The following is a 144,179-nucleotide window of genomic DNA, read 5'->3' as shown; positions in this document are numbered from 1 at the left end:
TCAGCCACTTTTTAGTAGTGTGAATTTTCACAAGTTGCTGAGTCTCCCCGAGACTTGAATGTTTTCGTCTATATAATGGGGTAAATGATATTTAATGTAGAGGTAGGGTGTCCAGCACATCCTGGTTTGCTCTGAATGTTTGCAGGTTTTATACCTGAAGTTCCACCTTCAGAAAACTACTCAGTCCAGACAAACTGCGACCAGTGGTTACTTTATTATAGGGTTGTTAAGATCTCACACATGCTTAGAATAGGATCTTAAAACATAAGTATTCAATAAATATTTTCCATTATTTGTATACTTTTTGCAGTCAGTCTTCAAAACCTAGTGTGTATCTTACACTTACAGCATGTAATTTACATCCACCATGTTTTAAGGGCTCAGGAGCCACGGATGGCTAATGGCTACCATGTTGGACAAACAACTTCACACTAACGCTAGAATGAGTTGAAGAAGATAGGTACTTCCTCCAGGATTGCGCTCTTTTCTTTCTACCCAGAGCATGATGATAGTTTCTCATCTACCTTATTTCACATACTCAGAATTTCCAAATCTATAAATTCTTTTGTGACATCAGATATTGTAGTTAGATGATGAAATGAAAGGATGTTAGTTTATCTCTGATTCGGGATTATTCGCAGCATTGATAAATGACATGATACATTTGAAAGATTTTATTCAACTACATTCTGAGAGGAACCAGGCCAAAATGCCTTAAGCTAGGAAAATCTGTGGCTTATTATATTTCACTTATTTCTACATGGTTTAAACTTAGCCACGTTATTCTGGGCTAGAGAGCAGCTTGAATATTTGGGGGTTTTTTGGTCTGAAAATAACTTTTTCCTAAGAAATTATTAATCAAAATAAGAAATACAATACAGTGGTAGCTAAAGTTTAATGCTTCCAAATTTTTGTATCAGTTGTCTACACCCCAGACAACTATGAACAGGTCATAAGAGATATTTGTTTTGTTATCCTAATGGATTTCAGAAACTTTTAAGGCTTTTCTCAGGCACTGCTAAATTTTAGATGCTCTGCATTAGTCTTATGGACCCCACATAGATTATACAGTCAACAATATCATAATTTAAAAATTATGAAGGCAATTATGAAGGCAATTCGATTTTATCTTCCTCTGATACTGAGTCCTGGTTAAAAATGAAAATAAAATAGCAATAGCCTTTAAAAAGATTTCTTACTGCTACTGCTACTGTTAAGTCACTTCAGTCGTGTCCGGCTCAGTGCGACCCCATAGACGGCAGCCCGCCAGGCTCCCCCGTCCCTGGGATTGGCCAGGCAAGAACACTGGAGTGGGTTGCCATTTCCTTCTCCAATGCATGAAAGTGAAGAGTGAAAGTGAAGTCGCTCAGTTGTGTCCGACTCTTAGTGACCCCATGGACTGCAGCCTACCAGGCTCCTCCATCCATGGGATTTTCCAGGCAAGAGTGCTGGAGTGGGGTGCCATTGCCTTCTCTGAAAAAGATTTCTTAATGTCCTCTAATTATACCTATTAAATGCAACTAGGAAAAGTAGCTCAAGCTAGACTCAGCCTTTTCTACATATTTCTGGACTTGAGTAGTAAAATCCAATCCAAAATCTATTCTCTGGTTATTTCAGAAAAAATCTAGAAGGGAGATGTTGAGACTATCTGGCCCAGGGTGGCAAGCTCCATCTCAGATGCCAACCCTAATTGACTATTAGTGGCTGTATGTAAGGCTGTGCTAAGAACTGTGAGATCTGCTACAGCTCTCTGTAAAAGATGGCTAAAGTGAGGGGACATATGGACATCCTTACCTTTCATTAACAGCAATCTTCACAGAAAGGGAGCTTCTTGCCCAGTAGGGGAAAGGTGAGAGAGGTGCAATCATTATCTCAGCAGACTGTCTGGAGCTGCAGGCAGTATTGTGTGAAAAACTGGGTCAGCCAGCTGCTATGTCTAAAGGAGAATTTTGCTATTGGAATTCTACAAAAAGGGGTAGAATCCTGGTGCAAATGCCATTATTAAGAGTAGCTGTTTGCCCAAGCTGCTGTATGTCCCAAAATGTTTGTTTACTGGACACCAGTGGGCATTAGCAGAGTGTGGAGTGATAATAACAAAAGATAAATTTTAAGAAGTGGAAATCTCTTAAAATACGCATGGAAAAGGCAAAGCAAAATATTCTAAAAATCATTTTTACCTGCATTTTACTGGAGAGTAGTTTATATTTGGATCTTCTTACAAAGAGATATTTTTTAATGGGTAATTATAGACTGTAAGAACTAGAAGTAATTTTGCTAAATTCAACCTCATTGTTTAACAAATACATAAATGGTCCAAGGAAGATGAGCAAGCTCTGAGGTCCAAGAGTTTATGTGTATTAGAACTGTGTCCAGAAGGGCTATTTGATTTTAGTAAGGGCTCAGGATCTGAGCATCAGAGACCTGCTGTGCCGTGCTTAGTTGCTCAGTTGTATCTGACTTTTTGTGACGCCATGGACTGTAGCCCACCAGGCTCCTCTGTCCATGGGGATTCTCCAGGCAAGAATACTGGAGTGGGTAGCCATGCCTTCCTCCAGGGGATCTTCACAACCCAGGATTGAACCAGAGTCTCTTGCATTGCAGGCAGACTCTTTATTACCCGAGCTATCCAGGAAGCTTAGAGACCTACTAGGATCCCTTAAAGGTTATTTGTTTCATTTTACTTCTCATGGATAGAGGTTTCCTAAAATTGTTTTGAACAGGTAGCTTTTTATTGTCTTTAAAGAGACAATATAAATTGGGCAATATAAGAGACAATTGTTATATTTTGTTATTTTTTTATTTTCAACATCTAAATATAAAAGGGAAATAATTTTTTAATCTTTCCCATCTTTCACTTCACTCCTTTCCTTGAACCACTTTTTTAAGAGAAGATAATCTAGTAATATCTTTCTCTATTACCTCATCTTTTTAAACATATAAACAATTTCAGTAAAGTCATATTTTAGGTAAAGAAAATCCATAGCTAATAAAAATTATCTGTGAAATATAGTTTAGAGCTCTCTTTAGTCTACTGCACTTAATGTCTAGTGACTGGATGACTCAGTGAGGGGAAAAAACCAACATTAGTTATAATTATATGTACAATTTAGTTTGGGGAGTGTTATAAAATGTCTTGCTGTTAGTGAAAAGATAATATGTTTATTTATTCGCTAAATATTTTGTTCTAGGTACTGGGTATAGTGAAAAGTTGAACACCAAATGCCCATAAGATCCTCCTATTTCAAGGGTAGAAATGCACGATTAAAATGTAAAAATAGCATAATTTTATAAACAGTGTAGATAAAATGCTACTGAATATAGAAAATATAGTCCAGGAAGACCTCATGGATGAAATGACATTTGAGGTTTTTGAGAACTTCCAGGGCAGACAAGACAGGGCATCAGTAAAAGCGGAGACATAATGCTATGTTCCACTTGTAAGGAACCGTGAGTAGCCCAGAATGACTAAAGTTCAGGGTGTATGGGATGAGGTGACAGATGATTCTAGAAAAGTGTATTGTATATTGGAAATATATCCTTAAGACATGGAGAGTGGTCAGTTTTTTAAACCTGGGAAGTGGTATAATGAGATCTGTATTTACAAAGACAGCACTCGTGGCTGCACGCAGGGTAGATTGGAAAGGAGAGACTGGAGGGAACGGAAGGGAACTGATGCCGGGAGATTTAAGGAACAAGGTGTTACTCAGGAGAGCGGCCTCATGGTCTCTCATATAAGCTTCCTTCTCTCTTGTTCTCCTTCTACTGATTCACTTTACATATGTATCATTTTGATTCCTTGAGACAGACTACAAGACTTGTCATAATCTGGCCCTTGTCTGCCTTTCAAGTCTTGACCCACCTTGCTCTTCCCATTTCTCAGCAAACTCCAATGAGCTGTGTGTCCTTCCATTTCACTCATGTTACAAACTCCTTCCAATCTCAAAGCTCTTATACACCTAGTGACTCCTGCTTAAACTGTTTACTCTCCCCCTTGACCAGGCCAACTAATGTTTTTAATTGAGTATATAATTGCATTACAACGTTGTGTTAGTTTCTGCTGTTCAATGAAGTGAATGAGTTGTATGTATACATGTGTGCCCTCCCTCTTGGGGCTCCCACCCCCATCTCCCATCCCATCTATGCCACCACAGATCGCCAGACTGAGCTCCCTGTTAGGCTATTTTTTATGTTGCAGCTTGGAGTTACTTCCTTGAAGGATTCCTCTTCTATATTCCTTTCTCTTAAAATACACAAGCACTTGTGCACAAACATATATGCCCTAGTCCTTGTATGTTCCTCCTTGTCCTCTCCTTCAGAGTGAGGTTGGATAAAAAGAAAGCCTAGCCTAGACTTGGAAAATAATTACTCATGCAATTGTGTGCTCATTGTCTATCTCCTTCACCCGAAAAGGTCTTAGATTGTGCTTATGTTTTTAGTGCCTATATGCTCAGTAAATATTTTTGAATAATTGAACATGGTAATTTATCTATGGACTACACAACATTATTGCTCAGCACCAAAGTCTTGGTGTCTATGAAACAGAGTAAGAGGGAGAGAGAAGATAAAGGTTCTGATTGACTTAGTCATCCTTCCATCAGCTCTTTTTAACCTGAGGTTGAAGGTGGCAAGATTATTCAGTGTGTGCTGCTCACTCAGCAGGGGCTGTGAGCATTGGCAGATTTCATAACACTGGGCATGACATGGCAGACACCCCAAAGTATATTTAATATGTTAGTAGCCAGATAAGAGGAGGTGAGAAATTTATATATGGATATACAGAGGACATTTAAGAACAGAAAGTAAACTATACAGATGGACAATGACTGACCAGGCAAAAAAGTAGGCTCAAAATTATTTGGATTCTATTCAGTGACTAGCTGTGAATCAATAGTATAATGCCGTCATTTGAAATATTTTAATAAGAGGGTATTATGTAACTAACTCCCACACCAGTCATTTATCATAATGCATCTGTTCTAAGCGTCTCTCCTTTACCTGCGAATGGTAGAAGAGAAGACTAGTGTGATGGTGAATAACAGAAATTAATACTGTGAAAACTGGACTTATTAGAATAACCCAGAGAGAATATTGAGGAAATATTGTTTTGATTTAGAAAATGTTCTTGGCCATAAAATATCAATCTAACTATTAATTACTGCTTAGGAACAAGAAGGAATAAGGTTGTTGTTCAGTCGTTAAGTTGTGTCTGACTCTTTGTGACCCCATGAATCGCAGCACACCAGACTTCTCTGTCCATCACTATCTCCCTGAGTTTCTTCAAACTGATATCCATTGAGTCAGTGATACCATCCAACCATCTCATCCTCTGTTGCCCCCTTTTCCTCTTGCCCTCAATTTTTCCTAGCATCAGGGTCTTTTACAATAAGTCAGTTCTTTGCATGAGGTGGCCAAAGTATTAGAGCTAAAGCTTCAGTATCAGTCCTTCCAACAAGTATTCAGGGTTGATTTCCTTTAGGATTGACTGGTTAGATCTCTTTGCATTCCAAGGGACTCTCAAGAGTCTTCTCCAACACCACAGTTCAAAAGCATCAATTCTTCAGTGCTCAGCCTTCTTTATGGTCCAACTTTCATATCCATACATGACTACTGAAAAAACCATAGCTTTGACTATGTGGACCTTTTAAAACACTGTCTAGGTTTGACATAGCTATTCTTACAAGGAGCAAGTATCTTTCAATTTTGTGGCTGCAGCCACTGTCTGCATTGATTCTGGAACCCAAGAAAATGAAATCTGACATTTTCTACATTTTCCCCACCTGTTTGCCTTGAAGTGATGGGACCGGATGCCCTGATCTTAGTTTTTTGATTGTTGAATTTGAAGCCAGTTTTCTTACTGTCCTCTTTCACCTTCATCAAGAAGCACTTTGGTTCTTCTTCACTTTCTGCCATTAAAGTGGTATCACGTATCTGAGGTTGTTGATATTTCTCCCAGCAATCTTGATTCCGGCTTGTGATTCATCTAGCCAGGCATTTTGCTAATAAGGTTAAATCAATACAATTACTAACAAGGTCATAATCATTTGGAAGGCCTTCCTTAATGGCTCAGTGGGTAAAGAAACCTCCTAAAATGCAAGAGATATAGGAGATGTGGGTGTGATCCCTGCATCAGGAAGATACCCTGGAGGAGGAAATGACAACCTACTCCATAATTCTTGCCTGAAAAATCCCATGAACAAAGGAGCCTGGCAGGCTATATAGTCCATGGGGTCAGAAAGAGCCAGACAGGACTGAGCAACTAAGCCCGTAGCACAAGGTGCCTATTGTGCTCTCGCTGTTATTGCCTCAGTGCCTAACATGTGCGTGCATGCACGCTCAGTCACTTCAGTCATGTCTGACTCTTTCCAAGAATCATTGCAGTTACTGATCGTCTCTTACCTCTTCTGCACTGGCAGGCAGGCACCTGGGAAGCCCAATGCCCAACATAGTTTATGGCAAATAGGGAATTCTGAATTATAAGTTGAGTGAATGAGTGAAGGTGTTAGTTATTTAGTGCTCATATGTTTACCCTTCTACGGAAATAATATCAAACAAATTTGTTGACATCTGAATATTTATAATATAAGGAACTGTCCTAGGATATTTATGTGTATAAACACATGAATATGTATAAAATTTATTTGAAATGTAGGTTTTAGAATTATGTATGGTGTGGCCAGCAGATCAGGGGTGACTATCATTGACAACATAGATTGTTACTCACAGTTCCCAAGAGGAGGGCGTTCATCTTACCACTCAAGACCATAGGGACAGTGCCAGGGTCAATCAGGGGGCAAACAGGTTAAGGAGAAAGGAAGTGCAAAAGGCTTTATTGTGATTTTCACCAGAAGGAATGGACGAGGCAGGATAAACAAACTAAGAAGGTTTAGAATTGGGTAGTTTGAATAATTTCAGTAGCAAGCTTGGGGCTATACGGGTGGTTTCTAGTTGTTCAGCGCTCAATCCTTCAGTGATTTAGGGCAGACAGTGTTCTCAATTATGCGTGTGTGTTCAGTCATGTCCAACTCATTGCACCCCCACGGAGCCTGCCAGGCTTCTCCATCCTTGGGATTTCCCAGGCAAGGATACCGGAGTGGATTGCCATTTCCTACTCTAGGGGATCAAACCCACATCTCTTGCATTGGCAGGCAGATTCTTTACCACTGAGCCACCTGGGAAGCCTCCTTGACTACGGGAGCCTGATAAAAGAAGCTGGATGCAAGTGTGTACTTGGGTGGGTATGGACTATGATATGCATATCAGAGTTGCGCTCACAGGTAAGTTGTTTGCTATCTTTAAAAATTAGCTAACCCTGGGAGACTCAGTCCTCACTTGGGTCCACAAAGTCCCCAAATGTCAAACTATCATAAAATAACAGGAAAAAAAAAAACAAAACCCACGATTAAGTCACAACCTCCTGAGGTAAAAATTGTTATGCAAAATTTCAGATGAACATGGAGGCATGGAGAGGTTAACTAACTTTCTCAAGGGAACACAACTAGTAAATAGTCAAGCTAGATTCAAACCAGATGGTATAGGTTCAGAGATTCAGTTTTTTAATATCGTATCAATACTATACCTCACATGTACATAGTCAGCAATTATCAAGTGAGACAAAAAAGAAAGTGTAATAGAAGTACCCACAGAACCAAACAGACAAAAGCTGAGCTAATAAAATCATGAGTATAAATGCGCTTAGTCAGTGATTAAAATTTTGGTGAGAGGTGGATAGGTCATTAGTTCAGGGAGAACTTTTATTCATACTTTTTTCTTACAAGAAAGACTTCACAGATGATAGGGTTTTTGTTTGCTTTTAAAATGAGAAAAAAAGGGACACAATTTAAAGGCTACATTTCTATATTCTATATTATTTACTCTATTGAATGGTGATTTTTTAAAATGAGTTTCTTTGTTACACATTGGCCATGTACGGCAGAGACTTATTAGTATCTTCCAAATACCTGCCATTTTCATTGTGCCAGAATGTGTTAAATATGGAAACTCTCGTGGCAGAATAGTTGCATGGAGAGATAGGTGATGACATAATGATAAATGCGTATGATAGATAGGTACAAAGTACAGGACTTTTGAAGACAATGGCCTGCCCTGAGTTGCTCTGAACCGCATGTTCCAAACTTAAATTTCTTCCTTATTATAGCTCAGAAAGTACTATTGACATGAAATAGCCACTTTAGAGAGGTTGAGACTAGCTCCTGATTGTACTTGCGTTTTTTAGCAACCCAGCGTACTCCCCAGATCATTGTTCCCATGGCCTTCATTCATTAGTTATACAACTGGGATCTAAAGGTTAGAGTGGCCCAGCTGTGCTGAAGCCAAACTGGAGGAGCTCAGAGAGATCATGATGGGAGACAGTTAAATATTTAAAGGTAATAAGAGGGATAAGGATTAGTGTTGCAATAAAATGCCATTAAACTTTAAAAAAAAAAAAATCCAATCAGCATATTTCTCTGTAGGGTTGATGGTTCATTTTACATCCCTTGATCTGTAGGATGAGATTTGTTTCTCCTGGGAGAACACTTCACCAAGCATACCAGAGTTAATTGCATCTAGCTATTTTAGATTGTGAAATGAATGCACATTGAATATTAGACTGTTCATATCACCGTCTTTTGCAGAAAGTGAAAAGCAAAAGGGCATATTCCCACATGTTTGTTTAAATTTTAATTGCACTTTGAAAAAATCCAGAAGCTTGTAGCCAAGATTTGCAGATATGAGAATCTAGGTTGTCATAGTAGTGCACAAACTGTATCTCTGAGATTATACAACAGTGTTTACCAAAAAAAAAGATTTAAATAGATTTTCCCTTTTGCTCACCAAGTCAATAAAATATTTCAGAGAATTATTATGCTAGATTGAGTGGTTAATCCTGTTCATCACATTCCATGGATGATTTCTTTTTGGTGCTTGTTTTGGTTCAAATCAGTTCAGTTCCGTTCAGTCGCTCAGTCGTGTACGACTCTTTGCGACCCCATGAATTGCAGCACACCAGGCCTCCCTGTCCATCACCAACTCCCGGAGTTCACTCAGATTCACGTCCATCGAGTCAGTGATGCCATCCAGCCATCTCATCCTCTGTCGGCCCCTTCTCCTCCTGCCCCCAATCTCTCCCAGCATCAGAGTCTTTTCCAATGAGTCAACTCTTCGCATGAGGTGGCCAAAGTACTGGAGTTTCAGCTTTAACATCATTCCTTCCAAAGAAATTCCAGGGTTGATCTCCTTCAGAATGGACTGGCTGGATCTCCTTGCAGTCCAAGGGACTCTCAAGAGTCTTCTCCAACACCACAGTTCAAAAGCATCAATTCTCCGGCACTCAGCCTTCTTCAAAGTCGAACTCTCACATCCATACGTGACCACTGGAAAAACCATAGCTTTGACTAGATGGACCTTTGTTGGCAAAGTAATGTCTGTGCTTTTCAATATGCTGTCTAGGTTGGTCATAACTTTTCTTCCAAGGACTAAGCGAATTTCATGACTTCAGTCACCATCTGCAGTGATTTTGGAGCCCCCCAAAATAAAGTCTGACACTGTCTCCACTGTTTCCCCATCTATTTCCCATGGAGTCATAGGACCGGATGCCATGATCTTCGTTTTCTGAATGTTGAGCTTTAAGCCAACTTTGTCACTCCACTTTCACTTTCATCAAGAGGCTTTTTAGTTCCTCTTCACTTTCTGCCATAAGGGTGGTGTCATCTGCATATCTGAGGTTATTGATATTTCTCCTGGCAATCTTGATTCCAGCTTGTGCTTCTTCCAGCCCAGCGTTTCTCATGATGTACTCTGCATATAAGTTAAATAAGCAGGGTGACAATATACAGCCTTGAGGTACTCCTTTTCCTATTTGGAACCAGTCTGTTGTTCCATGTCCAGTTCTAACTGTTGCTTCCTGACCTGCATGTAGGTTTTCAAGAGGCAGATCAGGTGGTCTGGTTTTCCCATCTCTTTCAGAATTTTCCACAGTTTATTGTGATCCACACAGTCAAAGGCTTTGGCATAGTCAATAAAGCAGAAATTGATGTTTTCCTGGAACTCTGTTGCTTTGTCCATGATCCAGCGGATGTTGGCAATTTGATCTCTGTTTCCTCTGCCTTTTCTAAAACCAGCTTGAACATCTGGAAGTTCACGGTTCATGTACTGCTGAAGCCTGGTTTGGAGAATTTTTAGCATTACTTTACTAGCATGTGAGATGAGTGCAATTGTGCGGTAGTTTGAGCATTCTTTGGCATTGCCTTTCTTTTGGATTGGAATGAAAACTGACCTTTTCCAGTCGTGTGGCCACTGCTGAGTTTTCCAAATTTGCTGGCATATGGAGTGCAGCACTTTCACAGCATCATCTTTCAGGATTTGAAACAGCTCCACTGGAATCCCATCACCTCCACTAGCTTTGTTCATAGTGATGCTCTCTAAGGCCCCCTTGACTGTACATTCCAGGATGTCTGGCTCTAAGTGTGGAGAAGGCAATGGCACCCCACTCCAGTACTCTTGCCTGGAAAATCCCGTGGACAGAGGAGTGTGCAAAGTGCGACCCCATGGACTGCACACTTCTCCGTCCACAGGAGTGCTGCATTCAATATGCCAGCAAATTTGGAAAACTCAGCAGTGGCCACAAGTGCTCTTTTTTGTACAGTTCTTCGGTGTATTCTTGCCACCTCTTCTTAATATCTTCTGCTTCTGTTTTGGTTCAGGAGGTTTTAAAAGCAGGTTTCATGAATAATTGCTAGAGCTATTAATTTACAGTGTAGACTTTGGACTCATTTCCCTTATATTGCGGAAGACAACAGCTTCCTGCTTTGTATCAAGCAATCCCAATTTGACTGATCATCATTTTTCTTTTATAAATATCTACAGCGCAAGAAGAGAACAAAATGAAAGAAAGTTGTTTTCATTTGTGATCCATATTAGAACAAACTAGACATGGCCTATTATTTTTATTATTTATTATTTTTAAATATTTATCTGCTTGCTTTTATTTATTAGCAGTGGCTGGAGGGCATGAATTTATGTGAGTCCTCTGTTTACTGAAGAAACCTTTTTAGAAAGTTGCACTGTTGTTTATATTATTTGAACTTTCATACTTTAGAGAGAGAGTTTCAGTAAGATGTAGGGCATAATAAAGTAGCTAACTAAGTGTATTTTAAAGGGATTATTGAAAAATCATTTAAATTTATACAAGTAACTCGATTCAGAAATAATTTATTGAACACCTACTATGTGACAGCCATGTGCCAAACTAGGATTACTAACATGAATAACACATATTCCAAGGAAAGATTAACTGAATTATTATTTTTATTTTCTGTTATTGAATTTTATAAATGTGAAATATGAGCTCAATAAAAACTAATGATTATCAAAGTTTGAAAATTTCACTTGAGCCACATTCCTTAGATCTTATATTGGGATGTTTATGTTTAGCCAATCCTCTTGTTTCTAGAAAATATAGAATTCCTTAAAAAGTTGATATTAATATATTCTTACTATTCTATTTTTTTTATTGCTTCTGCTTTATGCTTTGGTGTTTTGGATGAGAGTCATATGGGATCTTAGCTTCCGACCAGAGAAAGAACCCACAGTCCCTGCATTGGAAGGCAAAGTCTTAACCACCAGACAGCCAAGGAGGTCTCTATTCTGGATACACAAGAAGCAAAATCTTCAATGAATTAAAATGTAACTTACCTGTAACTAGAGAGCCATCAACCAATGCCATATTAGCACTTCAATAGCGTCTGCTCTTTGCCAGTGTTCTTTCTGAGAGAGCCTTGGACTAACTGCCTGATGAAGGCAAAGGAGAGTTTGTATTGCTATAGATACAAACACTGCAAAGTCCTGGTGGAGGGATTAGGCTCTTGAGAAAGGCTTAGAGAAAGACGATTTACCTGAGACTAAAGTGGGACCCATGAAGAAAAAACCGAAAAAACCCTCAAACCAACAGTTTACAAGTGAAAAATATTAACAGAATATTCTTGATGGATAGTAAACTTTTGGCCACTTTTTGAAATTGTTTATGTGATACTGAGTGTTCTTAAACTACATGTTATTTTTACTTTGTGGTGTGATATTTGTAGAGCTGTAAAGGCATTCTGAAATGTCATATGTCATATTAACCAAATATATTTACATTAAATCTGTCTTTCTTTTACCTCTGGTCTCTTCTTACATTTACCATCTTACTCCACCTCTCTCAAAGTCATTACCCCAGTGAATCAAGAGCTATGTTATTTTTCTAATTTTTTATAAAGTTTAATTTAAAATTTTGCCAATTTACATTAAAATTAATATTTTTTAATGAAGAAAGTTACTCTTTGGGGTTTTATTATTTCAGATTTTCCTTTTTTAGGTAATATGAGCCATGCCACTGTGGAGTTGTTTAACATTGTGTGTGCTCAGTACATCACAACAAACTGTGGAAAATTTTTAAAGAGATGTGAATACCAGACCACCTGACTTGCCTCCTGAGAAATCTGTATGCAAATCAAGAAGCAACAGTTAGAACTGGACATGGAACAACAGACTGGTTCCAAATCGGGAACCTGCTTATTTAACTTATATGCAGAGCACATCATGAGAAATGCTGGACTGGATGTAGCACAAGCTGGAATCAAGATTGCCAGGAGAAATATCAATAGCCTCAGATATGCAGATGACACCACCCTTATGGCAGAAAGAGAAGAACTAAAGAGCCTCTTGATGAAAGTGAAAGAGGAGAGTGAAAAAGTTGGCTTGAAGCTCAACATTCAGAAAACGAAGATCATGGCATCTGGTCTCATCACTTCATGGCAAATAGATGAGGAAACAGTGACAGACTATTTTTTTGGGCTCTAAAATCACCGCAGATGGTGACTGCAGCCATGAAATTAAAAGATGCTTACTCCTTGGAAGGAAATTTATGACCAAACTAGACAGCATATTAAAAAGCAGAGACATTACTTTGCCAGCAAAGGTCCATTTAGTCAAAGCTATGGTTTTCCAGTAGTCATGTGTGGATGTGAGAGTTGGATTATAAAGAAAGCTGAGTGCCAAAGAATTGATGCTTTTGAACTGTGGTGTTGGAGGAGACTCTTGAGAGTCCCTTGGACTGCAAGGAGATCCAACCAGTCAATCCTAAAGGAAATCAGTCCTGAATATTCATTGGAATGAATGATGCTGAAGCTGAAGCTCCAATACTTTGGCCACCTGATGTGAAGAACTGACTCATTTGAAAACACCCTGATGCTGAGAAAGATTGAAGGCGGGAGAAGAAGGGGGCGACAGAGGATGAGGTGGTTGGATGGCATGACCGACTCAATGGCCATGAGTTTGAGTAAACTCTGGGAGTTGGTGATGGACAGGGAAGCCTGGCATGCTGCAGTCCATGGAGTCGCAAAGAGTCGGACACAACTGAGCGACTGGACTGAACTGAACTGTGCTCAGTTCAACTCTGTGTGACCCCATGGTGTGTAGCCCATCAGGCTCCTCTGTTTGTGAAAATTTCCAGGCAAGAATAGGAGTGGGTTGCCCTTCCTTCCTCCAGGACATCTTCCCGACCCAGGGGTCAAAATTTCACCTCCTATGTCTCCTGCACTTGCAGGTGGATTTACCACGGCACTGCCTGGGAAGCCCATTTAGAACCAAATTTAGTTTCTAACGTCTGTGTATATATGTGAATGAGTAGATGTGAGGAAAGGAGGGGCTTATACTTACAGTGAGCTCAGAGAAACATTAAGGTTATAATAATAATGTTTTTGTAATTAATATACAATTCTTTTTGAGCACAAATCTAGTCAGTACTTTCTCATAAGTATCATTCTCATATTTATGGGCAAAAAGGGAAATCATTTTTAAAATTATTATCGCCTTTGGCCTGAAGCTGTGGATTCTTTAAGTAAGTACACATTTGAAACAGAATTGGTGATATAGTCATGACAGTTTTTTACATAAATTATTTAATGATATGTCATCTCCCATATCTGTGAAAGTGCCGTTTGTGAGATAGTTGCCAGAAGGAGTTGGAAAAACATATATTTAAAATATTGTTATTTTATCTTTTTTTTGGAAGCCAGTTGACACTCTTCAGCCAGCCAGAAAGGAAAAAAATAAAAGATTTGACAGCATTTCCTGTAAGGCCCTCAGAAAAGGAAGACATCACTCCAGTAGCATTGAATTAGTATGCATGTGTGCATTTATACTCATATAACTGAGTATACACTTGAAGTGTTAATTCTATTCCCCCTGATTCACACAGAACCAGAGACTGTATCTGTTTGCCATGGCAACGCTATCCTGATGAAACGCTTTGGGCCCTTTATCGAAATGAGTCATGCTCTGGTAGTGACAACATGAGTCTCTTTCCCGAGCACTGCAGCAACTGATTCTTGTGTAAGGAGAAGAGGGAATGTTTCATGTTTCATGGGTGTGTGGGCTGTAAACAGAACAAAGAGGTTATCTGTAATTCAGACTATAAATAAATTTCAGAGTTAGCAACAGTATTCTCACCAAGGGCCCTATTCCAGAAAAGCCTTAAATGAAAAATTTTTGTTTGAAATTTTCCTAAAGAGAATCCAGGCATAATGCAGAATTGCACATTTTTAAATATCTTTCTCTAATTACTTTGGTTTTTTTTTCTTCATACAGCCTATTCCTGGTAGACTATTCCTGCCACTCGTATAATAATAAGATTGCAAAAATGTCCTCAAGATGGTCCAGAGCATTAAGTGTCTGAACCCAGGGAATAGTAAAACAACTTCCATCCACAGTGCTAACTGTGATTTTCTTTTTAGAAGACATGTTAATCCAAGAATGATATTGCTATAAATACTTTCTTGCTTTAGTGATAATAAAACAACAAGAGATAAAATATCTATGTTAACATCTGGTAACAACTCTATGACATAATACTATATGTTTCTGTGTATGAATTGTGAAGCCTTTGTGTATAATTAGCATAAAGAGCTTGTCACCCTTAAATAGCATTGTTAAATGCAATAAATAAAAAGCGCTACTACAGATGTGTTTCTAATATGTGACATCAGACCATTTGTCATCGACTACACTTCTAATTTCACTTTTGATGCATATGTGGGTGGTTTTTGATAGACATGTTCTTATTCTGGCCTACTTCTTCTCTGCCTGAACCATATAATCTCTAACTTCATGATAAATGTATAATCAGATCAATGCTTCTGTGTGTGGTATGTGTAGCAATGTTTTATTTTAGAGGAGTGACTTTCAAAGTTTTGATCTTGGGATTCCCTTAAATGAAAAATTATTGAGGACTCCAATGAGTTTTTGGTTATGTGAGTTATATGTATTACTATTTACCATATTAGAAATTAAAACTAAGCAATTAAAAATATATACTAATTTATTTTAAAATAACAAAATTATTACTGGTAACATAAATAACATATTTGTGTGTGTATGTATGTGGAAAAAAAAACTCTGTTTTCCAAAGCAGAAGACATTTAGTGAGAAGAGTGACACTGTTTTAAACTCATACAAATCTCTTTAATGCCTGATTTAATAGAAGATAGCTAGATTCTTACACCTGTTTCCATGTTTAATCTATAACAATACATTGTTCTGGATGAAGTGTATGAACATAATGTGGCCTCACTTAGGTATGTAATTGGAAAATAAAGAAGCATTTTAATAACTTTTCAAATATGTTTGGATATGTTTTTGAAATTGTTCTTTGACAACTACAGTAAAACTTAACAAGTGGGTATTTCTTAAAAATTAGTTGCAATGTGCCATCTAAAATCGAATCAGTAAACATTGGATACTCTGTGACATTTAAAATCTATTACTCTGTCTTGCACATGGAATGGATATTCACTCCTATGTGATTTTTTTTTTAACCATCATAGATTGGTCAGTTGGAAAATAAGGCTTCACTGAGTTATGCTGATCTTCCCACCATTAACACATTTCATTATACAGCACAAAAAAATACATTGGTTAATACCATTACTGAACTCATCAGAAAAGTTTCCAAGTATTGGGATGCTGTCAGGTTTGCCACAGCAGATACAATTTTTCAAATTTTATTTTCGCTTGAAAGTTCAGATTTCACCACTGGCAAAATAGTGTCAGTTGCTTTCCTTGAAGTGACAGGATTATTTTGTTCACTTCCCAAAAAGTGCCTGTCAAATACCGAAGTCTGAATAACCATAGCTTGTCTGTCAGTTGCTCTTTCAAGTAAAAGTGCTGTTCCATGAACAATGCAGTTGGTTTATCTCCAAACTCAATCACCTATTTCTTTTCCTCAAAATGGCAGATATAAAGCAGAAGGATTTTTTTTCTGTGTAGTTCCATTTTGTTACACAATACTCAAAATATATGTATACAGTGGTCATTGTTTCATAAAATTAATATTTTTTACTGTTTCATCTAGCACATTTTTAAGTAAAATTGGATTTTTTAAAATATAATGCCTACTCATACCATTTGGTGTCCCTGCCTTGACTCAGACTAAGACATCTCCAGTCTTATCTACCTGTCTTTGCACCATCAATGCAAATGTCAACATAGGGAAGAAGGCAGATACCATCTTGTATTATGGGTGTCTTGGTATTAGAATGAAAACAGTAGACCCTCGAAGAGGTTTTGTATACTACTGTCTAGACCCTGGCTCTACCACTTAATAACACATTCTCCTTACCTATTGCCAGGCAAGAAACCACCTAAAAAATTATTGGCTTGAAACAACAATTTATTTCCTATCATAATTCTGTGAATTAGTTAACTTCATAAGGGTGACTTTTACTTAAGGTTTCTAATGCAGTTGAGGTCAATGGCTAGGGCAGAATCATCCAAAGCCTTCCTCCCTGTATTCATCAGGGTTAATCAGAGAAATCATTATAATATGTACAGTTAAATATAAATATATAAAGGAGAAAATTAGTGGCTGCCATGGTTATGGGGGCTGAAAATTCCCATAATTTATCATTTGCAAACTGGAGAACCAGGAAAATCAGTGTTATAACTCAGTCAAAATCTGTGAAAATTAGAGGGAAGGGATATGTATGTAGGGTGGTGGGGATGATGGTCTACGTTCCAGTCCTAGCAAAAAGGCTGAGAATTAGAAGCACCAAAGCCTGAGGGCAGGAGAAGATGCTTGTCTGAGCTCAGACAGAGCAAATTCATCTTAACTTCACCTTTTCACCCTATTCAAGCCCTGAATGGATTGGATGATGCCCACCTGAATGGGTGAGGGAATCTTCACTACTAGGTCTACTAATTCCAATGTTATTCTTTTCCAGATACACTCTCACAAATAGATTGAGAAATAACATTCACCCGCTACTTGGGCATTCCTCAACCCAACCAAGTTGATACATAAAATTAACCATCACACTCCCTCACATGTTTGTTTGTGAAGATAGGGCTGGAATAACTGAGGGATGACTGAGCATCTCACTCTCAATGTGGCCTTTCCACTTGGCCAGCTTGGGCTTCACAGCATTATGGTCCTGGGGTAGTTGGTTTTCTCACATGCTGGCTGGTTTCTCTCAGAGAGAGTTTTCTAAGAGATAAGAATAAGACAGCCAGTTCAGAAATTGGCATCATGTCATTTCTGCTGAAATCTAGTGGTCAAAGCAGTCACAGAACCCATCCAAATCTAAAGGTGGGGAACATAGACCCACTTCTCTATGGGAAAAATGAAAGGAATTTGTCACTATCTTTTATTTATTTATTTTTTAATTTTTATTTTCACTTTATTTTGCTTTACAATACTGTATTGGTTTTGCCATACATTGACATGAATCAGCCATGGGTGTACATGAGTTCCCAATCCTGAACCCCCCTCCCACCTCCCACCCCATATCATCTCTCTGGATCATCCCCGTGCACCAGCCCCAAGAATCCTGTATCCTGTATCGAACATAGACTGGCGATTCATTTCTTACCTGATAGTATACATGTTTCAATGCCATTCTCCCAAATTATCCCACCCTCTCCCTCTCCCACAGAGTCCAAAAGTCCGTTCTATACATCTGTGTCTCTTTTGCTGTCTCACATAGAGGGTTATCATTACCATCTTTCTAAATTCCATATATATGTGTTAGTATGGTGTATTGGTGTTTTTCTTTCAGGCTTACTTCACTCTGTATATTAGGCTCCACTTTCATCCACCTCATTAGAACGGATTCAAATGTATTCTTTTTAATGGCTGAGTAATACTCCACTGTGTATATGTACCACTGCTTTCTTATCCATTCATCTGCTGATGGACATCTAGGTTGTTTCCATGTCCTGGCTATTATAAACAGTGCTGCGATGAACATTGGGGTGCATGTGTCTCTTTCAATTCTGGTTTCCTCGGTGTCACTATCTTTAAAAAAAATTTAATTTATTTATGGCTGTGCTGGGTCTTTGTTTCTGCACAGGCTTTTCTTGAGTTGTGGCGAGCAGAGGCTACTCTCTAGTTGCTGTGCGTGGACTTCTCACTGCGGTGGCTTTTCTTCCCTGGAGCACGTGCTCTAGGGCATGGGAGCTTCATGTGGCTCCTGAGCTCTAGAGCACAGGCTCAATAGTTGTGGCACTTGGGCTTAGTTGCTCTGCAGCAAGTGGGGTCTTCCTGGATCAGGATCAAACCCACATCTCCTGTATTGACAAGTGGGTTCTTTACCACTGGGCCACCAGGGAAGCCCCTGTCACCATATTTAATCCGCCACAAACAGTGTGATCTTGGAGAAGTCATATTCTTAGACTTCTCCAAATCTCCTTTTTCTTATCTATAAAAAGGAAATCACAATAGAGCCTGTGTTACATCATCTTACATTTGGTTGACCTAATTGTGCAGCCCTTAAAATGGTGCCTCTCAAACAGTGGAGTTCACTATTAGTATACTCATTTTGACTTTTATTTTATACTGTTATTTCATAGTTAGGCAAAAATTAACCAGTATTCCCTATGGTTTCAATTCAGCTGATCCTTTTAGAATTTTACCAGTTTGAACTTCTGGGAAATAACCCTTTTCTTCCTTTGCTTGCTTATCATCAGCATTCTGTAGGAGTTATTCCAGTGAAGACAGAGAGTGCTGCAGTGTCAGAGAACAGGCTTCGCTCCAGGCTGTGCTTCACTGTTGATGAGCCTGCATAAACATTTAATAGCAAGTGGGTCCCCATCCAAAAACTGCTCAGAGTTGGATGTAATGTCCAGGTCAGATCCCAGATCATAAACTCTGTAATATATTGGTAGACTAGATGGCTGGAGCTTGTAAGTGATGCCTCTTACTCTTCTGGGATAACCCTCCGAAGAATGCTCTTATCGTTTCATCCTAAATTTTGCTTTACTCATTAGCATGCCATTTCACCATGTGATGCTAACAAGCCACAAATCAGCAGTCCCTTTCTGCTTTTTAACTTTAACAGAATTCCAAAATCAAATGAGAAGAAAATCTTGTACCACCTGTGAATAAGTCAGATGTGCTAAAATGGATTTCCCAAACTGACAGAACATAAGAAATAACCCATTTAAACCTTCTCTGCTAGATAAGTCACTTGTTACTTTACCTGGTAAACTTGAGTACTTCATTTCTAAATATAGTAAGTTTGTAACTTTTCTTTCATTAAGAGACAGAAGAGAGATATAAAGGCTGAAATTTATAAAATCCAATTAAGATTTTATAAATTTACAAAATAACAATTAAGAACATATGTTGAATAAAAGTATATATCCACCTTTAAAAAAATATGCTTCAGTGTATCATCATCCACCTTGGTCTAAATGATAGAGATGAGTGTGGTTTAGCAAGCATCATCCTCTCTAGGTCTTGTTTAATACTTACTTCTGGTAAGTATTAAATATTTTAATAAGTAAGTACTTTCATACTTACTTCTGAGGCTAAAATTTTAGCTTTTTGCCAACTGGCAAGGAAGTACTCAGCTTCTACTGCAAAATTTTCTTTCCCAGAATAGAATTTTAATGAGAATGTCATTTGTATGTATTAGTATTAATAGTAGTTCTAATTTTTAAATGTGCATCTATTTGAGTAGTGAAAGATAATGGAAATTGTTAAAAAAAAAAAAAACCCAAACAACACTTCCCATCAGTTAAAGTGCCTTTAAAAAATATTTTTCCCATGGTGGATTCATATTGATGTGTGGCAAAACCAATACAATATTGTAAAGTAAAAAAATAAAATAAAATCTAAAAAAAGTTTTTTTTCCAGACTGTATAATCTTAGGTTCCTTTTAAAGTCTTACCTTCTCAAGTCTAAGTTATAATACTGTCTCTTACTATTTGAAAAGTAGCTAATAAATCTTTTCCTATTTAGATGCCAACCTTTTGACAGTCACAATTAGCCAGAAACCATCTGTAGGCGTGTATCCCATTTCTGTTGCCATCTCACACTCTGGGGCATTTAAGTATTACCAGGAGATCCCTCATACTTGGCAAATTGTTAATTAGGATAATGGGGGTAATGAACTTGAAATGAAAGCATTCTTTTAGAAGATTGGTTCTAGTTCTTAGTAAACTATCTTCTCAACTATCTTCTAAGAATATGGTTTGGTCTCTATTTAATATGTAATAGACCTCAGATGACTTCATATTTCTAAGACTTGGTACTTGAAAACAACCAAGGAAAAAAGTCTTGTTTTGTTGGCATAGTAACCTCATATACATACTAACAGACAGGGCAACTTTGGTTGAATCAAGTTGATGTAATCAGAATTTTAGTCTGTTTTAAAATACTAAATTATGTCTTATTTTCCCTTTAAAATCACATTTAATTAGCATCCGTTTTGCTGTGCAGCACGGCATGTGGGGTCTTAGGTCCCCATCCAAGGATTGAATCTGTGACCCCTGCAGTGGGAGTAACTGCTGGATAACTAGGGAATTCCCTAATTAGCATCATTTTAATGTACATTCATTAAGATGCAGAGGGAAAAGCAGAGGTTATCTTAGAAGGCATAAACTATGTACTTCCAAGCATAGTCTTTTATACTTTATATATGTGAAATAAATTTTATAGCATTGTGGGAAAGTCAAAGATAAAGTTTAGCCTGGTGATTAAAACCATGGCTCAGCACTATGGTGAACAGTGTGGAGATTCCTTAAAAAATTGGAAATAGAGCTGACATACAATCCAGCAGGCCCACTGCTGGCCATACACACTGAGGAAACGAAAGTGGAAAGACGCATGTACCCCAGTGTTCATTGCAGCACTGTTTACAATAGCTAGAACATGGAAGCAACCTAGATGTCCATCGGCAGACGAATGGATAAGGAAGTTGTGGTACATATACACAATGGAATATTACTCAGCTATTAAAAAAAATATTTGAGTCAGTTCTAGTGAGGTGGATGAAATTGCTGCACATTATATAGAGTGAAGTAAGCCAGAAAGAGAAACACTGATACAGTACATTAATGCATATATATGGAATTTAGAAAGATGGTAACGATGACCCTATACGAAAGACAGCAAAAGAGACACAGATGTAAAGAATAGACCTTTGGACTATGTGGGAGAAGGCAAGGGTGGGACAATATGAGAGAATAGCATTGAAACATGTATTTTCCCGTATGTAAAACAGAAGATCAGCGCAGATTTGATGCATGAAGCAGGGCACCCAAAGCTGGTGCTCTGGGACAACCCATAGGGAAGGGGTGGGGAGGAAGGTGGGAGAGGGGCTCAGGATGGTCACATGTACACCCATGACTGATTCATGTTGATGTATGGCAAAAAACCACCACAATATTGTAAAGGTTTTTTTGCAATATTGTAAAATTAGCCTCCAATTAAAATAAATAAATAAAATTTAAAAAGGAAACAAAAAACCATGGCTCAGAAGTCACCTTGGTTTAAATACCTACCTTCTAGTGGCTGTGTGACCTTGGTTCCATTTCTAAACCTAAGCCTCAGTCTCCGCATCAGTGAACTGGGGCTAAAAATGGTGGCCTCTTTCACAGGGTTGTTGGGAAAATTACCTGACAAGATTCTTTCAAGTACCAAGTATATGAATTTAAGGCCTATAAATGTTATGTATTTATCTTACAAAAATTAGAACACTCAATTATTTTGAAGTTAAAGGTGGAAGACATCCAATTCTATACATTTATAAGGAATGTTTTTTTTCTTTCTTGTAAAACAATCAATTACAATAATTATCATGAGAACAAGATACATTTAAATTACTTAACTATAGCCCTAAACTTCAGTGCTCTGAGTATGTTTCTTCCTTAGCAAATTGTGCACAGTGATTTATCAAATTAAGGATGCATATTTGAATATATATTCTGTGTGTGTTTCTTGAGGAGTCTTATTACAGGCATTAAAAAAAATCAGAAACATGAAATAAACATGAATAAGTAAAGAAATAACCTGTTATCCTGTTGACACTAATATTACCAATCTCTTTTAAATGTCTACCCATAAATAAATTCACATGCTAGTGTGTTCATGCTTATGCATATGTTTGTATAATTCAAAGGCTTAAATTATTTGTGCACTTATTTTCTAGACACTGATCATACATTAATATTATTTTATGCCCTGCCTTTTCTTATTTAACAGTATCTGCAGCCAAGAGTTTACCCTACAGATATCCTGCAAAAGAACAACATTACATATGCACAAAATTAAATCATTGTGTTACTGTTTGTAATAGGAGAAAAGTAGCTAATTATTTTGAATTTAAAATATCAAAAGTAGAGTTAAAAAATAGTCTTTTTTTTTATAGCCTCTCCTTATACATAAGCTCTTAACAGTGGTTTATCCTTCCTTCCTGGGCTTTCCAGGTGGTGCTACTGGCAAGGAACCTGCCTGCCAGTGCAGGAGACATAAGAGATGTAATTTCAGTCCCTGGGTGGGAAATATCCCCTGGAAGAGGGTGTGGCAACCCACTGCAATATTCTTGCCTGGACAGGAGAGCCTGGTAGGCTACAGTCTGTAGCGTTACACAGTGTCAGACACAACTGAAACATCTTAGCATGCATGCATCCTTCCTTCCTTGGTTGAATTCAAGATTATCTTCCTCTTCATTCATTCATTTGGTCAGTTTGGTAAGTCACAAAATGTTTATTGTCTTCTCTTTGTTGGGAATCTGCCAGGCCCAGTGATATCACATAATTTGTTCCTTCAAGTGACATATAGCCTTGCCACTAGCCAGTAGTTTCCCACTGGCTCTGGCTAGGAGGTGGGTGCCAGTAGCTTTGTGACTCTAGATAACCTCAAATTTCAAAAAATGAAGATCATATCATCCGGTCCCATCATGTCATGGCAAATAGATTGGGGAAACAATGGAAAGAGTGGCAGACTTTATTTTCTTGGGCTGCAAAATCACTGCAGGTGGTGACTGCAGCCATGAAATTAAAAGATGCTTACTCCTTGGAAGAAAAGCTATGACCAACCTAGATAGCATATTAAAAAGCAGAGACATTACTTTGCCAACAAAGGTCTGTCTAATCAAAGCTATGGATTTTACAGTAGTCACATATGGACGTGAGAATTTGACCATAAAGAAAGCTGAGTGTCGAAGAACTGATGCTTTTGAACTGTGGTTTTGGAGAAGACTCTTGAGAGTCCCTTGGACTGCAAGGAGATCAGACCAGTCCATCCTAAAGGAAATCAGTCCTGAATATTCACTGGAAGGACCGATGCTGAAGATGAAGTTCCAATACTTTGGTCACCTGATGTGAAGAACCGACTCATTTGAAAAGACCTTGATGCTATGAAAGATTGAAGGCAGGAGGAGAAGGGGATGACAGAGGATGAGATGGTTGGATGGCATCGGCTGGCATCACCAACTTGATGGACATGAGTTTGAGCAAGCCCTGGGAGTTTGTGATGGACAGGGAAGCCTGGCGTGCTGCAATTTATGGGGTCGTAAGGAGTCGGACACGACTGAGGGACTGAACTGGAACTGAATTGAACTTGGTTAATTCCTTTTCATCCCTCAGATTCATTCATTTCATACAGGAAACTAGTGAAGACTGGTTTAAGTGCCCACATTTCTGTTCCTCTAGCAGCCTGCATATCCTCCTTTTCTTAGCCTTATTGCACAGCATTGCCATTGTTTGTATGCTTCTCTGTGCCCCATAGTAGTAGATTAACTTCGTGGCAGCTGCTGCTAAGCTGCTCCAGTCGTGGTCGACTCTGTGCGACCCCATAGACGGCAGCCTACCAGGCTCTTCCATCCCTGAGATTCTCCAGGCAAGAACACTGGAATGAGTGGGTTGCCATTTCCTTCTCCAATGCATGAAAGTGAAAAGTGAAAGTGAAGTCACTCAGTTGTGTCTGACTCTTCGCGACCCCCATGGACTGCAGCCTACCAGGCTCCTCCGTCCATGGGATTTTCCAGGCAAGAGTACTGGAGTGGGGTGCCGTTGCCTTCTTCATGGAGTAGATTGTATACTCTTAGCTGAGATTGTCTACTCAGCAGTTAGCACAGTGCCAGGGACAGTGGGTTATCAGCAAATATATTAGCTGAATTAATGTTCATTTTGCCTGAATTTTGTTTTGACTTCTCCATTGTCCCTGTTTATATGCTTTGTTTCAGTTTTTAGTTCTTGTGTTTAATTATTTCTTCCCTGTGTGTGCGTCAGAGCCGCCTGACCCTAATTGGGTAAGACATTGTCTATTTAATCAATCTTTTTCCATGTCCAGAACAGAACAGTTCATGTGATCAAGGCTTTAGACTCAGAACAACTTGTCCTAAAACTAAATTATTTTAAGCTTAAGGGCAGGATCCAGAGTTTTCTATTTTCTCACACCTTCTGGTTCTGTACATCAAAGAATATTCAATAAATATTAAGTAATGTAAAAGTGATTTCAGAGAAAATACTGACTAAATATTGAAGTCGAATAGCTAACATGTCTGATAGTTTTAAAGAGGCAAATCCTAAATAGGACTTGAATTTGGCAGGTTTGGCACCAGCCAGATCTGGTTTTGAGCATTGGTTCTGCCACTGACTTTACAGTCTTGAGCCTCAGTTTTTCTATTTAAAAAATATTAGTAAAACTTATCTCACTGGAGTCTTATGAAGGATAAATAAATTAAAATTTTTATAAATGCCAGGAAGATAGTACAGTGCTCTATAGAAGTTTTTTCTTTGATCCTTTATAGACTTTATTAATATGAAATAGAAGATTCTTAATATATTATTATATATACATTATAAATATATACATTTATATATCATGTCTGCATTTTTGTTGGCTATTTTCCTTTACAAAGAGACCATTTTTATTTATTTATTGCAAATTTATTTATTTATTTATTTTTGGCTGTGCTAGATCTTCATTCGGAGAAGGCACTGTTAACCCACTCCAGTACTCTTGCCTGGAAAATCCCCATGGATGGAGGAGCCTGGAAGGCTGCAGTCCATGGGGTCACTGTGGGTCGGACATGACTGAGCAGCTTCACTTTCACTTTTCACTTTCATGCATTGGAGAAGGAAATGGCAACCCACTCCAGTGTTTTTGCCTGGAGAATCCCCGGGACGGGGGAGCCTAGTGGGCTGCCATCTATGGGGTTGCACAGAATCAGACACGCCTGAAGCGACTTAGCAGCAGCAGCAGCAGCAGCAGATCTTCATTGCCACCCAGGTTTTTCTCTAGTTGCAGAGAACAGGGGCTACACTCCAGTTGTGGAGCAAGGACTTCTCATTGCGGTGGCTTCTCTTGTTGCAGAGCACTTGCTCTAGGGCTGGCGGGCTCAGTAGCTGCAGCTCCCAGGTTCTAAAGCGCAATAGTTGTGGTGCAGGGGCTTAATTGCTCTGCAGCATGTGGGATCTATTCTGATCAGGGATCAAACCTGTGTCTCCTGCATTGGCAGGCAGATTCTTTACCACTGAGTCACCAGGAAGGCCCCCAAAGACATATTTTTAAATGAATGTAAAGCCTTTGCATCTTTATAATTCTGGGTATAAGAGTGCATGCAGTAAACAAATAAATTTTATGTTGCCCCTTCCAGAGATGGAGAAATCTGGATACTGCACCAGAGTGTCAAGAGGACACGATTCTGCATATACCGTCCTTTTAATCCGGTGGTCACTAAAAATTTCCAGTTCCAAAATGAGTTGTAGAAAGTACTTATCTAAGTTAAGGAGAGTTGGCCACTTTAAAGTGGAATGCAGGATATATCATTTTTATTTTAAGGTAAATGATTGCTGCTATGATATGATAGTACACTACACTCATCCGCTGGACCATCGAGAAAGCAAGAGAGTTCCAGAAAAACATCTATTTCTGCTTTATTGACTATGCCAAAGTCTTTGACTCTGTGGGTCACAATAAACTGTGGAAAATTCTTCAAGAGATGGGAATACCAGACCACCTGACCTGCCCCTGAGAAACCTATATGCAGGTCAGGAAGCAACAGTTAGAACTGGACAGGGAACAACAGACTGGTTCCAAATAGGAAAAGGAGTACCTCAAGGCTGTATATTGTCATCCTGCTTATTAAACTTATATGCACAGTACATCATGAGAAACACTGGGCTGGAAGAAGCACAAGCTGCAATCAAGATTGCCGGGAGAAATATCAAGAACCTCAGATATGCTGATGACACCACCCTTATGGCAGAAAGTGAAGAGGAACTAAAAAGCCTCTTGATGAAAGTGAAAGAGGAGAGTGAAAAAGCTGGCTTAAAGGTCAACATTCAGAAAATGAAGATCATGGCATCTGGTCCATCACTTCATGGGAAATAGATGGGGAAACAGTGGAAACAGTGTCAGACTTTATTTTTTTGGGCTCCAAAATGACTGCAGATGGTGACTGCAGCCATGAAATTAAAAGACGCTTACTCCTTGGATGAAAAGTTATGACCAACCTAAAGAGCATATTGAAAAGCAGAGACATTACTTTGCCGACAAAGGTCCATCTAGTCAAGGCTATGGTTTTTCCAGTGGTCATGTATGGAGGTGAGAGTTGGACTGTGAAGAAGGCTGAGCGCCGAAGAATTGATGCTTTTGAACTGTGGCGTTGGAATAGACTCTTAAGAGTCCCTTGGACTGCAAGGAGATCCAACCAGTCCATTCTGAAGGAGATCAGTCCTGGGATTTCTTTGGAAGGAATGATGCTAAAGCTGAAACTCCAGTACTTTGGCCACCTCATGCGAAGAGTTGACTCATTGGAAAAGACCCTGATGCTGGGAGGGATTGGGGGCAGGAGGAGAAGAGGCCGACAGAAGATGAGATGGCTGGATGGCATCACTGACTTAATGGATGTGAGTCTGAGTGAACTCCAGGAGTTGGTGATGGACCCGGAGGCCTGGCGTGCTGCGATTCATGGGGTCGCAAAGAGCTGGACATGACTGAGGGACTGAATTGAACCGAACTGAACTGATGATATGATATGCTTTTCCAAGCACAGGATTAAAGTTGAAAAGAAATATTTCAATTATGCATTTTTATTTTTTTAAGCAGTATTGAAGACATCGTGTTATTTGGAATACAGACTGGAATTGGGATTGAGTTGTCTTAAAATCTGGTTCTTGAACTCTGTCATTACATCAGTATGCAAATGAGGGAATTATAACTAAAAATAATTTTATACATAGTACATGCAAAAAATGTAGCTTAATTCTAGCATTCAAATTTCTATGGCATCCCCTGTTTCAGAATTACTTAAAATAATTCTGGGAGAGTTGATTAAGTTCTGCTGTTCTGTCTTCTGCATAACACAAACTGAGAAATCATTATATATTTAAGTTGAGTTAACATCTTGAAATAAAACTTGAAAAGGGAAAATTACACACACAGGGACACACACATATATGTATATATTTAAGATTTTGGGGAGGCCAAATTTATTCTCCTCAATCACAGACACAGCTGCACAATCTGAGGTCTATACTGGAGCAGAGCCAGCCCACAAGGGTTACTGCCACTCACAGCAAATCTGAATGTCTCCCTGCAGGCAGGAAGATCCATAAATCGAGCCTGGAAGCTGGAAGCCAAGTTTTCATGTTCTTTCTACTAAAACCCTTAATAAGAGACTTTACTCCTTCCCTGGGAGGAGTAAGGAGGTGAACAGAGCCTGGAAATATTCTTTTCTCACTTTTCCCTCTGGGAGAATGGGTTGGAGATTTCCCCTATGAAAACAGGATAATGTGTTTGTGTGTGTATGTATATATGCATATCTGTGTGTGTGTTATATTGATACTACTTACACATTTTAAATTTGCTCTTTCTCTATATGTATCTTTAGTGTTTATATAAATATGTATGTATACATAAATACACATACATACGATCTTTATGAGAGAGAGAGTAGGGTCGGGGCAGAGAGGAAAAGGAAAAAATAGAAGGAAATTTTTCAATAGTTTCAAGTTTCAAGGTAAAAAGCCAGATTACTCATAAAAGCCCAGGAACATCAGCTAATTTAAGATAAATTGCCATCATTATTTCTACTTATCTTTGATCTTTTATTGTTAACAGTTAACATTATTGTCATAATATGTAATATCACCAGAGTCAAGAAGAGCTTAATTATGATCATGACATCATTTTTCAGAATGTAAAACAAGTGTGAGTATTCCCTAATAATTTGCATTTTGCTTTTTTTCTTATAACATTTATGGTTTGTTTCCCACAATTTTTTCTGGAAGGATTGTGGTGGCATTATGTTATAAATTCCTATGTTTATATACTTGATTATGCTCTCATAAAGTCTTAACTACATAAATATCTATTTCCTTATTAAAGATCAAAAATTCTACCTATATTATCCACCAACTGAAATTTTTAAAAAATTGGTAACTTTAGTATTATATATTGTTTGTGAATCATATATGACAAAAGAAATCCACAACATTTTTATATAAGGACTTAAAATCCAAGAATATGATTGAGTCAATTTTCTTTTAGAGGTTTTTTCAAGAAAAGTAGCTTGCAGTAATTAAATAGTAAATTGTTTATATGTAAATTTATTGTTCATTTTATTATTTACTTTTTTCATTTCATACTGCTTTTTCAGGTTTGCATTCTCTGCCAAAGGATACAGGATGTCAACATAAATTGAAGATTAGACCATAGATTTTCTAGACAAAGAAGCTGTCTTTTTAAAAGAATTTAATAAGACTACAGAATAAATGAAGAAAGGTTATTTATGTTTGTGCAGACAGCTGAAGTATAAAGAATGCTATTAAATTTCACTTACTCCCATTTTCACTTTTAATTATGTTTTAATTTTAGTTGAATTATTTGTTTTATAGTATAAATAAGATATTTTATAAAATAGCAGAAGTTCTTTATAAGTAGTAAATAGATTTCAAATTCGATTCCTGTTTTAGTCATTTTTAATTTAAAAATATTTATTTGTTCTTATCTTTCTATACACATTGGTGGTATTTAATGAAATATTCCAGTAACTTAGTTGGTTAACTTAACTTTCTTGGAGAAACTGTACACTCTGGTTATAATATTATTTGTTTATGTTTATTAGGGCTTCCCTGTAGCTCAGCTGGTAAAGAATCCGCCTGCAGTGCAGAAGACCCTGGTTGGATTCCTGGTTTGGGAAGATCCTCTGGAGAAGGGATAGGCTGCTCACTCCAGTATTCTTGGGCTTCCCTGACGCCTCAGCTGGTAAAGAGTCTGCAATTCAATCCAGGTTCAATCCCTGGATTGGGAAGGTCCCATGCAGAAGCCAATGAACTTCTTTGTAAGGGCTTCCCTGTTGGCTCAGATGGTAGAGAATAAGCCAACAGTGCTGGAGGCCTGGGTTTGGTTCCTGGTCTGGGAAGATCCCCTGGAGGAGGGCAAAGCAACCCATTCCAGTATTCTTGTCTGGAGAATCCCCATGGACAGAGTAGCTGGCAGGCTGTTTGTGACTTAGAAGAAATAAATGGCTTTTCTAAAAATAGCTCTTTGATCTTTTTAAATGTTATTGAAGTAGATAGGTGATCAAAGAGTATTTTTATTGTCCCTAATATCATTGTATTGGTTTCCCCCCCTCCTTCTCTTTCAAAGTACTTGGTCATTGCTTGATGTCCACTGCAAGCAGCAAAAGTGTTCACCACTGTTTTCCCAAGCTTGTACCAACTAGGTCTGCTCTTTCTTCTCAGAGGACAGAGGAGGAGGCCTCTCCTGTCTCCATGACAACCATGTGTCCTTGGGGAAGCTGCTGGTAGTGAAAGACCTTCTGAGAGCTGGGGGGAGGGGTCGTTTCTAACGAAAATCTCACCTCATTTCCCCTCTTTCCAGCGCAATTTTCTAATTGTGTCTTTCTTTTTTTATGTCTCCACATAATGCTGTACCCCAAAGCCACACACTCCAAACCTGATTTCATAAACAAAGAGCCATATCACAAGGATCTTTCTGGCACTGGCACATAGTTTCACCTCCTCCTCCCCTGTTTTGCGTTAACTTTAACTTTGTCTCTAGTTCTCCAATTCCCTGAGATGATTTAAATATTAATGATCATTGGAAAGTCAAACAACTGTCTTAGCCTGGGAATATTGTTGCTATACATTATGAATATTTGAAAGGAAAAAATGTTTCTTTCTTTGCTTTTTGTTTAGATAGACTTACTATATAATTTTAAAATGTCACTCACAGGAAAAAAAATCACTTCATGGTTAGACAACAAAGATGTGTGCTATATATTATTCAAACCTAAATTTACCAGATTAATTCATTAGGGGATTTGACTTAATTTGCCACAAATTCTCAGCAATATTTAGCATATATACTTATTCCTTTAAATAAGCTCTGTTCCAAGAAGATAAGTTTAGATTTTTGCTCTGTGGCTCTATCTAGTAATGGTACTGGGCTGCTACAATAACCTCTCACTTTTCTACATTTTCTTTCAAGGCAGTCTCTTCCAGTTTGGCGGCTTAAACCAGATCCTGAATCAGATAAATTATCAATACTCTTGTGTTAAGAGTGTCTTGGGTCCTGCAGACTTAGTCTGGTGTGGAAACTTCAAATGGAACGAATTCAGATAAGGGGAACTACGTTTCCCAGAATTCCCTTTGCGGCCGGCTTCAGCTTAGCGAGGTCCACGCGCAGAACCTGAGCAGCCCACCTTGTTTGCACCGTGAGATGGAGCGTGGCCTCAAGCAATGGGCCCAGATTGTGCCTGGGGTTGCTTGCGTTGTAAGCCCCGGATAGCGCTTAGACCTGCGACTCCTCTAGCTCCCGCCTGGCCTCCTTCACCTTCTCTGGGTCCTGGACCAGGCTGGTGTTCGCCTTTGCGTGGCAGGAGCCAGCCTCTCTGGCAGGCCACTCATCCTTTGGGTGTTCTCTTTTGGCTTCTTTGAATCTTGGACCTGGTGCGTGCACAGTGAAATATGACCAGATTTAAGCGTGACAAATCCACAATTATATGGGCGATCTTAGCCTTCTTTTCTCCGTAACTAATAGAATAAGCAGACAAGAGGTCAATATAGAGATGCGTAAACACTATAAATCTCTGTACCTCACGATAGGAGAATAGACATTGTTTTCAAAGATGTGTGGAATATTTACTGAAAAAGACTATATGCCATCTCTTAAGTAAATCAGCAAGATTTTATCTTTTAAAATTTTATTTTATTATACACACACTTAAGATCTACCCTCAACACATTTTTAAAGTGTACAAAACATTATTGTTAACTGTAGCTACTATGTTGTACAGAAGATCTCTAGAGCATATTCATCTTGCTTAATTGAAACTTTATGCCTGTTTTAACTTCTCATTTCCCCCTCCTCCAACCCCTGGCCCAATCACCATTCCAGTCTCTGCATCTATGAATTTGCCTACTTTCGCTACCTCATATAAGTGGAATTATACAGTGTTTGTTTTTCTGTGAATGTTTTATTTCACTTCCTATCATGTTTTCAGGGTTCATCCATGTTGTCCCATATTGGAGAACTTTCCTAAATACTATTCCATTGTATATGCATACCATACTTTCTTTATCCACTCATCTGTCAATGCACATTTATTAATAGATTATTTCCATACCGTGAATACTTTGCATAGAGCTGCAGTGAAAATGGGAGTGTTGATATTTCTTTGAGATTGTGATTTCAATTCTTTTGGACAAATAGAAGTGGAATTGATGGATCGTATGGCAGTTTTATTTTTTCATTTTTTGAGGACTCTTCATTCTGCTTTCCCTTTGTAGCCGCACCATTTTGCATTCCCACCAGCATTGTGAAAGAGTTCCAGATTTTCCAACTGCTTGCCAATGTTTATTATTTTCTTGTGTATATTAATGCTTTCTTTAAGTTTGGAAAGTTTTCAGCCATTATTTCTTCAAATGTTTTCTCTCTTTCTCTCTCCTCTCCTTTCAATATGACCATTGCACATGTGTTGGTGTGCTTAATGGTGTCTCACATTTCTCTGAGGCTGTTTATTTTTCTTCATTTTTTCCTCCCTCTGTTTTTCAAGTGGTGTAATCTCTATCCACCTATCCTGAGGTTTGTTGACTTTTTTATTCTGCCAGATCCAATTCACTGTTGAACCCCTGTAATGAAATTTTCACTGTAGTTATTGTTTTTAATTCTGTAGTTTGCTGTGGTATGATTTGCTTGTTAGTTTTTTTTAACTTTAAATGTTTATTTGCTTAATGATTTGGCTGACTTAATTTTGTAAAGTCTATTTCCTTAGTGTAGCCTCTAATTTCTCTGCTTAGGTTGTTTTCCCTTATTTTTCTCTCTTAGCCTGGATAACTTGATATTACCCTGGGGTCAGCATCAGCACTAGCTACTTAATTGATCAAAGGTTCTGCTTGAGCCTCCTTGGCCAGTTAATTTTTTCTACTTCACCACTGGCTGTGTGTTTGGCTTGGAGGCTTGTTTTCCCAGACCAGGGACTTTGGCCCCACGTTTAGACAGGAACTAGTAGTTAGGAGTTTTTCTAACTGATTTCTGCTGAGGAAGTACAACCTTGAACATGCACACAGTCTTTCAGATGGCCAGGGATGAGTCTGAATTTTTTTAATCCTCCCCTCCTAGGAGTCACTTCTGGATGAAAATAAACTTCTAGGAGTTTATTTTTCAGTCAGTATTTGGTTGAAGGTCGCCCTTTAACCCTTCATGCAAGTGAGCCTTCCATCCTGTTTCGATGAGTTTGCCTGCAGTTCAGAGAGTACTTACATGTCTGCCCCATGTCCTGTTCTGATTTCTCCTGACTGGGTAAGGCCTGCTGCACAGATACAGCCTTCTTGACCCATAGACCTGGCTGTGGTCTCAATAGGGCTCTTTGGCCTTCTCATTACTTGGTTCACTCTATGAAACTAATGGCTGCTCACTGTTCTGCTTGTATCATGGAGGTACTGCTGCTGCTGCTAAGTCGCTTCAGTCATGTCCAACTCTGTGCGACCCTGTAGACAGCAGCCCACCAGGCTCCTCTGTCCATGGGATTCTCCAGGAAAGAATACTGGAGTGGGTTGCCATTGCCTTCTTCTTCATGGAGCTACTAGCTTCTTCTTGACTAAATGTTCCTCCTAGATAGCTCTTGTTTTTCCATAACACCCTTAGACATGGAGTTCAGTTCCAAGCAATGTTAATCTTCTCAGGAACTGTCATAGAGCTTTTTCTCCTATTGGCCTATCTGTCTGGACAGGACCCCCATACCACTGCCACTGAATTGAAGGTTGGGCCCTGCTTCTCTCTAGGTGACTTCCTTCTTTAGGAGTGGGCACTCGATGGTGAGTGGTAGCCCCTGGTCCAGACATGCCGCTCCTGGAGTGGAAACCCTGACGTCTGCATGAGCTATAGTGAGTGTAGCTGGGGCCCCAGGTGCTAGCTGTAGTGGCTGTAGTTGGGACTCCAGGTATTCCTCAAGTCTGTCATACCTGGGACAGCATTTGTGCAATGCAGATGGGGACTGGGTGAGAGAAGAGACACCTGGTCCTCTCAGGGAAGCCTCTCTGGAATAGAACTCCTGTCGTATTTGGCTGAGGCTAGGGACTGGGTTGAGGATGAGAAATGAAGGCAGCCCGTTTCTCCTGGGTCTGGACACTAGGGACAGAGGGAGTCCTGTTTCTTCAAGTGTTCCTGGAACATGGAACTGGGGAGGGGAAGAAGAGTGAGTTGTGGCTCAAACGCCACATCCCCACATATCTCGCTGATGTTAGTAGATTTTCTTGAAGGAATGTTTCTCTATTTCCTGTGTGCTATTAGGACAGTTTCCAGAGGCCTTAAACAATTGGTTTAATAATTTTGACCACGTAAATAGTTACTTAGCTGGTGAGTTTCTTACTCACTTATTCTAGAAGATTCACCTATTATATATATATATATTTCACTTATGTGAAGAGTAAAATTGGTCAGTAATTTTTCCTTGTGTTACTGTCCTTGTTTCGGTTTGGTATCAAGGTTTAGTTTAGCTTCTAGGATGGTTTGGAAATGTTTCTTCTTTTTCTGATCTGTGGGAAAGTTTTATATGCCTGTCTTTTCCTTGAAATTTGCTTGAAATTTGAAACCAAGTGTGTTTACTCTCTCTTTGTATGGGGATGTGTAATTTTAACCATTGATTGCATTTCTTTTTTAAAAAGCTACTGATTAAATTTCGTTTTTTATGGAAACAGTGTCAGACTTTATTTTTTTGGGCTCCAAAATCATTGCAGATGGTGATTGCAGCCATGAAATTAAAAGACGCTTACTCCTTGGAAGAAAAGTTATGATCAACCTAGATAGCATATTCAAAAGCAGAGACATTACTTTGCTGATTAAGGTCCATCTAGTCAAGGCTATGGTTTTCCCAGTGGTCATTATGGATGTGAGAGTTGGACTTGTGAAGAAAGCTGAGTGCCGAAGAATTAATGCTTTTGAACTGTGGCGTTGGAGAAGACTCTTGAGAGCCCCTTGGACTGCAAGGAGATCCAACCAATCCGTTCTGAAGGCGATCAGCCCTGGGATTTCTTTGGAAGGAATGATGCTAAAGCTGAAACTCCAGTACTTTGGCCACCTCATGCGAAGAGTTGACTCATTGGAAAAGACTCTGATGCTGGGAGGGATTGGGGGCAGGTGGACAAGGGGCTGACAGAGGATGAGATGGCTGGATGGCATCACTGACTTGATGGACATGAGTCTGAGTGAACTCCGGGAGTTGGTGATGGACAGGGAGGCCTGGCGTGCTGCAATTCATGGGGTCGCAAAGAGTTGGACACGACTGAGTGACTGAACTGAACTGAAATTTCTTAAAGGTTATAATTTTTCAAAAATTTTTATAATTCAACTATTTTAACAATTTGTGAAAATTACTTTATTGTCAGTGTTGGTGTGCTGTTTTTTTCAGAATGCATTCATTCTATTTTTCATAAATTAAAAAAAAAGCAGTTTGTTGTTTCCTCTATTATTATTTCAATCTTGGCAGTACCTGTAATTTTTGCTTATATTGTTTACTTTTTTGATCAGTCTTGTAAGAGACATTAAGTTTAAGACACAAATTTGTCTTTCTTTATTCTATCACTTTAAAAATATTTCATTAAGTTTTCTTCTCTATGTTCCTACTATTTACTTGTCTTCTTATTTTTGGCTTCCTTGGAATTATTCTCTTGTTTTTAAATTACTCCTGAACTCACTAAGTTTTAGCCATTTTATTTTCTAGTAAAAAGATTTCTGGCTGTAAATTTAAATTTATCTGCCTTTGACTACTACTTTAGCTTCATCTCACAGTTTCTACAGTGTGGTATTTTTATATTATCAAGCTATTTATAATTTTTATTTTTTTTAATTCTTAAGCTATAAATAAGTATATTTTTAGATTTGATGATTTTTATTGATCTCCAAGGTTCTTGACATTCTCCTCTATAATTTCTAATGTGCTGGATTAGATTTTTATGTTAGATAATTGTATTTTCAATAATCAGTTTTCTTTTGGTTAATTTTATTGGTTCTAATTTTCTTATATTTCCTATCTGTCCATTCATTATAAGTGTATATTCTGTTTTTAATCAATTAATTTATTTTAATTGGAGATAAGCATATGTTCTTTTACAGACCCTAATACAACTATATGACTGCTTCAGAATTTTTACCTGTTAAGTCCAACACCTGGGCTTCCGTTGTATGCCTTTTATTTTGAGTGTTGTGAAAGATACCTTGCAGATTCTCTGGCTTCTATTCTGTTCCTCTGAAGAGTATACGATGAGTTCAACTGCAGACTCTTATCTTCCCTGCAGTGGGCAACAACTGAAAACCCTGGATGTTTAAGACAACATGGCTGCTTTAAGTCTGTCACACATGGGCAAATTTAAGGGATCAGCCAGATTTATACGGTTCTGTCGTTTTCCAGCTGCTCTGGTTGTTTCAAACTCTGTGCTCTCAGCTTTTACGACTGTAAATTTCTATCTGAAATTCAGCTCCCTCTTTCACTATGTAGCTGTGTTTTCTCATTGTTTTGTTATTTCTCTAATGTGAGTTCATGTTCCTGGGACTTTGTGGGAAATCACTGAGGCCTGACCTGGGGTGTGGCCTTTTAGAAAAGATTTCAGTTAGTTTCTACCAGGATCTTGGGACCACCAGCAACTTGTGTCTGCTTTAAATTGAATATTTGCCTTGCCTTTTGTGCCCAGGCACTGGTATTAGTTTGGACCATAAATACAAGTGAATTCTGGGTCTATAACTGTGCATCGTTAGAGAGACTTTTTTCTGTAAACCAGAGTTAAGACCAGACAGAAACATCTCCTGGCTAAGGTTTTCTTTTGATCTGTGTTTGCAAGCTTGATCTTTACAAATGCTTTCATTAAGTGTGTAACTTTTTGTGGGTCTTGAATTTATTCAGGATCTCTAATCCACATTAGATCTAAATCATTGTTTTCTGTTCCCTGTACACAGGCATTTAAAACCAAGCTATAGGTCACTGGGATCAATAGAAGCCCACAGAAGAGCCGCTGACTTAAGTGCCAGCTTACCTTTACTATCACCTGTAAGGAATTTCCCTTGTTTTCTGGTAAAAATTTTATTACCCGTTTCTAGATATTTTGTGACAGAAGGGCTTTAGTGTAATTGTCCCATTGTGTGCTGGAAGTATAAGCAAAATCCTAGTTATCAGTGTATTATCAGAGTACTTATGAGTTATGCAGGTGAAGAACATGTACATGATTAAGGTAGTGAAATAAAACCTGACTACAATTTTATTCATGCAACATATTTCTAATTGAGAACCACTAAAGAAATCTATTCTTTCACTGACAGAATTAATGGAAATGAAGATTTTTGTTTGTTTGTTTGTTTCAATAGTTTTTGTTAGGCAATTGGCATTACTTGTAAATTATAGTTAAAAGGTATTTCTGAGATATTTGTATATCTTGTAATTAATTGTGACAGTGGTTTATCTGAATTTAGATGATGATAAATTTGAGAGTTATTCTCAATAAGGTTGAAAGAAAATTTACTAGTGTTATTGTTTGGCACTTAAGTTTTTTTGTATGTTCCTGTAAGAATCAATTCTAGTAATATATGTGAAAACTGATAGTCACATACCTTTCAGTTATTGCTGATAAAGGGTAAAAGGGTGAGAAAATTAATGAAATGTATCCCATACCTTGGATGTACTGCAGTCTATTAGAAAAGATACGTGCAAAGGAGGTAATATAGCACAGTATGGTTCATGCCTTCCTAGATGTACTTAAGGAAGTCTGAGGAGAAAGGTTTTAGGGCAGTCTGAGGAAGCTTCATAAAAGATGATGATATTTGAGCCAGTTTTTAGAAGATGCAGATGACACCACCCTTATGGCAGAAAGCAAAGAGGAACTGAAGAGCCTCTTGATGAAAGTGAAAGAGGAGAGTGAAAAAGCTGGCTTAAAACTCAACATTCAAAAAATGATGATCATGGCATCCAGTCCCATCCCTTCATTGCAAATAGATGGGAAAACAATGGAAACAGTGACAGACTTTATTTTCTTGAGCTCCAGAATCACTGCAGATGGTGACTGCAGCTATGAAATTAAAAGACTCTTGCTCCTTGGAAGAAAAGTCATGACCAACCTAGACAGCATATTAAAAAGCAGAGACATTACTGTACAGACTAAGGTCCATCTAGTCAAAGTCATGGTTTTTACAGTAGTCATGAATGGATGTGAGAGTTGGACCATAAAGAAAGCTGAGTGCTGAAGAATTGATGCTTTTGAACTGTGGTGTTGGAGAAGACCCTTGAGAGTCCCTTGGACTGCTAGGAGATCCAACCAGTCAATCCTAAAGGAAATCAACCCTGAATACTCATTGGAAGGACTGATGCTGAAGCTGAAGCTCCAATACTTTGACCAATTGACGTGAAGAACTGACCCATAGGAAAAGACCCTGATGCTGGGAAAGATTGAATACAGGAGGAGAAGGGACAACAGAGAATGAGATGGTTGGATGGCATCACTGGCTCAATGGACCTGAGTGTGAGCAAGCTCCGAGAGTTGGTGATGGACAAGGAAACCTGGCATGCTGCAGTCTATGGCATCACAAAGAGTCGGACATGACTGAGTGACTGAACTGAGCTGAACTGAAATAACAATTTTTCAGGGGGAAGAAAGAGAAAGACATTTCAGGCAAAGACTGTAGGCTGTGCCAAGACAGGAGAGATATCAAAAAGTTGTGTAATTGGAGATTATAGATTCTGTGGGGAGGAGGCATGGGTTGAGGAGTGTTGGCCAATGATAGATAATAGTATGGGATATGTGAGGGGCACTTTATGCAGAGATTTTTTTTTAACTCTGTAATAAGATATGGAAATGGATTCTCTGACTAATGGGGTGCTGTTAGCTTTAGAAGATTTCAGATATGTATTTCAGTGTGTCAGCTGGCAGAAAGACTGCAGAAAAGCAGAGAGAAGAAATATTGCAGATGGAAAGATGCATGATAAGAGGTCAGTCACAATAAGTTTGGATGCATCAAATCATAAATGGCTTCTCTGTTAAAGAATAAATCATTTTAGTTGTTGTTATAAGAGAATGACGTGCATCTTTTATTCTTTTGCTGTAAAAATTAGTGCTCTAGGGAATATAAGACATAAGCCCAACTTCTTGAAGTTTTGTGGCAAATATTAATGACAAAGAAGTAGTTGTCATTACTTGTAGTTCAAGACAATTTTATGTAGAACTAATGATACCGTTGTTTTAATCTCTTCTGTTATATATCAGATGTTCTCTTTTAGAAATATGTAACACTACAGGAAAGAAATAATAACCATCCTTTCAATTATTTAAAACCTTCTTCACCTTTGTCATATAGAATCTTTGAGGCCAAGGAGGCTTCTTCATTAATGGGACTACAGTCAAGGTGAAATGTTGTGTTTTTATTTTTAAAACATTTTTGGCCACACCCCACGACACTGGATCTTGACCAGGGATCACACCCTTGCCTGTGCATTGGAAGATGAAGTCTTAACCACTGGACCACTAGGGAAGTCCCTCGTGTTTCTATTTAAAGTTGTCTGAGTAATCATTTACATGGTGTATTGACGATATGCATTTTTCTTTAAATATTACTCATATAATTACTCATTTTGAGTAGGCAATTTTATTTTGAACATAAAACTGTAGAATTAAAGTATTACTAGAGACAACATCCCTAATCTAGCATCCCCATTGAAATAGAGGAGAAATCTGAGGGGCCAGAATTGATTTTCCTAGATTACACTGCTAGTTTTATATCAGAACTGATATTAAAAGTCAAGTGTCAGAACTTTTATCCATTTTTTTTTTTGTTTTACATTTTCCATGTCCACAAAAAATGGTCAGCAAGGACATTCTTTATGATTACTACTAGTAGTTTGAAATTTACAAGAATGATTTTTGATATTTTATTGTATTCTAGTTATTTGAAAATTAGTAAAATGCATAAGTTTATATAGCCATTATCTTTTAACTACAGTATTTGAAATGCAGAATGCAGAATACTCATTTTTCTCTCCACACAAATGGTTTTTCTTTACTAAAGGATTAGTTACTGGGATTTAGTATCATGTATTTGTGATTTAATATCACTTATTGGTGAATTTAAGTTTCTTTAATTTCTTGGTATTGTTATTTCTGTGTCCAACTTGATTAATTCTATTTTTAACAAAATTATATCATGAGGTTTAATAATAAGAGGATTTTTCTTGTGAAAGTAGTTATTTCAGAAATCTATCAGATTACATTAGCAACACTAAATTCTGAATGTTTTCAGAATATCCTTTAGCTAGGTATATTTTTTAAAATATATATTTTTTACAGCTGAAGATGCTTCTGACCATAAGATCATTTAGATATAATACATATCAATAGATATATTTGGCCAATAATTATATAATGGGTACATAAAAAGGTTAAGGACTTTGCATAGTAATACTTAACTTCTCTGTGCTGTTGGCAAAACCTGAAAATTGGCTTGAACAGAAAGAAGCCAGTGAATTCCAACTAAGTCACCTTATGCCATCTACATTGGTGAAATTGTAAAATGCATGTTTAGATCCAACTCATTAAAACTATAAGCATTATAAATGGAGTTTTCCATTGAGAATAAATATTTCGTTTTAGTCTGACATAAATCCAAGGGACCCTGGAAAAAAAAGATTAATATAATTTCTCAGTCACTACATCATTAATATTTTATAAATAAATAGAAATTCATAAAATGAATTTAAGTAGCAAACTATGTACTATAACATTTATTTACTACCAAGAAATTTGGACATTACGTAGTGAGGAGTTGAGATTAAAATGTTTACAACCAAGAGAATTAATTGAAATTGATAACAGTTGTAGATGGCTACTATTATTGTTGTTAAACTTGCAAGTTGGAATACTTGGGCTTGATCTTTTGCACACAGAAAAGCTCATAAAAACTGCTTTTAATTGACTTTATAGTATTTCTTGGTAAATCGTGCAGTAGGTTGTTACAAAATTCATGTGAACTTTTATGTATACAAATGTCAGATCAAGTGCAGGTTTCATTAATTATATATATTTTAAACTTCCAACAATAAAAACAGAAGCCAAGAAATTAAATACAATAAAAAATGAAATATTTATTCATTTGGCTCAATAATGACATAGCTCACCATTCTTTTTAATGATAGCAATTCCCTGCATGCAGTTCATCAATACACTACAAGTAAATAGTTGTGTAAAAGGAATTAACATTACTCTTTTGGTTTGTGCAAAAACAAAAATTTATATCATGTTAAGTAATTGCACAACTTTGCCACTATGTTCATGGCTAAAAGGGACAGAGCCCAGGTTATATCTCTGATAGCTTTAGTGCAGCAGGAATTAAAAAAATAAGACTAGTCTGCATAAGCAAATACTACAAAAGTTGAGTTAAAAAAAAACCTTCCATGAATAAAGGGTTATATTGAGGCAACCATAGTTGGTAGAAAATGACCTAGGTTTGAATTTTTGACCAATGTATCCTACTGGAATGATAGAAAAAATATTATAACAAAGAAATCCACAAAACCCTTGTCTAACTTTTATTTTAGGAAATTATCCATTGAAAAGTCTAATGGATTCAAAAGTTTGGAGTTGTGATTAAAAATAAAAAGCAAAAGCATAAAGTAAAATAAATTGCCATGTCATCAACTTGAAAATAATTATCTTATGTATAAAATGCAGCAAATAAAATTGATCATATTTTTACATTATTTATATTTAAACAAGTTTTGGACATATTAGCAAAATACGAAGTATATGTTTTGACAGTAGGCAGTATGCAGTGTGTTTTCTTGAATCTAGAGAGACACCATATGACACTCAAATTGAATTAAAAATGGAAAAGGAAAAGTGCTTTTAAATAACTGCAAGCTATTCTGCTTGACATATTAGACATAGAGCAGGTTGAAATCACTGTACTACCACCATGTGACTTCTAACCAAGACTTGTGAAGAATGGATTGTGTAAAATAGAGCAGCATAGGCAATTAACATGCATTAGTGATAGTCTTCAAACTATTTATGTTTAATGAATGGTGCAGGATACATCCCTGTTGGAAGCTTGCAAAAGACACATATACTGTGGTACATATTTGATTTAATAGAAGTTGTTTATCAGGATATATATATATATATATGTATGTGTGTGTGTATATATATATATATATATGCAAATATGCCCCCACAGGATAAAATAACTATTTACATAACAGAGGGTGTGTTTAATTGACATAAAATGTCAGCTTTGCTGAGAGCAGAAGATGGCAAAGCAATACTGCAGCAGAAAGTGGAACAACTATTCTAAAGTGATGCTTTAGATATACTTTTCTAGAACAGATTTATTAGATTACTTTTTTTGGGAAAACATTTAACCAAAATTAAATATAGTGCTCTGGAACTTAGAATAAAATTTGCACTTGCTGAAACAGAATACTTTGCATAAAAATAATCCTTTAAAAATTAGAGGAGACTTTACAGGCACATAACTGTATAGATATAAACAAATGTAGACTAAAACACTTTCAAAATTAAAGCCGGCCAGAAAATGGAAGTACCTGATATTATTGTTAGCATTTTTTTCTGGTTTTGAGCAAGAATTTCATCTCTTGGGCAAAGCTCTTGTCTGATTTTCAAGAAACTTGTGGAGTAGGAACACAGGACTCTTATATTCTTTTTTCTCAACCTAAAGCTCATTTACAAAAATAGTGACGTAGTATTATGAATAAACTATGAATTAGCGACCAGGGAAATCCACTAGAACAAATTTTGTAAAAATATGGCAGATATGGAAGTTAGAAATAGAGTGGATGCAAGTACTGTACTAAAAATGTTTGGTGTGGTTACAATGGATCACTTTGCACAACTATCCCTATGGTCTAGGTAGCCATTGAATTTCTCCTCAGCAGTGTCAGCTGGTAAAGAAAACAGTAACCTCTTGTCAGTGTTGATACCCTGACTCACAGAGTTGTAGTGACAGAGAGGTCACTGTCTTATTATAGGCACTGACCATGAGTATTTGTTAAAACAGTCAGTTTGGCATAGACCTCCTCTGGGAGTTCAGTTGACACATTAAACTTTACCTTCTTAGGCTGTAAACAATTGATCACAAAGATAATTCTTTGTTTCTTTTTTTACTTTTGATTTTCCCTGACCTCTTTCCCTTTGCTTTCTTTTTCTGGTTTGTCCTTCTCAAATTTTTCTTTGTCTGGCTTTGTTACACTATCATAGGAAGGAGGAGAGGTGGTAGAGGAACTTCCATCTGTTTTTTCTGGGGTGGAGTTCCCATTTAATTTGTCAATAATCATGTCATCTTTTATAGGTAAGTCAATCCTCCCTTTGATTGCCTCTTTGTTATACTCATTTACTACCTTCTTTAACCTTTGCTTTAAAAGATAACACCTGAAATTACGCTGAATGATAGCAGCAGACACCTCCTCTTGTTTGCGTTTCAGAGTGGTTGTAATGGGCTCATAGGAGACTTTGGAGGGGTTTGATGCCATGAACCGATCTTCCATCTGAATTCGAAGGGCATCCATCTCTCCACTCTCACCCAAAACACGCTTTGTAAAGGCAAATAAGATGTCAAGGCAGTGGATCCTGTCCCCACTGACCATGGGCAGGTCCATGGCAATGAGCTGGACTTTGTTCGGTTTTGCTATGAGAAGAGGAGGATCCAGGGCAGCTGCAAAATCAGAGAGCTTGGAGAACTCTATGAACTGGGTGGCGTCGGGGTCAAACTTCTCCCAAACCTCGTAGAACATCTCAAAGTCGTCCTCACTCAGGGGCTCTGCGCTTTCTTCAGTAGCAACACTGAAGTTCTCCAGGATGACAGCAATGTACATGTTCACCACGACCAGAAATGATATGATGATGTAACTGACGAAAAAGAAAATCCCAACAGATGGGTTTCCACAGTCTCCCTTAACTGAGCTGCCAGGGTGAATTGCGTCAGGGTCACAATCCGGTGGTGCACTGTTGAGGATAGGTGCTAGCAATCCATCCCAGCCAGCAGAGGTGGTAATCTGGAACAGGCAGATCATGCTGTTGCCAAAGGTCTCAAAGTTGAACATGTCGTCAATTCCAGCTTCCTTTTTAACATAGGCGAAGTTGGACATTCCAAAGATGGCATAGATGAACATGACCAGGAAGAGCAGGAGGCCGATGTTAAACAGCGCAGGAAGGGACATCATCAAAGCAAAGAGCAGCGTGCGGATCCCCTTGGCCCCTTTGATCAGACGCAGGATTCGGCCAATCCTGGCAAGACGGATCACTCGGAACAAGGTAGGGGACACAAAATATTTCTCTATCAGCTCAGCCAGAAACATACCTATGGAAAAATACAGAAAACCGCTAAACAGTGAGTATTTTAGGCTTATATGAATTGAAAACAATAAATTTGTTTATTGAAATAAACAAAACTCATAAATTTGTTAGGAGTATAAATCTTTACTATTTGGATCCACTTCCTAATATTACCAATGAAAGATTATAGAGTTTAATTTGATAATTCTATAATGTCATAAACCAATATGGACTCTTGCAAAATCCTATAAATTAAATAATCTCACATACTCGTATGGCATTTTAAGATTACATACTCCCAATTATTATGAATAGTTATATATGAAATGTTTCAACAGCAAACAAAGACTATTTCTGAAATCTTCAGATATATTGCTTTCTTTTTGAATACTGTCATTTTTCAATTAGTGGAGAATGACCAAGAGTGTTGAACTTTAGATCTCTACACATGATGATTCTCAGATCTAATTTCCATGTTACACAGCTGGTAGGCTGTGGGGGATTTTTTCAACTATACTTCTCTGTAAATAAACCATTCTTACCTACGATGGAAAGAATCACTACCACAAAATCAAAGATGTTCCAACCTATGGTGAAGTAGTAGTATCTGAGGGAGATCAATTTCAGCACAAATTCTCCAGTGAACAGGATAATGAACACAAGGTTGATTCGGGACAAAACTAGAGTCATATATTTGCTCTGGTCATCAGTTTCTACCATCATAGTGACCATATTGAGACAGATAAGGATCATGATACTGATATCAAAAACTTGTCTGGTGACAAAATCAAAGACCATTCCTTGGAATTTGTTCTACAAAGAGAGAGAAAACGAGAAGGTTGATATGGCATATTTCATAAATAATGATCCACAAAATTGCAGATGAAGTCCTTCTGTATATGGCCCATGGGATGTGTACCCTTCTCACACTGCCTGAAACAAATCTGTTAAAAAAAAGAGAAGGAAATGAAAAATGTCATATGACAGAAGCAAAGCATAATTGTTTTATTCAGATTCTATCGGAAGACAAAGCTGAATGACATAAATTGGTGGCAACTGGCTGATAATGTGCATGGGCTTTGCTTGATTTTAATAACTGGTAATTTTTACAAAAAATATAACAACAATGAAGATTTACAAAGTAGGTTAATGTAGACAGACTTTTAGATGGATGAATATGCCAGTTGATTTATCAACACTTTAGGAATTTTGAATTTTGTCGTATTTCTGTCTGTCCGTGACTCAAAATATCAGTCATTTTTTATTTAATTCTGCTTCTTCTAAGAATAATACTTAAGTGGCATTCAGTAAAGTAGGTTTATTTCCTTTTGTGTATGCTGTCCTACTTTCTCCCTCCCCTCCCTTCCCTCCTGCCCCCGCCCCGCCACCCCGGCCCAGACTGCACCCTCTTAAAAATTATGCAAAGTGAAGTCATTTATAAGATTCATGAGACTTTGTCAAGTCCTAGTTCAGCAATTATAGGCTATGTGACTTTGGGTAAAATATATTACCTTCCTTGGGTCTTTTTTGTCTTTTCACTATAATGAAGCTCTACAGGGTATGCGTTCTGGATAAATCGTGTGTGTGTGTGTGTGTGTGTGTGTGTGTGTGTGTGTGTGTGTGTGCTGAAACCAACTATTTTGATGACACCCTTTCCTTTCTAAGTAGGTGAAAAACTGTTTTCTGGTACAACAATGGAGAGAACAAATGGCACAGAGGGAGGCCATGGATGTTGAATGGGACAAGAGGGGGGCCATGTAACAGATCAGAGAAGGCGAAACTGGGTGCACTGTTGGCAGCTGGAGCACGAGCTTGCTTTGGGAGCAGTTACCGGGAACTCTGACTTGGAACTTTTCAACTGACAAGTAAAGAACATTGCCTCATTTTTAAGAACTTAGTAATTCTTAGAGTGTAGTAATTGCAACTTGTGTTATACAATATATACTTTACAATTAGATCATAGTATATATACTGGTGATATCACCTATTATGTTCTGAACCAGCACTGCCCAGTTTCATCATATGGAAATAGGGCTTTGGAATGTTCAAGGAGATGAGTAATTCTTACTGCAGGCCGAGGTATGGGTTTCTGAGGTTTCTTAGACCCAAGTTTCTTCATTGCATTGTAGTATTTTTTCTGTTCCTCTGTCATAAAGATGTCTTGACCTCCAAAGTAAAGACATAGTAGGAAACTGGTTACAATCCAGCCTGTTTTACAGCAATACTTTTACAAAAATATTTCTGAGTCTTTCCTTTAATCCTTCTTTTCAATTTTTAAATGGATCTTACCCTACTTCATATAGATTTATCCTGTGAAATTCTGAGTACCTTAACATTATGTAAAACCCATAATCTCATAAAACTGTGATTAGTACAGGATTCTAATTTGATAATATTACGTTTAGAAGGAGGCTCAGGGGTCTCAAATATATTTTCATTAAAGAAAAAAATCGTAGTCCATTTCAGTGTTGACAGCTTTATTTTTTTATTCAACATTTTTTGAGCACTTGCTGTAAGACAATGTATTCAGTATCAGAATTAAGTAGATCTGTATCTATATGCATCCATATGTAAACAAATAAAACAACCCATTGCAGAGATTGCAATAAACTCCAGGATTCAGAAACAGGCTTTATATAGGGGAGCGGTTCAGATGTTAAAGAATCTGCCTGCAATGCAGGAGACCCAGGTTCAATCCCTGGGTTGGGAAGATTCCCCTGGAGAAGAGAATGGCTGCCCACCCCAGCATTCTTGGCTGGGAGATCCCATGGACAGAGGAGCCTGGCGGACTACAGTCCATAGCATTGCAAAGAATAGAACACGGCTGAGCGACTAACACCCTTAAGCTAGACCTTAGAGGATGATTAAGGGTTTGCTAGACAAAGCATTTTAGGAGGAAAAAAAAATATCCTGTGTAAAGTGATGGAAAAGAGCATACCTTGTTCAGAAAAGGGCAGAAAATCCATGTAGCTGTGTGTGTAGCAAGTGATGGTGGGTGGGTGGTTACTGAGGAGGAGGGAAGTGAATATAGAAAGTGTGTGGGAGAAGATGAAGCTGGAAGACTGGGTGGAGAGAATTCCTGAAAGACTCTGTAAGCAAGGGTAAAGCATGCAGGCCCACTGGATGTTTTGAGGCAATATGGTCATATTTCTAAGTCAGAATGACACTATAGCAGATCTGCAGAGGATGAACCTGGAGAGGAGCCACCAGTTAGAGGCTGGAATCCTCTGCGGCTGAACTGACCACATAGTGAATGGAAAAGAGTATAAAAATGACCTAAGTCGGTCATGACTATGAGTGTCCTGGTTATTGGGATGTAAAAAAAACGGAATCTCAGAATGGTGAAAGGTGAGAGCTGAGGAATACTTATCTTCTTTTTCTGTTGGTTGAAGTTATCTATGATGACACCAATGAATAGATTCAGAGTGAAGAATGACCCAAAGATGATAAAGATGACAAAGTATAAGTACATATACAGATTTTCTTCATATACAGGCTGAAGTTTAACCTAAATAATATTGAAAATATTAAATAACATTTAAAAACACGATAAGTACTTGGGCTAAATTAAAAATTTGGTGAGTGTTGTTACCTTCTGTAGAGCTATTTTTTGCCTTTACATGAGATATTGTTCTGCAAAAGCAGTTCTTTTTTTAAATTAGTATGACCTAGTATAATCTGCCTGCAATGCAGGAGACCTGGGTTCCATCTCTGTGTCAGGAAGATTTCCTGGAGAAGGGAATGGCTACCCACTCCATTATTCTTGCCCAGAGAATTCCAAGGAATGAGGAGTCTGGTGGGCTCTAGTCCATGGGGTTGCAAAGAGTCAGACATGACTGAGTGACAAACACTACTAGTATATTGAAAGTTTGTAATTTTTATGATTGTTCTTAAATCTGTTTTCCCATTGGGGCTTACCTGTACATATTCTTTAGAGTAAATAACAGTGGTATAAACAAGGCAAACATTTTGAACCTACTGTTTGTCTTACTATAATTTTTTTTTTTGCAGTTTTTTCAACTTGGGTTTGGAGTTGAAACCCAAGATAACTCCTTATCTTGGAGTGAAGGCTTTAATAACAGAATATCGACTTCTAAGAGGAAAATTCAGCATAAACAGATGTGTGCTCAGGAACTATTTTTATTCCTATTTTCTAAATTGAGTTTCCCTGAAACTTGCTTACTTTTATCATGATATTTTTGGAAGCTGCTTCACAGACTCTGATTTATCATACTCTCCAGGGATAGAGGAGACTAGTTCCTTCCTGTCTGAGCAGTTTTCCCAACCTTAAGAGTCTCGTTTACTGGACTGACCTGACTGACCTGTTATTAAATGTATAATAGACATATATGAACCAAAGTATCATTTACATGGAAGTGAATTGGCTTAAAAAGAGAATCTCTACATGCAGTTGTCAATGTTCTGATGGCTTCTAATATAATATTCTGGGCCTTTCAGTTAAATTATCACAAATGTTCACTATGGAAAAGTCTAGTAACTATAGTTATTTGAGTGATACTTACATCTCGTGAATCAACAGCTGCATACATAATGTCCATCCAGCCTTTAAATGTGGCCTGTTAAACAACATATATTTGAATTCTGCATAAAAACCTAATCCAACAGTATGCATTTTACCATATGAAAATATGATGGCTATTACAAATAATTTTTGTATAATATTTTGAAATACTCTACAAAGAGGCTTGAATTCTCTACAGTTGAAATTTCAATGAAACTGAAATCGAATAGGATTTTATTTCAAACTGGAACTTGTTTTGTCTTGGAAGGTATTCTGTTTTTTTCTGTGCCAGCATTTAACTAGATGAATCTCAGTCTCAAATCACTTTCGGAAGCTAAGCTCTATCATTCAAACCTCTGGTGTGTTTAAGCAATCAACTGTTTTGGTTAATTTCTTGATTAGTTAATATATTGTCAATTATGTCAAAATAATTAAATATTACACATTTTAAAATCCACACCAAAAGATTTGCATTTCCACACCTAATAGCTCTATACCCTGAAGATGTTGATACAATTAATTATCTGGCTAATAGTCTATACATTTAACTAATTACTACTATATATATATTATTATTTTAATACACAAAATTGCTTATTTGGCAATTATTGGTACAGAAAACTAAAAATGGTACTAACGCATTAACAATAATAGAATAAGAAAAAACAGGAAGCAGAAATATAAAATCATATTAAAACATACTAACAACTGAACACTGGGGAAAATACATTAAAATCACTGCAAAATATCTTCTTTACAGTCAAGCCAAGCTAATAGTACAGCTGTTAGAGTACAGCTGTTATCATCAACTACTTTTGTGCTGTCAGATATTAATCACTCAAAGAACATCAGAGAAATGATTTACTTGAAATCTTTTTCAAAACTCATACAGTAGGTACTTACCACTTGAAGCAGTGCAAGATAGCCAGCGCCAACATTATCAAAATTTACTTTCACATTTTTCCACCGAGCTTTCTTGCCAAGAGCCTGACAGTCACTCAAATTGTTAACTTCACTAACATCAAACATGTTACCCGTTGTAGTGTTTACACAGTGGTAGAACTTGCCAGCAAACAAATTCACACCCATAATGCTAAAGATCAGCCAGAAGATGAGACAAACCAACAGCACATTCATGATAGAGGGAATTGCTCCAACAAGAGCATTCACAACGACCTAGAAGAGGAGATAAGGATAAGGCAGCTTACAAATCGTTAAAATGGAAACCATTTCTTCCATTATATAGTTAACATAAAATGGGTGTTTAATGAGTTAAATAAAAATCTGGGTGGACAAGTTGTTTCTTCCAATATTTTCTAGAACATATTCAGTAAGGGAAAACAGACAGTGACACAACTAAAAAGCTAAAGGATTTAAGGAAAGCAAAATATTCCAAAGTATGAAAAGAAATAAACAAAAACCTGATAGAGTAAGATGGAGTCAGAAAATGTTTGTATGCTAGGGAAAAACAGAAAAAAATGTATTAAATACCAACAGAAAAAGTAGTCATCATTCAGCAATTCATTTTAATTTTCAAAGGTATTAATGAATAATTGGTGGTTTGAAAACATGGTTAAACAAACCCACTACAAAGAAACAAAGTAATGATAATGCCTTAAATCTGTGTCCCCAGATCAAGCTAACTTTTGATGATAATGAAGAATAGTATTAGGAATTTACAAGGTCATTTTTTCCCCTACTGATAATTCCTAATTTTTTAAGATGGGAAATAAGATGGAATTTATCTCTGGACATAAAAGTACTGAGCGTATTCCCATTATTATTGTTCCAAATCTCTTAACGGTTTACTTCAGGGCATTCATTACTTTACCAACCCAGGCCAACCTATTTGTTGAAGGAGAAGTTCCATCACCTTTCTTCTAATTGAATTCAGAAGAGATTAATATGTATTTTCAGATCTCTAGCAGTTTGTATGTTTTCTTATCTAATTAATCTGTTTTATCTAGTTAATTAATATTGTGACTATTTTGTTAAGCACTTATAAGTGAAACTATTATTTTTAAATACTGAAACATTATTTTAGAAATCAACACCAAAGAATTTTAAATTAATATCAAAACTTGAAATCCAAAATTGTAAAAACTTCATATACTAGTTGAATCTTATTTCTTATAGAAATTGTCATGTATATTATACCAAAACCAGGTATTTTTTCTCTAAAATTTGTGTAATATGACCTCCCATAAATTTTCTTATCATCAAGTAAGTGCAGGATACCTTTTACCATATTTTATAGCTAGAATATTAATTCTATCATATTATGAGAATTAAAAATGTTAATATAGAATAATTTTCAGATTAGAGCAAATTTGGAAATTTTTAATTTTGTTCAGTTGCTGTCTGCCCTCAAAAATGAATTATTGATATGGAACCATGCAATTAGATGAAGGCTTAAATAATGTCAGTAATACTAAAAGATTGGTATGGAAAAAACTTGAAATTACATAATAATTTTTAAAAATTTTATCTTGTGTGTTTATTTATCAAGTAACAATGAAGTAAAATTATAATGTAACACTAAGCATTTCCTTGCTTACAGCACATCTGGAGAGTGGTTTCATTCTTCCTGGTGAGTGAATCTCAAAGTCAAGGCTGAAGTGTTTTTAGTGCTTCAACAAACCACCTCCTAACACAAAAGCCCTATGGCCTAGAAGAAATTCAATATCCATGTGCATTTGCAAGCTGGATTAAACAAAGCTGGCCTTAGTGCTAACTAGTATTTTGAGGGGTGTGGCAAGTAGATGTGAATATTGTGTACTTTATGTTTAGATGCATAAAATGTACACTAAGGAAGAGAGATGGAGGGGCAAATACAAGTGCTAATGGAAAAAGTGATCCTCATTCAGAATGCTCACTTAAAAGGGAGGTCTGTAAAACAAACCCCAGGGGTTGCCTGCAATGCTTAGTTAATTATCCTAACCCCTACTTAGGTTGCTTAGGATATGCAGATTTTGTCAGAGGCTACAATTTAGTGTTGTTTTCCTGCACAACAACTTTTTATTACCAATATTAATGAAAGAAGTAGAGCACACAAAAACTTCATTACTAGTTATTTTTAAGAAATCCAACTACCTATTGAAAGGAAGAATATCTCCTCCTAGGATGAATGTCAGTAGTAAACAGTCATTATAAAATGTATAAGCAGTGAAAAGAAATAAATGGCAACACAGAGTTTGTAGTTGTGTGGAAACGTCCTTGATCTGTTACCAGGAGACCTGGATTCTAGTTTTAGTACTGCCACAAAAAATTTTTTGAGAGTCTGTTTTCATTTCAGGAGAGTAGGCGTAGTGATCTTTAGGATTTCTGCTTTGAAATTGTATAATTCTATGAAATAAGTGTCAGAAGAGTGTGGCACCCCTCTGTATCTAAATCATTACCTACATTTAATTTTAATATGAATCATGAGAGCTTTTATTCTTCTTACCCTCATGCCTTCAAACCGGGATAAAGCTCTCAGTGGTCTTAAAGCTCTTAATGTCCGTAGGGATTTGATGGCACCAAGTTCTGAGTAGCCAAGAGCATTGGCTACCAAGCTAACCAAAGAAACCTGAAGGAAAAACAAATATCAGTCAGTCCACCAGGAAATAAACTATTGACTAGAGGCATGAGATGTAATATCTCTTCTTTAGTGCCAATCAAACAAAGCTTTAGACAGCCCTTGGCAGCCTTCATTTTCTACACAGTAGTGTGCTCATTTTACCTTTCCAGTCTCATATTAATTGCTTTTCTTACCAGTGAAACTGGAGTCCTTGCCCATTTATGTAAACATCCATAAGGCCCTCCAGTTAGATATTTTACCAATGGAGCCCTTTTCAGCCTGAACATGGACCACTGATGATTCTATATTTAATTCAAAAGTCATATCCTTCATAGATCTGTGTTTAACATCATTGATTAATAATCATACTTCATTTCCAAGTTTTGCAGTATCCTGGTTACGTGTATTGCAGGCACTGACCAAACTTCCAGGTCACATTAACTTTTTATGGTCTGAAATGAAACATTCTTCTTTCAATGTTTCTAATAATACCTGGTTGAATATCTTTAGTCAGTATATGTTGGATAAATAAACAAAGAAGAAAATATTGCCTGCAAAAACATTTTATCAGACCACATAGTTTCATAACAATGAAGGTTTTTTTTTTAACCTAAACTATTGGATTTATGATTTAGAATACAATACCTCTCATTCAGAGTGATGATATATCTTTCTGATATTTACATAAATGTTGTTTTACTTAAATATATGAAAGGTTAAAGAAGACATGTCTTTTTTAGGAGGAAGAAGCACTATTTGCTTTGATTTTCTTTTAATAGGCTGGCTTAGTTGCTTAGTCATGTCTGACCCTTTGCGAACCCATGTACTACAGCCTGCCAGGTTCCTCTGTCCATGGAGATTCTCCAGGCAAGGATACTAGAGTGGGTTGCCATGCCCTCCTCCAGGGAAGCCAGCATTTATTAAGTGTTGAGCATTTACCATATGCTAGGTTCTGTTCTGATTGTCTTACACCTATAAATCTCAAGAAGTATGTAGTATTACTTTTGCTTTTCACTGATAAAGAAGGTGAGTTTCTCCCACAACTCTCCTCTTTAAAAAAAAAAAAAAAAGATATACAGGTAGAAAGAGATGAAGTTAGAACCCAAGTGATTGGACTTTAAAACTGTATCTTAACCTTTTCCCTCCATTACGAGAAATTCATTCTTAATCTGAACCACAAAACTCAAGAAATGACTTGAATGATTATCTTCATTTCTTGTAAGGATTTTATATAGCTAGTCCTTTTCTTGATACAGAGGAGAGAGGATAATTTATACATCCACTGAATGGCCTCAGGACCATGGTGTAAAGGTGACGCCAAAACCAGAACTGAGACTTTAAGGCAGATGGAGCCGCTATCCCCTTATTGTTAATATTGAACAGAAAAATAAATGACTTGAATGTTAGACTTGACTAGTGGCAGTATAATTTACTGAGCTATTAATTTCTGTCTAGTGTTCACTGCTACGGAAGACCGGGAAGATGGGGAAGGTTATTATTAGAGAACACACAGGCCTTCTACATTCTGGACTCATCTGCCTCAGGAAGCATTCACTTCTTTGAGTTTCTGCAGCTGCTTCTGAAGACTTATCTTCCCAACCAGGTCCTGAGACCTGGGCATTTAAAGGGAATGTGAAAGTGTTAGTCGCGCAGTCTTGTCTGACTCTTCACGACCCCATGGACTATAGCCTGCTAGGCTCCTCTGTCCATGGGATTCTCCAGGCAAGAATACTACCATTTCCTTCTCTAGGGGATCTTCCTGACCCAGGGATCAAACCCAGGTCTTTTGCATTGGAGGCAGATTCTTTACCATCTTAGCCACCAGGGAGGCCCCGTTTCAAGGGAAGTGGCAGGAAATTTCTCATGACTGTGATGTGAAGAAGCTCATGCTTTAAAAGGAAAGGAAAGATAATGGCTAGAACCAGGAGATTCTGGAAGGACAGCAAGTTGTGGCTTCACAGCTGAGAGGCACTACTTGCATATAACAACCCCATCACACTGGGGTGGCTCTGTGCATTGCTAGAGAAGCTGGACACTAGTGAACCCCCCTTTTTTATGCACCTGTCATTTTGTGTAGAATAAAAACTCACTTTATTGCATTAATTATTGTGAAAAACTAAATTGGACAGGGCTGAGTGACTTCACTTTCACTTTTCACTTTCATGCACTGGAGAAGGAAATGGCAACCCACTCCAGTGTTCTTGCCTGGGGAATCCCAGGGACGGGGGAGCCTGGTGGGCTGCCGTCTATGGGGTCGCACAGAGTCAGACATGACTGAGGTGACTTAGCAGCAGCAGCAAATATGGTTTAAACTCAATTTTGAAGTTAATTTTAAAGATTTGAAATAGTCTTAAAATTGGAAGATGATGCCTAATAGTGATGCCTAATGCACCTAATATTGGTGCACGCGGGCATGCTGTCATGTCCAGCTCTCTGCAGCTCCATGGACTGTAGCCCACTGGGCTCCTCAGTTATATTGGTAAGGTGCTGTAAAACTTACAATGATCTTTTCCACTCAGGAGCTGTGTCTCAGAGTAGTCAAATGATTAGTCCAAGAAAAGGTAGCAAGGGGCAAGAACATAACTGGAATTTCTGTTTTCAGGCCCAGTGTGAGTCCCACCTCAGCAACTTCATACTCGACCTTTCAATACAGTGTTTTAGTCGCTTATGCTCAACACAAAAGACATTCTTACTAAGGTATCCGAAGTGTAACAGAACCTCTTTACCAAAAACTGAATTTTAAACACAAATTTACATGACTCTAGGTACCTTACTATCCACAAAATATATGAAACTGTCTGTGCTAGACGCCTCGGGGGTGGTTTAGTTGCCAGTCACACCTTCCACATTCCAGTGGCAGTTGAGACTGGGAACGAAAGTAATAATACAGGAAGGAGTTGACGGTTCTGAAGAAGACCTTGGAAGTCCTGTGATTGTTTAATGAACCTGATGATAGGACATTATTTCCCTTAAAAATGGCTAAAGATAATTTTTTAACTTCAGTATAAGCAGTTAAAAGATTAGAACCATAGGATCACCTCCATACATTGAAATGATACATTTCAGTGCAAAAGCTTGCTTGATTTTTAATGGAGCAATTTAGAAGTGTTTCTGTTAAAACCAGAAATGAAAAAAAAATGCTAGCTACTAACATTATTTTTCCCCCAACATTATTAACACTTTCTGTAAAAAGAAATAAGAGCTAAAACAGTTAGAAAAGTAAAAGTCATTATTTACATATTTGTTAATGTTGACCTAAAAAAATCAGAATAAAATGAAAACTACTATAAACAATAATATAATTATTTTAGGTTCTAATATATTTTCCATATTAATTTTTTAAAGTTTATATGTATCTTTTGAAACTGCACAAACCTTAAAATATTATAAAGAAAAAACAGTATAAGAATAATCTAAAATATTATTGTTTTAAGAAGAACAATCAGAAAGGACAAATTCCACCCAATATTAAAGCTAACTATAGGATCTTCAATAATTAAAGCTGTCATATAAATAAACAAAGAAGTAAATGAAACAAATCTAATTTGGACCCAAGGCATACTGGCATATCAAGTTTTAGCATATAGAAAATGGCAGTATTTTAAATGAGAGGTGAAAGAAACAAGGGGGACATTTTAAAATGTTTTAAAATGTCAAAATCATTTTGAGGACAATAGAATTGGAGCCTTACCTCACACCTTACACCAAAATAAGTTCTAGATTGATCAAAAATTAAAACATAAAAATGAATAATGAAACGAAACTCAAAAAATTTTGAGAAAAAAGCATGAGAAAATGTTTTAATAATCTTAAAGCAAATGGTCTTTATAAGCATAAGAAAAGGCTGATATATTTGATTATTTGACTAAATTGATATGAAAACCGTTTTACATGGCAAAAAAAACTCAAAAGACAAAAGCCCAAGTCAGCAAATCAGTCATACCACATGTGACAAAATAGTAAACTTCCTTAATGTAAAAAGAAGTCCTACTAATCAGTAACAAAAAGGTCATTAACCATAACATACAAATTCCCTCTAAACTTTCATTTTAATATATTTGTTTGAACAGCACATTTATTTATACTCCGTATTGAAATTCAAATAGAAGGAAATCTAAAGAATACACAGAGAACGCACAAAGGGACAAGAAGGAAAAAGGTTTTAAAAAATTCTCGAGTTAAAAAAAATAATAAAGTGCACTGGAATGATCACTTTCTCCACAGAGCAAAAGCAGCAGCAGAAACCCAAGTGCTTGCAGAAGTAAGTCAAATTTTTCTAGTGGGCTCTGAAAAGGTTCTGCACCTGGAGGCACCATGTTGTCCTAAAACAGGGGGTAATGCATGGCACTGAGAACAGAATTGATTCAAAGTCTCTACATAGGGAAGCTGGGCTTTCTTGACTGCCTTCATCTACTTCTCCCCCGCTCTGCTAGAGAGCACAGTGGAGTAATACTCCTTCGCGGCTTACAAAGTAAAATCTGTATTTGCTACAGAGGTCAGAACATAGCAGCAATAATCTGCATTGTGGTTGGATTTCCCTGTTAGACCACAAAAGCCTCTTTAATACATCATACAATGGAGGGTTTTCCATTAATACTATCATAGGGTTTAAACAGTCTGTGGTCTAACTATTTCCGAGAGCAGGCACCTAACGTTTCAGGTTCCTGGGTGCATATCTCCTCCCTTTCAGCCCAGAACAGTTCTGTTTATTGTCAGATACACAGCTTCTAAAAAGGGCTCAGTTGGTGGTGGGGGACAGGTGCAAAGCGTCCATGGAAGTGATGGCAGAGGGCTCTTGGCAAAGATGGGAGACTGGGGATAGTGGAGATGGCAGGATTCTTCAGCTGTGATGGGTAACGTAGGAGTAGAGTGAAGACCAACCAGTGTTTAACCAATGAAGAGCAGTTCATATGCATCATCAGTCAGGAATGAGAGTCCTTACACTTTTATATAAAGGGTGTTTGTAACTCAAGGCTGCTTTTTACTTTGGACATTTTTCTACTTTTATCATAGGTTTTTGCAGTTTATTTGTCTATAGCTTTTTACATGACTCGGAAATTCAGAGGAGGGCACGGCAACCCACTCCAGTATTCTTGTCTGGAGAATCCCCATGGACAGAGGAGCCTGGTGGGCCACAGTCCATGGGATTGCAAAGAGTCAAACATGACTGAGCAACTAAGCACAGGAAATTCATAGTGCTTACCAGACATGGAAAGGCATCTCAGTAATGATGGTTTTGTTTATGGCAGAGGGAAACTGGAGATAACCTTAGTGCTCATTCCTGGAGAACGGATGAGTAAATTCTGGTGGTATATCACTGAACTGCACTGTGGAATATAGATACTATGGGTTCCATAGGAATTTCATTTAAATATTCCAGACACCATTTATTTTAATAAAATGAGGATTTTGAATCAGGTGATTTCTAAGTTTGCTTTCTTGCCTGGAATTCTATGATTCAGTAATTTCAAGACAATTAAAGCAATATAAAACAATATGTTATTCACATTGGAAAGATAAATCACGGTAACTTTACTAATGGATATATCATCTTTAATCAAGTACTCACTCTACTGGGAAAATACTTGAGTGCTGGTCTGATTGATAGCATGATTACTTATGGGGTATGTATTAATAATTGGGAATCTATCCTTAGGTTTAATTATCATTATTTCTAGGAAAATAAGAATTGTTTTTGACATTTAATATAATGAACATGTTATCGGGTTGGCCAAAAATTCATTCGGATTTTTCTATACAGAAAAAGTGAATGAACTTTCTGATTGAACTTTTTGGCCAACCCAATATATAATAAGTTAATAGGTAAGGAATTATTCTGTGTCTAATTTCTTAATTTACAAAATAGAGATCATAACAGTGGATGGCTCAGTGGTGATTGTGATGATTAAATGATTTAAGGCAAAGATTAGTCATTATTAATATTATACATGAGAACCGTTATCTGCCTTCACTTTCATGCTCAGAATCTTAGCAGTGGTGAGCTGGTATAATCTCTCATGGGAAAGCTTTTAGAAAAAGAACGAGCCATGTGGATCTTTCTAGGAAGCCATTGCTTGGTCCAGCTAGTCATTGTGGTGTTGGTATGGTGTTGAAGAGAAGGGTTCAGACCTCCAATTCATTTTTCAGTTGGTAATCTGGAGTAGAATTTGCTGATTGACTGTGAGGTGTAAAAGAGAGGGAGAGGCTGAAGATAGGACAGTTAGCTTAGCTTCATAAAAACACTACTACCAGAGTAAACAGGACATTCAGGAAGAAATGCATGATTGTAGGGTAAAAGTAATGATTGTACTCAGTCAGGAGGAGTATCAGGAGGTATTATCTGGGAGGCAATTAGAAATGTGAATGGGGTTTAAGGAAAGACCAGAATTGTGCTAAAACTCATAGTCTTTTAAAACATGGAACACAGAATTTATGCTGTTAATAGGATTATTTCTTTAAACCTAGCCAGCAAAAACTTTTTCTTATTAATACACTGATAATGGTGAAAGAATTAGATACTCCCCAAAAAGGAGCAAAGTGAGTCATCCTCCTAGGAGGCATTTGCAGAAAAAGCCAAAGCACATACTAGACTGTTTACATAGAACCATGTCTGAGAGACCAGAAATTGATATGAAATGACAGTAATTTATAGTTATCCAGTTCTTTCATCTCGAAGTTCTCTTAATTTAATCAAATCTTTCCACAAGAGCTGCAGGTAAAATTCATGGCGGGTATGTATTGGTAAGACATCTTATTGTTTTCATTCACCATTGCCGAAGCCTGCCATCTTCAGAGTGTAATGTGAGAACTGTTTGACTGGTGTAAACTTTTTGACCTTTAAATTTATCTGGGCTCTGTTGCAAAACACAGAACAAAGGAGTACAGTGCTAGACAGAGGTATCTCTGTTACCTATAGCTGTGTGACATCTCTAAATTTCATTTTATAAACTTCATGTTATTAATAGCAAAGTAGAGGTAATATTAAGAATTACATCACAGGATTGTTGAGGATTAATAATATATTATTAAAAAGAGATACTGACAATGAGATTTGTAATGTAGGGGGTTAGGAAGCAGGGTAATTAGAGCCAGATTCCTTGGTTACAAAACCAGCTTAGCCTCTGTCTTAGTAGCGTTAGTCATTCAGTCATGTCCAACTCTTGTAGCTGTAGCCACGTGGACGTAGCCCATGGACTGTAGCCCACCAGGCTCTTCTGTCCACTTCAGACAAGAATACTGGAGTGGGCAGCCATTCTCTTCTCCAGGGGATCTTCCTGACCCGGGAATCAAACCTGGGTCTCTTATATCTCAGGCAGATTTTTTACCATCTGAGCCACCAAGCCTCTTTCTTATTTACTGTGTTTACAACAACAACCTTTCTTTGCCTTAGTTTCCTCATCTGCAAAATGAGACTAATTTTCGTTTCTAACTTACAGAGTTTTGAAGAATTAGGTGAATTAACATATATAAAGTGATTTTAGCCACAGTTGTACATTAAATCAGCGTTACCAATTTTCTCTATTATTAGGTAAGGCTCTTAATCAGTGCTATTCTCACAGGAAGAGCCACATTTATTGTGGCTACTAATAGCAATAACAATTCTGGCTTCATTATTGAGGATGCTGATATGTCAAGAATAAATGTTAAGAACTAAGGTGGGGGTTACCAGATTCTAGATGTTGATAACAATTGAAAATACACATTCGATTCAGAAAATGTCCCTGTTCTGCTTTTGTTCACTTCATCAGAGCAGCTGATGAGGATTCTAAGCAGCACTTGAGCAAGCAGGATGTCTGAGTAGCAGATATCAAGCATCCATTTCAGCCACATCAGCAACCTGTGCTGTCTGTAAAGTGGAAATTACTTATGGGCAATAAATATTTTATGATAGTCAAATCTTTACCTGGAGTGTGTTTTGGACACTTAGCAGTTTAGAATAATTTAGAACCAAATTTGAAGTTGTCAGGATAGATGCCCAGTATATTTTCTTAGGATGAAATTTATGCAAAAATCTGTAAGGAGTATAAGAAATGTGATTTTTTTCCCCACAAACTATGATCAATTTAGTACGTGTTCAGTTCATTCTGTGGATAATAATAGCATCTAAAATATAGCTTGTATAGTTATAATACAGGATAGTTTGGTTTTCATATGAAGATAGTATCTTTTGGTCTTTGGATAGGACAAAAAAGTTATACAGAATCAGAAAAAGTGGTCCATCGAGTATGCCATTCTGTCAAAGAAAGACATGGTTTAAGTTGTCTGACTTGATTCCAACCAGAATTATCATACTTGCTGTCTCTGTCTCCTCACCTCCATTCTTTCCTCAATTTTCCCAATGTTTCTAGTACTCTATTCTAGTACTTTCATGAGACAGCTCTTAACCATGACACCAATGATATCCATTTTGCCAAAACTAACGTCATTTCTCAGTACCCATGTCACTTGCCTTCCTTGCAGCCTTTGACTAAATTGATCCTCTGGACTTCTATGATACCATGTATATTCTGTTTTCCTTTTTCTTCTAATTGCTACTTCTCAATCTAGTTTACTGGATTTTTTGTGTTAATTTTTTTTTTGGTAAAAACCCTTGTTTTTTGTGTAGCTTCTAAAAGTTGAAGTGTCCCTAGAGTCTGGTCTGGGCTCTTGTGTTTGTCATGTTGCATTCTCTGCCTCCGGTGAGCTAATCCAGTTGATTCATGACTTCAAAAACCATCTATTTGCTGATAACTTCTCAATTCATAATCAGGTGTTCACTTCCCCTCGATCCCAAGACTTGTGTAAACCTCACCACATACTCTTCAATGTCTAATTGGCATCTCAAACTTAGTACATCCCTCTTCCATCTATCATCTGCTTGTCCTGTCAAGCCTGTTTTCTGATCTTCCTGATTCTAGTTAATGGTTTCATCTTCTACCCATTTGTTAAGATTGAAAAAAATCTTTTTTGAATCTCCTTTTTCTTCATTCTTTATATCCAGTTCACCAGTAAGTCTTAACCACATTAGTCTAAGACATAATCTTCTCTTTCCTAGCCCATTAACACAGTTCCCTCATTGGTCTCCCTGGTTTGACGCTTTTGCTGTTCCTTCTCCATAGCCAGATGTGATCATTTAAGAACAGTAGAACAGATCCATGCTCACCACCCCTCCCTTGAGTTTCCCATTGTATCTGTCATCAGTATACATTAAATTACATTCTCGGCTTTTGGGCTATGATGTAGTATTGGAGCTTCATGGGTGGCACAGTGGTAAAGAATCCACCTGCCAGTGCAGGAGACACAAAAGACACAGGTTCGATCCCTGGGTTGGGAAGATCCACTGGAGCAGGAAAAGGTAACCTGCTCCAGTATTCTTGCCTGAAAAAGTCCATGAACAGAGGAGCCAGGCGGGCTACAATCCATGGGGTTGCAAAGAGTTGGGCACAACTGAGCGACCAAGCACACATTAAATAACAGAAAACATGAACTTCTTACCAAGGCCCTTGGGTGCCTTTCTGAAGTCAGCATCTATTACTATTGCCTGTTTCATCACTCACAAGCACAGCAGTTTTCTTTCCGTCTCTTGAGTGTCCTTGGCTCATACTTCAGGATCTTGAGATTGCTTGTTTCTATTCCCTCAGGTATTCAAATAACTGGCCCATTGTTATAGTCAATGTCTATGTGCCCCCCAAATTCATATGTTGAAACCTAGTCCCTAGTGTGAAGGTATTTGGAGAGTCTTTGAGGGGATTAGGTCTTGAAGGCAGAGCCCTCATGGGTGGGATTAGTGCCTTTATTTATAAAAGACACCCCAGAGAGCTTGTTTGCCCCTTCCTCCATGTGAAGACACGATGAGAAGACTGCTGCCTGTGAATCATGAAGTGGGCTCTCACCAGACACCGAATCTGCTGGTGCTTTTTCCTGGGGCTCTGCAGCCTCCAGAACAGTGAGAAATAATCTGCTGTTTATAAGTCACTACATCGATGATATTCTGTTGAGGGTGTATGTGTGATCAGTCATGTCCAACTCTTATGACCCGATGACCTGTAGCCTGTCAGGCTTCTTTGTCCATGGAATTTTCCAAGCAAGAATCCTGGAGTGGGTTGCCATTTCCTACTTCAGGGGATCTTCCCAACCCAGGGATCAAAACTATGTCTCCTGGATTGCAGGGAGATTCTTACTACTGCACCACCAGGGAAGCCATGATACTCTGTTACAGCAGACCAAATGGACTAAGACACTTTCTTGTTTATCTTCCCCAAAGACACCTTCCATAGACACTCTGGCTAATACCCTCCTCCAGCTCCCATTCTGTAGTCCTTCTCTATCTCATTACCCTGTTTTCTTTCATAGCAGTGATCATCATCTGCTTTTATCTTATTTTTGGATTTGATTTGTTTACATCTTTACTGTCGATTTTATTTTCTCCTAGAGTGTTAAATCCTGTAGATCTAATAGAGCTTGATTTATCTTATTCATATCTCCTTTATTTAAATTAGCTTGTGGCCCAGTGTTCAGAATTTTTATTAGATAAATGAATGAATGTTAATGGAATGTTAATGAATGCATACTACCTTTACTTGGAGGTAGGGAATTGAAAAGATTACATTTGTACATAGATAAGTTTCTCAAAGTTTAAAAGCCTGTTTCTTCTAGTTTGAAGTTCATATATACTTCAGTTTCGGGAGTTTTGCTTTGTTTCCTATTGAGCCTTCTGTGACTCTTTGTTAGAATATTATACCTGATGGACTGTGAACTGTTTTAAGCATGTTTTACTTGCACTTTCAAAAACTATTTTAACTGTACATTTACTTTAGCTTACTGGATCCAGTGGTCTGAGATTAAGTTGTTAGTTAAGGTTACATTAATTCATGCATTTTAGTCCCTTCTTCAGGAAAAAGAAGAAAATAGATTCATTTACTATAACATAACTTGCCCAGAGGTACCCAGTTCCATTCTACTATTAATAATCTAAATGTACTAAAAGGAAAGTAACTTGGGGGGCACCATTCTTTGACATTATTCACTAGATAATTAAGTGTCTATATTAGGTTTCTAAGGATTCAAATATGATACAAGACTTTGATAGATTTTTGCATTATATTTATTCTTTCTATATGAGGGAAATGGATGGAAATAAAGTACAGTGTAATGAGTATTTCAGTGAATATAAATTTTTCAGTAAATTAAAATATTTCAGGAAATTTGAGAATTTTCTGGAGAAGTTCTGTCACATTTGTAAGTGATATTCATACATGACAATTTTTTTTTTTTTGAACTGGAGAAGATTCTTATATATTTTATGTTCCATCATTTCAGGGAAAAGCTGGAAATTATAAATGCTGAGTTCCAAAGCCAGTATGAAGATAAAACTATAACATTTGTACCAGTTAGATGAGAAATCTACAGGGCAAAGGAGCACTGAATTGAGAATTAGGAAATTAGGACACTAATCTCAATGGTGTTACTAAGTAGTTGTGCTATTTTAGGAGAATTCTTTAAACTGGAGGCTTTAATTTACAATAAACTGTTTAGAGTTGGACTGTGAAGAAGGCTGAGTGCCGAAGAATTGATGCTTTTGAACTGTGGTGTTGGAGAAGACTCTTGAGAGTCCCTTGGACTGCAAGAAGATCCAACCAGTCCATTCTGAAGGAGAACAGCCCTGGGATTTCTTTGGAAGGAATGATGCTAAAGCTGAAACTCCAGTACTTTGGCCACCTCATGTGAAGAGTTGACTCATTGGAAAAGACTCTGATGCTAGGAGGGATTGGGGGCAGGAGGAGAAGGGGCTGACAGAGGATGAGATGGCTGGATGGCATCACCAACTCGATGGACGTGAATCTGAGTGAACTCCGGGAGTTGGTGATGGACAGGGAGGCCTGGCGTGCTGCGATTCATGGGGTCGCAAAGAGTTGGACACGACTGAGTGACTGAACTGACTGAACTGAACTGAAACTGTTTAGAAGACTGTGTAAATAAAGTCTAGATACTTTAAGGTCCATTCCAGCTGCAGAATACAAAAATATTAGACTTCTCTATTTGGAAACTTCAGGACAACATTGAGATTCTTCTCTATTATTCATTAAAGATCAGACATGAAAAATTGGAAGTCATTTCTGATTTATTAATAGTGACTTGACTTGCAGATTTCTTGTCAACTCAAAGGGTTGAACATGCATTTTGGTTATAGAACTGTGAGTGTATATGTGGGGAGAAAAGGGAGTAGCATTTCGACAGGCCCAGACTTGTCAAAGATGATAAAAAGAATGAATAAACAGATACAGCAATCATTGATTCACAGTGACAAGTGTTAGAACTAAAAATAAGGTGCTTTATGATCATTGGGAAACAGCTAGAGATAGTGCTTAAAGCACCTTTTTGAGGGTCAGGAGGGGGACTTAGAAGCCTTGTGCAGTGGAATATCACAGACTACAAAAGACCAGCTTACTGTAATTTTGCCCCAATGCCTCTCCGTTGCGACAGTAAAAAAGTAGGCTGCAAGTCAGACAGGTCTCATTATTGATACAGTTCCCATGACTACTCACTTCATGGTAATCCGATTCAGAATAGGACTTCTACACCTAACTCTTTGCCTGGTAAATATCCCATTAGCTACTGGGATATCTAACTACCCATGTAAGAATGGAAATACATTTTATTGTCTCTGTGGACTTGTGGCTGAATGAATACAGTAAATAGGTTATTTTAACATTATTCAGCAACATGCATTCTAGTAAGGGATTAAAGTGCAATCCTGACAGTTTCCTGGCCCCAAAGCTGTCTTGATTTTACCTCCTAGAGAAACTTTTTTTTTCGAGTGTGCTTTTAATGAGCTACACCTGTCAATGAACAGATTGTTAGATATTCCTTACCTTCAGACCCTTAACTTTCACAAAAAGAAGAAACTCTGTGTTTTCTCTGACTACTGTCCACATTGTTAGGACCTCTTCTACTGCTTTCCATGAGATTTTCCTCATTTTTGTGTTTATTGTAGTTTTTAAAAGGTAGTTGCATAATTGTGGCAGAATTAGTGCAACTAGGTTCTAATTAAAGTCAAGGTTTTAATTATAGAAATAAATGAAATATCACACTTGCCTTTTAAAAAATAATTTTATAAAAATCACTTGGGATACTTACATCGACGATCAAGAAATCTAGCCAGCACCAGGCATTAGTGAAATATGTCTGAAATCCATAAGCTACCCATTTGAGAAGCATTTCCAGGATGAATATGTAAGTGAAGACCTTGTCGGCATATTCTAGCATGGTTTTAATAGTCTTTCGCTGTTCAATGTATATGTCTTCAAAAGCCTGTAAATCAAGAATGCTTTTATTTTACTTCAATGGCTTGCCTGCACCAAATACTTGATAAAATTGCAAGTAGTATACTTGGCACAAAGCACTAATTTGAGAAATATTGGCTAATATTAGATTGACATGGAACCAGACAAAATCTAAAGACTGAAGCTAATGGAAAATATTGGCAAGGAAATGTCAATAGTTTACTGATTTAGTGTATGCTTTCTTCCCTGCCTCTCACCCCATAATCTCTGTCTCAATTACTACTACAAAGACATGCTTTTAGAGAAGCAATGTACACTCAGAAAATAACCAGAAGTTCTATTAATGAGGGATAGACTTGGCCTATTCTAACCTTACTTTCACTGATGCTCTGAATTATCTGGCTCACTTTGAAAGAATAAATTAATTAGACAAAAAAAAATCCACCAGCAGTCCATAAATATTACTATGACTGTTAGGGAGAATTGGATGGGATTTGACATAGTAGGTAATGTAGTTACAGAATACCCCTATAAATGGTTGTCTCAGTGAGGAAAACATCTATTAGAAAAACACCAGATGAGAAATTCCATGGTTCTGATTTATTCCTTACTGAATTTTGTATAGTTAAACCCTGGGTGCCAAGCTCTGCAAGGTGTAGATGTACCTCTTGTTTTGCTCCTTAAACTAAGGGGATGCTTCTGGTATTTTTTGAGTAAAACTATTTCACTGCTGCTGCTGCTGCTGCTAAGTCGCTTCAGTCGTGTCCTAATCTGTGCGACCCCAGAGACGGCAGCCCACCAGGCTCCCCCATCCCTGGGATTCTCCAGGCAAGAACACTGGAGTGGGTTGCCATTTCCTTCCCCAATGCATGGAAGTGAAAGTGAAGTCGCTCAGTCGTGCCCGACTCCTAGCGACCCCATGGACTGCAGCCCACCACTAGAACCTGATTCTTGCCAATATGTGTCATACTCACCAAAGCGCCACTGCTGAGAAGAATCATGAAGACAATGAAAGTCTCAAACCAGTTGTGTTCAACAATGCTGTAGCAGGTTTTCCGAAGATTCCACCAGATTTTTCCTTTGCCTTCTTCTATACTTACTTGACAGAATGGAAATTTTTTAATACATCCTAAAAGACAGCATACATCGTAATAAATTAGAAAAATATATTTTCATCTTATGTAGGAAGAAATTAACTTTGCTGCTCCCTCCCCATCCCAATCTCAGATCATCATTCTATAAAGTAACTGGCTACTTCATTCTGTAGCTATTTTCAGCATCCATCCTGTATAGTGAATCATTCTCAGACTTACATATCAGCCAGTTACCCAGAATTCAAGGAATTACTTTACCGAGAGTTACCTGAGTATAAACAGTTCCATTCTTGAACACTGCATAGGATCTCTCTTTGCCTCAAGGCCAATCATAGATAAGGACACCTCTGAGGTTTGGGGAAAAACTACATGTTCAAATTGTTTATTCATTTTTTTGATGTGATCCTGGATTTTTACTCACTTCTTTTCACATGGAAAATCCCTCTGTCTTCCTGGGTATCATCCTCTGTCAGTTTTCCCAAGCTGTTTATTTTCAACCTCAGAGCTTTTCTTAGTCACACCTATGACTCATCTTGTCAGTCAGTATCTCTCTTCCTTTGTCCTCCCCCTCTTCGCTTTCACATTATTTCTAACTTCCAACCGCTCTTGGGCTCTCACTGTCTGAGTTACTACTTATGGGATTCAGTCCAATCACATTGAATCAGCAAATCTTTATTGATTTGTGTGCTGGACACTGTACTGGTGGCTGTGAAAATAACTTGGTCTCCCTGCCAAGGCTCTGCAATGCATCTATATCCCTCAACAGCTCTGGTCACAGCACAAATTAACCACATTTGAAACTGTAAGAGATGGGGTATAGTTATTGCAGCATCTATAAACCAAATCACAACATTGCCAGTGAAGTCTGAAGGGATTGCTTTATCAGTAATGAGAAGATGTTCCAGAATACCATTTATCTCCTACGGTTCACTTCTCCACATTCTGGGATGAAAAAAAGGACATGTCAAATTATCTTATTGTCCAGGCACAGAAACTGCTAATATAATCAGGAAATACAGATAAATGAACTTTTTGGAAGAAAAGAGCAAAACAAAGATAAATATACCTTCACTGTTTCTTTGAAATATTTCGTTCAAGTGAGGTATATTTAGTCTCTATAAGGAAAGAAGAGAGTTTGGATTTAACCATATTAGAGCTTGTTTACCTTCAGTAAAACAAGCTTCTGGTTTAAGGTCCTCCTCAGGTTCAATTTCAGCTTGTTCACCTTCTCGAGGTGGAGCAACATCAACTGTACTTCCTTCAGATGAGCTGGTTGCATTTAATTTCTGGAAATAAAACCCCATTGCAAAGATGTGATTTTTCTTCCCTTTTAATCCATCAGTTTGAAAATGCTCAGACATGGTGTGAAAAAAAATGGTGGTGGTAGTGATAGTATTGGCTCTCTTAACCGTCCTGATAATTTTGTACTCATAATTTAACATAAAGTCCTATTATTCAAAACAACATAACTTGATTCAGACAGAAAATGGTTAGGGAGCATTCAGTGTGGGTGATTTGGAAAGGAGTGATTATGCTGATTAACTTCATGATCTCTGTTTGTCTATGGATGCCATGTGAAAATAATTTCATACATTAACACTCAGGCCAAATTGAGAATAGTTTGATAAGTTTGGTATACTGACATTCACAACTGATTATATTAATTAAAATGCTTCAAATCAAATTGTTATTTCCACTCTTCCAATGGAAATTTTCAGAGGGCAAAGAACATTACCAGTTGTCTATAACTACAGTTCATGTTTCTGTAATTTTAGAAAGGAAGAGCAGCAGATTAACATTAGTCACAGTCATTATATTTCAACTTTGTGCTATATTTTTCTCTGGCTTACATAATTTTCTTCTTACTTTACAAGCTGAAAAATGATGGATCTCTCTCTCTCTTTTTTTTGAACTGCTTAAATGAATTCAGTACTTGCCAAAGAATTCTAAATGAAATGGAAATTTCTTCATGAATGACACTGCTCAGAATCTATATAGACTTTCACTAGGAGTGTATTCTGAATTCAACATGTGATCAGGCTGTGAATTTTTCCTTTAAATAAATCACTGTGACATGCCACATGGCTAGGAAGAGCCACTTTAGTGTTGCAAGAATAAATATCTTATAAGAACTCTAATACCACTTGGGAAGACAATATGGATGTGGAATTTTTTATGAAAAGTGATGCAAAAATGTCACATATAGCACAACCAGGCAATGTAAAGCTTTTAGAATGAAAGAACATTGACATATTAATGGTTTCAAAGGCCCCATTAACTTTAGTAACTGAGAGGTAGGGTCACTCTGCCCTAGCCCTCTGAAAGAGTTAACATGTTACTGAAAAATACCTGAATGACTACCTAAACATAGGTCATATTGGAAGATATCTGACTCAAAATTTGTAGCTTTTTGAAATCACCATGCAAATGTTAGGTTAATATTTTATAATGTGAACACTGAAGAGTAATATCCAGGTGATACTTTCGGTGGTATTATTTGGAGAATGAGGTTAACTATGTCCAGTTAAATATATTATGAAAGTTACCCTAAGTCAAGATATAATTCTATAACAAAATATCTCCATGTCCAAAATATGCTGAGGAGAGAATAAGCCATCAATTATGGCTGATGGTTCATAGGATCATTATAGTAAAAAAGTTTTACCATTAAAATCCTCTACTTTTTGTAGAGGTGAAAGTTCAAGACATATTTTCTTCTCTCAAAATTTTTCCACTTCTTATAGCCAGAATGTCTTTACTTTTGTAAGAAAATCCCAGGAAAGCTACTGCTGCTGCTGCTGCTGCTAAGTTGCTTCAGTCGTGTCCGACTTTGTGCAACCCCATAGACGGCAGCTCACCCGGCTCCACCATCCCTGGGATTCTCCAGGCAAGAACACTAGAGTGGGTTGCCATTTCCTTCTCCAATGCATGAAAGTGAAAAGTGAAAGTGAAGTCGCTCAGTCGTGCCTGACTCTTAGCGACCCCATGGACTGCAGCCCACCAGGCTCCTCCACCCATGGGATTTTCCAGGCAAGAGTACTGGAGTGGGGTGCCATTGCCTTCTCCGAGGAAAGCTACTGCTGAATAGAACTGCAGTAGCTTCTGGTAAATCCAAAAACATACTAAATAACTCTTCCCTTTCAGTTTTACTGGTTTATAGGTTGGACACTATGACATTTCATGAGTGGCAGCAATAATATCCACTGTATAAATAAAACCAATAAGAAACGAAATTATTTTGAGGTTAGTTATAAAAAGCTTAATGTTTCTTCTTCCTCTTGGCCAATCCAAGCTGAAGAATTTATTCTGAGCCCGGTCATGATCCCCTTTCCATGAAGCTTTTCTTTATTATGATTTCTCCATGTTAAATTTTATATAACATTTTGTTGATAATACTTGTTTGCTTTGACCAAATATTCTCAGAAATATATATGTATATTTTATATATATACATAAAATTGTATAATTATGTACATATATACACATATATATTAAAATGTACACACATACACATATTTATACACCAAAAGATCCAAGCATAGAATAGACACTAAATAGGCTGAATTTATGAAAAATGAATAAATGAATGAGTGAATGCATTTTGTTATTACTCTTACAGAGAGAATTATAGTGTTTAGATAATTTGATCTCTTCATTTGGATACACAACTCAGTTGTGGCCTTTACAGAAGGTTTAATTTTATTAGAAAATGCATTTTCTTAATGAATAAAAATTAATTAATGATATTTTAGTGATAAAAGCATGTTTCCAAAATGTTTTTCTAAAATATTGGCAGACATTCAATAAAGAAATCTGAAGGAAGAAAGTAATAAGCATATATGTATATACGCAAAAATACACATATACTTTTCCATTTGAAAACTTTAGAAAATATACTCACCCTTCACTTATTTTACCACTGTTAATACAGTTGTGAAGTGTTCAATTTTTTGCATTTTAATTCTCTGTCATATATTATTCAAGAGTCTTATATTTAAATACAAATACTTATTTAAAGCAAATCCTTCACAGCACAAGTAATGGTAGCCATTAATCTGAACAACAGTTCTGCTGTTTACCAAATATTGACCTCTGGCTGTATCTTTGTTGTTGGTATTGTCTTTAGATTGTGAACTTTCGTGAATGTGGTTAATATATGTTTGAATATAAATAATTTCAATTTTCTAAATGTCTATGGAGGTTATGTACATTGTAAAGCAGAGAGGGTCAGTGTGTGAGCTAGTTTACCTCCATCTGCCTGGCATTATGAAGCGTAGCATGTCTTTTGGAAACAGACAAGGACTAAACAATAACAACAAATTCCGTTCTCAAATGAGCAAAACCCATTTTACATGAAGAATTGCTTCACTGTTATCCAGGAGTTGTTCTGAGTATAAGTATAAACTCGTCAATCTTATGCTCTGGAAAACTCCTTAAGGAATGTTCACAGACTTGATGTACCAAAGCTTAAAAAATAGTTGGCAGGCTAGTGTTCTTGTCACTAAAAAGTGCTTTGTGGAAGGCTCCTTTACCTCTGGAAATAGACATAAAGCTAATCTTGATAGTTGGAGAAGTCAGTCTTATTCATGGTGTAGTCTCCCTAGGCCCCATTTTTTATCATACGAAAGTACATACACTTTATCCTATGAATTTATAAAAATGCTGTATCAACTATATAAACAATTTAAAGTTGTGAATTTGTCTACATTTATAAATTAAAACTTAGACTGTGTTCTTATTAAGTTGCAGCAACTTACCAATTAAGATATACAGCCTGAGTTTTAGTCACTGGAAACATACAGAATTTTACTCCTGTATTTTTAAATTTTAAAATTTATATCCTAGAAAACTACTTAAGCATTTAAAATTCTGTACATGGATATGATAACTATCTTCACAATCTAAACACTTCTAATTAAATTCATCACTTTGGCATTCATACTCTGATAGAGAGTAATTTGTGATACATTTTATCATAACCATACCAAAATGGCTTCCAAATTTATTTAAAAGCATGTAACTAATTTAAAAGCAGGTGACTAATGATAAATACAAAGTATAACTTACTTTCTTTAAATTGCCATAGCTGTGATACTACAATGATAAAAAACAAAAAACCAAATAAACCTGAAATGAAGTTTTCCACATTAAGGAACTTGGTGACTATACTAAATAACTGAAATTCGTATTTGTTCTAAATTAGTCAGAAAAATGTAATGAGGTATATAGACATAACAGTAGAAAGCTTCCATATAAAGCCACATAGTACAAGCTCATCACTTGTTTCCTTGTACTATTTTCTCCCTACCCGTCCAATATTTTATGACACTTAAGGTAGACTCTTCCATCCCTTGTAGAAACTACCGAGTCTACAGAGGGATGATGGCTTATGCTCTACAAATGCACACTGGAAAGCAGGTTTGAAGATGCAACATTCTCCAGGCCTAATTCAGCCACAGAAAACATGCCTGGCTGTAGCAGAAGCCTGGCGCAATGCTGTGGAAGCTGCACGCTGATCCAAGAACCATGTTGTCAAAGACATGGTACCTGAATGTCAAGTTTTCAGGGTTAGCTGCAAATACAACTCATAAGAAATGACAGAATCAGCCCCCCAAATGACCATTTCCCCTCTGATAACATGATCTTATTTGGAAATTCCCCTTTATGGCAAATATGGCTCTTAATTTTTATCCAATTAAATAGTGAAATTTAACTTTCAGAAATAGAAGAGAATGTTAGCAACTGGCCTACTTCCACCGAAATGCGCTCACATTTCATTTATTTTCAGTTAGCTATCAAATGTTTGACTCTCACAAATTGCTGTATGATTCAAAAGGCAAAATTAAAAGATTCAGCCATTACAGATTGCCTTTAAAATCTAGCCATTTCTTTCAAAACTTCTGGGTTTCGTCTTGCAAGTAGAAGCAGACAATCTTTTGGTTATGCAATCTCTCAGGGCCTTAGTCTGATCTTTTGGATATGCATATCCATATCTTGACTTGGGATATCTCACTTGAAGAACAGGTAGCCACACAGTGAGGCCATGAGGCTCCTATTCCAAGGCACGAAGAACATGACTGAAACCAACAACTCTTTTTTTTTCTGGACTGCTCACTGAATGGTGAAAAATATAAACCACCTCTATTTGGTCTGACCTCAGCATATTTTGTGCAACAACCCTGATGCTCCTTTTATTTTGAAAGAGCCTTACTAAGAACACAATATAGGAAATTGAAATTAATTATATAGTGGTTGAAGGGTAAGGCAGAGGGGCATCCAGCAGGCCAAGGAAAAGATGGTTTATCTTAGGAAGATATACAAAAATTTCTATCTAAACTTGCCCTACTTTTTATTTTAGCAGAAATAAACTGAAGCACCAAAATCGTTCCCTGAAGATCAAGATAAGTTTGAAATGTCTCACATTCAATTTCACAAAGAACATTTGGAAGGCAGTGAGAACCTAATAGAAATGGGAAGCTATTGCTCTCCAGATTCTGAAAACAGAGCACAGGGCCTTTCCCAGAGGGGTACATACGTGCCTGGGACCTTCAGTCAAGCATCATTTTCGAAGTTTCCATAATGGCTTTGAAAAAGAGGGAATCTTTACAAACATTGTTTAAAAGGTAATTTTCCAATACCATTTAATTCTGCCCTGCTTGTGAAGAAAAAATAATCAGATTTTCTTCAATGACTAATAACATATTGTTTTACTCCTAAAACTAAAAAGTCGTTGCTAAGTAAAATTACATGAATCGCCAGGGACCATATTTTTTTCTAGTTTTTATTAATAATTTAATGACTGAATTTGTTGCATTTTGCAATTAATTCTCAGTTATTCCTAAAGAGGAAGAGAGTATGTATTAATTAAACCTGGAGACAAACCACAAGATCTAGTCAGATTTTTTTTCCCCACCAAAAGCCTTGAAAACTTTTCATAAACTAATCCTCATGAACTTTTTACTTTTGCTTTTCAATTTTTTTTTTTAAGAACACTCACTATGGCTGCTATTCCAGTAACAGGAAAAGTGGAGTCAAGAGAAATTACCGAAAGATTTATTTCATCCACAAACCTACATTAATTTTTGTAAATATCCTTTACTCATCATAAAACTATAGTTAATAATTAATAATAATCAAAAGTAGTCTCCTTTTTGCCTGCTCAGTTTGGGGTTGAACATATAGGGAGAAATTAATGTAGATCAGGGGAAAAAGACCTAACGGGTACACTGAACCCATTACTTAATGATCACGATGCAGTGAATTTTTCCTAGCCTGTATCATGTTGCTTTTCATCTTTTAATTACTTGATAATAGTCGCTTAGAGTTCTGCAGACACGTGACTTAACAACTTTTCCAAACTACATGAAAATCCAAGATATGTGGTGCCCAAATGTATACAGACTATGGCCCTTCTATATCCAAACATTCATGATCACCTTATTCTTTTTTTTTTTTAACAGAGGCTTCCCACAAAACATGAAAGCAAACATTTCCATCTGGAGCACACGAATTGGATGGGTTGAAAATTATATTCACAGATCTGAATATAATGATCTGAAAATGGCAATACTAAAAAAAAAACCCTGCGAGGCTCATTTTGGTAATACAATTTACTTATAAGGGCTGAATCAACAACAACAAAAAGTTGTGATCTTATTTTAATGAAACAAAAGCAGAAAAAAAGTGCATGCTCTCAAAGTGAACTTTAAACATTTCTATCATTTAAAAATAGATATAAATCCTATAGAGCATGCAATTATTGCTTTTAAAAGCCTAAAAAGACTGAACGGGAAAGTCATTAGCAGAATCAAATGTGGTGTTGGGACTGCCCGTCTTGCCTGACCATGCTGTGAGTGTCACACGATTCAGCAGACAGCAGCTGGGCACGCCTAGCACTTCCTTGCCATGGCAGGGGAAGGAACGCAGCTGAGTAGCATGCAGGCCAGTCAAAATTTATTTAGAAAGTGATTGTACATGTACAACTTGCTTGGGTAACCTGGGTAAAAGTGGTGACACGAGCCTCTGGCTGGTTTAAAAACACCAGAGTTTCATTCTTGATGGCTCCAGCTCGATTTTACCCCTGTGAGAAGTAAGAATGGTAAGCAGTGAAGGTCACAGGATGATATTCCTAGATTGTGCTATGGAATTCAACTTCAAATATGATTCTTAAGAGCATTTATTCTATATCCTTCACCTAGGAAGACAATGAAACCTTTTAAGAACTAAACTGTAAAAATCCATAGTTACATAAAAATGTCAAGAAATTATGTTTATGTGAACTGTAAAAATATAAAAGCAAAATTCTATATTAAATCTTGTCACAAGACAGGTATAATATCAAGTTTGCAAAAATAAAAAGATCACTATTTTGAAATCCATGACTTCAATTTCCTTAAATTTTTTCATGCAAAGCTTTATGTTTGTTTCTATACCAAGTCTTTTTATGCTAGTGGTCCATAGAAAGATACACATATATAAAATTTATATTACATAATATAATAGCAATTCATATTTTTATTTTTAAAAGTTTCTAGAGATAATTTCTCCTCCACTGTGATATAGCTACATATACTTTATTATAAAAATGAGTGGAAGTAATAGAGTCGAGTTTTTAAGTACTATCTAAATTAATGATTAATTCACTGCCTCTTTTTAAAGCACAAATAATGTTGCAAAATTTTTTTTCTTTTCTTTTTCCTTTCTTTTGAAATATATCATTCTGTTAGGTTTAACTTGTATGATTTTTCACTTTGTCAGCAAAAGATATTTTGTGTCCCCCAAAGCCCAGCCCAATGTGCTTTTTCTACTTGTGTTCAAAAAACTAATAAGCATAAACCAAAATGCTATTTTATGGATACATTATTTTTAATTTGTGTGTGTATGTATGAATGTGTATGTGCTATAGCTATTAAAAAAGAACAACCCAGCCAACATAAATATAAATCTGACTTGTGACCTGTGTTCAATGATAGCAGTTTTCAGAGATTTCAGATTAAAACTGAAATTTGCTGAAATTTATCTAAATCTGTTCTATAATGCTTATTTTTGCTTTTGTTTTTAAAAACAGTATATAGTTGACCCTGGAACAATACAGATTTGACCTACTCAGGTGTACTTACACACAGATTTTGTTCAGTAGTCACTGCTACAGTACTGTAGGGTCTTCAGTTGGCTGAATTTGCTGATGTGGAACTGCAGTTACAAAACCATGTATATGGAGTTCAAGTCGCTCAGTTGTGTCCTACTCTTTGAGACCCCTACAGCCCATGGAATTGTCCAGGCCAGAGTACTGGAGCAGGTAGCCTTTCCCTTCTCCAGGGAATCTTCCTAACCCAGGGATCGAATCCAGGTCTCCTGTGTTGCAGGTGAATTCATTACCAGCTGAGCCACAAGGGAAGCCCAAGAATACTGGCGTGGGTAGCCTATCCCTTCTCCAGTGGATCTTCTCAACACAGGAATCAAACCAGGGTCTCCTGCATTGCAGCTGGATTCTTTACCAAGTGAACTATCAGGGAAGCCCTTGTATATGGAGGGTCAACTGTAAACGGTACCGGGATTTTCAACTGGGTGTAGGGTTGACACACCTAACTCTCATGTTGTTCAGTGGTCAACTGTACTTTTAAACTTTGTGTGAGCATACGTGAGAATTGCCCTATTATTTTTAAAGGTTTTTCTGGTACTATTTAAAAATTCATCCACAGAAAACTTATGCTTGAATTTAATTTTACTGTGCAAAATAATTTAAAGTTTTATCCTAACTTTATAGAAGTATTTGATTTTATATTAACTTGCAAGTATTTTCCCTCTATTATATCTGTATATTTTAAACAATTTAATTCAGTAACTGAATTCTATTTACCCAAAACTAGCTAGGAAGAGGACAGATGATTATTTTAAAAATTCACCCAAAAAAGAAATCTTATTCTGATAATAAAATGTTTTCCATGGCTTGAAGATAAAGATATATTTCCTTGTTCCAAATTTATGATTTTTTAGCTATTAAAAAGATAGGCTAATAAGGTAGTAGTATTCTAAAGCAATCATTTGAAATATCTGTGGACATCACAGAGTTTTTGAAGTATTCTGGAAACCAACTTTTTGGTAAAAAGAAATGAACATATATCATTTCCATGAGTGCAGTGAGGTGAAACCTATAATATTAATGTAGCAAAAGTTTCTCAACCTCTTTGGCTTTCCTATCTCTTCTTGACCCCAGGCTAGTCTTGTCCCTAGTCTTCCCTTGTTTTCTCTTTGCAATTACTTCTGTGGTGAACTCCTTTGTTTTTAAGGAATCAGATAATGATGAAATCTGTGTTATCATATCTATTTTGAACCCCTGACTGCTCATCCAGGCTGTGGTTACCATTGTATCCCACTTCTAATTCAGTATATCCCAGTTGAATTCCTTCTTTTCCCATAAACCTGGTCACCTAAAAGATCATTTCAGACAGTTGCATTACCGTTTTTCCAGCTTCTCAAACTCTTTACTAGGTTTGTCAAATTGCCTGTTAGTCTCATCTGCCATACTTATTACCAGAGCCCATATTTCTATCACCTTGTTATTATCAAATGATTGTTACCGCATTATTCCTCAAGATAACCCTTACTCCTCACTCTAAACTGCTTTACTCATTACTATGGAATAAATTTTCCTAAAACATCACTTTCCTATTGCTTTTCACCTGCTTCAGAACAGATAGCTCCTTATTGATCATATAGCCAATTCCAAACTCTTTGGCTGATTTTCAAGACTGTATTATCTGAAACTACCTTACTCACTCAAACATATTTTTCCACTTTCTCAACCAATACATTATTCATACTGATTATTTCACTGCTGCACCTAACTACCAAGCTCACTCTAACTCTGGTTTTTGTTTAGTATTTTCTGCTTTTGGCTTTCTGTTCATGTATTTGATCCACATTTCAAGGCCTACTTCGATTTTATCTCCTCATTTAGCAATTTGCTATGTTCTTGCTGTTCTCGATACCTATAGTCTTTATAAGTCTTATAGTCAGTCCTTTAGGATTAAACTTTTTAATAGGCCTTTAATGATTTTCTGAGTTAGTATTAGCTTCCTTGAAGATTTTGAGAATTCCCTGGAAAGGGTTATATTATGAATCTCTCCTGTATCTCTTCCCTTACCTTTACTGCCCAGGGGAGTGCTGAGTTCACAGAAGTGCTCAATAAATGCTTGTTAACTAATTGATGATTTTCTTAAGTAAGTCTTTGTCAAGTGATGGGAAATAAAATTAGAACTGAATTCTTATCTTACCAGAAACAGCAACACATAACTTAGAATTAAACTCATTAAGCAGACTTTGAGTGGAATTTCAGAGAAAGGATATTATACCTCATTTTGTATATATTTTTACCTTTTTCAAAATATTTCCAAATGTACTGTTATATCTCAGAAGCTCTGAAATGCCTGAAAAAAAAGGCATGTGAATTGTGACACTGTCAGCTACTTATACAAATTCTGTTGCCACAGAATTCAAGGTTCCGAACTATGCAAATATGCTCACAGAATCAGACATTATTTGTCTGATTCCTATGGTGTCACTATTTATACTTTTAAGTTAAAACCTGTCTTTATAACTCTGTGTTAGACTTAACTTCCTACTAGCATATAAGAACTCTATAAATAAGAAATAGTAAAAAATTTAATCCTGCTCTCCACAACACAGAATTGGAGAATTAATAGCCTTGAACTACTTTCATAGACTCCCTGTGAATTCTAATCCTGCAAGAAGAACATTGCCTTTCCTTTTTCCTTTTCTTTTAAATAAGTAGTAATATGACAGTAAGGATAGCTTTTCAGTCTACAGGTCAGCTGTAATCCTTAAGTGGAGTTTTTCCAAGTAGTTCTTAGTATTTCCAGGTTAATCTGGAAGACCTTATAAATATGTTCTTCCTTGACTGGGCCAAAATGTAATCATTACTACTCTTATTTCCCTAATATGAATAAAATTTTCATTAATGAATAACACTGTTATCAGTAGTCAATAAAAGGTTCAGAGGTGAGCAAAACTACACAAACATTCACATTAAAATATCATAGCAAAACTTAACATATTATACAAAGTAAAGATATGATACTTTCACAATGATCGGTAAAATATGGTTTATTTATTTTTCTAAAAAGCATACTGTAGTGTATAAAAGAATGTGTTAAATAAAATCTCCTTTTTGGAAGGCCATATTTTTTAATCAGACTTTAAAATATCAAGATGAATAGACTAACTATTCAGAATGATGATGTCCTATGAAAAGTTGGAATTTCAATGGAAGGAACTCCCAAAGAAGAATATCTGATAATTTTCCAATATTACTGTATATATGGCTTTTAATATACTTTTTAATAATGCCTATAAACATAATAAAAATTATAAGTGGCTGTGGTACATGGTTTGTATAGGAAATGCAAGAAAAACTTTAAAATCATTCTTACCTCTTTGCTTTCTTCTAGTTCTGACTCACTGCTGAACTCCTCAGTATTTAAATTTTCAAAGTCAGACTCTCCCACAGCAATTGGCACTGTTACAGTGAGGCTGGGATTGTTTATGAATGACATATAATCATTTTCATCAATTACATATTTTTCAGCACTGCTTCCAGTACCTACACCACTGGTGGTTCCATTCCCATCTTTAAGATAATTAAGCTCTTTGCTTATTTCAATTCCAGTATTATTAGACACACAGCTGTCTATTTTGTTGCCTTCATGGATTTCTATAACTTTTGGCTTTCTGAAAAAGGTGTTTTGGAAACACTCCCGTATCTTATTTTTCACATAATCAATTCCCTTTTGCATCCTTCCTACTGCAATCTGGAGATTGTTCATTTCATTATCATCATCAGTAGCAGCAAGATTGTCTGAGCTAAATGAACTCAACAATAAGGCCAGAAAGAGGTTCAGAACCTAAAAGAAAAAAAGAAAATTTTGCTGTATTAATATTGAAATATGTGTAAACATAATAGCTTAAACAGAAGATTCACAGCTCTTTGTTAAAATTAATTCAACAAATGCTTCTTGACTGTTTGCTATAGTCAAGTCATGTGCTATAGTCACATGCTATTTAAAGAATCTGGTATCTTCTACCTGTTCTAAGGGCAAAATGGTAAAACAAATGATTTTCCTTTCAAACGGAGGACAACCAGGAAATTGGAGCTTCTGAGGTTTAAATTGTGTCTACTCAGGGTTGCTAGTGAAAAGACAAAATCCCATTTTTGTGGTTTTGGCCAAAGAGGAAAAATGAACTATTTTCATTTTAGTCATTTTACCAGTTTGTCTAGGGAATGTTTAGCTTTGTTTGTGTAAATAATGAATTTCTTTAATAGCCTGATGAATTGTATTAAAACAATATACTTGAAATGTAAATTCCAATGGCCAAAAACTTTTAGAGCAGCCTGGTGGGCTGCCGTCTATGGGGTCGCATGGAATTGGACACGACTGAAGCGACTTAGCAGCAGCAGCAGCAAAGGCAGATTACATAAGTTTTAACACATTTCCCATCAATATACTTTGAAGTATATCTGTCCAAATAGTTCAACAGATGGAGAAAAGTCTAAAATTATTCCAGGGTTTCGGCTAGACCCATATAATGTAAAGTACTTTTCTTTTTCCTTTTTTTTTTTTTTTGAGAAAATATGGTGAAATCTCAGCATATCATTGGGATACATGAGGAATAATATTATTCAATTAATTGGCAAAATATGATTAATACAGGAATAGTTCATTATAACTGATGAAAAAGAAAATTTATAGGAATATTTTTAGCTTGAAATGTAGTTATTGAATTTCAAAAAATGTTACATGGTAGGAAGACACACACTTAGCCAGAACCCCAGTTTATTTCCTTATTTTTGCATCAGATTTGTTCAGAATCTAGAACTTCCTTATTTACAATTCTGAAAAAAGTTGCATGTTCACAGATAACCCACAAACCATTTTTTAAGAAATCTCATTAGATATGTACTTCTCAAAGGAAAGTTTCAGAATGATGAAATAAAGAAATACTCTGACAGTGCATAATTTAAAAATGTAAGCATTAAAACACACAAACATACAAATTGTGGTTCTATATTAGTGCTTTTAAGTCAGAACGAAAAGTAAACCTTTTAAATCTGGTCAATGTTTATACATGTGTATAACTGAAACTGCAATAATTTATTTTACTTTAATAAAACAAATTCTAGGAAAAATATATTTAGTCTCCTTCCAATTTTTTTGGATAATTACAATACAGAGCTAAGATTTCATTGAAATTTATCTTTAAAATTTGATGATATGCAACATATGCCTCTGAGTAAACAAACAATATGAACTATGTATGTGTAAAGAACAATTTCAACACAGAATAGTCTTTTTTTCAGTGTAGAATTACTGGAGATCATTATCTTGTCAAAATAATAATAGAATAAAAAATAATTCAAGCCATAAAAATAAAATTAGGACAAATCAGTTTTGATGCTGTAAACATTTCTTTGAAGAAGGAAAACTCATATTTTTGTCCCAAGACTTTCACAGATATATATACCTCATGTAATCCTCACATAAACCACAAGATTTCAGTTTTGTTATTCCAGTTTCATAGTTTGGAATTTGAGCCTGAGGGAAGTGAAGTAACTTGCCCCTGCTCAGAGTCCTAGTACTGGGATTTGAGTCTGTGTTGTTGATGGTAAAACCAGATATGTCTGTTACATCAGGCTTCCTTCCCACCTACTATCTGATCTTGCCCTTAAGAATGAGTCTTTGTAATACATACGTACCACCAGGTTTCCAATGACCATGACCAGCATGAAGACAATAAGGCACATGGTTTGACCGGCGACCTCCATGCAGTCCCACATGGTCTCTATCCACTCTCCACATAGCACCCGGAACACAATCAGGAAGGAGTGGAAGAAGTCGTTCATGTGCCAGCGAGGGAGTTGACAATCACTAGAAATCTTGCAGACACATTCTTTGTAGCTCTTCCCAAAGAGCTGCATGCCGACCACGGCAAAAATGAAGACGATGATGGCCAACACCAGGGTGAGGTTACCCAGAGCTCCCACTGAATTACCGATGATCTTAATTAGCATATTCAGGGTGGGCCAGGATTTTGCCAACTTGAAAACTCGAAGCTGTAGTCAAGTGAAAATGTACTCTTAGTAGTAATCACAATATAATTTTAAAAGTTAGACATCATTTTATCAGTATGTTTCACTGTAGACCCACCTTTGAGGAATATAAAATTTCAAAGCATACTAATTCAAATTCATACAAAAGTGTTAATAATACTGGAATTGTAAATCAAAACATAATATCATTTAAATGAAAAAATAAGAGAAAATATTTCAAAAATGATAAAACATTTCTGATTTTTCAGCAGATATGCCCATAAAAACAAATTAATATTTTAATTATAGACATTTGTGAATTTAGCAAACTAATGTCACCTCTGACTATACTTTAGAGAGTAAAAAGAAGTATTAAGAGTATGAGTTATATATTTTTCATGGACATTTAAAATATAAAAGTAAATGAACTAATTTTGGTAAACATAGAAAGTTTAGTTCAGTTCAGTTGCTCAGTCATGTCCGACTCTTTGTGACCCCATGGGCTGCAGAACAAGACCCAGTTTCCCCCTCAGTCAGTCTCTCCCATCAGAAAGCTTCCATAAGCCTCTTATCCTTCTCCATCAGAGGGCAGACAGAATGAAAGCCACAATCAGAAAACTAACCAAACATAAAAAAGCTTGTTTCAGTTTTAAAAATACACATTTTACTTAATTTCCTATAAAAGTTTGCATATATTTAAATATTTTTTTGCCAAATTCAAAAATTTGTTATACCATTTTCTAAAGTGCTAATGGGAACACATTTTCTTCCCTGTTCCTTTACTAATATAAGTTGATAAAAAAATTAATTGGGTGTAAGCTTTTTATTTGCATTTCTCTATAGACTTTAAAGCAAAAAATTTTTCATGCATTTAAAACATTATTTTAGAAGCACATGTGTATTTTAAAATGTGTCTTACACAGCTAATAATTATGAAGTGTTTCAAACATTTTCCATCATTCTTGAAAAACAATCACACTGATTCATTTTTTAAATAAATGTTTTGCCAATGAAAGATAGAATATAAGCATAGTCTAAGCAGATACCAGTCTGAATGATCTCAGTACAGACAGTCCCTCCACATTTGCCAGGCCAAGCTCCATCAAACTAAGGCTGACAATAATTCCATCAAAGATATTCCAGCCCTCTTGGAAATAATAATATGGATCCATGGCGATGATCTTGAGGACCATTTCTGCTGTGAAGATCCCAGTGAAGACCTAAAGTAACACAGAGAGCAGTACTTCACAAGCATTGACAAACTTTTAACGCTGAGAATTTGTAAAGAATATTAAACTGTTATGAGTAAAAATATCTAAAATTTAAAGTGAAAAAATGTGACAAATGGATATACAAGTTTAGCATTTTTTTCCTGGGGAATATTTTAAACAGGTTTGTGTTATCTAATGAATCTGCTAGATTTCCAAGATGATGCTTAGTTTATAACATTTCATTGTCCATATTTGAAATTTAGTACAGGTAGTTTATTATTAATAGCTACTTATAGCTATTGTGTACCCTATACTTCTACCATAATCACAACCAATTTTTTAAAAATATGGCATTAAGAACAAATCTATGTATTATTGGAAGTCACTCAAAAATTACTTCAAATGGGGAAAAAACATAGTTTGTTCTTGATTTTTATGTTGTTTTATTCAATGGACACCATTCTTATTTCTATAATTTTATAAACATTCCTGAAATAAGAATGAGTTTTCCACAAATGTTTCTATAATTATTATCACTGGATTCGTGCCTCAGAATTAAGATTAATGGATAAATAGAGCAAGGAACTGCAGATTTAATTGAAAGCAGTAGGAGAACATTCTCAGTATGCATACACCAACAATTAGGACTAATAAATTATTTGAGAGGCTGGATGAATGTCTATTTGAAAATGGTTTTGTTTTTTAACTTAAAACCACAGGCTAAGACACCCAAGGACATGAAGAGCTATGAAATTACTCTTGCAAAAATTCTTTTAAAGCAATTATCTTAATTAACTATAGATAAAAACTGCATATTATGACTAAAGCATACCACTTAGCAAGGTAAATCAGCCTTTACCTTGAATGAACTTTATCAAAATAACAGTATCATGATTATTTGGTTTCCTAAAATATTAATTTAAGGAAATCTTGATCCACTCTTAAAAATGTGTAAATGCAGCTAACATCTCACTTCCCCAATCACAGAAAAACCTAAAAGAAATACCCATCCCAGAAAAAAATAGCTTAACTTCAGTTAGCATTCATTCATTCTAATAGAAGTAAAACATAATTCAAGTAAGCTTAGTGCATGAAAGTCCAGATATGTGGTATAAAGCACATTAAAAATTGTTTTTTACTTTTATATAAGAACTCACTCTGGAGTACTTTTTCCCTGGTTAATGTAAAATAAGTTCTAAAGTTTTAGGAGCAGCTACTATTTAAATAAACAGCCTAATTATAAAAACATATTAGTTAAATTCAGTTAGAAACAATCCAGGTAAATATCTCTTCCTGTGGAAAATCATACAGGTGAACTTTTTAGTTCTTCTGAAATGACATGAGGATGTTCTGCATTTTAAAAAACCCTTAAATTTAAATTCCTTTTACATTTATAAAAGGAATGTCTTAAATTTATATTCCTATAAGTTTATAATCATGAAGTTTATAGCATGAAACTTCTCTTTAAAAACATTTTAATTATAATTTGCAGTTTAATGTCATAGCCTTTTCTCTCTTTAAATGGTTTCAATTTAGGCCCTAAAAATCATTGATAATTGTTTTTGTTACATTTCAATCTAGTTCAGCATTGTCAGCGGTTAAGAGAAGACTAAGACAGTTAGCAAAATCATCAAATGTTTATTGTTTGGACTTAGGCTAATTATATCTTGTCTTCTGTGGAAGCTTTTTGTTTTTCGAAAGTGTGGATTACATGCTTCTGTAGACATTCATTCATTCATAAAAAATTGCTGCTTACTTGCTAGACATTGTTTTAAGCTTTGAAAATAAATACAGTGCTAATTAGGACATACAAGTTAAAACTGCAAACCCAATTCATCTAGGCTGATAAATTTCTTATGGACAATACATTTATAGGCTTCCGAAGCAGGAGATGTTTAGTGAAAAATCTTTAATATTGTACGTGATGACACATGACAATTAGTAAAAGTATAAGCACTAAAGATAGGGATGAGAATCAGCCTGAGAGTCTGGACCAAGAATAAACAAATTGCAAGCATTTTGGGTTGTTTTGAAGGACACTGAGCTTGAATGATCAAATGTTAGGGGTTAAGGTCTCAATTCAGGGATAGGAAAATTTCCTTACTGAGTATTTACTTAGAGAGGAAAGTTCTGTTGATACATACATTAAAATGATAGCAATGTTCATTCTAAAGGCTGAAGTTTGAATATTGGTCAGTTTGCTCCATAGGATCTCTACTTGTCCAGACTAACATTCCATTCTTTTCCAGTGAATTTGACATACCTGTAGCCTCCTTTCATTCCATTACTATTAGCTTCTTGTTTTAATACTTTTAGTTTTATCACACCCAGGCCTTTTGGGTTTGTACCTTTAAATATTTGTTTTTCATTCTTTTTTGGATGATGAAATCAAAACATATTTAAAGAAAAATGATGGGAAATCAGTCAACATTTATGATTTTCTTTTCTCCCATCTGTCAAATGGGGATATTGAGATGATTCATCATGTCTGTGTTTAATATTCTTGGATGTCTATCAGTATTATATTGCTTAGCAAATTTTATTAGAAATTGAGGTGTACCAATAATTATTGTTACATAACAATTTTATTAGTAGTGCTTAGTAAGGGACAATAATCAATTTTCTCTTATACTAGGAAAGGAATTAGGTAGCCAAATAGCACTTCTTCATTGATGCAAGAGGCTTCATAGGTTAGTTCTTGAATTTGGTTTCTAATGATTTTATCTTTCAATAAAAAAAGCCATTTTTCCCCTTCAGTTATGTCCCTTTTCTAAGATTTTGTATTCACATCCTAAACCACACCATTTAATTAAAATAATTTGCTAATCATGTTTCTTTAGGCTTTTATTTGAAAATAGCCTATAAAATCCTTAGAACAGGTATAATTTTCTAAGTTCCCATCTGGGTCTAGCAGAATAGAGGGCTATCGTGAATCTTTAATCTCTAGTTGGGAGAGTTGCAGTAAGAAAAACAAATAGTGTAGGAGCTACAGATCTCTATCGATATTCCCTGAAGAAAAAGTTACAGGTTAGTTGGAAATGTTTATATGATGAAGAGATTATGTAACCTACTATGTCTGATGGAAGATTTTTTGCTTATAGAATCAGTAAAATGAGTGCATGTGTTTAACAGTAGTTAAAAGAAACAAACAAAAAAACCCACAAAAACTAAACAGAATCTTAGAGAAACTCAATCAAGATTTGAGGTCTCTTGAAACTTAAGTTTGATTAGTGCAATCAACAGGGAAATGATATAATTTTTATATGTTTCAGCAGAAAGAGGATACAAAAAAGCACATTTATCTAAATAAAGGCTGAAAGTGCCACAACTCTTTTATGGCACAATTCAACCAGAAACTCAATTTCGTTATTTATAAGGCAGTATGGAATCATTTGAATAGTAATAAACTAGTCCAGAGAAATTTTAAATTGATTTTAATAAGAAAACTATAAAGCCTTCACAAAATACACAATGCAACACCCATCTATGGTATATAACGTAGATCCAAAGTCAGCTAAGTACCCATAATATAAGCAATATTTCTCTCTCACACAGAGAGAAAGAGAGAATATTAATGAGCTTTTAGCCAGTAGTAACAGTCAGTTTACCATTCTTTCTCATGGTTTAAACAGTTAAGCATTTCCTGTCACCTGTGTTCTCTATCTTTGAGTCTTGTTCCCCTAACACTAAACTCAGCTTACCCATGGTTCTGCTACAGTCAACCACTGAGGAGTATTTCACCTCACCTCTCTACCTCATTATCTCCACTGATACTCAAAGTTATAGATTTTAGCATGAGGAGAGACATGATAAATCGTCTAGTCCCAAACCATTGTACTCATGAGAAAACAATATTTCTGACTTTTTCAAGATCAGATTTTTAGCACAGACAACTGGACTTGGACCTGAATTTGGTGTTTTAGTCTGGTTCTCTTCTGTTTGATCATCCTATAATCCAATATCTCTTATCCTGTGCTTCTGTTATACCATTGCTTCAACATCAAAGTTCTTTAAGACCTCAATTTCCTGCGTCACTCTGACAAATTTCCCAAATTGTTCCTAACATTTCAACTTCCCTAACTGTCCTGGGAAAAATACAGAGCTAGACCAGAACTGTTTTCCATCGGTATTTCAAAGAAAGATTAATAGTGTACATAAGAGGAAGGAAGCTGTTTATTGAGCACGTGCTAGACGCCAGGCAAAGTGTTGTGTTTTCACATTATCTCATGATACCTTCACAGCAGCTCTGGGAGATGAGTATTATTATATCCGCTTCAATAATAGAAAACAAAGACTCAAAACTTTTTATCATACTTGTCCAGATGCTACATTATTAGTAAGGTCAAACCCAGTTCTACCCGATTCCAAAGCCCATGTTCTTTTATGGGTAGGAAACAAACAGTTGGTTATTTATCAAGCTACAACCATGTAAACACTCTGAGAGATACAGAAGAAAAGTAGGATGTGATCTCTGCCATGGAGTAATATGTAGTGGAACTGAAAAACAAGAATTATGATGCAACAAGAAAATGTTTAATGTTCAACCATGTTTTATTCACAGAAATGCACTAGGAGTTAAGAAAAGTGTGCTCAATATAGACTGAGAGTCATATTAGAGGAGAGATGAAGCTGTGGTTGGACCTTAAAGAATATGAAGAATTGAGATGAAGTGATTTGAGTCAGGACACTTTAAATATGAGTATAGAGAACAGTGAACTACTTTCCCATATATAAACATATAAACATTTGGGTTATAGCGTTAAGGCTGTTCTGAGAAGACTGATGATGACTGGTTAGGAAACAATGGAAAATAAGATGGCATAGGAAGGATGAGATTAGAGGGGAGTGTTGAAAACCAGGCAAGATTGTTGAACCACAAATATAGACAATAGATACTTTGGCAAGATTAAAGCAGACTGAGTGTAGAGTACTAGAAATACAATTTTAATGGTAGCTATAGAGGTAAAAAAAAATGATACCTAGAAAAAAGGAAACAATGGGTCTTGATATAAAATTGTATATAAGAAATAAAGGTTTCTATTTTGAAGCTGGCAGCCTCTTTGAAACGGAAAGACTACTACTAGAGGTAATACAAAACTAACTTGAAATTTTTAGGGCTTTCAATAAACTGTGAGAAAGATCATCTTTCAGATGTTTAAAGTTATCCTGGGGCAATAATCTATAACTGCTGGAAATACAGAAATAGAACACAACTTTTAAGAGTAGATAATACCTAGAGCTGTTGAATACATACAAATATTGAGTGAAAAACATAGTCCTAGTAGGCAAAAGAAGAGAAGTCCAGAAAAGGAAGCAGAGATATAGAGTGATTGGAAAGATGAAGGAGCCAATCAGACCACACACACACACAAAATCAATATCTCAGGTGTCAAAGATGAAGAAAGTCTCAAGAATCTGGTGGGTGTTATACTGAGTCAAATAATGCAGTGAAGTTGAGGTCACTTATTGAAGTAGACACTTAGACAGTTGTTTGCCCACTGTTCCCTTTTTTCTTTCTGTTGGGAATTAATCCTCCACCTGTGCAATTCCTCAGAACTGCGATTTTCACATGAATCTACCTCCGCCAATGTTGGTTAAACCAGAGATGAGCATCTGATCCAAGCTATGCTAATCAGAGTCCTATCACAAGAGTCTTTAAACTGGAACTGAAAAAGAGATTCAGTGTTTTTCCATTGCAGAGGCTACAAGATTTAGAACCAACAAGGTATGGGTGATCATATTTCCTGACCTACAGACAAAAGATTCAATGAATGGTTGGGCTACATCCAATCCCTTGGTTAAAGCATTTCCTGAAGCCCAGTTGCAAAATTATCCTCATATGGTTTGGTAATTCATCTTTTTCTTTCCAATTCATGAGACAGTCTTTTTATTTTCCTCTTAAGCTATTGAATTCTGTTTCTATCTTGTGCCAAAAAGAAAGGTCTTGATTAATAAACTATGTAAATTCTTTTTTTACTTGTTCATCCATTTCAGTTTCTTCATGTGGAAGGAGGAAATGTATATGTTGGCATACACATATACATATGTCTACCCAAGTAACATGAACCAGAGTGTGGCTAAATTACAAATGCATTTTTATCAACTGTTTCTTCTCTTGTGTGAATTCTACTGAAGCATTTTATTAGGCAGTTCAATTTGAAACAACTATGCCCTCGTTTGCACAGAAATCAGTCTTTATGTATTCCCTTCAAAGAACTATTTCTTCATAAGCTGTGTGTGTTAAAACTACATGCTTATGGAGCCAGAATTAGACCTCACGATTTCTGCTTTTTTCTCAGCAAGATTGACAGTAAAGATTTTAACAAGTTTACAAAGGGTAAAACACCGTGATCAATCAGCACAGATGTTGGTCTCAACAGTCAGTATTCATACCAGTTGAATTCTAGACCTTATCCCTGAGAACTCCTTCAATATTCCTTTAGATATTTCTTCCTATGAGAAAAGAGGGTATAGTTCGGGGGTTCTGCATAGCACAAATGGATTTCTTCTATGGTCTATCTGCCCTATTTCTGACAAAGTAAATAAGTAAACTTCAAATGAACTCACCAGGTTTCCTACAGTCAACACACTACTGAATTGACCAGTCATTGGGTAGTGCTCCATGGCCATGAAGAGGGTGTTTAAGACAATGCAAATAGTGATGGCAAGATCAACAAATGGATCCATAACAATTAAATTCACAAGATGCTTCACTTTTAACCATGCATCACAGCAGTCCCAGATCAAGAACATATTGGCAAATCTATACCAGCATGGCGGACATTTCTGCCTAGATTCTTCAAGTTCTGGGGGAACAATAAAGAATGAGATAATAAACAATGATATAAACAAATTACTGTTGTTGTAGATTATACATTATTTGATAAAATTGATACTTTTACTTAGGGACGGAAGTTCATTTTAGTTTATTGAGAAGACAATTCCATTAAATTTTTTCACAAAATGTTTATCAAAAATGTCTTTAAGCTGAAAAAATATTTCAAATTTAATATTTTGCCTCAAGTTAAATAACTTAATTACTTATTAATTAGGTAATGGGTTATTAAATTGCTATATTTTCTTTAACAAGACAGAATTGTAAAGTAAGTTTTAGAGAACTATTAAATGTATCAATTACTGTTTCTTTTGAAAGAGCTTTTTCAGAATACTTTCTAAAACTGTGATTCTTATTAATATGTGTGACCCTTTCTTCTCTCTGTCTCCACATTAGCATTGATCTTGTACACATCGAGATATGGTATGTTTTCTTTTTAATACAGATTCAGCCCCAAATCTACTTCTGTTATTCATATTTACTCATTTTTGTTTCAGAATTCTAGCCTATTAAAAAGGTACCAGTAATTTAATGGGTGAAATAGATATGAAATATATGTCCATTTGCATATCCAATATACAAATAGATTAAGATACAAAATATAATTGAAGTTTTCTAAAGAATTTATGTTAGATATGAATTCTGATTGGGATTTATAAAATGACAGTGATGTAATATTCCTCCAAACTTGAAGAAATGGGGACTTATTTAATGAATGAACAAGGAAGTAATAGTTGTTGTCCATTCCTGTGTGTCAAAATCAACAAATATTTGTGTCAGCTCTTCATTAAAGGGATGTAATGGTTTCTGTGTATGTGGAAGATGGAGGAAAGATCTTTTCTTAGGGTTCCTATGGAAATGGAACACAGGTTTTGATTTCTCCTACTCAACCCATATCCCTCCTCAACCCATCACCACTTCTATGCCTGAAGAACAGATTGAAGTTTTAGAGATATTTCTCTGTGCTTCTGCATACCAAAACTTAAAGAGAAGTTTTTTCTCTAATTGCTAAAGGATAATATAACATAAGGATAAATCCTTGCTGATGAGCTGTCAAGTGGTGAAATAATCACTTGGCAGGTGAGAATCGGAATCAAAAAGAAATAGAGGCAATGTGTAATCAATGTAATCAATGTGATAATAGTGTATTCCAAATAATATCTACTTAGGTCTCTTATACAGTTCTGATCTTGGGTAACTGACTTTCATAATTCCATGGGAATAAGTAATAGTTCTCCAATATTAATAGTTCTGTATATAATCATAGAAAGCTGACTATCCCATGGCTGCCTTCTTACCCTCCATCGTGTTAGTCAAGATGCTGGCTATGCTCATGGCTCTTTGCCTTCCGGAGGAATCTTCTAGCATCTCCATTGAAATCTGGTAAGAACTTAGCCTTCTCTTTCTGACTTCCGTTTCAGTGGTGGTACCCTGCAAACCAAATACTGATGGCTCAAACCACCCTTTTCAGTGAGTAATACAACATAACATTAGCATTTCTTTGGAAAGTCATACTACGTGCAGTTTTCCCAAGTAACAATTTTCAAGTAATAATAAAATACTAATTTATTATTAAGTTATAAATAGTTAAAAAAATCACAGGTGATACCCTATAGGATTAAAACAAGAATTTACCAGTTGGATGCAATTGTATAAGGCAATTATGTTGCAGAGATATTTTAATTTACCTGTTGGAATTTCCAGATAAATTTTTCATAAACCACGTATTATTTTGTTTAATTCAAATGAAAAGTATTTTAGCTTTTTCAATAATTGAAAATCAGATTAATCTTCCCCCAAAACAAATAATAGTATTATGTAATATTGATATTATGGCTGAATTATTTTCTTTGAGGCTATATTGAAAATATTGACATATATGGGCCGATTTTTTTCTATGCACAAACACAGGTGTACAATGAAATGTGTGTGCTTTCCTGAGATTTTTAAAATTATTTCCATGTGCCATCCTATAAGAAATCAAAACATTTTAGAGTCATTTAATAGACATCAGAACATTTAGAGTCACTGTAAAATATTGGCAGTTGTACCGAAACTGCCTGTTATCAGTATGTTGGTCATTAAATTATTTAATTTTAAGTATATGAAATTTCCAGAATATGAATAGATTATTATACAATTCTGGGTGAACAGACATCTGTAATAGGTTGTCATAGTGCCCATTATTTTGTGTTGAATTTGCAGATAGGAGTTTTCACCCCAAACTGTAAAAACCAGGCTCTTTTAACCTAAAGCATTTGAAAGTTAATGGTCCATACACTTCAATTGGTTCTCAAGATTCTATTGTTTTTTTTTTCATTCAGTAAAATCATATGTTATTTTTAAGGACTTTCATTTTGGGGAAGTAGGATAGTATAAAAGGCTAAACCGCCCAGGCCTTGATTATTTCAAATTGGTGTATAATGTCAGTAGTAGCTAATTTATTATCTATTATCACCTCTGGCCGATGTCCAGTAGGTGAGGTTAGAGCTGATGGTCCACCCACCAAGGAAACCACACCATTGCAATCCACAGTGCTGTGCATCTTCCCATTGGCTGGAAGCCCTGGCACCATCCTGGATGACATACTGGCCTGACTAACGTTACTGTTGCGTCGCTCTCCGTGTCTGTGCGGCACAAACAGTGAGTCTCTCCTGCTCTCGCTGTCTTCAAATGTACTGTGTTCATCATCAGCAAAGTCATTTTCAGAACCGATATCCTTTGCCCGACCTCTGAAGCTGAAAATACTTGTTTTGCTATTGCGTCGTGGGGAAAACAGGGAACCACGGATACTTAACAGAGACTGAGGAGAGAGCAAGGAAGGAAAGAATGGGGACAGGGGACACAACTATTTAATGAAAGTCTTAATACTGCAGAATCTATTTGCTTTTGGGTAAGAATAGTCTTGCTCTTAAACACGGTTTATCAAATTTATAGAGAACACATATGTTTTGATATTGTTATTAAAGACCACAATACAAATTTAAGTAATTTTTCTGACTAGGAGTTCTAATATGCAGGTTACTAAGTGCATGACCACTTCATTTAATCTTCACTGTAGTCCTATGAGGTGGATTTTGTTATCGTAATGTTCTAGGTGGGGAACCTGATGCTGGAGAGGACAAATGATTCTTTTTGCTAGGTGGCTTTCACTCCTAAATGCTATAATCTGAAAGGGCACACAACTTGGAAAATAAGTTACAGTTCAAGTGAGACTGTTGGCTTGAATTTAAAATATTTGGACCAAGTATGTTTCTTCTGGATGATTTAAAAACAAAGGCATTATCTCTCCATTCTCTTTTTTTGAGTTTCGAAAGGAAGTTACTGTTATATTCTGGACCTTCTTGTATTTTGCACATGGGCATAAAAGCCACAAAACTTATCTATGATGCTGTCTTCTAAATTTGCTAAGTTTTCCAAATGGCTACTAATGATTCACCTTGTTTGAGAGAATATATGCCATAGCAAACACAACAGAGAGAATTCCTAGACTGCTGTATAAATTACTATTCTTGCTTAAAAATTTAACACTAGTTTTAAAAATACTTATACATGTCTTCACCGATAAGGCTGGTGTAGAGGACAGCTTATCCTTCTAATATCAATTTAATTTTATTAAAAGGAACTGGATGATTAAAAACTTTAAAACTTACATATGTTTATGAATAAATCAAGTAAACAGTTTCTGATATTAGATAATGAGAATTTAGCATGAAGTCCCTTCTTTCATTTTTTGAATGGCTTTTAAATCAGCAGCACCAAATAATTCTTTGTTTGTTTTAGCCTTGATGATAGTTTTGAAAAACATCTCTAGTCTCCTGCAGAATCTTTGTTTACTCCCTTCCTCACTGACAATGGCATTTCTCATATTCTATCCCCGCCCCTGCCCCAGCGACTTCTCATGGTCTGTTCTAAGTCTCTGCATAGCTGAGTAACATACGTAGACACATGCACATACATATGCATGCATATCCACATGCAGCTGGAAATATACCTAGACCTTTCCTTTCTTCCATGAAGTTTCCATATAAAACCAAAAATAGTAATTTTAGCAGAAAAAACCATAACGAAGGCAAACTCCCTCAAATTTCGTTTTGGTCCCTCTGCCTAATTAGGTCATGCTGATTTTATTACGTCCCATTTTTAGCTTTATTTTATGGCTTTTCCCTGACTGCAAAGCACTAGAATAATCTTGTTTTTGCCCTCTGTCTCAGTGATATTCTGGAAAGATATTATTCATTGAGAAATGTGCTGTTCCTTTGGATTTGGTTAGAAATAGTCACAGGAATTAATGACTGCTCAGCTTATCCAGGCTGAGACTGTGTCTACGTGACACTCATTCATGTAGCAGGTTTGTGTACCCAATGTCAGGCAACAGCTAGACTGATTTTCCAGTCATCAAAGTGATCAAGAAATTAGACGTGAAGACATTCATTCAGCCCTCAGTAATAAGGAATGATGATGTTTTTAATCGCCTCATACTCAATCTAAATTATCAATGTAATATTTTTATGTCCACACTCATGTTTTGAAACCTTGGTGTGTATTTTTAGGTCCCAGCTTTTTGGAATTGGGATTCAGTAAGCAGGGGTAGGACACTGTGGTGGTGGTGGTGATGTCGATGTCTGATTCTTGTGATCCCATGGACCGTAGCCCGCCAGGCTCCTCTGTCCATGGGATTCTCCAGGCAAGAATGCTGGAATGGGTTGCCATTTCCTTGTCCAGGGGATCTTCCCAACCCAGGATTCGAACCTGGATCTCTTACATTGCAGACAGATTTCTCTACCAACTGAGCTATGAGGGAAGCCCCAGGACACTGGGATCTGAGAATTCAAACAAACATTCTAGGTGATTCTAGGTGGACCTCACCCTGACTCAGAGGAATGCCAGCTTTGAAAAGAAAGTGAAAGTGCTAGTCACTCAGTTGTTTCCAACTCTTTGTGACCCCGTGGACTGTAGCCCACCAGGCTTCTCTGGCCATGGGATTCTCCAGGCAAGAATACTGGAGTGGGTTGCCATTTCCTTCTCCAGGAGATCTTCCCAGTCCAGGGATTGAACCTGGGTCTTCTGCATTGCAGGCAGATTCTTTACCATTGAGCCCCCATGGAAACCCTAATACCAGCTTTGTCTTATACTAATTCCTAAGATGGTTCAATTCAATCATCTTCATATACCTGTATTAGAATATTGTCTCTGGAAACTTAAAGTCTGTCTACACATACTGGTCGGGAGTGTGTGGTATGTGTGTACATCTAAAATGTATGTGATACAATGCCTTTCATTTGCACATTTTTATGTTGACATGTTTTCAGAGGCGTTTCAAATCCTTGGGTTTATTTGAAATTTCTGTTCACTCTTTGGAAAGTATAATAATGGGTGTGAGCACAACTTTCAAGACAGCAGAGACTGAAAAAAGGAGATAGCAAAAATAGTATTCAGAGAAAATAAGCCAAAAATAACACACTGGAAGATACAGCAGAGTGCAGGGAATACCCACAGCTGTGGCAGCCCTTCTCTAGGGAAAACAAGCTTATGCATTAAGGACCAAAAGCCCAACTTGCTTTGCCTCAGGCATGCCAAAATATAAATTCTGGGTATCTTTTTTTGTTTGTTTTGTTCTTAGAAGGTAAATCTGAATTCTTTTTCTTAATTTTCAGTAGCAAAAGGTAAAATTGAAGCATTTAGGTGTAAGGACACAATCTTGCATGCAAGGACTGAACTTGAAGTGAATTGGGAAGTCAGAATGGAAGACACAGAGAATTTGAAGATGTTCTAATAGAAGCATGGCATTTCAAGTTAAATGTGTGTGGCTTATCCATGTTTTCAGTAAGTCAACAACTACACTTGGTTCTAGCTATGAAGCTTCTGTTTTAAAATAAATTGCTTCCCTGTGTACAGACAACATAGATAAAATCTTGGCGGGAGGATTCACTTTCCATTGTTTACCTTTAAGTACTTTTTCATGTTGTACTATGAACATGTACTCTGCATTTAAGAATAAAATAATATAATAAATGTAAACTAACACCTAAAACTTATGTTAGTAGAGGACAGGGTACTCATAATTTATGGCTAGTTGGCCTTAATGATTTTAAAGATATATTTGTTTTGCACATTATGCCCTGTCCACCTGAGTTTGTTTGTGTAAACAAACTCTCTTTCCTTTTAGAGAGCTTGTTTACACAACCAGAAACTGTAAAATGCTTCTGGTATATTTTTGTTTGTGATTGCGTTAATGTTTTCTGCATGTTTTTGCTGGGGTATGTAACTATCAGTGCTAATAGGCTATTTCTTTTACTTTGCAACATCTGTTGTCTATTTTATCTATTTATCTACCAGTCTACCTGCCTATCATCCTCCCGTCTCTCTCTCTTCCCATCTCCCTATCTGTCTCACTATCTCCAAATACGAAATGAACTACAGATAACGTATGTATATACCAGTTCTGTTTCTAGTATTTTAACTCTTGCCTTTCAGCTAACTTCCTATCACTGTTGCTCCTCTTGTTTCACTCAACAGGGGCTTCTCAGCTGCTTCTTGAACATTCTGGGCATATTACCACATCAGGGCCTTCCACTTGCTCTTCAGTGAGCCGAAAATGCACTTCGATAGATAGCCTGTTCTCTTGCCTCCTCAAAATCTTTGCTGCAAGGTCTCCTTTACAGTCAAGGCTTCCCAAACCATCCTATTTAATTTTTTTTAACCACCAGCTAGTGCTCTTAATTTTCTTTTCTTGCCTTTCCCCTCCAATTGTACTTATCACTTTCTGACATAGTCTGTGACTTACTTAGCTTGTTTATTGTCTGCCTCCTCCTTCTGTATAAAAATCCATGAAGTCAGTGAATTACATTGTTTTGTTCATTGAGTTGATTTTTTTTCTAGAACTATTTTTCCTCTTGTGAACCATAGTAGGTGAGCAATAAATATTTGCTGGTTGGCTGACCCAGGTTAAAATAATTAGAAGAGTTAATAATTCATAGCACATGAAATTCTAATGGAACCAAATAGGCTTCAAAGCCATAACTGTACTTATCACAGATTTCATAACTATTTACTCTTCATTATGCAACTGATAATACTTACAGACAGAGTTGATTCTATTTACCCTATTTGACTTGAAAATATGCTGAAGAATTGGGTACTTGGCATTAAATCAGAGCAAAAATAGACTGTCTTTTATTTAATTCTCTTCGAGAGAATTTGGGTCATAATTTCATCCTAATGTATCATGGAATGACACCACATCAGCATAATAGAAGATCACAACAGTACAGTTCTCACATCAAAAGACAGAAACAAAACCCAGAGACAATTCTTTGCAAAATTCATACATATCTTGCAGTAATGTATCTAATACATTAGATATTAGTAATATCTAATACTCAGATATTTAAGGCAGAAAATCATGTGCAAAAAAGGTCGGTTCATTTGAGGTCTCAAAATGGAAAATGTAGACAAGAGATTACAAAACTGCCTCACTGAAGGAAAAAGTTTGATAGGTAGGTTTCACTCCTCCTACCTCCCAACAAAGCAGATTGAGAAAATGGCCTCAAAATACTATAGTGCTTAAAACTGATTACTGTAAAGTAAAAGTTATTAATGATTTAATAAAAGTCTCTTTTAAAGACAATTTATGATATACATTTAAATAATCATATTAAATGTTAGTTCCCTGTCCCTCATTTACACCAGATACTACAAAAATATACGAAGATACAGAAATGACAAAACAAACTGGAATCCTTAGTAGAAAGCTGTACCTGATGAGGGGAGTAGAATTTCTTGTCGCTAGTTAGTCGATTTCCATCCATGGAGAAAAGGAAACTTCTTCTTTTGACACTGTCCTCAGATTCAGACTTGGGAAACCTGTTTCCCTCTCCTTTGTTGTTTCCTTCAAGATTCTCCCTCTGTCTTCTTTTTTTTCTTCGGTTCCTCCACTCCTTGGCACTTTTGGAGCTTAATTTTGATGCTTCTGACGAACTTTCCAAGAGCTCTCCTAGCCCACCTATTCCACTGAAATCTCTTGAAGCAGCTGATGCTGCTGCAACTGCCTGTGTAAATAAAACCAGGCACTATTTAGAACATGCAACTTTGGAAAACAGTTGACTGTGGTACATATGTTGCCATTTAATACAATGAACTATGTTTGACAATGTATGTTTTTCTGGTCATTTTTATGTTTTACTACAAGAGAGTTTACTTAATAATGATACATTTTTGCATAGTATAAAGTGATATGTTAGCATATGAATTAGAATAGTCTGGTTTGGCACATCTTCTGAAGTCTTTTTTAAAAAACTCTGTTGAGATTAGCTTCATTTCAGGGAACAACTGTTCTCTTAAAAATATCTTCTACACTTTAAAAGCAAATGTTCTCTTAGTGGTGGTGTCTGGTCTGATTACTATTCCAATTCCATCCATAGGTTTGTTCCTCCCACTTGTGATTGTGAACAACTGAGTGGTATTTTTTTCTTCTAAATCTAGGACAAAAGACTTTTCTTTTTTGGTGAACTCAAAGCATTTAAAGTATCTACTTTTTACCTCTAGGGGGAAGTAGTAGGAATGTACTGGCTAATTTATCCTCTTCTTTCATTTGGATCACATTCAGTACTAATATTCGCATTTCTGGGTTCCTGCGTACTCATCTGCTCAGTCGTGTCCAGCTCTTTGCGACCCCATGGACTGTAGCCCGCCAGGCTTCTCTGTGCATGGGATTTTTCAGGCAAGAATACTGGAGTGGGTTGCCATTTCCTCCTCCAGGGGATCTTCCTGACCAAAAAGTTGAACCCGCGTCTCCTTCATTGGCAGGCAGATTCTTTTCCACTGAGTTACCTGGCAAGCCCTCCCATTCCTGAGGTCATATTAATCCCAGAGTCTAACACGATTAATTTATTGCATAGCACTTTTAGCTTAAAATTTTAAATGTTTATTTATTATTATTATTACAAATAATAATGAAAGATTAACATATCAGTCAATAAATATCTGTAATAATCATTCAAAGGATTATGACTACTTCAAATATTTTCTTTCCGTATTTCAACATTGAGTATGCTTAAGCATTTTAGTATATGTACTGCTGAAGCAAGCACTTCTTAAGCATTTTAAATTTCTGTACCTACTAGAGAAACACAGCAGCTTTGAGGTGAAACATGGCATGCCAAATCTTTTGTATTTTTATTTACATGAATGGTATTTTTGAATGGGAAATGATCTAAACATTAACTGGAGAGGATATGAAATTCAAAGCTGAGTTCTCATTAAATATGTTCCTGTTTATAAACATAATCATCAAAATGGAAATAATTAAAATATTAGATTACTGGTTCAACTCTTTACATATGTCATTACTGAATACAAACAACTCTAATACAGCTGCTCTTTGTTCTATCTTCTCCTCTTCACCACTAGACATATTCTTGTCTATTCCTATAGATAGGAATTCTGTCATTTGTGTATGTGTGTATGTGTGTTTATGTCTGTCTGTCTGTGTGCACATTGCATATTATGTCACTTGACATAAAAAAGATTCAGTAAATGTGTGGTGAATAAGGGTAAAAAAAAAGGCATTATACTGTCAGTTGTCTCAGATACTGAATGGGGATATGGGAAGAATAAGACAGACTTGACTTTTCAAGATCTCATAAAAGCTAGGTTTTAGAATAGTCTGCATAACAGAAATATATTTTAGAAAAGAACATAAAACTCATATTGAATGCTTTGACAACATTTTCTCCTTTGTTTTCTCCTTCTTGAGAAGCACACCCTTCTAAGGAGTTCTATTTCTGAACCTCATCTCAACTAAAAATTTTTTAAAAGATATAAAACTAAAGGTACTATGATACACATTACATGGGATTAACATGACCCCACAGATGGGAACCATAGTACTAAGTATATGTGTTGGGCCAAGAAACATGTAAAATGTTTATATTGATTGCTACATTCATTATAGAAACCCAGATCTAAAACTTGATAAAAGACAATCCTAACATTTAAATGAAACATTAATTCAGAATTTATATACTTATAAAATGCATATAATCAGATATCCAGATTTTTTTAAATTGAATTTTTCTCTTTTTTTTGGCTGAGCCATGTGGTATGCAGCATCTTAGTTTTTAGTTCCCTGACCAGGGATCAGTCAAACTCGTGCCCTCTGCAGTGGAATCTTTGCGTCTTAAATATTCAACCACCATGGAAGTCCCAATTAAATTCTTGATCATGGATATCACTTTTAATGTCAGTAATGAAAGATGATAAATATTAAGGGCACTTTATAAATATGAATAAATTTAATATAAAAGTATAAAATAAAGTGGATAAATGAAGGACTAATTTGAGCAAGTTAAATATAGTTGCATAGTGCATGATACATAGGAGATACATAATTTACAGCACTCCTTGAGAGAATGAAAGTATACATATTTCTTTTTATCCAAATAAAGTCCTTAATTTTCCTTTTCACTTTGTATAGAGAAAAACATACAATGCATAGTGCCAAATCATTTATTCACTTGTTTGTTGTCAGGAAAAAAGGAAGTGGAAGTGGTGGTAATAGTCTCTTGACATAATTCTGAAACTCAGGTCCATTTAAATCACTTCCAGAATTTGTTTTACATAAGACATGATTTCCCTTCCTAGACTGGGTAAACAGTTGAAATAACTCAAAACCAAAACAGATTTTTTGTAAGGCAACAACGGTAACCTCCCGACACAACACATTTTCTGTGTCACTCGTCAACTCGAATCTGTCACTTATTCCACTTCCAGGGATTTGCCAATTCCCTCAGAGGCAGATGTTTCCTGTCACCTCCCATGTCTGTGTACCTGTTTATACGCAGCTCTGTGACATGGCCAGCGTCCTGCTTACTTAGGCTAATAGTGTTACTTTCACAGTGGGTTTGCTGAATTCTTATTGTAACAGATAACAAATATGTGCTTAATATTTCCACAGGGAATAACAATTTTGTTTTTCTTATCTCTGTGTGAAACAAAAGATGCTCTATAACTTACTGTATCTGTGTGTGTTTAAAAAATAAAATAAAAATATATCTATGACTACACTTCAGTGTAAACATAAGATCCAGTTTTAAAGTCTCATTTTAAAACCTCAACACATTAACTATACTTATTATAATTCTACCCCAAATTATATTGGGCCTCTTAAATGCCACTATTTCTAATTTTGTCCCAAAGTTTACTGCTAAATTTTTCCTATCATACCAGTATATACTGCTGTGGAATACGCTACGCTGAGCACTTAGACATTTAAAGATCACAAATTAAATGCCAAATACAATTATGATGACATAGGACAAAACATTTCTTTATCAGTTTGTCTTTGTCTTTTAAAGTTGTACTTGGCTTGTGAGCTGAATATGACTTTTTTTTCATGTCTAAACAGTGACTAGCACTTAGAGGTCTTTGAATATATATTATATAAAAATGGAAATGATGCTAGACTTCATGAAGTCATTAGCTAGACAGCAGCTTTTGAAGAGTCACAGGTGATTAACCAGACTCACATTACACTGCAGCCCCAGTGATCTCACGGGTGTACAAAGTCTCCCTCTCTTTCTGTCCCCACCTCCCACCTCTCCATCAGCATGGGCTGTTTACTGGTCACTGTTACCTGCACTGTCAAGAAGGAAGTAAAATTAGCTTAGCATCCGTGTCATCCCCATCAAAATTAAAACACTGGGATAAGTTACCCTGAAATCAGTTTAAACTTTTGTGTATATGAACTTAAAGCTGAATCAAATCATGATTTGATCTCTGGACTCCAATAACTAACTTTCAAGTGAAAAGAACTGACATTTTGGCTGACCTAATTAGGATATAGATAATTAGATTCTTTAAACTTCTACTAGACATAGTGTATTTATTGCTAAATTTTAAAGATTATACTCTTTTAACTGATGTAATATTTTACCCTAAAATGACTGCATTTCAGAATACATTCTTACTCCTGTCCTGTAGGTCGGTTTAGTATTGTCATGCACATTGCTTTGTCTGTTTTTGTAAATGATGATAGAATAACCCAATGCTTTAAAATACAACTAGTATGCACTATCTGTGTATATGTGTATACACATATATATTATTTCCTATAACTTTTATTTTTAGCTTTGAAATGAAAAAATTCTTTGCCCTGTAAATAGCTACCATTTCATCATCTTACAAATGTGTTTTATTTGTAACAATCTGGAATAAACTCTTGAATACTTGAAATATAGGAGAAATTCCTGGCAAGCATGAGGTATACTTTACAAGTTACACTCAAAATATCACCAAATTAGTTTATGACTTTTTTTTATAGATCAATAAACTGTAACGATGATACTACTCTGTACCCAGTGTTAACAGGAAAATAGAGTCATCATGTTCAGCAACTATTAAGTATATGGTTGGTCTGAGTAACCAGATAAGCAATTCATTGTCAAATCTGTCTCACCAAAAAAAAAAAAAAAAGCCTCAGTAAAAAATACCTATTGCTGTATGTTGTGCATCTTCAGAGTAACTCAGAATTATTAAAAATTTAAATTTTCAACACATAATTCCAAGGATATACTGACATTCAAATAATGCCTCTAATGTTTGGGAACATCCATTTAAAAAAATCACTATGCACAAAAATTATTTGGATTTCTGCTCCTGGTTGAGATATAGTAACAGATCTGATTCACTCTTCCTCCTAAAACAACCGCTGAGCAGCCTAGATACATGTAACAGTGGTTTTGAAGAAATTATGAATGGGGGCATTGAGTTGAGTTTTCAGAAGGGTTTTCATGTAGCAGTAGGGAATAATTAACCTTAGACTAAGTTCTAAGTTATATCTAACAAATCTTTAAAGATTTGAACATGGAAAAGGATCAAACTGTTTACAAGTAATTTAACTATGTTCTCAAACTAAGATCAAGAATTTTTATAGGAATACAAAAATATCCAGCACCCCAAAAGATCAAGTTTCAAAGGTCCGGAATTTAATCAAAGTTTGCCATAAATGTAAAAAAAATCAGGAATATATAATCAATAATGAATAGAAATGATTAAAATGGATCAAGATCTGACACAGATGTTAGAATTAGCAGAAAAGGACTTCAGGACTCATAAACATTTATTATAACTGTATTGTGTATGTTCAGTATGTTACCTATGTGGGAGAAGTAAAAGAAATTCCGGTCAAGCTTTTCAAGATGAAAGCTATAATGTTTGAAATGAAAATGCCCTGGGTGGGACAAAGACAAATCTGATGATGCAAAAGAAAACATGATAAACTTGAAGATGTAACGGTAGAAGCTATGTGAACTGAAATTAACAAGCTAATTCTAAAATTCATATGCAGCTACACATTTAAAAATATATTTGACCAAGAACAGTCAATACAGTCTTGAGAGAGAAAAATAAAGTTGGGGAGTTACCACTATCTGATTTCAAAACTCACTCAATAGCTACAGTGATTAAGAGAGTGTGGATTTGGTGTAAAGAGAAATAAATCAATTGAATAAGATAGAATCCAGAAATAGACTTACTCACATATGGACAATTGATTTTGACAAAGTTTCAAAGGTTGTTTAGTGGGGAAAAAATATTTTGTTCAACGAATGATGCTGGAATAGCGGGTATCCATATGCAAAAAAAAAAAAGGGCTTCCCTGGTGGCTCAAGTGGTAAAGAATCTGCCTGCAATGCAGGAGACCTGGGTTCAATCCCTGGCTTGGGAAGAACCCCTGGAGTTTGGACTAACTACCCACTCCAATACTGTTGCCTGAAGAATTACATTGACAGAGGAGCATAGTGGGCTACAGTTCATGGGGTCACAAAGAGTCGGATATGAGTGAGCGAATAACACAATCAATTTTTAAAAAGGCTCAACTCTTCCTTTGTTGTGCAGAAGCTTTTAATTTTAATTAGATCCCATTTGTTTATTTTTGCTTTTATTTCCAGAATTCTGGGAGGTGGATCATAGAGGATCCTGCTGTGATTTATGTCAGAGAGTGTTTTGCTTATGTAAAAGACAGCCTTCTGAATGGGAGAAAATAATAGCAAATGAAGCAACTGACAAACAACTAATCTCAAAAATATACAAGCAACTTATGCAGCTCAATTCCAGAAAAATAAACGACCCAATCAAAAAATGGGCCAAAGAACTAAATAGACATTTCTCCAAAGAAGACATACGGATGGCTAACAAACACATGAAAAGATGCTCAACATCACTCATTATCAGAGAAATGCAAATCAAAACCACAATGAGGTACCACTTCACACCAGTCAGAATGGCTGCGATCCAAAACTCTGCAAGCAATAAATGCTGGAGAGGGTGTGGAGAAAAGGGAACCCTCCTACACTGTTGGTGGGAATGCAAACTAGTACAGCCACTATGGAGAGCAGTGTGGAGATTCCTTAAAAAATTGCAAATAGAACTCCCTTATGACCCAGCAATCCCACTGCTGGGCATACACACCGAGGAAACCAGAATTGAAAGAGACACATGTACCCCAATGTTCATCGCAGCACTGTTTATAATAGCCAGGACATGGAAACAACCTAGATGTCCATCAGCAGATGAATGGATAAGAAAGCTGTGGTACATATACACAATGGAGTATTACTCAGCCGTTAAAAAGAATTCATTTGAATCAGTTCTGATGAGATGGATGAAACTGGAGCCGATTATACAGAGTGAAGTAAGCCAGAAAGAAAAACACCAATACAGTATACTAACACATATATATGGAATTTAGAAAGATGGCAATGACAACCCTGTATGCAAGACAGGAAAAAAGGCACAGCTGTGTATAATGGACTTTTGGACTCAGAGGGAGAGGGAGAGGGTGGGATGATTTGGGAGAATGGCATTCTATCATGTATACTATCATGTAAGAATTGAATCGCCAGTCTATGTCTGATGCAGGATACAGCATGCTTGGGGCTGGTGCATGGGGATGACCCACAGAGATGTTATGGGGAGGGAGGTGGGAGGGGGGTTCATGTTTGGGAACACATGTAAGAATTAAAGATTTTAAAATTTAAAAAAAAAAAAAGAAAGAAGTAAAAGATATAGACTTCAAAAAAAAAAATTTTTTTTTAAAAAGGCTCAACTCTTAAATCACACCACCTTACAGAAAAATTAGCTTAAAATGGGGTCTTTGACCTAAATATAAAACATAAAACTTGCAGAAGAAAAATTAGGTGAAAATATTTGTGATGGAGACTTAACAAAAATATCTTAGATGTGACACCAAAAGCAAGATCAAAGAAACAGGAAAAAAATCTTCATAAACTGTACTTCATCAAAATGTAAAACATTTGCCTAAAATTGTACAGTTAGGAGGATGAAAGACAAATTACAGATTGACAGAAAATATATGCAAGGAATAGTTATCATGAAGGGCTTATTTTTTTAATACATAAAAATTACTCAGTCTCAATAATAAGAAAACCTAGCTAAAAATATGGGGAAGATAGTTGAACATCCACTTTACAATAGAATCCATACAGATAGAAAATAAGAACAAGAAAAGATGCTCAGCTTCACTAATTGCTAAGAAAATGCAAAATGAGACAGAAAGGAAATACTGCTTAGTAGATTGGTCAACAGGCTTCCCAAGTAGCTCAGATAGTAAAGAATCTGCCTGCAGTGCGGGAGACCTGATTTGATCCCTGGGTCAGAAAGATCCCTTGAAGAAGGGAATGGCAGCCCCCTCCAGTATTCTTGTCTGGAGGATTCCATGGACAGAGGGGCCTAGCAGTCTGTGGGCCGCAAAGAGTCTGACATGACTGAGCAACTAACACACGCAGAGAATGGTCAATAAGACTGACCATACCAAAGTTGGTGAAGATGTGATAATTCTCACTGACATGAATTGGATTTTGATTTGTCTTTCCATGACTTTCATCTTTCAATTTATGTTTTTTTCTTGTAATCAAATATTGTTCTTCTCTCTTTTTTCCTCAAGACATGAATGCCCCATTCTCTATACCCCTACCCCAAACAGCCTTTAATACTAATGAAAATTTAAAGTTGGCTCTAATAGCAGATGCCTTCTAAATATCCTGATACCCTATTGTGCTATAGAAATCCTGAAGAATGATTAAGCGTAGGTAGGCATGAAGTTTTGAGTTCAAAATTTGAGATCACATTTGAGATCAGTCAATACAGAATAAAACTTGAAGTGTAATTAGGGGTGAAATAGGAATATTTGGAAATACCAGTTATGTATCTTTTTTTGTATTAAACTGAAAATAAAGTTCTTCCCTGAGATTTCATAAGATAATTGCATAGTTAACCTCATCCTGAATATGTTTTCTACCCTGAGCTAATTTCCTCATGAAAGTGAAAGTCTCAGTCCTGACCAACTCGTTGCGACCCCATCTACAGTCCATGGAATTCTCCAGGCCAGAATACTGGAGTGAGTAGCCTTTCCCTTCTTCAAGGGATCTTCCTGACATAGGAATCAAACCCAGGTCTCCCACAGTGCAGGTGGATTCTTTACCAGCTGAACACAAGGGAAGCCCAAGAATACGGAGTGGGTATCTATCCGTTCTCTAGCAGATCTTCCCGATCCAGCGATAGAACTTGGGTCTCCTGCATTGCAGGCAGATTCTTTACCAACTGAGCTATAAGGGAAGCCCTCAGTTCCCTCATATATAATATCTAAAAAGTTACTTTGACTCTAGCTTAGGAAACAATTTCAAGTTTCAATAGCTTTCTCTTTTCTAATGACAATGCCAGTGTGCCATATGAAAAGCCAGTACCAATTTTAACTCTGTGGTACAATATGCCTACTTTAAATAACAATAACAATGATGATGATAATAATAAAGCAGCTTTGCTTATTGTCACTTAGTACCTGAGCTTCTTCCTGTTGCTTTTTAATCTGTTCAAGCATCTGCTGAAATTCAGCCTCTTTCTGCTCCGCCTCTTCCAGCGTTGCCTGATTCTGTTCCTCATAGGCCATGGCCACCACAGCCAGGATCAAATTCACCAGATAAAACGAGCCCAAGAAAATCACCAGCACAAAAAATATCATGTATGTTTTCCCAGCAGCACGTAATGTCTAGGGGGAAGAAAAAGATCAATCTCAACAGTATTTTATAAAATGTCCCCAAAGAAAGATCTGCTTACTAACATTAAATAGTTGGAAGACGAATGCTTATTAGCATACAATGCATTTGACCAAGATTATTTATTTTAAAATGCACACACACACAAGTAAAATTATTTGAGACATGATTGTAGTGTCATTCGATGTAAGCATACACATTTTAAATTTATACATATTGCATATACACTTGAGGACTACTAAAATGCTTTTTCTTAGAGTCTATAATGCAGGGAAATATTACAAGTAAGAACACTATTTTAATTCCTTTCAGTGGAGTTACTACTCAGTCCACACTGTCTTTCCGCATCATCTAGAGATAACATCTTTCTTCCCTCCTAGTGCTGATTAACCTTAAGTTGAATTTGAAAATCTTATATAATTGAATTTTAAAATATTTTCACATGTTCTTGTTACATCCACAACTATATTATAAGCTCAAGTCATGAACATTCTCTGCATCCTCCATAGCCCCTAGCAGACTGCTTCTCAACAAAGAATGTCAAAATACGTGTACTGACTGAATGAACAGTTGGGATCCTAGGCACACTCGCTTTATGATGGACCCTTCTCAGTATTTTAGAGTATTATAGACAAATGCCTATACTTGTGATTTCATATATGCTCATAAATTTAAATTCTATGCATGCTATTTTGAACCTTACTGCTGTGCTCTGAATGCGAGTGTCCTACCAAATCATGTGTTAAAATCCTAATGCACAATGTGATGGTATTAGGAGGTATGGCCTCTGAGAGGTGCTTAGGTCATGAGAGTGGGACCCTTATGAATGGGATTAGTGCCTAAGAGAAACAGCCTCCAGAGAGATCCCTAGTCCCTTCCTCCAGGTGATGACACAGCAAAAAGCTATCAGCTTATGAGCCAGGAAGAAGGCTCTTGCCAGAATGCTGGTGTATTGATCTTGGACTCCCCAGTCTCTATAACTGTGAGAAATGTATTTCTGTTATGGCATTTTGTTATTGCAACCCAAAGGGACAAAGACATTTACCAGCTGATAAAGGTTCTCCCAGTAGTCTTGAGTCATGAGTCGAAATAGAGACAAGAAAGCCCAGCTAAAAGTGTCGAAGCTTGTGTAGCCATAGTTGGGGTTTCGACCAGCCTTCACACAAATGTATCCTTCTGGACATTGGCTGCAAGAGAGAGGAATGGAGCTGGGCTCAGCAGAGCAGTTATAGCTATTTGAATCCATATTGATTTATAGGAATTGTTAAAACCCAGAGTTGCTGTCTGTGATGAATTTTCTTGCTTTCATATCCGGAACACTTTAGGTAACTGCTCAACAGTGAAACTGTTATCAGATGAAATTTATCAGGAAAACCAATAGAAAACTTAGGTGCACAGGAGTCCTATTTATAGACATTTAGCATGGCAGAGTGGCAGAAATCACACATTTTTGCACGGACACCTCTCTTTTCAAAGTGGCAGCAATCAATGATTAAAAATGAAAACCCAGAAAACAGCCAAAAGGTAGGGAACTGCTTAATGAGTTACTTAGTTAGCCACTTCTGTAAAAATTTCTAAAATAAAATTTTTATTATAGAATAATTTTAGATGTGCAGAAAAATTACAGAGTACAGAAACTTCCCATATGTCCTATGCCTGGTTTCTTGTATTACTAACATCTTACGTTGGTATGTTTTAATCAATATTGATACATTTTATTAACCAAAGTCCATCATTCATTCTTATTTTCTCAGTTTTTCCTTAATATCCTTTTTACATTCCAAGATCCCACCCAGGAGGCCACATTACGTTTAGTCAGCGTGTCTCTCTAAGGCTCCTCTTTGCTGTGACAGCTTATCAGATTTGCCCTTGTTTTTGATTAGCTTGACATTTTTGAGGAATACTGGTTAAGTATTTTGAAGAATTTCCTTCAATTGGGATTTGTCTGATGTTTTTCTCATGATTAGATATTGAGGTTATGGATTTTTTGGGAGGAAGACCACAGATGTAAAGTATCATTATCTTACATCATATCAAGGGTACATGCTATCAATATGACTTATCACTGTTGATAGTAACTTTCATCACCTGACTTGAGATAGTGTTTGTCTGGTTTCTCCACTGTAAATTTACTCTTTTTTTCCCTTGTTTTTCCATCCTGCTGTCTTTAGAATAGTCATTATGTGTCGCCTACACACAAGGAGCAGGGAATTATGATCTACCTTCTTAACAGTCGAGTATGTGCAGAAATTTATTTGGAATTCTACATGAGATTTATCTATTATCTTATTTATTTTTCTATTATTCAATCTGTTTTATGAGTATATACTCATGGATATTCATCTTACACTTTGAATTATAATGCAATTATATGTATAATATCATTGTATAGTTTTGCTTATGTTGTTCCACTTTTGGCCATTGGGAGATTTTCAGGTGACTCCTATATCTCTTTGCCATAATCCATGGTGGTATGTATTTTGTTTTTGTTTGTTTTTCCACACTTTCTTAGATTCTGGCACTACGATATGGTCCAGGCTCATCTTTCATATTTCCTGCCCCAGTCCTAGAATCAACCATTTCTCCAAGGAGCCTTTGCTCTTTTATTGAACAGTGGCATTAGAAATCATGATAAATGTGTGTCTGTGTTTGTCTATACACATTTGTCTCCTCGCCCTGCCAACTGAGGGCCCAGAAGCAATTACACTGCCTTGACGATAAACATGGCACCCAGATCTTGGTTTCTAATACTATGCATATGGCTACCTGTGCCTAGGTTAAACTAAACATCAGGTCATAGTCATTTCTCCAACTTTATTTCATTATTGCTGGATCATTCCAGACTCCTCCCTTTTCTTATCTGTAACCCCTCACTCCAAAAGTGAGGAACCTGAGTTCTGTCATCTACTATCTATATACTTAATTTTTCAGTGCCAGTGTACATGCATAATTGTTTCTGGATTGTTAACCCATACTGTGATGGGAAACAACTTTATCAAGAAGAGTATAGTTCCTTTTGCCTTTAGTCTTATAGGCTCCATTCATTTCCAAAGTTACTTAGATTAATACCTATTCCCTTCCTTCGGTTTATTATTTAAATGTATTTAGATACTTGTCACATTCTGTGTTTCAACCTGAGCTCTCTCGTCCTCACATGATTAGAAAAAATTTGCATATAGTATTAAGTCTTTGTGCTATAAAGTTTTGTAAATTTGACAAATAATATTTACCATTTTGGAGTCATACAGAATAATTTCTCCACCCTAAAAAATCCCCTATACATCACCCAGTCAAGCCCCTACCCTGAACCCCTGGAAAACATTGATCTTTTTATCATCTCTATTATGTATCTTTTCCAGAATATCATGCAGTTGGAATTATATAGAATATAGCTTTTTCAGATTGCCTTTTTTTTTTAACTTATTAAGATGCATTTAAGGTTCATCAATATTTTTATGGCTTGATAGCTTATTTATTTTTATTACTCAATAATATTTCATTGTATGAATATACCATGGTTTATTTATCTTTTCAGCTCTTTAGGGACAACTTGATTGCTTCTGGTTTCTTGTGATTGTGAATATAGATGGTATAAATAGATATTTACATCAGGCTTCTTTGTGGATATAAATTTTCAAATTAGCTAAATAGTTAGTGCAGTAATTACTGAGTTATATGGTAAGACTGTGTTTATTTTGTAAAAAACTGCCAACTTGTCTTTTAAGTAACTGTACTATTTTGCATTCTGGCCAGCAGTGAATGCATAAGCATTCCTGTTGTTTTGTATCTTTACCAGCAGTTGGTATTGTCAGGTTTTTTTTTGTTGTTGTTAATTTTAGTCATTCTAATAGATATATAATAGTAACTCATTATTGTTTTACCTTTCAACACCCTAATGACAAATGACGTTGAGCATCTTCATATATCCATATTAGCCATTTGTGTATATTCTTTTGTAGGTATCTGTTCAGTTTGCCCATTTTAAAATTGGGTTATTTTACTTTTTTAATTTTAAGGGTGCTTTGTGTATTGGGTGTACAAATCACTTATCAGATATGTATTTTGCAAATATTTTTCCCACTCCGTGGCTTGTCTTTTCACTCCCTTTACAGTGTCTTTGCAGAGCAGAAGCTTTTAAATCCAACTTATAAATTATTTCTTTATGCTATGGGGGTTATACTTTAAAGCTCATCAAAAAATCTGAAGTCATATAGCTTTTATTCTGTTTTCTTAAAGAATATTTATAGTTTTGTGTGTTTTGCATTTAAGTTTATGATTGGTTTTAAGTTACTTTCTGTGTACAGTATAAAGCTGTATGTAAGTTCATTTCATTGCACATGAATCTCTAATTCTTTTAGCATTCTTTCTTGAAAGCACTTTCCTGTCTCTATTGAATTGAATTTGCTTTGTCAAAAATTAGTTGACTACGTTTTTGTAGTCTGTTTTTTTTGAATCTCTGTTCCCTTTCATTGATCTATATTTAGTATTTCCCAATACCATATTGTCTTGATTACTATAGCCTTATAGGGAGTCTTAAAATGGAATAGATTTCTTTAGAATTTTATTTGATGTTTAACAATAGAGTGACTACCAATTTTACTGTGTAAATTACCTGACCCATAACAGATACTCAATAAAGGGAAGTGATTACTGTGGTTTAATAGAGATAAAGTATACATTAACCAACCCTTTCCAAAATTTTATCTAGGCTTTTACATTAACTGTAATAATAAAAACAATAGCCGATGTTCAATAAATGTCTATGACAGACCAGGTGCCAGTCCAAGTGCTTCAGTAACTGATCACCATAACAGCCTGAAGGGAGAGATGATACTACTCTTCAGTTTAGAAACAAATAGACTTAAATACAGAGAGCTTCACTCTTCTCCAAGGTCAAGAGTTTGTAAATGGTGGAGTTGGTATTTTAACCCAGGTATATATGAACAGTTGGAGCAGGGAATGCCTACCCGCTCCAGTATTCTTGCCCGGAAAATCCCATGAACAGAGGAACCTGGCAAGTTACAGTCCATTGGTCACAAAGAGTTGGACACGACTGAAGTGACTTAGCACACACGTATATGAACTGTAGAACTTATGCTCCTGTTTTCCACCCTCTCCTATCAAAGTTTGGAAAAACTATCAGGAAAAAAAAATTCCCCAAAATTCTATCTCTGTTACTGGTATATGGTTTTATAATCCTCTTGGATCTTTATGACCACACCAGTTTCCCATCTTCTGCTGCTGCTACTGCTAAGTCACTTCAGTTGTGTCCGACTCTGTGCGGCCCCATAGACGGCAGCCCACCAGGCTGTTCCGTCCCTGGGATTCTCCAGGCAAGAACACTGGAGTGGGTTGCCAGTTCCTTCTCCAATCTTCTGGGATGACTCAAAATATGTTCTCTGTAAGTTCTGCTATCTAAGAGTCACTATTGCTATCCCTTGGCTTTAAAAAATTTCACTCTTGATCCTGAGTTATGGGCTTCAGTAAAGAATCCACCTGCAATGCAGGAAACCCCGGTTTGATCCTTGGATTGGGAAGATGCCCTGGAGGAGGGCATGGCCACTCACTGCAGTATTCGTGCCTGGAGAATTCCCCATGGACAGAGGAGCCTGGTGGGCTAGAGTCCATGGGGTCACAAAGAGTCGGACCCGACCAAGCGACTAAGCACAGCACAGCACCCTGACTTATAATTAATTTGCAGTACTTTTGGCAAAATATGTTAAGTATGGGAGACTAGCAGGATGACTAAGACATTATAGCGTCTCTTGTGTAATGTGACAGAAAAGAACTGTAAAATATGCAGATGCAGACCAGAACATGCCTTTGACATACATCTGCCACTTGGATTCCTTATATACAGGGTTTCATCCAATTTCAAGAGTATCTGAGTTTCTCAAAGCAGTTTTCCAACTGGGTTTGCACCCTGATGACCATGTTACAGCCTGGATCTTTTCCAATCAGGGCAAATCTTGTCCCATCAACACATCCTGGTGGTGGTTTATGGTTTAATCGTTAAGTCATGTCCGACTCTTTGTGACCCCATGGACTATAGCCTGCCAGGCTCCTCTGTCCATGGGATTCTCCAGGCAAGAATACTGAGTGGGTTGCCATTTCCTTCTCCAGGGGATCTTCCCAACCCAGGAATCGAACCCAGGTCTCCTACATTGCAGGCAGATTCGTCACCAACTGAGCTATGAGGGAACACATCCTAACATCAGTCAAAATGTGCCCATCTTGTTTTTCCTTCCCTGTAGTTCTTAAATGACTCTGATGGATTTTCAGATAAGACAGACACTGGACCTTCATTCTTGAAAGAAAAATTCATGTACATCTTATCTGTGAAATTCTGGATAAAAGGTGTTCACACAAAGGGATGATTTTAATCACTATGAGTTTAGAATAAATACCAATCCCAAAAGATGGAGAAAGTACTTCCTAGGTAGGTAGCACCACTCTTTATTAAACACATGCAAGACTACCCTTGTATATTTTCTTCCTATTTACTTTTGCTTTTTCCCAAAGTGTTCTATATCTTGAAAAAAATTTTCCTTACCCTGCATCTGATCCATTTCCACATAGTAAAGGGTCATTTTGTCCATCCAGAACATAAAAGTGACCTGTTAATATAAAGAATAAACTATTTCATATCTATCCTGTTCACATTAGGGATAAATAAAATTTGTTTATCTCAGTCATTTCCAAAGTGGACACAAAAAAAGTAATTTACAAAGATGGCTTCAAGCCCACAGCCTCAACTATTTATAGTTGAAAACTCATTCAGCAACACTAAGATTAACAATGGAGCAATATTTCTTACTGTCATCTTCAATGTAATCCTTCCAGTTAAATGTGCTCATTGTTACATTAACAAATGTCCCATTTGAATTCATTGTGCCATTAAAGAAAGAGGTGGTGTTGGTTTCAAAAGCAGAATCGCTTGGGGGCCATTGTAAGCATTTATTCCGCAGGTTGCCCATGAACAGCTGCAGACCAATTAGAGCAAACACGCTCAGACAGAACACAGTCAAGATCATGACGTCAGAAAGCTTCTTCACAGACTGGATCAGGGCCCCCACGATGGTCTTTAAACCTGTGGAGAGAGAATGAGGTCAGCTGAGGAAGAATGTCCCAAGCCACCGAGTCTTAATAGTCATATACATTCTCTCTCCCCACAAACAGTTGCCTGTCTGTTTAGACCCCAAAGCTTTGTGGACAGCCAGATGGTTTGGGAAATGGATGAAGAGCAGATTTTATTTATGAGCAGTGTGCTTTTGGGAGGTTTAAAATGAAAGGGTAAATATCTAGGCAGGAAGTTGTTTTTTTTTTTGCTTTAATGTGTAGTTTTATGTGCTGCCGTGACCATGTAAAGAAGAACTTGCAATTATTTTTCACTTCACATTTTGTGTTTCAGGAGGCTGTTTCTCTCCAACCATTTTTTAATACTAGCTTTCCAAGTTGCAGTGGTTTAGAGGAGAAAAGAATTTTAAGATAATAAAAATCCCATGCCATGTATTACATGCCATTCAGTAATAATCTTTTCTCCTTTATAAGAGGAGATCCACTTTCAAAATATATCTGCAGTAAATGATAAAATCTAAATCAGTTAGTAAAGCCATGATAGCAAAGCTTTTATAGGATGTAAAAAAGAAAACATTACATCATAAATGCACAAAAAAGTGGGTGAGAAAGAGAGCAAAACTAGTATTTTGTATAGACGCCTCATGCAATTCTCTGTTAAACTCAAAGGCTGACTTTATAAATAAACATTTAATTTCATTTGGCATTCTTGAAGATAAAAAAACAAACATAATAAGCAACAAGGCTAATGTCACGTGTAATTTCAACCTCAGTATTATTACGGTGTATTTAAAGTCAGTCTCGGTGTTTAACCTAGCTCTCACCTGGAATGACTGAAATTGTTTTCAATGCTCGGAGAACTCTGAAGGTTCTCAACGCTGAGACATTGCCCAGGTCCACAAACTCTGTCACATATCTGTAATAGGGAGTTCACACACAAACACAATAACAGAAAAGTTGGAGATATAAGGGGTCTACCATCTTACACCAGTTTCTTCTTACCTGGAATTACAGAAATAGTTTTCAGAGCTCTCAAGACTCTGAAAGTTCGAAGAGCTGAAACATTGCCTAGGTTTACAAATTCTGTTACATACCTGTAGAATTAAATCAGAGTTACTGATAGTTTTGGCAAAGCTTATACTAAATACAGAATGAAAAGTGGGTTGGTTTGGCCTATAGAGCCCCTTGAATTTTATGGAAATGCTAGACTTTAGGGTGCCATGTGCTAAAAGCTGCCTTTAAGGAATAAAATTTTGTTGCTTTATTTCAATACCGTTTTCACTAATATGAACGTTTGTTTGCAAAACTAATTAAAGTACAGTTGGTGGTATTAAATTTATAGTCAATGAATAACTTCATTTTGATGAAGTAGAAGACTATGACATGAAAGTAATTCCATTTATTGCTCATTTATCAGATACATTTACCTTGCAATATATATTCTAATATGTATTCTCAAAATATATGAGGCATATAGTTAATTTGGCTAACAAGCAAACTCTACATTTAAAATATGTCGCAACAACCTGTTTCATGCTACAACTGTTTCATGCCATTGAGCTTAACATGTTTTTAAAAATACCCACGCCATGACTATGACACTGAAATCCAGCCAGTTCCATGGGTCACGAAGGAATGTAAAATCTTCTAAGCAAAATCCTCTTGCCAAGATTTTTATAAGTGACTCAAAGGTATAGATTCCAGTGAATGTGTACCTAGGAAAAGCATCCAAACAAAAATCAGCAATTTCATTTGAACTGTTAAAATATAGCAAATCTGATTCTTTTGTGGCTTTTCAGTTCACTAAGATGGAATTCCTTATTCCCACCTCCAAAAATCTACTAGTTTAGTCTTATGAGTAAAGGGTTAAACTGAAGAGAGAATACCTTCTACTAAGAATTTGATCTTGTTTAAATATTTAGGTTTGATAGTAATAGTTTTGTGTTTTATGGATAATCATCAGGCTTGATCCTCTAGAGTAACACTGTCCAACTGAAATTTAATACAAGCTATGTATCTAGTTTTCAAATTTCTAGTAATCAAATAGAAAGAAGAAATGAGTAAACTTAATTTGCGTGTTATTATTTTATTTAAACCAATGTGTCTAAAATGTTATCTCTTCAACAATTAAAAGTAGCCACATTTCAAGTTTCAAATTTCAAGCTGCATGTGTCTCCCTTCTCCCTCACTAGACAGTATAGCTCTAGAGATAACATTTCTTGGATTTGTTTATTATAATAAAACATTTCATTCAGACTTCTTAATGATTAGGATAATTTAGGAGATATTTTATGTATTTAATATCAAAAATGAACTTCCCCTTTATATCCTTAAGATTCAGGCATAACGCTGTAAATCTGCTTCTCTCATATGCTCACCAAAAATTTTCAGTTCATTAGTGTTCTATGTGTATGTGTCTACACAATTACCAAAATTCAAGGATAACAAAATTCCTGAATTTAACCTCACATCAGTTACTATATCTATGCACTTGGCCAAATCATTTCAGTTCAGTTCAGTTGCTCAGTCATGTCTAACTCTTTGCGACCCCGCAGACTGCAGCACGCCAGGCCTCCCTGTCCATCACCAACTCCCAGAGTTTACTCAAATTCATGTCCATTGAGTCGGTGATGCCATCCAGTCATCTCATCCTCTGTCAGCCCCTTCTCCTCCTGCTTTCAATCTTTGCCAACACCAAGGTCTTTTCCAATGAGTCAGTTCTTCGCATCAAGTGGCCAAAGTATTGGAGCTTCAGCTTCAGCATCAGTCCTTCCATTGAATATTCAGAACTGATTTCCTTTAGGATGGACTGGTTGGATCTCCTTGCAGTCCAAGGGACTCTCATTTAAACATGCTCAAATTCAAATTTCAGTCCCTCAACTAGTGAAATACTTTTCTATTTGCTGTTTGGTAGAGCATTACCAGCCCTCTCCTTTGAATGTTGACAATATAAGTTATTTCTGTTTCTTCCAAAAATAGTTGGGAGACAGTATTTGTTTTTCAACATTGTATTCTTTTTAAAAAGTATGATCTAAGTTTGTTCTTCAGATCACTTCACTCAATCCACGAAGACTGAATTTACTTTTATTAAAATTCACTATATTTTCCAGTCTACTAGTATTTCATACATGAAAAAAAGGGAAATTATTTTTTGCAGTTTTTTTTTCCTGTAGAAATTTCTCTCTTATGAGGGAGCAAAGAAATCACAGGAAAATGTATGTCAGAATTTTTATGTCTAGTTTTCCTAGGAATGTTCTTTCTCCTTTTTAAACAATGCAATTGATTTCATGAAGAGTAAGAATAATTGCTCTCTTTTCTTATTATGAAGTAGCTGATTTTATTAGGAAGAGAGATAATTTCCAATGCCAAGCTTATGGTTACTTGTGTTTTGGTTTGAATCTTTGTATATTTACATATAATCGCCATGATATTTCTGTTTGAGAGATTCCAAGCATAACAGAAGACCATAAGAGACAGCTCCCATGTATGTTCTGTTTATCATATTGGTAGATAGTGCCCCATGGTTTATGCTTAGGCAATGCTAAGTTATTAACAGAGTTGTTAGGAGCAAGATTCAAGTCCCTACTCCTATTTCTGTTTTTGGGAAAGGAAGAAAATTTGGGGAAGGAATACATGGTGAGTGTTGATAGCTATCCAAGGAAGAGGGTCTTAGAGCTTAACATTTAAGACAGCTTTGCACAGGACAGGTGTTCAGATATACCTGTTAGAAAGCTAGATTGAATGGGTCCGTGAGAATCAAGGGGGACCTTGATTTTTCCTGGCTCTGACCCCACTAGGTTCTTAATCATGTTGTTGATTCTGTCCATGTTACAAAGTGTTTTCCCCCTGTAATTTTGATATCTATAGAAATGATTTGCCTTACATAATATGACTCTCACTATATAATATGGTCCTTGGTATGCCAGCTCTCTGTATAGGAAAGATTTCTGCTATGAGTGACTTGTATTTTCCTGTCAAAACTGACTTCTCTTTTCACTGGACTCTGTTTTTTTTAAGTTTTTTGTTGTTTGTTTCTTTTACTGGAATCACATTTTGCATGTTTTCCTGTTGCCTTGCTGTCAGGTGACTGGAGATAATTGATTAGGAAACCTGTGCAAAGTTTTCCAACAGTGTAAAGTCAAAAGCTTTTGTAAAGCTGACTTTTCATAATGGATATAGGCATCTCTAAAAATAACTTAAAAGAAAACTGCATATTCAAATAATGATATTTGTGTCCCCTTTACTGCCTTTTAATAACATTATATAAATAAATTCATACATGTTTAAGTATGTCAATAATTTCTGCAGGGAAAAATACATACAGAATAGTTTTATAAAGGTATATCCACTTGTTAAGCCCCAAATTGTAAATGTTAACTGAGAATTCTGTTACATGGCTTGCCTCAACATAAGAACTGGATTCTCTACTAAAATAATTTCTAGGGAGCTTTTTCAATCTACTGTCAAAAAAGTCTTTAAGTTGTTAAATCATTGATGAATGATGGCTTAGAATGATTCTGTAAATTCTCATAGAAATCTATAAAAAACAGCAATGAAAGTGTCAGTATTTGTTATAATAGCTTATCTCCTATTGGACATTACTTTAAAAATACAATGGTAAAAACATACAATTTCTTTCTCACTAAAACAAATACCTGATCATTGTATTAGCCCATTACATAAATAGACTGTCTAAGCTAAACACCTTCTGTTTCACTAAAAAAAAAAAAAAAAGCATGTTTCTTTCATGAATAATCTTATATGTGATTGACAAATTGGGGAATAATGCTGTTATAATGCAAAGATTTTTAGTTAAAGCACAGTTTTCCTCAGTGCATTAATGTTTTGAAATAATCAGGGGTACCTTTTCCTTCACACTTACATACAATATCCTAAGCAATAAAAGACCTTAATACTACTGCAGAAAAATCGACAGACATTCCTTCTTAAGTGCAAGCAGGGTGTAGTTTAACATGCCCAAAATACTGTGCTTAGACCTTTCCCTCTGTATTAAAATATTGAATCAAATGTTTTACTTTGATGATATCATTGCCAGGGTCTCCATTTCAAGGGAGGAAGGATAAGGCCCAGGTTTAAGACTGCAGAGAGGTTGCTGGCTAAGACTTTAGGTACAAATGTCCACAGAGATTTAACTGGGTCAGTGTCTTTTTATTGGGATTGTTATGTTTTTTATTAGTATTCGAATTACAAAGTTTTAAAAGTTTTGGGAGATCTGTCCATAATCACATTTTCCCCTTAAGCCTTGTTATTATTTGAATATGGTTTTGCAAAGACATTTTGCTTCCTTTACAGATTTGTGATGTTTCTAGCACACATGTGTGTCTAAATAATCTATGTATCTAAATATAACTAAACATCAAAATAACTTAAACACTTAAGTGTGTTTTTTTTAATGTACCTAATCACTGCAGATGGTGATTGCAGCCATGAAATCCAAAGGACTTATTCAAAGAAAGACGCTTATTCCTTGGAAGGAAAGTTTTGACCAACCTAGATAGCATATTCAAAATCATATTCAAAGTTGACATTACTTTGCCAACAAAGGTCCGTCTAGTCAAGGCTATGGTTTTTCCAGTGATCATGTATGGATGTGAGAGTTGGACTGTGAAGAAAGCTGAGTGCCAAAGAATTGATGCTTTTGAACTCTGGTGTTGGAGAAGACTCTTGAGAGCCCCTTGGACTGCAAGGAGATCCAGGCAGTCCATTCTAAAGGAGATTGGTCCTGGGTGTTCACTGGAAGGAATGATGCTAAAGCTGAAACTCCAGTACTTTGGCCACCTCATGTGAAGAATTGACTCATTGGAAAAGACTCTGATGCTGGGAGGGATTGTGGGCAGGAGGAGAAGGGGACAACAGAGGATAGGATGGCTGGATGGCATCACAGACTCGATGGACGTGGGTTTGAGTGAACTCCGGGAGTTGGTGATGGACAGGGAAGCCTGGCGTGCTGCAATCCATGGGGTCACAAAAAGTCGGACATGACTGAGTGACTGAGCTGAACTGAACTGATATAGTGTATAACTGAATTGCCTAGTGATATAGAGCTAAATACCTAAATCAGTTTTATCAGAATATAAGAATAGTAGTAATATACTGGAATAAAATAATTTTATTTATGCTTAAATGGTCATTGTATTTTATCTAAAATGCATAATTGTGATTCAATCTTAACTTTTATGATAAATGATTATTTAGCTTACCAGCTAGTATATATAATTAACAACCTTTCTTAATCAAATGCTATCATTTGTTGGAAGAAATATCTATCTCATAGGAGAAATATGCCCCCTTCCAAAAAAAAATTCCCTTGTTTTTTCCATATTATGCAAATAATAGTTTCTTAGAAGTGTTTAGTTTGACTTCAAAAAGTGGAAACCATAAGTCAGACCATAATTAAAAGGAGATTGCTAGAGAATTTGAGTGTGCATTTCTCATTCCAAGAAATCATTTTTACTTACTCTACATTCTTTGTCCAGTCTGGAGGATTACTCAAGGTCATAAATACACAGTTGGTCAAGATAGTGCACATGATAAGCATGCTGAATAAAGTAGATTATAGTTAAGGAATAAATGCTAGTACAGTATTGTGGCCATTTACAAATAATCCAATACAAAAAAACCAAGTTACCTGTAAAATTAATTTTACTTATTTGTTTTAAAACAATGACAAAGAAAACAATGAAACTCTGAGGTCTGTCATATATTCTTTGTATTCTTGGTTCGTTGTTTTTTTTATTTCGCATCATTCCCTCACAAAACTGAATTCAATAGAAAAGAGATCTCTGTTTGAAGCAAATGGGAATTTTCTAGTGTAAGTCTAAAAGTTATACTTCAGATACCCTTTAAAATTTCCACTGATGGACAAAAGGTTAATGAATGGAATATAATAAGCCTGAGAATGTATAGCTCTGTGTATTCAAGGATTACATTGATTGATTCTACTGCAATTAGGAACTCTAGTAGCCTGACAGTGATGGAACTTGTTCCTTTAGCATTTACCACATAGGAATAAGGGGAGAGACAAATTTTGCTAATGAGCTAGTTTTATTTTCTAACTTTTTATTTTCAATTGCGAGTACAGGACCTTATCAGGATATTTAATTATCTTTCTGTATCTTGTCCATACCATACCTAAGCACACACTGTTTTTAAACCTTTCTAAGAATTAGCTGTAATGATTTCTCTTAGAATTTCAACCCAGCCTTCACTCTAAGAAAACTTATGATTACATTTTTTGAAGTACATCTTCATGTTTTAAAATGTAAATACTTTCCAATATCAAACCATAGACTGGGAGAATTCAAAAGCACTTCAAAAGACTATCAGTCCTCTTTCCCTGTCTCTAGGTTAACCCTGTCTCTTTGGTCTCTATTTTAGTTTGTATATTAACTTGTTTTGAATCTGTTTGTATAAGATGCTTATTTTGGATCACTGCCTCTGAAGATCACCTTGCTAGTTTATTATCACTTCTTGAGAGTTTTCTTGAAATCCATACTTATTATGTCATTTTACATATAGTTTTTGACTATCATTGTAAGTAGTTTTAAGTTTAATGATTTTTAAATAGATATTATCATTCAGATGCATAGTAGTTTAATATTTACTGAAGGAAGAAAAGAAGGAAGGAAGGAAGGAAAATCCAGGTGATGAAGACACAGAACCAATTAAGGCACAAAAATTTGAACATTTGGAATATAGATAATAATACTAAGCACAGTAGGCTATGCTTCTTTAATGGTGGTTATATATGGTCTAATTGAGGTTAATAAAAGTTCGAAGGAGATTTGCTGTTGTTCCAGCTACACTGTGTGTTTCATTTACTATCATAGTTTTTTTATACTACTAGAATCATAATTGTCATTCTACAACAATCTTGTTATAAAGAGCAGAAAATCAGTGAGTACAATAGATTAAATAACAAGGTTACCAATTAATCTGAAAGAATTATATATATATTATAAAAAGAATGACATTCTTTATAAAATCAGCTACTAGAAACAACATTTAGACAATTCACATAAAAAGGATATGAATGTACCAAAATCTTAATAGCAATTTTCCTAATAGGGTTTAGTGGAGTTAAAATATACAAGGCAGAGGTGGCACTGAATCGGAAAATTGCCTTCCCTTTATTCAATACTATAAAAGTCTGAAAAAGAACACATGAGAAAAAATTACTAGATTAGACATGTGGCTTACATGAAGAGCTTACACACATAAAAACTTTTTACCTGATTTGTTTGAACTTGTTTAAGCCAGTTTGTGTAAGTATAAACATATTAGATATCACTTTTTCTCCCCTAAATTAACATATAACTACAAATAAAGATACCATGTACTATTATCTAATCTGTCTCTCAGGTATCAACTTCCCAATACAAACTGATGATCCTACACAAAATTTGTATCAAGTTGTAAATTAACTTTGTGGACTCTAATTCTATTTAAGGCTTACCATCTGTCCCCAGTTTTGGTAAATTTTCAGATTATTCTGTACATACTGGTATTAAAATAATCTTTTATAAATATTTTAATTATATCAAATCTTTTAACTCCAAAGTTTATGAAGCTATTTTCCCTGTGGTAGTTGTCCTACTTTAAAATGTTCAAACAGGTTGAATAAACTGGTTTTGCTGGTTCTACGGATCTGCTGTAATACTGAGAAGGACCAGCCGCATTAAGAATAAGGCTGAAATGCATCATCTCAAAGGGCATTCTGTCACTAAATTCCTATGACCTGAAACCTATAATCAAATTTAGCATTTAAGCGGGGCTTTCCTGGTGGCTCAGATGGTAAAGAATCTGCCGGTAACACGGGTCCAATCCCTGGATTGGGAGGACCCCTGGAGAAGGGAATGGCTACCCACTTCAGTATTCTTGGGACTTCCCTGGTGGCTCAGATGGTGATTACCTACTAGGTCTCTCTGGAATCATCTTTTATTTCTTTTCCCACCAAAGCACCTTTGTTCCAGCCAATTCAGTTCACTTGTCAATCCCTCTTACTATCAACTTCTCACTCTGATTCTCAAGATGAGTGTCATAGAACCCTAGAGGAAGGAGGCACCTGAGAGGTCATGTAATGCAAGGTTCCATCTACAGTGACCCACTCTTATATCAAATGTTCTTAGTTTTGTCCACATGTTAGAATCTCCTGGGGTGATCTTAAAATTGCTGTTATACGGGATCCACCCGAGAACAACAGAATTAATTTCTGGAGGATGGGCATAGACAATGGTATGTTAAACATTTTCCCCTAGTGATTCTATATGCAGCCACGGGTTGAAAATCCCTACTCTCCAGGAATGTCCTCAGCTGTCAAAATCATTTCCACCATTATGTCTTTCCAGATAAATCACACTGCCTTTTGATCACTCCCCAATTGTTTCCCTTTTCCAGTAAGTCTTAGTATATTAATATACACGCATTGGCATGCTGCTTGTAATTATAGTCAAGCAGCAATTATTTGTACAGTTCATTCCACTGAGGACTAGCTTAGAAGTTGTTATAAATCATTGAGCATAAAGAACCAGTTAGCTACTTTTTTTTTTTTTTTCATTTTGTTTTTACACAGCATTTAATAGCCTGGATTGCAAATAAACTCTTGTTTCAATTAACTGTGTTTGCCTTTAAGATGCTATTTACTTTAAAGATATCTATTCTATATAACCATTTAGTTATGAATATGTTTTCACTATTCTTAAGTTTTACACGATCAATTTGAATGCCATTAAAATGCATTGTGATGTTGCTTATATGATTAACTAAGGGCTGTATCCTAGACATTCATTTTCACTGACAACATGCTCTGTTTGAACAGAATATTGTGAGTATAATATTTACATTTAATGAATAGAAAATATTTATATATAAGCGTAAAGCGCAGAGAAAGCAACTTCTCTGCACATTGCCTTTTTGTATTCAAGACCATAGACCTAACCAACTATTTTCTATGAACTGTAATCTATAGATTTGAAAAATGCTTTGATAAGGGAAAATAAGCTATTCTTTACTAGCACTGAGATTATTCACAAGGGAGAGTGGGCACTGGGTTGCCTGCTCTTCAAACACAGATGCATTAAAATATTTTTTGAATTCATAGGATTAAATCATTTAATATTATATTCAAGCAATCTGGGTCTGTTTAGACATTCAATGACAGCAATAACATGTAAAGTTTACCACAGTTTAAGGTGCATTTACTCATTTTTTTAAACAATATTCCTGAAAAAGCCAACTGTAACATTGAGAGGATTTTATTTTGAAAAATCTCCAAGGTTAGAGTGAACAGAAATGAACTGTTTCTTTAAACATGGAAGCCTCACCTCTTCCCATAAGATTAGCTTTTGCAGTACTAAGGGGATTAAAAATGACATGCCAAGGGCATCTTCAGTGAATTTACTGACTCTGGAATAAAGCAGACCTTAAGAACACAATCCCAGTTCATTTCTAGAGAACAACCCCTCACAGAAAGAAAACCTTGAGGTCTGAGAAGTCCTGTATGGTGAACAAATGACAAGAAAGGCATTTGAGATTTAGGGCTCTTTTGTTGAGAGATACATTGAAACTGAAAATTATTTGAGAGAATGACTGATAAATAGAGGAGAGATCAATAGTGTCAATTCCAAAATCTGTTCTCCAAGAAGTGATAAGTAATGATGTGACTTAAGAAAATAGTACTATATATTGCTACTAAGATGATGAATCTTATATCTGGAAGTATGTTAAACTGGTTATTATCTACTATGGAATGGTGCTTGCTTTTTTTTTCCAGGTAAACGCACATTTTACAGGTTCACTAAAGTTTTTACTACTTAACGCAAGAATACATTCTCTGAGTAGAACCATATCCATCAGAGAATTGAAAATTATATAATTTTTAAAAACATTTTCTTTCATTATATGATAAACATAGTATATAGTTTTGCTTAGTGATTAAGAGCTCTGGAGCCTGACTGCCTAGGTTCACATCCTAATTCATCACTTAAGGAGTGTAACTTTGGACAGGCTACGTAACCTCTCTGTGCTTCACTTTCCCATCTATACAATGAGGTAAATATAGTACATGCCTTGTTTTTCGTTGAATATGACATAAGTTATACGAGTTAGAGCACTCAAACAATACCTGACAAAGTATGAGCATAGCAAATTTTCGCTATTACCATAATCACTGTCACTAGTCCCAAGCTTCATCTGATCAATTGGAATGCCACTAAAATGCATTGTGATTTTGCTTATATGATTCAATTAGGTATGTAAAATTGTAACATTAATTGATGGAATCAAAGTTTCATAATGCTTTATAATTTTAAAACGCCTTTCACCTGCAATTATTCCATATAATTAACAAGCTCTATACCATATTTTAAATTCCAGAACTTCTCCATTAGCTTCCTACATAGCTCCTTCTGTCCCAAGAGCTATTTTCTTCAACAGTCCCTCAGTCTTCATCCTTATAGACTTATCATAAAGGAAAGCAGGGCAAACAACAGGATACACTCTAGATGTCTCTTAAGATGACACATGGCCTATTATGAATAAATATGGGTTCTACTCTTGTTGTGAGACAGGGAGGCAATAAAAACTGACTTTGTTAGCACATAGAGAGCAATTCTGTTTCCTAGCGGCAGACTCACATTAACCAAGCTTGAAAGCCTGATATAAAATTAAAATGTCAATCTATTTATATACAACCAGATAGATCACTGTCACATGGGCTGGAATAATTGTTGTAGCATAGCCAGCACATTCTTTCCTTTAAGCAGATCTATGGGAAGACGAATTATAAGATAATCTTTGTTGAGCGTGGAGTCCAAATAAGCTGACTTAATTAATTAATATGGGTGTTTGATGACGTCTCGATTAGGTGGCACAGTGTAGGCTCTCCCCAGTGAAACGACTTTCTGAGAGGAAAGTACTTTCAGGACTACTACTAAGTGAAAATCTGTCTCCCTGAGAAAATGTTAATATTTTTCTTCCTTATTATCTTTTGCTCCTCCTTAATTTTGCCAATTCCCTATCTTAAGGACTCTTCCTTTCTTTAAGTAGCAAATACTTTTAATCATGTCAAAGTATAAGTCATACTGCCATCTCTTGAAGGTATCTTTGCAAATATATAGTTTGAATCAATAATTTCCAGAGGAGAATTTTCTTCTAGTTTCTTGGGGAATATCTCACTTTCATCAACATGTGTAATAATATAGTAACTAAATTTCAAAATTTTCTTTACCAATTCTATAGTAAAGTACTGGAATAAATTACTTTTAGAACTGTATGAATATATATTATATGCCACCTTTCATGCAGCTAGTTTAAAAGGAAACAGAATCTGTATTTTAACATTATCCTCTGTATGTACATAGTTTCAGAAGCACTCCTTCAGAGCAATAGTGCTAGTTCCAGGTCTGAATGTTTGTCAGTTTCTTTAGCCATCATTGATCTTATATGTTGTATGCTGCTTAAAGAATACAGTTTCTTTAGCCATTCCTTTTAAAAGGGCTGGCTTTGTCTAATAAAAGTGCTCAATTTTTCCTTTAATCTGTAAGCCAATAACTCTTGGCGATATTAATGTTTCTTTAGTTTCTACATGGGCCAGTTTTTATGTCTGTGAATGTGAAATATAAATCATGGTTGTAAGCTGCCAAAATACCTAATTAGAGAGCACACAATCTATCATGAATTTTTTGCACTTCCTATAAAATACTGTACAGTTGGTTTAACATCAAAAACTAGCTAATTCTGACAGAATTATGTGGTTATTATAGTATTAGAAAGACACAGTCATAATTGTTGATTTAAATCATATATAGATGGGAAAACTTGAGTTTCTGTTTCTGTTTTTTGTCATCTGTTTCGACATTGTTTTTTTCTCAGAGTGAAAAAAACTCTGGAATGTAGGCGTTCTGGAATCTAGCCTGTCATAGATTACGTTTAACAGAAACTCCCAATCAGGTTATTGGACCCCAAAAAATGTATCTTTGGGTGAACATTTTTTTCTATCTTCCTATAGGAGGATGCTAAATAAAAGATTATTTATTACCCTCTAGAATACAAATCTATTGTGAAGAAACCTCAAGTCAAACAACTAAAAAATAAGGATATGTACCCTGTGACTCCTCTTTCATATAGCTATTATTCTGTTTTTTACTATGTGTTTAAATATGTCACCAATAACAGATGTTTTGTTTTGTTGGTGTCAATTTTAATTTTTCCAATATCAGTGACTGTGAAACTGTAGAAATGGTTCATCTCTATATCACTTCACTTTGGCCAGATCTTGACTTCCTTTCTTATGTTTCTGCTGATTATATTGTACTTAAAAATAAGTGAAAATAAGTATTATAAAATCTTAAACAATAGAAAACTTATGGTGTAGTGTATCCATGAGCCCCAGAAAAGTATATTAAAATTCCAAGTTAAAGATTTATGGGAAGGATAAAATCAACACTCACTTTCTTATTGATATAGTAGGGGTCCAAGTCCTCCAGCGGCTCTGACACCATCCCTGGAGGGATGTCTCCGTAAATGAATGGAAGATTCTTTCCAGCCTCCAAGTCACTGTTTGGCTTTGGTTCGTTCTCATCATCATTGTCTTGTTCTCTCTTGGGTTTCTTGGCTTTCTCTTCTGCAGCACGTTTTTCGATAGCAGCAAGAGATTCTCTAGTAAAAAGGCGGAAGCTTTCAGGTCCTGGGGGTACCAACAGTGCCTGTGCCATCTTTTCATCCTGCACATTTAATTACGTTTAGCTTCTTGCATAAGAATAGCCTGCAATTTTAAAAAAAATACATGAGGGTTAGGAAAGCAAGAGAATGAGAGAGATTAAGAAAATCAACCAAGATATTATTTAATATTTCTTATATTAATTATTTTAATATAAAGTCTAAGTAGTGCTTTTCATGCTGCACTACAAATTTTAACTTAGAAATATCCAATCTAATTTTCAATAAGACAACTTTATATGTCTATCAAATGTCTGTTCTGATACCTTTACCCCAAAGCATAGTAAACATTTGGTAAAGATTAGTGCCAAGAATGTTTGTCGATAAAATTACTTCAGTTCAGTTCAGTTGCTCAGTCGTGTCCGACTCTGCGACCCCATGAATCGCAGCACGCCAGGCCTCCCTGTCCACCACCATCTCCCGGAGTTCACTCAGACTCACGTCCATCGAGTCCATGATGTCATCCCGCCATCTCATCCTCGGTCATCCCCTTCTCCTCCTGCCCCCAATCCCTCCCAGCATCAGAGTCTTTTCCAATGAGTCAACTCTTCTCATGAAGTGGCCAAAGTACTGGAGTTTCAGCTTTAGCATCATTCCTTCCAAAGAAATCCCAGGGCTGGCTGATCTCTTTCAGAATGGGCTGGCTGGATCTCCTTGCAGGGACCCATTATTTCTCTCCCTCCTCCTTTTATCATATTTTACTAACACTCCAAAGAAAAATATCCTGGGGACAATACAGTGGTATACCGCCGACTCATAAAATCTCAGGGTAGGAAAAGAATTTTGTGTAACCCAACCACTGTTCTAATTACCAGCGTCATTGAACACTGGTTCTAAGGCAAGGCCTGACTGTCAGCATCGACAGAGAAGTCAGAGCTGTTTCCTTTTAGCTTTTCACTTAGGTTCTTCCTGAGGTATCTTCTGAAGCAATGCAGAATGTATTTCCTTTCCTGTCTGCTGCTCTTTAAGTGTTCCATGACAGTCTTCATCTTCCTGAATCTTTCATTAGGTGTAGGGTAGTAAAGGAATGGACTATGGAGCCAAATTCCTTCTGTTCTAAACCCTGGCTGCCACTGTTGAGCGGCATGACTTTAAAAATGTAACCCCTCAGGGCTTCAGTCTTCATTTATAAAATGGGGATAATATGAGAACTGAACCCCCCAGGTTACTAAGGAATTAATAAATTTATTTGCATTAAACATTTAGACTAGTTTCCAGAATAGGAAGCACTGTGTTAGTGTCAGTGATCGTAATCTAATTATCTTTAGTTCCTTCCTTCAACCATTTCCTCTGTTGTGGTTTCAAGCATCTTTGCAATTCAAGCCACTGTTCCTTCAATAAGGCCCTAACTTGCTGGAACTACAGCTGACTGTGGAGCTTCAGGAATGGACTGGGGAGTGCAGAGGACAGGGGCACGTTCACACACGCCTACCCCATGGCTGGAAGAGGAAGGCAGGAGACAAGGCAGACATGTGGAGTGGACCTGCTCAATTTCCCAGGGGAGGGAAGAAATTCTATCTGCTGGAAATGTGACAGAACTGTCAGAAATACAGGAAATCAGCTACATAAAGTTTGAAACATGAGTTAGCAGTTATTTTATTTTGCATTGTGCCAAGAATCTCATTTTTTAAGTCCATATAGAAAATAGAAACAATAACAATGAAAGGCAATGAGTACATCAGTCATCTTGTACAATGATCTACAACCATGGCATCAGAATAATCATGGAAGTCATCTGTGACATTTCTCTATCCCCAGATACCTACTGTCCTCTGCCCCCACACTTACTCTAGTCACCATAGTAGTTTATCCCTAAATGGCATTCTAATTCTTGGCAGTTCATTGCATGGAGATAGTGAGTTTCCAGAGAAGGAGAAATTCTACATCTTATAGTGACATAAGAAAAATGATACAGCATACTGTATGTTTTTTGAGTGTATATCTGAATTACTGGTTCCCAGGTCTGTCCCAGTGACAAAAAATGTTTTAATACCTATGTCTTTCCATTGAATTCATATTCATAATATGATACCATTGTTATATTTCCTGCTATTATGAAGGTATATTCCAGATAAGTTATAAATGATCAGACTTGTCAAAAAATTGTGCCATATCCCCTACTAGTTCTGAAAAAAGAACTTCTGATTTGTGATGGGACAAAGCTCTTTCTTACGCTCCATCAAGTGGTATATGGATCAGAAGGTTTGGAACAGTTATTCTGTTTTACTTAAAAGTCAATCAGCTCTCTATTTTGTGCCTTCTAAATTCATGGTAGATGCACAAAGTAGAATTAATGGTTTCAGCCATTTTATGTTAAATTCAATGGCGACAGTCATTTCAACTCTAGGCAGCTGTGGAATAATCACAGCGTTGGTACTTTTCAGTGGGGAAGGAGTTTGCCTTTAACTGAAAGCCTTCAATAACCAGGGATGTGTAATCCACCTGTCTCTTATCACCTGTCATGAACTGAATGGATAAGGGTTCTTCCCAAGTGCTAAATGAAAATGACAAAGCATGAGAAAAATATCTTTAAAATTTTCTGTGGAACTTGGCTGCTCTCTTAAGGGACAAGAAAGGTTGCTTTTGTAGTTAAGCATTTACTGGAACTGATTTTGGTTTCTTTATTGACAGTGGAATGAAAACTTGCAGCAGTTGGTTTCAAAGTCTGTGAGCACTGAGTTTGTGGCATTGAGTTTGTCACTTAATCTTCCTCAACCTCTTTAAAGCACCTGCCTACCAATGCAGGAGACTTAAGGGATGTGGGTTTGATCCCTGTGTCAGGAAGATCCCCTGGAGTGGGAAAATGGTAACCCACTCCAGTATTCTTGCCTGGAGAATTTCATGGACAGAGGAGCCTGGTGAGGCCCCCAGTCCATGGGGTTGTAAAGAGCTGGTTACAACTGAGCACACACAAGCAAGCAACCTCATTGACATCGAAATAGCTTATCATATATGTGGCAACACTTTTCCATAAAGAAATAACTGCTTTTACTCATAGAGTCTCCTGGCTCCTAAGTTTTAAAATGAAATTATTTTAAACATATCTAATGTAGAAAATCTTCCAGTAATCTTCATAAATGACTTTGATTTCTCTGAGATGACACAAAATCATGAACATTTATTTAAAAATAAATAATTCTTTAGCTTTGTTCACTTATCAGGGGCCAGAATAAAGATCTCGAGTCTTGATCAAAAGGAAGTATAGACGTCTCTTTGAAATTACCATGCTGGTGTCTCTAAATCCTGAGAAGACAGTCCAGTTCTAGACTCAGCTTTTTGTCTTCAAGGAGACCTAGGGTTTGCTCAGTATTTGGGTAGGCTGAGACATTAAAGATTATAGTGAACAGAGTTTCTTGGGGCTTCATCTACAGTGTTGCTGTTAAGAAACCTCTCATAGTTCTTTAGTAGTTCTATTTTAATTTTTTCTATTCTTTCTTGTTCTTTGTGAGCTTATTATACTGAGCTCTTACATAATTTTATATTCCTGTTAGGAAAGACTTTAAAAAATTAATTCCTGCTGATGCCTTGGTGTGGAATATCTATTATTAATAAATATATGTGCATTATAATTTATTAAAACACATCAAATTTAACATACCAAATTTCTCCAGAACTGTCCTTGCAAGGACAAAAAAGGAGAAAAGATCTGAGGAGATGATCTCTTTGATTGAAAATTCAAGTGTCCATGTTTGTTAATGTGTAGCAATAAAACAAATGCATCCTTCTGTTAATCAAGAAAGACTGTGGTTCAAAATATTTATTACAGGGATGGGTGACATAATTTTAAACCTGGAAGGAAACTTAGGGTCATTTATTTAGGAAATATTTATTGAGGGACCACTCTATATCAACACTGTGCTTGAACTAGGTACCTATAGTCTCTGCCCTTAAGGAACTGACTGTCTATTAGGAGAGACAGATTTTTATACTAATAATTATAATATAATCTTATATAACTGGTTATTGTCTGAGCTGCATTAAAGGGAGGAATTTATTCTACCCAGGGAAGGGCATGGTTAAGATAAGATTTCCTGAGGAAGTGATATTAGGGTAAGTTTTGTAGACTGGTTGGAATTTGACCAATTAGTTGCAGTGGTGCTGGTAGATGGGGGAAGGTTGGGAAGAAGCCATATCAGTAGACACCTATTAGGTAGGCAGGGGGAAAGCATGTATACGGACCCAGAAATAACAGAGCATGGATTGTTTGGGAAGAACTATAAGAAGTTCATTATGGGTGGAAGTCAACCTGCCTAAAAGGGAGTGGAAAAATGAAGGAATGGAATTTAGGCAGGATATAGATCACCAAAGGCCTCAGTCAGCATGCTAAGGAAAGCTGTAGGTGGGACATGCATGATCACTTTAAGATTGGAAAGATGGTGGCAGTATGAAGGATGGACAGATAAGGAACGATCCTAGAACCATGGTTTTTAAACATTTTGGTTTCAGGATCCCTTAATGCTCTTAAAATTATAGATGACTTCAAAGAGCTTTTGTTTAAGAAGAGACTTATCTATCCATATTTACTAAAAATTAGAATAGAAAATTTAAAAACATGTCTTGATTAACTTAATATGTTTACATATAAAACAGATTTTTAATGAAAACAACTTAATATACCAATCATGTTTCAAAATGAAAAGAATTAAGTGAGAAGGATGAACTTGTTTTACATTTGGGCAAATCTCTTTACTGTCTGACTTAATGAAATATAGCTAGATTCTCATATCTGCTTAAGAATTCAATCTGTTGAGAGATGTTGTTTTGATTAAAGTAACGGAAGAAAATCCCCTCACAAATATGTAGTTGGAAAATAGGGAGTATTTCAATTTCTTTATGAAGCAATTGTGAATATTTTTCTTTGATAAACATTAAAACTCTACAAATGGTAGTTTCTTAAATTAGTTTCAGTGTGGAATCTGAAACTATCAGTGAACTTTTGATTGATCTTGCCCTTTGGATGGATTTTGTACCATCATGCATAGATCATTTGGAAAATATCAGCACATTGCTAGGCAGATTTTCCAAATTTTGACAAATTTTATTATGTAACATTCAAAAATAGCATTTGTTAATATCACCATTGATCTCTAGAGAAGATCATAATGTATTGGGAGACTGTCAAGCTCCCAGTTCAGTTCAGTTCAGTCTCTCAGTCATGTTTGACTCTTTGTAACCCCATGAACTGCAGCACGCCAGGCCTCCCTGTCCATCACCAACTCCCAGAGTTTACTCAAACTCGTGTCCATTGAGTCGGTGATGCCATCCACCCATCTCATCCTCTGTCATCCCCTTCTCATTCCCAGCATCAGGTCTTTTCAAATAAGTCAGTTCTCCCAGCTTCAGGTAAAAGTTTTCCAGAATTCCAATTTCTCCTTGAAAGCTCCAATTTTAACATTGACAACAAATGCTATCATTTGCTTTCCCTGAAATGACAGGTTTTTCCTTTATTCATTTTTGAGAATATATCTGCCAAATACCCAAGTCTGAATAACCATAGTTTGTCAGTTCTTTTTTTCAAGTGGAAATGGTGTTCCATGAAAAAGTAATGCGCATTTGGCTCCTGACTGACACAGTCACACAGCTCTTTTCCTTGAGACAGCTGTAGTGCTTAGCCCACAGCAGAAATGCTTTCTGTATTCTTTCCCTATCATCATACAGAATATTAAAAATATGTGTTCCTTAGGGTCAAGATTTAATAAAACTAATAATTTTTACTGCCTCATCAAAGATGTTCTTATGTGAACTGGCTTTTTTTTTTTCTTACCAAAAATGGTGGTGAAGAAAACAAGGACTCCTCCTACAGTTTGGTGCCACTGCCTTGATTCCTGCTCTACTTCCACAACTCTAGCACCGTAGATGCAAATGTCAGAGCAGTGAAAAAAGGCAAATGACAATTTGGTATTTTTTAAGAAAATAGTTTAGACCTCACAGACACTCTGAAGCAGACTCAGGAACACCCACGTGACTGAAAACCACCCTTTGAGAACAGCCTCCCTAAAAGGAAGCAGATGGACACCAGTGGTTTAAAGCAAAGGGCAAGAGAATTTTATTGTCACTTTAATACTACTGAAAGAGATGGGAATACCAGACCACCTGACCTGCCTCTTGAGAAACCTGTATGCAGGTCAGGAAGCAACAGTTAGAACTGGACATGGAACAACAGACTGGTTCCAAAGAGGAAAAGGAGTACATCAAGGCTGTATATTGTCACCCTGCTTGTTTAACTTATATGCAGAGTACATCATGAGAAACGCTGGACTGGAAGAAGCACAAGCTGGAATCAAGATTGCTGGGAGAAATATCAATAACCTCAGATATGCAGATGACACCACCCTTATGGCAGAAAGTGAAGAAGAACTAAAAAGCCTCTTGATGAAAGGGAGAGAGGAGAGTGAAAAAGTTGGCTTAAAGCTCAACATTCAGAAAACGAAGATCATGGCATCTGGTCCCATCACTTCATGGGAAATAGATGGGGAAACAGTGGAAGCAGTGTCAGACTTTATTTTTGGGGGGCTCCAAAATCACTGCAGATGGTGACTGCAGCCATGAAATTAAAAGACGCTTACTCCTTGGAAGGAAAGTTATGACCAACCTAAACAGCATATTCAAAAGCAGAGACATTACTTTGCCAACAAAGGTCTGTCTGATCAAGGCTATGGTTTTTCCAGTGGTCATGTATGGATGTGAGAGTTGGACTGTGAAGAAAGCTGAGCACCCAAGAATTGATGCTTTTGAATTGTGGTGTTGGAGAAGACTCTTGAGAGTCCCTTGGGCTGCAAGGAGATCCAACCAGTCTATCCTAAAGGAGACCAGTCCTGGGTGTTCATGGGAAGGACTGATGCTGAGGCTGAAACTCCAATACTTTGGCCACCTCATGTGAAGAGTTGACTCATTGGAAAAGACCCTGATGCTGGGAGAGTTTGGAAGCAGGAGAAGGGGATGACAGAGGATGAGATGGCTGGATGGCATCGCCGACTTGATGCACATGAGTTTGGCTGAACTCTGGGAGTTGGTGATGGACAGGGAGGCCTGGTGTACTGCAGTTCATGGGGTCACAAAGAGTCGGACACGACTGAGCTACTGAACTGAACTGAAGTGAACTTACTACTTAAGGGTGTGGACTTGGCGGTCAGGACTGCATTCAAGCCCTGGCTCCACTATGTTCTAGCAATGTGATAAAAAATTTTTTTATTCTTCATACTCTCCAGGTTCCCTATGAAGATAATGATAGCAATGACAGCACATAGTTCATAGAGTTAATGTTAACCTTTAAATGAGAAAATGCACTGAAAGCTGAAAAGGTGCCTGGAAAATACAAGGTCTTCAATAAGTTAGAGAGAAAACAAACCATGGCTGGAGGTTTGTATTGAAGGCACAATTAGAAAAATAAAACCAATGAGATTTTGTGATGATTTGATATGAAGGGTGAAGAAGAGTTACGAGGTTAAGTTCATCTCCAGATTTCTGGTTTAAGCCTCAAGTTTAACCCAACCAAGAAGTAGAGGTTTGTAGGAATAAATTCTGCTTGAGTTTTATTTAGTTTGAGATGCCTGTGAGACAACTGTGTGTATATGTATCTGAGACTCAAGAAAGCTGCCCGGGCTGGGTAAATGTTGATTAAGGAGTAACCAGTTAAAGCTGAAGAATACACAGTACATTATTTAGGAAAAAATTGGAAATATGAAGAGGCAGGACTCTTGTGATTACCATTTTTTAAGGAGAGGGAACACAGAGGATATTAGACAGTGAAATTAGAACAGTTACACAGATGCCCAAAGAGGAATTTCTAAGAAGCTAATTAAAAGGCGTGCAGTGGATTTGACAAAAAGTCCAGCCCCCTGACTTTAAAATAAATGAGGAACAGGCACAGAGAAGTAAAGTAATCTTCACTGAAGTGTCTGTCTATTGACAAACACAGACTGTTGCCCTAAGGCGACACATTTTCCGTACATTCTGTTCTTGACTGATTTTTCCTATTATTGTTGACATTTTTCATCCTGAATCTTACTATTGTGCGATTTGATATTAAAGATCTAAGCTGTGTATACGTACAGAAAAATAGATTGGTGTAACCCAGATCAGTTTTCCAGGTTCACATATCTGTGTGCTGTGATACTAACATAAGCTGCTGAAAACATGTAAAACCAACAAATACAATGAATACAAAATTAATAATTGTTAATGAATCAGAATCATGATTCTGATTAATGAATGAGAAAAATGGCACAGTAAATATTTGGGATATGCCGTAGCACTACCGCAGCAGAAACGGAAGTATTTTTTCCATTAGTCATTGAGCCCGTGAAGTCTCATCTTGCCTAATTTTCCAGAACAGAAGACAGTTTGGTGAATTGTATTGGTCTATAGCCTGTTAGTATCAATAGTCTCTCTCTGTCTCTCTCTGTAGGGATTTTTATAATTATGTTACAGACAAAATCAATTAGTTCTGGTCTATTCCCATGGAAACTGAATTATGTCAGAGGCTATAAATTTGCCATCTTCAAGGAAGGAGAGTTGCTTTGTGTCATACAACTTGAGAGATCAGGGAAGGAGAAAACAACATCCGAATATATTTTCATGTACTTGAAGACAAGAGAGAGAGTTGTCAGGGAAAGACTGGTTTCATTACTGAGAATAGGATGCTGTCTGTGTTTTCTTGGTATCAACAAAAGAAATAAGAAGGGTATAACTTGAAAGACAGAATGGACCAATTAACTATTTTCCTACTAAAGAAAGTTATTATTTTTTCCAAAGGAATTTTCATTTAGGGCTTATAAGTGGCATGTGTGACCAAAAGCATATTTTGTCAAAGGCATACACATAGCATTCAACACATTATAATAATAACCACTGGGCACTCGCCAAGGCTGAATAAAATATTATTGTCTGTGTTTTTAAAGTTTTGAAATTATTGCTTTTTTGGTGTGCCTACCTAACCAAGTGACTGAGGATTAAATAATAATAATAGATAAACCTCAACTGAATGATCACTATGTCTCAGATACTCTGTCATGTAATTTATGTATACTAACTTATTTAATTATCATTTTAACCCTATGAGGGTATTACCATTTTCCCCATCTTACAGATTGGAAAACCTAGGTATAGGTAGGTTGGATAATTTGTCCAAGTTACAAAGGTAATAAGGAGTCAGGATTTGAATACAGATAGTTTAGGATAAAGCCTGGGTCCCAAGCCTGCAAAATGAGAAGAATTTTAGTTACTGTCTTCAGAAATGGAATTACGATGAGTCAGCTACCTTATTAGGAGGTTATTATGTATAGAGTTTGTTATGTACGTATTATGTTAGGAATGGGGTGGTACCATCTAAGAAGTACAGCAATAGAGTCCTCACCTTTGCCTTAAAATACAAAACAAACAGGAATGAATGAACATAAAACGCACATCTAATAGATAACTGTTCACATGTATGTTAAACATTTTGAATCTATTTAAAGGTAAATTAAAAGTCTGAGCTTGCTACTTCATCTGTGTAACATATCTCTTTTTCTTAGGGTAATGTCAAGCAATTCAGTATTGATTAACGGTCTGGAAAAAACTATTGAGAAAGTGACTCTGTAGTGTGGCTATCACCATACTATGGCCAAATGCAAATTAAATCTAGACTTTCTCTACTATTGTTCCTTTCCTGTCAGATAAACACATGATTGTCCATACATAAATATTATTATTGATTTACTAACTGTTTAATAAAAGAACTATTTTGGACTTTTTCTACCTGGACTTAATGTCAGGCATCTGAAAAAAGTAGCTGAATGTGAAAGCAGAAGTTCATCTCTGGCTTCAGAACAGTTTTTGTCTTGGAAATAATTTTTATCTTTTAGGAGATGATGTGGCCTGTGACTTTATCATTATCAGATAGATACACACTCAGAGAGACAACTGCTAACTAATAATGACAATTAAGCCAATACTATAATAAACAAATCAGCATCATTGGTTTTATCAGCTCCTCAGTTTGTCTACTGTGTGTCTTCCCAACAGCCATTCCACTTCAATACCTCCTTCAAACCCCTTGCCTATCATTGGTTACGGATTAGGCATTTGGTCCAGTTCTGGCCAATACAAGGTGAGGGCAAGTCTGCCAACTTGGTGTCTGTAAAAGATTACTTCACTCAAAAAAGACTGAGGAGGGGACAGAATTCTCTGTCCCGTGGACATTGTTGCATCAGGGTATGATGGTCCTATTGCCATCACTTGAAACCAGAAGGCATGCCATTGTGTGGGCAAAGCTGACACGCCGAGGGTGGCAGGTCACAGAGACAGATCTACCCTTGGGCTCTGGATGGATCACTCACCTCCTGGACCCAAACAGCCTCTGCACTGCTTGTTAGTTCAATAAACATCCTTTTTGACTTAGATAATTTTAGACAGATTTTTTTCATTAGTTGCAGCTGATACACCAAACAAATAAACACTCCTCGGTAGGTTCAAAAACATGGCCAGTCCAGGAGCCAGCTTACAGTCCAGTTCTGACTATATATTTGGATGTCCTTTATCCTATACACATAGATGACCTACAGAACCAATTACCAAATACAGTTCAACTAAATACAATCCTGGGTAATTTGCTGAATACACAAGATGAATGTGTCTCTTGAGAGAAGAAGAAATAAAACACTGGTTTAGTTTCTCTTTACTTACATCAATAGCCTTTGTCATCTGTCCAATCCCTGAGGTCATCACTGCCATGTCGCTTGAGTGTTTTTCTCTGTGGGAGGAACAAACTAGCAAGGAGGCAGGAAATCCCTCTTCTGCCTCCTTTTTGTCCTGAAACTGTTGCCATTGTCAGTTTACTAGATTTTAATTTACTTTGCACAAACACTATTTAGACCCACTAGAAGTTTAGGTACCTTAGATAGTCACAGCACCTTTTTGCGGAAAAACTCCAGGCCAATTCTGGGAATTATCTCATTCGTTCTTATATGACCCTTCTAAGAGATTCTGTGTTTTCATTCCAGTATGCCACTCTGCCACAAATCCTTGACAGGTATCTCATCCCTGATGAACTCTGATGTGGCTTGACATTACCTTCCTTGCTCCATGATCTGTGAAGAAAGAGAACACAGGTGGAGTGAATCCAGCACCTTTGGCATTTGGATTGACATGGGTACTCTGTTTCTGGATCTGGATTTTGTATGCACTTTGTTTACTTATAGTCCTAGATCAGGAAGTCAGGATTGACACAGAACATGTTGTTTGAGCCTTATGAGCAGCGTACCCTTGTGTGCTCAAGGAATGAGGGGACCGGGAACCATTGTCAGGATCCTGCAGTGGGCATGGGACTCACCTCCTTCAGTGGCAACCTGGATTCCAGTCCTTCTGAAGACAGACTGAAGCTCCAGGGCACCTGCCTGTTCACCTCCTACTTCTTTCCCTCCTCTCCTCTCTTTACTACTCCTTTGCTTCTTTTCTTCAAATACCAGAAAGATCAAAGAGATAGACCCTTGGAGTGTATGGTACACATGGAGGTTATGGGTTATTATCCTAGTTCCTTTTCCTTTCCACCTAAAATCCCATTTTATTTGCTAAGATAAGACCAATAAACTTTATTCAATGGCTTCTAAGAATAAATTTTAGATAAGCAGAGGTGAAAAAACCAGCATGTTAAACCAAGGCGTAATGACATCAATCTGATGTCATAGTTCTTCTGGCTATAACCATTAGCAATGGCTAAGCCTAGTTAAACCAATGATTATTTAAAAGGATGATATATGAAAGTGAAAGTGTTAGTTGTGTCCGACTCTTTGTGACCCCATGGACTGTAGCCAACCAGGCTCTTCTGTCCATGGGATTTTCCAGGCAAGAATACTGGAGTGGGTTGCCATTTCCTCCTCCAAGGGATCTTCCCAACACTGGGATCGAACCCAGGTCTCCCACATTGCAAGCAGATTATTTACCATCTGAGCCACCAGGGATACCCAATCAGTATCGCTGATTTAAATCAGCAATTAGTATTTTTTAAAATATTTCATTTCACGTATGCAAATTTTACATGGCAAACCAGTCTGGATCCTCATGAATGAATCTCTTTTTACAATTTACTGTGAAAAAAAAAGTCCCATTAAATGTCACCTTTTTATTTAATACATAGTTTTTTTTTTTTAATCTTCATCTCCAGAGAACTCACTCCTAAGCAACCAATCTCTTCTTTAATCTTTCATCAGAGTGATCTTTTAAAAATATGTATCTTATCCTTATTAAACTTTGTCAGTGCTTCTCAGTGAGTTATAGTCACTTAGGAAAGTATACTGGTGCCTTTATGATCTGGCCTTTGTCTCTGCTCTCTTTCACTTGGTAGCAACACAGACCTGGCTCTGCCATTTGTTAGCTGTTTATCATTGAACATGTTACCTGACCAGTCCAATTTTTAGTTTCCTCTCTGTTAATGGAAACTATAATACCCATGGAGAGAGGGTTGTTGTTAGAATTAAATGATCTTCACACACAAACACATGCATGTAGAGTCACTTGTACAATAGCTGGTATAAAGTAGGTTTTCCATAAAAGCTGGAGGTTTTAGTAGTAATAGAAGTAGCAGTAATAGGAATAACAGTATTATAGTTATTATTACTTTAATAATACCCATCATCAGATCTTGACGCATTAAATTGCATTCAAGCATTAAATTGTTAAATTTATAGTCTTCAAATAAATGTTAGTTGCTTCTACTTTATAGTCACAGGCTAATAAACACTACTTCTTCACAGCACATAAATGAGTTTTCGGTACCTTGATCTCCATCCTGACTTATAATGAGCATGTATTAAATAACTAAAATATCAAATTTAGATATTCTAAATTATTTGCAGTCTTTCTCTGGGGACATTTTCAGCCTTTTCTCTGGTGCCGGGGTGAAGTTAGGAGGACTAAGTATCAAAGAGGAACTAAGAACTTAAGGAGGAACAGAAGAGTAAGGTCTGAAAAAGCATGCCAGAGAGTCCTGATCTGCTTGAGTTCTTCTTCACCCTCCCCTTGTGAAAATCACTGATTCACAGATCAGACAAAATATATCTCATGGCCTGGGCTCCAAATGGGAGAGATTTTTTTCAGTCTCGAGTACACATGGGAAATAGTGATTTCTGCATGTGGTTTCATACTCCAATTTAGGTCCAATACTTTGAGTTGTATTATGTTTTAATAAGATCTCTATCTCACTCATCATTCGAAGTAGACCATGGTTTATAGATTAATTGTAAGATAAAATAGGACTACTTGAGTTAAGAAGAGAATGAGGATTCTTTAAATCAGTTCTGAACTTCAGTGAGCATAAGAATCACTTGGACTACTGATTAAATCTGTAGACTTCTGGGTTCAATCTCTGGAGATTCTGAAAAAGTTGGTCTTGGGCAAGACCCAGGGATCTGCATTTTAAACCAGTTCCTTAGATTAATTTGATGAAAATGGTTATCCTTTAGGAAGGATAACCTTTAATGGATAACCTTTAAGAAGGTTATCCTGAAAGAAAAGAGTAGATTACTGTGAATATGAGATGGTCACTTTATACAATCAAGGCTGGAATTTAGCTCTAATGTTCCCAACAGGTAAGAAAAAGTGGAAGCACACAGAATCATATGTATCTGATGTTATTTTAGGAAACAAAACCAAAAAAGATTCTTAAACACTATGTATGAAAAAACAATCTTTCTCCAAGAACCAAACTGAGGGAAGAAGTTTTGCTATCAAGGGACACTACATAATATGCTTAGCAGATATCTTAAATTTAATTTCACAGAAGACCCATACAAGGTTTAATCTAATAAGACTTATACTAATGGTTAAAGTAGTTGAACTCAGTGAATTCCATTAAGATGGTGATGAGATAAGATGATTTAGAAACTATACTTTCCGATTATTTAATATAAGTATTGGACTTACAGATCCCCCCAAAATGGATAGCCTGCCTTTGCAATTATCTTAAAAGAATTTTAGCAGTTCGGAAATTAAGGGGAATTCTTTATACCATGAATGAGGAAGTTGTTTTTCAAAGAGTATGACAGAAACTTTACTCTAAAAAGGGTAGGTGTCACCAGCTGGGGAACTTTGGACAAATTTGCTTTAATTTTATTTTTCTTAGCTCATTTTTATTTTTACTGTTAATATTATTAACTGTAAATTAATACCAACAGTTGAATTTTCTAGAGATGAGTTTTATATTTCCTTTTGTGTTAGTTTATCCTAACAATTGATCTATCCTTTAATTTCTTCTAGTCCAGTGTTTAATTTGTGTCTTATTCCAGCTCCATTGTTTTTAACCTTTATTTTGCCTCTTTAGTTTATCCTTTAACTATTTTGGCGGCTTCCCTGCTGACTCACGCAACAGTAAAGAATCTGCCTGGCAAGCAGGAGACCTGAGGTCAGTCCCTCACTCAAGAAGATCCCCTGGAGAAGGAAATATCAACCACTCCAGTATTCTTGCCTGGAGAATTCCTTGGACAGAGGAGCCTGGTGGCTACAGTCCATGGGGTGGCAAAGAGTCGGACATGACTGACTTTCACTTTCACTTCACTTAGCTATTTTTAGCCATTTAAGCAGCTTCCTTTCCTTTCAATCCATTTTATCCTCCTTTATGTTGACATAATGTACCTGCTTCAGAATTTTCCAGATCAAATCCATTTCTGGCAGGCATTCGACTGTAAAACTCTGGGGACTCAGTTAGCTCTTGGTGCAGGGGCTGAAGTAAATCCAAAGCCACTCACTGCGGAGTTCACAGCTACTGTTATCAGGTCCCTGAGAGCGTTTCCCCATGGGGATGGGACCTCCTTCCATCTGGATGGGATTGCTGGTTGGCTTTCAGCGTCTGTAATAGCCCTATCCTACCAGCTGTTCCTTTGGTTTTAGGACTTGAAACCGTTATCAGGTAGATAACTTCAAATGGTCAAATCACCAAGATATTATGAAGTAATATACTGGGAATTTTGTCTAGGAAGGAAAACTACACATCTACTTCTCCGGGTACGTCAGATTCTCCTGGAGCAAATTTGACCATTATAAGACTAAACGAAGGTCTCAGTTAATTTAAAATCTGCAATTTCCTTTCTTTGAGTTGTATTAAACTCATTTCTGCCTTACTTTAAAAATGTTGAGGCTGAGACTCAGGAGCTAAGCATACATTCTAAAGCAGTGACTTCATTAACGTGCAATCTTGAACAGGTCTAATCATCTACATTTTCTCCATTTTCATCATCTTCAACTGCCTGTTGCTCATGGATTTTGAAAAAATAATGTACCGTTTTACTTCATTTTTTTATAAAGAGATAAAATATAATAAAAACAAAAAGCTGTTGTTATTCAGTTGCCAAGTTGTGTCTGACTCTTTTGTGACCATATGGACTGTAGCCCACCAGGCTCCTCTGTCCATGGGATTCCCAGGCAAGAATACTGGAATGGGTTGCCATTTCCTCCTCCATAAATAAAAGTTAAATTTCTCTAAATACATGATTTAAAAGATGTATTGGAACTTGGAAGCCCAGTATTCTAAAACTGAAAAGGCTCCTTCTGCCGACTAGTTTCACCATTAGAGTTTTTGTCAGTGGTCCTCAAAATTTAGCATCAGAATCACCTGTAGGACTTTTAGTAAAACAAAGCTTGCCAGGTTCCACCCTAGAGTTGCTTGTAGATACAGGTGAAGCCCCCAATTTTGTGTTTCTAATAAGCACACAGACGATGCTGATGATGTTGGCCCAGGAATCACATTTTGACAATGACTGGAGTATAGGATCCAGAAATTTTTGTTTGTTTGTTTGTTTGTTCTGCTTTGTGTTGTCGTTGAACTTAGAAGCATATGTACCAGTCAAACTGCTCTCATTTTTATGATTTCTCAAAGATAATAGTCATAGCTTCTTCAGTCTCATTGTTTATTTATTTAATGTCCTGTGGTGTAATTCTTCTGAACCTGGAAGCTTAAAATGATTTATGGCAGTATTTCACGGAAGCCTGCAATAGCTTTGTAAGCATCTCCCTGATTACGGCCTGACTCCCATGGAGCCTATTTTCACCCAGCAGTCAGAGTGATTTGGGGAAAAGAGAAAACAAATCGTGTTATTTCTCTGTGCAGGAGCTTACAGGAGCTACCCAGAGAAAAGGCCAAACTCTTTATAATTGCCTCTAAGACCTTATGAATGGCTTTCCAGTTACCTTGCTGAACTCATCCTGAACTCATTGCTCTTCTTTTCTCTCACTCCTCTCTAGTCACCCTGGCTACTGGCTGTCCTCTGCACCTGCCAAACGCAGATATACGGCTCACTCTCCTAGGAGTGTTCTTTCCTCTAGATAACCTAACTTTCTCATCTGAAAGTCTTGGTCAAAACTTTACCTTTTCAAAGAGCCCTTCTGTGCTTCCCCTCCATCTCCTTACCCCACTTTATTGTTTCCAAAGCACTTATCACCTTATCATGTACTATATAATTAACTGATTTATAATGTCTATTATTCACTTTCTATTTTTCCTAGGTAGAACATAAGACTTATAGGGGCTGGAATATTCCTTTCTTGGTCCCTTTTGTTCACCAGTGAATCCCAAGTGCTTAGAACAGTGCATGACACATAGTGGGTGCTCAACAGACATTTTTTGAATAAATGAATTATTTAAT

General features: G+C 36.4%; 1 protein-coding gene across 1 annotated transcript; it reads right to left on the bottom strand.

Moving 5' to 3' along the window:
• Positions 1-42,920: 42,920 nt before the first annotated feature.
• Positions 42,921-127,562, bottom strand: LOC128043229 (sodium channel protein type 3 subunit alpha). The gene is made up of 26 exons (XM_052635523.1): positions 127,299-127,562; positions 121,881-121,999; positions 120,309-120,398; positions 115,416-115,544; positions 114,654-114,745; positions 113,570-113,842; positions 113,306-113,369; positions 107,798-107,939; positions 106,539-106,745; positions 97,441-97,731; positions 92,139-92,483; positions 90,979-91,111; positions 89,413-89,651; positions 82,681-82,854; positions 81,302-81,658; positions 78,981-79,451; positions 67,694-67,814; positions 66,409-66,563; positions 65,289-65,462; positions 52,059-52,181; positions 49,517-49,789; positions 48,615-48,668; positions 47,462-47,599; positions 46,160-46,264; positions 44,634-44,904; positions 42,921-44,116 (listed from the first exon to the last, which is right to left on the bottom strand). The coding sequence occupies exons 1-26, from the start codon at positions 127,560-127,562 to the stop codon at positions 42,921-42,923; spliced, it is 6,000 nt and encodes a 1,999-aa protein (XP_052491483.1).
• Positions 127,563-144,179: the final 16,617 nt, after the last annotated feature.

The sequence above is a fragment of the Budorcas taxicolor genome, chromosome 2 (assembly GCF_023091745.1).
Source record: "Budorcas taxicolor isolate Tak-1 chromosome 2, Takin1.1, whole genome shotgun sequence".
NCBI lineage: Eukaryota > Metazoa > Chordata > Mammalia > Artiodactyla > Bovidae > Budorcas > Budorcas taxicolor.
The sequence above is the reverse complement of the archived record's forward strand: the minus strand, read 5'-3'. Positions and strand labels throughout refer to the sequence as shown.

Bases quoted from the DNA above. Each gene is read 5' to 3' on its own strand.
- LOC128043229 (XM_052635523.1), bottom strand. From the start codon at position 127,562: ATGGCACAGGCACTGTTGGTACCCCCAGGACCTGAAAGCTTCCGCCTT. The intron at 66,564-67,693 runs GTAAACAAGCTC...GCTGTCTTTTAG, and splicing joins AGAAGCTTGTTTTACTGAAG to GATGTATTAAAAAATTTCCA. The intron at 47,600-48,614 runs GTAAGTATCACT...AATATTATTTAG, and splicing joins CAGCTGTTGATTCACGAGAT to GTTAAACTTCAGCCTGTATA.